This window comes from Pithys albifrons, chromosome 4 (assembly GCF_047495875.1).
Source record: "Pithys albifrons albifrons isolate INPA30051 chromosome 4, PitAlb_v1, whole genome shotgun sequence".
Lineage (NCBI taxonomy): Eukaryota > Metazoa > Chordata > Aves > Passeriformes > Thamnophilidae > Pithys > Pithys albifrons.
The window spans coordinates 67,439,605-67,583,783 of NC_092461.1; the positions used below are offsets into that span (position 1 = coordinate 67,439,605).

The window sequence follows — 144,179 nt, forward strand, 5'->3', positions numbered from 1 at the left end:
GAACAAGTGAGCTCTGAATACAACGTACTAAACATTATCATCCCATAATCAATAGATATCAGGAAGCCTGGAGTTTTTAAGATTTAGTTCCCTTCCCATTCTCCCACAGACTGGAATTATTCAGCTCTGTACTGCAGAGCTCCATTAAGCACTTTGTTTTTCACTGAATGACTGGAATCAAGCGCATACAGCCTCCACGGATGGATAAGCTGCTGTAAAAAGAGGTAAGTCAGCAATACTGATTGGCTCTGTTGTCTGAGCATGCCATTTGATTTTTGAATTACTGCCAAAAGCATCATCATTCTGTGTTTACCCTTCAAAAGCCCATGGTCACTCAGATGGTGCCTAAGTTCGCAGCACAGCACTCTACCTTGCAGAAACAGTGTTCATAATTTCACATAATTTCACAATATTCATAATTTCAGTACTTGTATTAGTTCAATGTAAATTTGCGGCAGAGATGCTCTGTCATCTTTCATAACATTGTTACTATACAATATGAAGTGATTAAAGGACCAGTTTTACTTTGATGCCCATCTCTCACTCAGGCAAATGGTTCATCTCAGTGCAAAGCTGTATGTAGCTTTCAAAGTGTACTTGGTCATGTAATTTTACTCTTCCTTTCCTTCCCTGGCAAATCAAAGTAATAGAAGCACCACAAACATCTGTGGTGGTTTCTTTTGTGTGTGTTTTGAGTGTAAATTCATACTAATCACTGAAGGCATACTGCATTTTTCTTCACTGTCGTGGCCCAGACTGTCAGCGCCAGGTCAGTACTGGCTTTCACAGAACACCACAGACTTGAGTCTCCCTCCAGAGCTGCAACAAGAGCTGCTGTTTAGCTGTGAACAGCTGCTATGCACTTTGTACCTGGGTAAATGCCTGCTGGACATTGCAGGAACATGACCAGAACAGGTCTCTGGTGAAGTGTTTGAGTTGGTTACAACTCGCCATGAATTCAACATTCAGCACATGGGAATTTCCTAAGGCAGAGACAAATAACGGACTCTTTCCACATGATTGGATTACCTATTTGCAAAGGCAAAATGCTTATTCCCACTTGAATAAAAAACCCAGATCAGACACCAGTGATTTGGGTCTTATGGAAACATACAGGTAATAGCGACACTATGTATTAATAAATCCTATCTGTATAAATAGTAATAAAGTGACAAATGAAGGCAAATTTCACCTGTTTGTTCAAAGCCTTGTGGATATTTTGCAATCTGGTAATTTTTATTACTGCAATATCACTGGAGTTGCAAGTTCAGCTGACTGTGAAGATCTAGATCCTGTAAAGTCTTATTTATGGCACATTGTAAGAAGCAATAGCGGAGGCAGAGACTGTGCTGTTCCAAAGGTGTTGCCTAAGATCTCAGGTAAGAAAATGCTCTCTTACAGATAGCTCCTAAGCCTAAAACCCTGGTGGGAATAAAAGGAAATGAATTTGATTTCTCAGGAACCTATGTCTCCCCAACAAAGCTTGGGAAATCACTTCAGAATACTAGCATATGCTCTAATCCATTTTGTTTATAAATGCTTTATTACTGTTTTTGGCTGACAACACTTGAAATAGCATGTTTATCATCATTCTTAAAACACTTCAGAGAACAATGTGAGTGCATTTTTTATTTTGGTTTTAACTTCTTTATTTCATTGCTGTACAGCTGCATTACACTTGGCTTTAATCCCTTAAGCATTATTTTCCTTGGCAAAACAGTCACTGAACTGAGCAGACCTTACTATTGGAAAAAATATGCTTGAAAAACCAGTGTGATGTCAATGCCAACTGAAACCCATGGAGCTTGAAATGTCACAAATATGCCTGTAGCTGAAATACAGAGCTCCTCATTTTTTTGTCTGAGCTAGGAATGTTGTAAGTCTTAGGTTTGAAGTCAACCGTAAAAATCATAGAGTAGCCTCCTGCAACTGAATGTGTGCTGAAACCGAATGTGTGCTTCCCTGTCTCCATGAACAAACCTTTGGAGAACAGTTATATAAAACTGGACGCAGGATAATTCCACAGGCAACAAACAACTGCATGGCTCTGCTTCCAGTCTCACCTGCAATAACTGCAGTTATCTGTAACAAGTTGTGCTACAGGTTTCTTAGAGAAAAGATAGAACCCGACTTTGTAAAACATCTTTAATATTCAAATATATAAATAAGCACTACTGAAGAATAATTCAGAAGACTGCAGTGATTCATTTTGAACAGATGCTATAAACGCGAACAGTAACATTGCTAGGTAAGGAAGAAGCAAGCTATTCTTGAAGTCTTGAAAACCTTTTCTAGTTCTTCAGACAGATCATGCTGCTATAGTTATTTTATAAAAAATTATATTTTGAAAAGCACTTTAGTAAAAGAAACCTTTTACTGGAACTATTATTTAACCAAGACCTTCTACAGCACTAAAAAGACACTGCAATTGAGTTCCTGATATAGTTTTAACAATGGGAGGGGTAAAAAAAAAACCAAAAAACCTACCATATCTGCACCAGGAGCTATTTATTAGCATAACACTCTTCCTTTTAAAGATTTCATAACAACTGAAGTATATACAAAGTCTTACAGCATTTACACAATAAAAAAGTTTCCTATTAGCTGATGTAGTAGTATAAGGTAGTGCTGCAATATTTCCTTCAAAGCATGTATACAATAAAAAAGAAGCAGACCACTGTACTTTCAACTTCTCCACTACACCACCACTGTCAGTTGAAATGACAGTTAATTAAACCACTGGGAAGATACAGATTGTCAAAAGATTTGTAACAGGTCAATCAGCAGCACTAACCATTTTAAGGAGGTAAAAAAAAAAAGCTACATACTGTCATGTTTCTACACTTTCCTAGAGCTGTAATAAACTTTCACAGCCTTAGATATAACATATGCAAGACAACATAATCACATTTTTTCAGATATAGTTCAGCTACTGAGTGTATTTACTTGCAAATAGGAGGCGTTATATTGATATGGCTGTGTGTTTCCATTTTTGTTCATTAACTGTTCAAATAGGTCTACAAAAAAATTAAAAGACAGCATGGAGTTTGTAGTCATGATGTGTTTTGACTAATAAAGGCATTCAGTATCAGCTATAGGATCTAATTATTCCTGTCAAAAGTTTAAGACCAGGAATCTTTGAGTAAAAATCAAACCCACAAAATCCCACACCTGCACCATCTGTTGACTTCAACCTTTTTTAAGCTTTTCCAACAGGGATAATATAAAGTCATTAAAAATGTTTACACCAACCCAAATGCAAGACTCATTTAGTTTAGGAGAGGTCAAGAAGATTCACTAGACTATTACTGCTGTAAAACAGAGGGAGCTTACCTAGAAAAAAGAAACCTTTACAGAACAGTGCCTTACTACAAGTAGGGATATATAGTTTAACAATGATACATAATTTAAGAACATAGCATTCTTTGCCTTTTAGAAACAACTTTCATGTGCCAATAATGCACTTTCTACAAGAGATAAGGCTGCTTTGCCTATCATACACCTAAACCTCTTATTTTGGCCAATTTTGCTTTTCTTCCCTGCAAAGGGATTTTGTTTAGACTTAATAACATCAGTTGACAATATCTGTATTAAGACAAAAAGTGACATATATAAAATCCACAAGGAACCACATAAATACCAAAGACGTCATATAACCTTTCCATGTAAACACTTGGATTATTCTGAAGCCCTAATCAGATTCTTGTCTTAAACTTTTGGCAGATAATGTGTATGCTCAGCCAGGCTTTGTAGTTAGTTATTGTTCAAGTGGAAGCCAGGTCAGCTCACATGTTGACAGGCATGCAACTTGGAAACATTGCACAACAAGCAACACAAAGAGATTTGAGAAGGGTACAAGACTTCAAATAGACTTCACAACCCTTCACAAACTGAATATTCACAGACAAAGATACAGTCCTTGCTTTTTCTGTGGTGCATTTCTTTCTCACACATGAGACACTTTCTGTGACTCTCTAGCTTGCTTGATGCTATATAACCACTTGATGATTCTGGCATTCCTTTCAATGGCAGAAATGCCGTATGGCACACGGTCATTGGCACTGTCATCATTTCTAAGGTCACTGTTGCTGTCCTGAGACTGTTCACAGTCTGAGCTAATCATGCTTGCACTGCGAAAGTTGAGGGATATAATATCAGAGTTAGCCCTTGCAAAGTTTTCCATCCCGAGGTTTTCAAGCTCTTCAGGATCCAGTCCACAGTAGTTAAAGAATCGCTCAACATCTGCGTCGACACGAAAGTATCTGTCACTTAAGTCTGATTTTGATCGCTGTAGGGAGGGTCTTCTACTAACTCCACATCCAGACTCAACTGCCTCAATCTCTGGGGATTTCAGGGTGGCAATGGCAGCAATTTTGGGCTTTGGAGGCAGAGGTGGGGCTGAACTACTGCAGGGTATTGCTTTTAAGGGCTTTGCACTAGTTACTTTCCTAATGTCTGAAGAGCTGTGAGAGACATGCAAGAAAGTCTCTGCTGACTGATCTAGGAGCCTTCTGCTGACATTGGAGCTGCTCTCCTGTGGGCTGCTACGACCCTGTGTGGGGTAAACCTTCAAAGATTCGGCAAATGAGTGTCGGTTCAGCTCTGTTGAATCGGCTCTGTGGGGTGGCCAATTTCGGGGACCATGCTTATGTCCTGAACCTGAGCTGGAGCCTTCGGAGCTGTTGATGATGTTCTTCAAAATCTCAAGTTTCAGATTTTCTCTCTGGACACCACTCTCAGTCTTTGCGTTGTTGCTGAAGACTTTCAAGGTGGGGCTTCCCAGTGCTCGCTTGGCCGCAGGACAGACTGGTGGCTTTGCCAGCACTGCTGGCTTCACGGGCTCCTGCTTGGCATTGATGACCTCCTGGCTCTTGACATATTTTGCCTTGTCGGCTTCTAGCCTCTCCACTGCACTCAGTCTTTTTGGATTAGGCTCCGCCTGCCTGCGAAAATAGTCGGGTCCTTTGTTCAGAATGCGAAGAGGAACGGCGGATGTGAAAGTCACGGCAGGGCTGACCGGCTTCACCATGCTACCTGTCGGTAATGTTTCTGTAGGCATGTTTGGTGGTCTTTCCCCCGCAGCCGTTTTGGATTCTTCTCTGGGATCTCCTAAATGCACGGTGCAGAAACATGTACATTAAGCACAATGAGCAGCTGATGAATCCTGGGATCTGAGTGTTAGCAGCAGTGCCTCATCTCACAGCTCATTAAATAACACTGTGTTTCTCTTTTAAAGGCAGCCTTTGTAGGGCAAGGGCACCCGACACAAGTCCGTATTAGTCTGCTCCGCTGACTCCTTTCTTCTCGCTGAAAGATGTGGGAGTCTCGCCGTTCCCTCTGCGCTCCACTGCTGGCAGTGATCTGAAACGCAGAATAACCAACCACACGTTAGTGAGAGTGCCTGACATCAGAGCGATAGCAACAGCCGCCTCCTGGCCCTCCTCTCCCACTGTCGAATGGGACTTGCTGCTGGTGCACAGGGGAGGCACAGTGCTCAGGGTGCCCCTGCCCTGCACATCCTGCACCCCTGAACAGCTTACAAGACATGTATTACTTGATATTTACACTCTGATCTTGGATGGAACAAAATTACATGGGAAAATAATAATAAAAAAATTGAACCCCACCACAATACAGCCATGCATTTCTAGAAGGAGACAGTGAGGCAAAATGTGACAATTCAGAGACTTAGACCCACCTGTCTCCTGAAGATCAGCGAAAGAACACTTTCAGACTAATATATTTGGCTTTGATAAGTTGGTTTGTGAACATTGTTTATCTCTACAACCGCAACATTTTTCTTGTTATAGACAATGTGCTCTGTAAATCTCAGAAATTAAGAGTATTTTCCTTATTCAATAAATGCTCCAGAAAACTGTCTGGTCTAAAAGGCAAAAAGCAGAGACACATAGCATTTTAAGTGCAATGCACCCCTTTCATACTTAATCTAATACTAAAGGAACAATTAAAAAACGGGAGATGTTGCTAAAGCCATCAATTCCAGTTCAAAGTCTTTTTGAACACTCACCCCCATAGCACTGGTGCTCCAGCAATAAAATAAGGCTTTCCAAGTTCTCATGATCACCTTACAGACTTCACAGAACAACAAAAAAGGCTTTGTTTTTGATGAAAGATTTTGGGAACATGCAAAAACATTCTGACTGGGTTTGAAAAAAGAGAACTTGTCTTCAACATTTAGATATAATCATTGAGGTTTTCTACCAAACAGTAAGTACAAATGAAGTTTACTGTCATCTAAATTATTTTAAGATTCTCTCAACTCAGATTGTCACAACAGTCTAAAATCCACCACCATGGATGATCTTATAAGCGCTGAAACAATTTTCCCTACACAAGGCACTGAAGGGCACTTATCATGGAATCTACTTTTCAAGCAGTGATTTTGCTAATGGGTCTCATTTGTTTTAATATTGTCCCATTAATCTATGCTGCCCTTTTTAATATCCCATTTCTATTATCACAGCGTTCTTCAGGGAGAGAAAGAAAAGCAACTGTGACTTCTTTACCCTAAGGAATGAAGAGCAGTATTCTTCCCTGTGATGTCTTGCTTTTGTGTGTACTGCCATCCTGTGTGTGTTCATCCATCAGTATCCAGCTTACTAATATATAATGTAGGGTGCATATTGTTTTGACAAAAAAAACCCCACAAAAATATTAAATTCCAGCTAAAGCTACTTTAACAGTTAAAAGAAAACAACCTCAAGTAGTGATCCTGAGAGATATGTGATATATACATTGAATATTCTCTCTGCATTATTCGAGGTCAAAGCAAGCAAATAAAATATACAAATGCTATAAGGAGATTATAGGGAAAAGCTGAGCTTTCTCCTGAAGGTTCACTGTCATAAGCATTCCTCAAATACAAACTAGCATATTTAGATGGGTGATAAACCAGAGACACATTCAGTGCAATTGAAAGGGTAGTGAAATGTTAATTAAGCTTCCCTTTCAACGTTGTTTTATAAATCCTAGTGCTAACTCATCAGCAGTTTGACTTCCTGAATTTTAACTAAGTCTTTCTGAAAGAGAAAATGCTTGCTTTCCTCATTTGAATCAACATATTTATAGGTACTGTTTTGAAAATAAGTATGAAATTTTCAAATGCACTGAAGGCATTTCAAACATGCATCTGCACACACACATTGCTCTTCTGTACACACAAATCAAACCTTTCCACGTCACCAGCTCAGAGCTTGATGGCTAAGTGCCCATATAAATACTCTATTGGCATGTATATTTAATATCTCCACACTTGTGTGCTGAAACCAAATCCATGTGAGAGCAGGGGTCTTGTCAAGAGGAAGAAAATCCCATAAACAACCCAATCCTCTGTACTAAACACTGTCATCCAACTGAGTTAATACTATTTGAATAAGCAAGACCACTTTCCTCCTTGACAACTGTCATTAAAGGCCACCATGGTCCTGCCCCAGAGGACAGCTGCCAACACCCTTCTCCTGGAAAGTGGCTCCGCACACCACCATGGATCAGAGCTGGGGGAGAGCAGGGCATTGGATAAGGAGTTGCTTTTGAAAGTCTTTTCCCAGCATTTAACAACTTCCTAACTCTGGATAGCTCTGCTTAATTCCAGCAAGCACTGCTTAGGAGGCTAAGCATCCATGTTGGCTTCAACACTACACTTAAAAGGAAAAAAAAAGGAAGAAAAATAAATCTCACGTTCATCCAAGAGAACAAGTGTGCTTGTTTGCAGGCACGTATGGGGTCAAGTGCCTTGAAGTCAACGGAAATATTCTGTAACTGGCAATGTGCTTCAGGCATGTCTAGAAAGAAGAGCAAAGACCTGGTGGGGAGCCAGGACAGAAACGTCCACCTGAGCCAGTGCACGGAGCTTGAGGGGGGATAACAGCCAAGTGGTTACATGGCCAGACATGGAGGCTTTGTACCTACGGTGCTACTGGTAGAAATTAAAGAACATCCAGCTATGAAAAGGGATCAACTTTTTGTGTATTGTTTAAATTGCACCATTTCACTGAAGTGCTACATTTTAATATCACTGTAAAGTTCATTCAGTACTCTCATTTCAGAGAGATAAAAATTATTAACCAGATACAGTTAGAAAAGAAAGTGGGATGAAAGATAGGTGGATGAATGTAAATTGCTAATGAAACTATTTGTGCCTGTGCTGGTGATGGCTGCAGTCTGATTTTGCTGCTAGCTAGGAAAGTCAGTTCAATTCCTATCAGCCTCTCTGCTGTCCACGGCCCCCTGAAACACCACAGTGACACTAGAGAGCCTTGCTATTTACTTAATTTCATTGGTAATGATAAAGGTTGAGCAGCAGCAGTACAGCATAGTCTCAGGAAAACAAACCTGTGCCATGTAATTTCCAGTAGTGAAAGTCATCATTGCAGCAACAGGAGTGTAAAAATGGATATTTTCAGGCTTAAACTCCGACGGAATTCACTGCTTAGGCATCTGCATTACCTGTTGGGCATATCTCTGGTACTAGTATTGCCCTGCAGAAGTTCAAAGGCAAGTAGGTTTTCTTACTTTTCCACTCCCAGGAAAAGTATGAAATACACCTACGGACCTAAGAAATGTTTCTTTTACTCTGGTTACATCCAAATGTCTGCTCTGTAGGTATAATCCTTCTATGGATGGAACTGTGGTTTTTCAGGACTCTGGATTTTGATTATTGCTCTTCCTTATAATAACTGCTAGACTGAAGAGATTATTTAAAGAAAAATTAGGACAAAATACTTATGCAAACATTCAAATATAGTTCTTTTTATACTATGCAGACATTAATAAAGTCTTTCTGACAGTTCTTACTAACGGAGCTCCTCTAACACCCAGCAACTATTGCAGACCTGTTGAATAGAATACAAAATGTACAAAGTTTTGGGGTTTTAAAGCTGCATTTTCAGGCAGGCACTTTGATTCAGGATTCCTTTGCAACAGAGACAGATTCAAAGCACTCAATTCATTCTAGGCATTGTGCTCTAATCACTCTTAAGTCCGTAATATGTTTGTCAGATATTCATATTTAACTAAGTGATGCACTATCTGCATGATTTAGGGGAACACAATACAGCCTAGAGCAGCAATAGCTATACAACTAACATTAACTGCAAATAAATCCTCTATAAAATATTCCTTCCTTGATTTAAAGCCAAGACAGTAGGACTAGATACACTATGCATTGGAATTATACGTCCATATATTCTAAATATGCAGTTTCTTGAAATATATGAGAAATTTATGAGCTGACCCCATTCTGGCAGGTATTCATTTCTAGCAGGATTATGAATACAGTATTATTGTACAATATCTGAGTTTATTTTTCCTCTCCTACCTAAAAATGCATTCTAAACACAGAATGAATGATGCTAATGCCATCCTCTCCCAGGTTCTGTGCCCTGTAGCTCCTACACACTGGCCAAGTTTCAGACCATCTTTGCTTAAAAGTATCCATAGAAGTGCACTACTACTATTTTGACAGTAATGAAGTTGCAAACAAGAAACAAAAAGCAATATGAAAATGCAGTCCAAACAAAATCAGTGAAATTTCTGTCCTTGACTTTGTCAAGAATGTAGCTTCACCTGACAAAGTTACAACAAAGCTCATGCTCTTAATTCATCCATCTGGGATGGCAGATGAAGGGATCATACAAGAGGTAGGATGAAGCACAGTAGATAAATATAATGAAGGCTGACAGCCTTTACTCTGCTGTCCTTGATACTTAAAGGCCTGTGTCAATTTTATTTTCCAGGTGATGAAATATAGCCATCACTACCTCAAGATGCACCATAAATATCACACAAATTCTAGTATAAGTAATCAAGAAGTGATTGCAACAGGACTCAAAGAGATCCCGAAACAAAATCCGCACAGGAATATGGGACACAGGTGGAAAATGTCAGGCTTTCCTAACAACTCGGTGCCCTTTAGAGCTGCAGGTCCCATTATGAAGATGCCAGTTTGTTAACAGTCACTGCAAAGCCTATAAATGAGGGCTTCACTGAGAATGACTGGCTACAGGTCTATGCACTAAGTTATGCTGATGTGTATGCCTAAAACTGATACAAGTTCTGTGGATAATTGTCATTGTAAACCTCACATATATATGTTACTAAATTTGAGAGTCCAGGCAAAGCATAAGTAAACTTGGCTGAAATGGATATAATGTCATCTATATCCAGAATGGCAGCAGAATTTAATTTTGAAACCAATTTTAGATAAATATGTGTATGGTGTGTTGACTTGGTCTCACATAATATTAACTGCCAAGATAAAGCATGAAGAGATCAAACAGTCTTTCAGACCTACCACGACTCAAAATACTAATGAAAGTGCCTATTTTCAACTCTATCTCACTCTAAAACATGAAACAGTGAATGGTAAGTGAAGAGCAATATCTACCTGTTCAAGAAGACATTTAAGCCTTCAAAAAGTCATAAATAATGTGAACTACAGTGACCTAAAACCAAGAGTGGAAGAAATATGTAGAAAAGGGAAATTTCCACCAAGTGGGAAGATAACAACTTTGGTAAAGGCTGACACTTTTCAGTTCTGATGTATTACTTCCAATCAAAAAAACCCAAAACTACAACTAGGATTAACTTTGCAATAGCATGCATAGATGAATGTACAATGGGCTGATATATTTAAACTAATTCTGCTTTGTTCTTACATCACAGTCAAAGACCTTTAAGACGAAACTCTCCATAAATAAAACAGTGCCACCACTTAGCACTCCTTCTATTTCAATGTGCAGCGAAAACGATGAGACTTAAAGCAGGATGTTGACACAACTAGAAACACTAAAACTGTTAAGCTGAAATAGCCTCTGGAAAATCCATGGAGGTATAAACATCTGCAAAGCAGGAAAGCAACCTAGCAGCTATACCTGCTTATTAGCCCTGTAACGCATGCCTAGAGCTCGCTGGGAGCTGGATAGAGATGTCTCTTAGTGCAAGAAAAACCTTTAAAGTATTTTACTTTTTAGTTCTGAAATCTATCACCATTACATTTCCTACCCAGGAGCAACAATCCACTCTCACTTGCTTCTAGCTTAAATACTGCCCTATAGATACCTCACAAACATGAAAACTGATTTCTTTCAACAGGCACGGACAACTGCATAAACTCCCAGAAAAGCCCAGAATTTCCCTCCCTCCCTCCCTCGCCCCCTCCCTCCCTCCCTCCCTCCCTCCCTCCCTCCCTCCCTCTTTCTTTTCTTTTTTTTTTCTTTCTTTCTTTCCTTCCTTCCTTCCCTTCCTTCCTTCCTTCCTTCCTTCCTTCCTTCCTTCCTTCCTTCCTTCCTTCCTTCCTTCCTTCCTTCCTTCCTTCCTTCCTTCCTTCCTTCCTTCCTTCCTTCCTTCCTTCCTTCCTTCCTTCCTTCCTTCCTTCCTTCCTTCCTTCCTTCCTTCCTTCCTTCCTTCCTTCCTTCCTTCCTTCCTTCCTTCCTTCCTTCCTTCCTTCCTTCCTTCCTTCCTTCCTTCCTTCCTTCCTTCCTTCCTTCCTTCCTTCCTTCCTTCCTTCCTTCCTTCCTTCCTTCCTTCCTTCCTTCCTTCCTTCCTTCCTTCCTTCCTTCCTTCCTTCCTTCCTTCCTTCCTTCCTTTCTTCCTTTCTTTCTTTCTTTCTTTCTTTCTTTCTTTCTTTCTTTCTTTCTCTTTCTTTCTTTCTTTCTTTCTTTCTTTCTTTCTTTCTTTCTTTCTTTCTTTCTTTCTTTCTTTCTTTCTTTCTTTCTTTCTTTCTTTCTTTCTTTCTTTCTTTCTTTCTTTCTTTCTTTCTTTCTTTCTTTCTTTCTTTCTTTCTCCCTTTCTTCCAACTAGACAGTACAAACCAATATAAAACATCTTATTATTTAGAGAAATATTACAGGCTGTATTTCGAAAAGCTGTAGGGGGAATTAATTCTGTTTTCTTTGGACCTCTGCATTGCTTACACTATATTGTATTATTCACAATAATTTCAGTCACTCATTTAAACAAAAAAATCAGAAATGGCCATAAAAATGTATAATAAGGAATGCAATTCTTTATTACATTTTTAACTCTAGCCTTATGTGAATACTTTTATTTCAGTGTACATTTTATGAGATTGATGCTTTAAATAATTCACAAAGCTTTAGATGAAACACTTTGCTCTTCATTCATCAGCTGGTGTCAGTGGTCACAAGTTCAAACCACATTCATACTTTTAATTCTGCATCTCTCCATACCCATCGTGTCTTAAATTTATAGCCTTCTCACTACAATAAGGCCATAATTCCCAGTTGGTCCTGTTGTCTCCTGAGCCTATACAGTTTTCTCAGGATGTCTTTTGCACTTTTAGAAATCAACATAACCCCCTTCTTCAACACAGCATCCTTGGCCCTGGTGCACTGTCACATTTCAGAGGTTCATCAAACGCTATGTTCCTGCTGTACCTAGTCCCAGTTCCTTGTTCCCTGTTCTTTGGAAAAAGGGGGCTTTTACTTCTCTGCTACTTCTCCACCTCCTCTTCAAACCTCTTCCCCATTGCACCATCCTGTTCTTGCAAGATGCAGTAACTCCTGCTCTGCTGTAGTTGAAGGAGCAGCTCCATCTGCACTACACTTTTCCTTTCTTCTCTGCTGATAGGAAAAGCTAGCACCTCATCTCCTTGCTCCTGGTAGCTGTCCTTGACAGTCATGCTTGGATCTGACATCCTGGTAAACCATCTTTTTCCTACTGATAAAGCTTCCAACGTGTGGAAAATAAAATTAATTAGGGGCTTACTGCTGTACACTGTGAGAAAACAGAGGGAGGCAGAATAACAAGAAGATGATTTTAATTACGAAGCTCAGCGAAAATGTTCCAAATGGAATACTACTCATTTTAGTTCCCATCTCAAATCTGTGGTAATTCTTAACAAGGCCATTTTAAGAGTGAGACATATTTTAAGCTTTGTGGCAAGAGGTTCAATAGAAATCATATGCAATTGTGAAGAAGGAAATAAAAATCTCCCATCTGAAAAATGGAGAGATACACCTGGAAAGCATCCTCCTTTTAGTATTACCACAGATACACTGCCTCACTAGCAGGGTTTTCAGACTCCAGCTATGTATGTCCTGAACATCAAACCAAGTCAACCCAAGTCAAAACCTGGACATCTTACCCAGCTCCCATATTTGACTTCCATGGTTGCCCATCTACCCATCTTCCTTTAAGGAAAGAAATCTGAAATGAACATGAGCACGTAAGACAGAAGTGAAGAGGTCCATGGGCATGCCCTGCACACCCATGCCACCCAGCACAGCTGAAGCTTTTACTTCTACTACCAGACATGCACATAATTAAGACTGATGGTAACTCCCAAGCTGTAGAGGAACCAGTGACTTCATTGCCCAGCTTACTCATTCACACTGTCTTATTCAGCAGGTACCTGCCAGCCGTAAAAATACAGTCAGTGTTGTTGAGGATGACAAAGGAAACACTCATCCTCCACTTGATTTAGAGTGCAGACTAGAAGCAGCCCTTCAGGGCAGACACTCAAAGTACTAGGCTATAGCTAGCATTATATAAATATCTCACAGGTGAGTGTCAAGAGGATGATGCCAGGCCCTTTTCAGTGTTGCCCAGTGACAGGACAAGAAGCAACGGCCATAAAGTAAAACACAAGAAGTTCCACCTCAACATGAGGAAGAAAGTCTTTACATTGGTGGGGGCAGAGCATTGGAACAGACTGTGGAATCTTCCTCTCTGGAGACATTCAAAACCCACCTGGACAGAATCCTTTATAACCTGCTCAAGATGACCCTTCCTTGGTAGGGGGTTTGGACTAGAAGATCTCCAGAGGTCCCTTCCAACCATAACAGTTCTGTGACTCTGTGATTCAGTATATAGAGACATACCCTTCTTCAGCTCTTCCTTTTAAAGGCTTCCACTTTGGAAAAAAAAAGTATTTGCAAGCTTTCTTTAAACAAAGGAAAGAGGTAAAAAAGACCACATAGGCTACATGGCAAGGAAATAGGATTACTAACCATGCTCCAGGGCAATTAAGTAATTTCTAGCAAGTAGGACATTTCAGCTGAAATAGGAAGACCAGTCAGTTCTTCCTCAGGACGTGGGAAACTTGCCCCAGTTTGGGGACTGAGGATTTGATCCAGTCTCTCATTTCTCAGAAGAGTGCAGCAATCTTTGATATTATGTACATAAATGCTGGTGCCAACTTGTTCTTGTGGAAAAGGAAGAAAATTTACCAGACTCTGTCATAGGAGGCCCAAAGCTCTGAAATCTCAAGTTGCCATGTTTAGACTTGTACTTATTGACAAAACTTCTCTAAAATTGTTTACAATGAGAAATACATTAAAGGAACATAGTATCATAGCTATGAACAGATTTTATTTGAGAAATAACCATAAACCCACAACAAAAACAGCAGTTAGACATTCACTTGCAGTTTCTAACCATTCACTTTCAGTTTCCAACACTGCAAAACTCAGAAGCGTTCAAATACAGGAAGACCCAAAGAAAACAAGTACAGCCCAGAAAAGAGAAACCAATCCAACAATTTCTGAAAAACCAGAAACCATAAAGAGCTATTATAAATGGAACATACTCCTCCATAATACTTAAAATTTTCTTTCCTATAGAGATTTAATTAGTAAGAGAATATTTTAAAAACACTTATTTTTCAAAGTTTCAAAATAAAGTTTAATAGCACCTTTCTGAAGTTTCTTACATGTTGTAAAAACATATTTGAAAGAACTAGTGCCTAAGTATATGAAATATTTCTTATATAACTTGCCAAAATTTTACAAGCAAGAAACCAGAAAGCCATCTAGATTATATATTTAAATATTTTCTTTCTTATTTTAACAGCTTATCCTGTTACATGGAAAATTCTTTTTAATAAACTCTATACATGAACACAACAGTTTTATATTTAGAAATGAATATTAAAATATAGCCAATTGACATCTTTTACTGATATCTTTTACTGATATTAAGAACCTATAAGGCCCCCTTTAATAGGCAGTACAGGAAGCACAATTGAAAAACGAGTATGGTAAAATCAGTACCTTTAGAAAAATGATAATGTTCAGCCAGAAGAGTACAACAGAGTGGCCTAATTCTGACAACTGCGGACTCTGAGCTGCTCTTCTGATTAGCTGTGGGGTCTTGTTTGCCAAAGCTCTTTGTATTAAACAGCCTTTTCTGTAACATGAGATATTACTGCAGTAAGGTCAGCATGGCTATTTTAAAATAATTTCTACAATCCGACTGCTCTGAGTTAACCATTTCTAATCATTGAAACTTTACACACATGAAATATTGCACTTTTTTTTTTTCTTAAATAAAAGTACTGTGAAAGTTTTGACTATGTAAAAACAAATCAAGTCTTTTAAAACTAATAATTGGGTGAAAACCTAACAAAAACAAACCACACATGATTTACAGCACTTGAACTTCAGAACAACACCATGAATGGCATCTTTTATTTTTGACTGGTACAGCTGTGTTTTTCTCTAGATAAGATGACATTTTCCCATACCATAGGACGGTTCATTCCCCTGTCCTCCAGCCTCAGGTCTAAAGATACGTGGTATTAGAAGTCAAGAAAATTGAGGGATTGCACACTATGTCTTGAAGACATGTCTGTATATTTAAGAATTCTTCAAGCAGATGGTTAAAAATACCAATTTTGGCTCTGGAACACAATGCAATTTAGATTTTCTGTGTTATTATGATGTTTCAATCAATAATATAGTAGTATAACTCAACACAAGTGCTACAGTGCATGTGCACAGCATGATCACATGCTTGTGTGTGTAACTCCTCAGACTATACCAATATTTAATACAGTTGTCAAGGTGTTAGGTTTTAGAATACAAAATACATTTTATTCTTAATTTCTGTATGGGAAATAAGTGCCCACAGAGCCCACATGTTAAAACTACAGATCTTCATAAACTGTTCACAACCTATTTAACTAAAGATGAACGTACAGTTAGCTACTTGTTACTAAGCATCCAAACTTTTGTTTAATATCCAAGTTTGACACTCAAAGAGTGTTTTTGTATTACTGTTTAATTTAATGACGTTTCACTAAAACAACATTCTTAGAAAGCCGTGTTTAAGAAATCAGCCTGTCCAGACTCTGTTGAATAGTTTTTGCCTGTCTGAGTGGTCTGATGAAGTTATGATGGACCTGACCACAAATTGTAAGGAGCCAAAAAACCCTCATCAACTTTAAGAAAACAAAAGCTGTGTCAAGTCATGACCTGTGGATTTAATTAAATGGAGAGAGGAAGGCACTGCAGGGAGGGTTAAGGCATCACAGCTCCAAGAAAACAAACAAACAAACTGAAACCCCCCCAAACCTGGAATCCAGAGTGTGGGGACAGACACAGGAAGAGTGAGTAATGGCAAGACAGAGAGAGGTAGAGGAGAAATGCAATTACCAGGGAAGGAGCAGAGAGGAAAAGGTGTTCAGAACAGAGAAGGGAGCACCAAACAGTGGGCTGGGAAGCGGGAGTAGATTACAAGGACAGAGAGGGAGTATAGGAAAAGGAAGAGACTCAAGTGCTCTTCCTCCTTTCCTCTCTCACAGCTCCTATGTCCTGAAGAAGGAACAAAGCTGGCATGAGACTCCTGAAGCAAAGCTCCTGCTAACCCAGGCCACTTCTAGGCTGCAGCAAAGAGAAACATCTCTCTCTGGCAGCCTCCATGCTTGGGGCAGTGTCCACTTAGTCTAGAAGGCTGGCGGTGAAGGAACTGGCACTGGTTTCGTTGGCAGGACTAGATCAGAGGAGGACACCAGCCTCAGAGCCCCTTGCACTTTGAAGAGGAAAACGAACAGTGGAGTAAATCCAGCAACCAGAAGCACTGACAATTGAACAACTGCTGAGATTTGCTGTAGACTCCTCAGTAAATCCAGTTCTTCCTCTCGGCAGTGCTTCAGCTCCCTTTCAGGTGCTGATTGAATGACGAGATACACAATAGGCTTGTCCCTGGGAAATCTTACCTTGACCATGTCCTCACAAATGCATAGACTATTGCTTAAAAAGACTGTTTAAACTATTCCTCCATTTTTACCCTCCCTTCTACTACCAGACTACCTCACTATTGCTACATATCCATTCTGCTCTAAGATCTGCAATACACAGCCACATTAAAACATCACCCCTCTTCTATAAATGAAGGTAAATCTCCAAACTGAAAATTAAATACAGGATTATGACTGCCCACGGTAATACAGGAAATTTATTCCAAACACAGAAATTGGATAGAGGTATCCTAAGCTTGTAGCTACTGCTTTACCTTCTTCAGAGATCACCATCAGCAAACTTTTTAAGTAGTTAACTGAACTAGAGCATCACTAGGCTAAGCTGCCTAAGCCAGAAAAATACTGTGATGCAGCAATCAAGATGCCAAGCCTCAAGTGAGGACACCTGGTGTCTATCATCTCCTCATGCCTGTTGCATAAGAGTAAGCTCTCCTGTCCAGCTGCCCTGCCAGCACACCATCCCAATCACTGCTGGGGAACTGAGTCCCTCCATTGAAGCTGTCCCTTACTCACTAGCACCGACTCATCACTGATATGGACTGGTTTCAAGACATTCTTTAAAAGCTAATAAAAAGGGAGGGGTTGCTGTGTCACGGCAGCCAGGACTGAATGCTGCTTTCATCATAAATCACAAATCCAATCTTTTTTGTTGGCAAAATGAGCAATGTATTTCCAACAAAACTACAGACCTCATGCAGCATCTGTATGAACACAAAATATTGAATCGCATTTCTAAGATGGCAGAAATAAATTCCATAGAGCATGACATCAGGAAGGTAAAAATAGGAAATGTGACTGTAAAATTACTGTAGGTTGCCTTGTGATCACAAAAACTAACACAGATCACTTACAACACTTTGAACGTTCCTGGTGTCAGTCCTCGGCACAGCTGAAATGATTTTGTTGCCTTTAATTTCATACAACAACGTATCTGGAATTTCAAGTTCCCAATTTCCTCAGATGACAAAAATGGCTTCTGAGATGAGTTCTACATTCTGATAGCAGATTTTTACCCTTAAATTAGCCATGTGTACTCCCAGACTTAACATTTTTGCCTTGAAATAAAACAGCAGTGATAATTGTTAATTTAAAACCCCACATGATGCAAACTTACGTTCTGGAGCCAAATATGGTGACTGGAAACAGATGAATGTGAAATGCCTTCTACTGAGCAGAATTAAAACTAAATATTAGTGAAGTGTGTTGCTGATTTGACACATGACACATCAGACATTGATTACTGATTTTTTTCTTTGCTACAGTGAAATACTGGAAGAGCCCTATTAGTCTTTCAAGAATTGCACAACCATTGGTACAAAGTGCCACATGTACAGATCCTTTCCTCTCCTGCTCTCCTGGGTTTCAGCTGCTTTCCTTATATTTACCAAGGATGAAGCTACCCTTTCCACTGGATGAGATACTGGATTTCCCCTTTTGTTTAGTAACTTTAGTGATGAATACAAGATTTTAAGCTTTAATGCTCATCTCCCGCTCAGACCTTGAGAACAAGCTCAGTGCTGTGGATTGACTTGTGCCTGAGGACTGGAAGAAAGAACCCAGACTTCAAAAAGAGCAGAAAGGAGGCACAGGTTGCTATCAGCCAGTCGGCCTCACCTTCATCCCTGGAAAGGTGCTGGAACACCTGATTCTGGAGGCCATCTCTACCCCCATGGATGACAAGAAGGTGATCAGGAGTAGTCAGCATGGTTGCACTAAAGGTAAATCCTGTTTGACCAACCTGATTGCCTTCTGCAACGAAACAACAACCTGGATGAATGGAGAGCAGTGATTATTATCTACCTTGACTTCAGCAAGGCTTTTGACACTGTCTCTCACAACATCCTCATAGGCAAACTCAAGAAGTGTGGGTTGGATGTGTGGATAGTGGAATGGATTGAGAACTACCTGATCCCAAGAGTCATAATCAGTGGCACAGGGTCTCGTTGGAGGCCTGTCTCTAGTAGTGTCCCCCAAGGGCCAATACTGGACCCGTATTGTTTAACTTATTCATCAATGACTTGGATGAAGGAGCAGATGCCCCCTCAGAAAGTTCACTGGTGACACACAGATGGAAGGAGTGGCCACTACCCCACAGTACTGAGCAGTCCTTCAGAAGGACCTTGACAGGCTGGAGATATGGGCAGAGAAGAGCTGCCAGAAATTCATCCAGGGCAACTGCTGGGTCCTGCTCATGGGGAATAATAACCCTGTTCATCAGTACAGTCTGGGTGGCTGATCTGCTGAATAGCAGCTCTGTGGAGTAAGACCAGTGGGTCATGGCAGACAACAAGCTGTCCATGAGCCAGCAGTGTGCCCTGCTGGCCAGGAGGGCCAATATTATCCAGAGGTGCATTAGAAAGAGCATTGCCAGGAGAGTGAGTGAGGTGATCCTGCCCCTCAGTGCTAGTGAGGCTGCATTTGGAGTACTGTGTGCAGTTCTGGGCTCCACAGCACTAGAGGAACATGGAGCTCTTGGAGTGGGTCCACTGGAAGGCTATGAAGATGATTAAGGGACCGGAATGCCTTTCTTTTGAAGAAAACCTGAGGGAGCTGTGCCTGTTTAGCCTTGAGAAGACTAGACTGAGAAGGGATCTCATCAATGTCTGTAAGTATCTGAAGGGAGGGTGTCAAGAGGATGGAATCAGGCTCTGCTGAACAATAGGACAAGAGGGAATGTGAGGAAACTGATGCTCAAGAAGCTCCATTTGAACATGAGGAAGAAATTCTTTACTGTGTGGGTGACAGCATTGGAGTAGATTGCCCAGAGAGGATATAGAGTCTCCCTCACTGGAGATACTCAAGAACTGCCTGGATGCAATTCCATGCAATGTGCTTTAGGATGACCCTGAGCAGGGAGGTTGGACCAGATGGCCCACTATGGTTCCTTCCAACCTTACCCATTCTGTGATTCTGTGTGATTCCATGTTTTGAGTGTAGTAGTAAGAGCCAAATAAAAACCAGAAAACCTCTGAGCTGTATAATAATAACAACTATTTGAAAAGTCATTTGGGAAGTCTCAGAACACAAGCTCACATATGACAGTATCCGAGGTGTGAGACGAAATGCATCCGTGCTGTGGATCAATGTATAAATGCAAACAGAGCCAAATGGCAAAGTGCAATCTTTAATTCACTGATTTAGGACAACACAAAATTGTGCATTGTAAGTTCATGCTATAGATAAGCATTCCCCTTTGGTTTGTTTTTGGCTATTTTCAAAGGAAAAAGAGAAAAAATACTATAAAGAAAAAAATCACCACTATATTTTTATGATACAGCTTCAGTCAGGCATGGAATCAGTGTTAGTTACTTTGCAAGTAACTGAGGGAAAATATCAACATGCAAATGTTTGTGTTATTTGAGGGCAGCTGCTAGTTGATTTTGACATGAAAATATGGAATCTACAGTGATGTCTGTTTTTCCATATTCAGAGTTAAGGTTAAAGAGCAAAATATTTGAGTGCTTAAAAACCCTCCACACCTTCCTGCTGGGAGAGCTGACAGGATATATTCCAAACTAACAACAAAAAACATGAAAACCTACTACTTAATTTTTACATATCTACTAGGAATTGCTTATTTACTTTGCACAGAATATGCTAAGTTGGAAGGAACCGACAAGGATCATTGAGCCCAACCCTTATCCCTGCACAGGACCACGTATTTGAAATGATAATTCTATTAATTGGAGAACCAGAATGTTTAACTGGTGGCACCAAACTACCGAAAAAATATAAATTTTGCCTTTTTTTTCTTAGCCTTTTCCCCTTTTCTAAAACACTTATTTTATACAATGCTTTTTTAAACTACAGCAGTATTATATTAGCAAAACACTACTACTGTCCAGTCAATCAATACATCTTTCATTTCATACACAATACTTTTTCCTTTTTCTCTCTAAAATTAGTAGCTACTTTTTGGGAGTTTAAACTAGATATCAAAATCCATGCAGGAAAAAAAAAATCAAGCCCTTTGTATTTTGTGTCACCTTTTAAAAATAATTGTAAATATCTTCACAATAAACTAACAGAAAAGCACGTAATATTAAAATTTTGAGATAGTATTCCTGTAATAAAGCATTTGTATAAACAATAGGAAAGTGAAAAATAAGTTAGTATATTCATTTGGGAGGAAAACAGCTCTGCTGCAGAACTCAGCCTTTTGATGCATCTTTTTATGTGCAAAAAGGCAGCGATGGAGGAAGGGAAGAAGCAGTTTTCCTCTCTGTTGTGAGGCTGGTGACAGCCAGCAGAAGAGCAGAAATGCCGAGCTGAGGAAGACTGTCCACCACACTGGTTTCTAAGAGAGGTCCAGAATACAGACACCACGTAAGGGCACACATTAAAAATGTTTCTTCTTCCCATATCAACCAGTATCCACTTTTATTTTTTTACTGATACAAGTATACAGACTTAAAAACTCACATACATGTGGTTTACTCCAACACTAGGAATTCAGACACATTTATGATACGACTGTCAGCATGAACTATACAGTGGAATATGTTATTGTTTAGTGAACACAAGTGTATACTACGTTAAAAATGTATAGCCTATTGCATCATCTAACTGTTAGAAAGAGGTCATAGTAACAAAAAGTGCAAGTATTAATCCTGAAGTAGCTCTTGTACAGTGGGCTGCCATAATTCTCTGGTTCTACAACATACTGCTTCAGGTCTTAAAGATTTCCTGAGAGGGTATCCATTAAATTGTGAAATTTCCAAGAAGGGACACACCATAAGAGCTTCACTGAGCTTGGATCTGGACCCAGGAGAGAAATGACTAAAGAAGATGTACATACATACAAAACTCAAACACATTAATGTTCTGAAGAGCTTATAAGTGCATGACTACTTTCAACATTCGTCCTATGGAACAAAACACCAAAAATGCCATTTAGCTCCTGCAGAAGTGTGCGCAGATAAAACAGTAAATAGATAAGGCTTATAGAGTAGTGTCGGGTCAGACCAAGTACTAAGAGAGTTCTTCAACATGACAGCACAATATTCTCAGGACTATGCATCTCATACACAGGACCATGAAGCATCACTGTGGACAACCCTTTGTGAAGGCTCATGTCTCCACCAGCAGGAGAGCAAATCATCAGACAGGCAGCACTAAGATTTTTTCGGTGCAGGATGAACAGCCCAAGGCAGAACCGTATATTAATCGCGCTGTTTCAAGTGGATGAACTGTTCTGGTAATAAATGTCCAGCAGCACTTTATCAGTACAAGACAGTGCCCTTCAGCAACATATTTCAGACAAACTTTTTAATAAACACAACAACATCCTTAACACAGCTAAGAGGAACCAAACACACTGCAATGAATATTTTTAAACATAAACATGCAACTGCAAGAAAAAGTAGAAAAAAATGAAGCATGTAGCATAAATTTCAGTGGAAAATATGAGCAAGGACTTATCAGGATAGCTAAGGGCACCAAATCCTCCTTTCCCAACTGAATATATTGTTTAGTGTAACAGATGAGGATTTCTCTAGATGTAATTACACGTGAGTATAATTCTAATGTCTTTAAAAAACCTTGTCCCTTTCACAGGCACCATGCCAGACCCCTGTGACAAAATTGAGATTCCCCCAGCTATCTACCTCTATGGCCCAGTCACAATGCAGAGCAACCCAGAAAGGCCACCACCAAGTTACAAGCGCTTGTTTTTCTCCATGAAAAGATGAAAGGAAGATGATAAATAAGCAGGTTTTACTTGTCCCACTCCTCTGCTGAATCTGCAGTACAATACATGGCCAGCCTTGCATTTGAAGAACTTGTGACAAATTACTCCCAAACACCTTGTCTTCACAAAGGATCTTTTTGACCCTTTAAATAACTTACCAAGGCCAGTGCTAGCAGATTTGTATCATAGAAACCATAGAATGGTTTGAGTTGGTAGGAACCTTAATGATCACCTAGTTCCGACCCCCTACCATGGACAGGGACATCTTCCACTAAACTACGTTGCTCTGAGCTCCATCCAACCTGAGTCACTTCAACAGGAAAGACTGGTCTCCACAATACTTTCTTTTTGGAAGAATAAGTGTTGCCACAGTACTTCTCTTAAAAATCAGCAACAGATATGTTGATGTAGAGCCAAATACATGGTAGCTGAGATCTGTGCAAAGAACTAATCAGTTACTGGCTCCTATTAGAGTGGTGAATGGGATGTAGTTGAATTCTGGCCTCATCATGAATAATTAAAACAACTGCCCCTACCCTTTCAATCCTCCTTGGGGGGAAAAAAAAGAGAGAGAAAATAAAGAAAAAAAATACTTTAAACCACCTGAGATCTAAACCGGCACAAGGACAGCTGATGTCATACTTCTCAAAAATCACAAAAATTCATGACACTGAGCCACGTATACAAGCTGGTTTACCACTTGAGTATCAGATAGAAGTTTTAATCTCTTCTGCAAGGGCAGAAATGCCTAACACCCAGACAGGATGCACCCAAACCAAGACAAGAAACTCTGGACTAGACACAGACTAAAAATAAATTAACTTCTTCAGTATTTTTCAAATGAACCAATTATATGGGTGTGAACTACCACATTCTCATCTGAACCGACATTTATCTCTAGCTTTTTTCACTATAAAATCCCACACTCATTCAAATTTCTCTCCAAAAAATCCTTCTGGAATGCCTAGAAAAACACTCCACAATGGCTGGGCAGCTGGCATATCGCAATGGCTCATTATCCTAATTTCAACAGTCTCTCTTTATCTGCTGGTGAAATCAAGGTCAAGTGAAAAACTTTAACAAGCACTATGAGATCTGGAGATCTTAAAAGTAAGTTTGAAGTTAGATAAATTCTAAAAATTTCTAACATTTTGAGATATGGATTTTTTTGACCACTTGGCAATCAAAAGGATATGCAAATTGTTCAGGAAGGAGTGATCCTCCTTTTCAAGACTGACTGACTACAAGACAGCCACACCCAGGCTCGGTGCTGTCAGGACAGAAGCCCTCCTTCTATCTGTGGTGCCAGGACATTTTAGTAACATGACACATTTAGAAGACTCCTGAAGCAATATCTTAATATTGGGGTTGAGACTTTTAGAACTAAGAGTCATTGAAATCCAAGTGGAATGTACATAACTACAGACCAGTGGTCCCTTTAGCTGGTTCCGCGTCAGCTCAATATCCTTACAATAAAAAGCACCATGCTATGAGAAAAACCTCAGGCTTGTGACTGACATTGCATATTCAAAATTTCAGAATCTCAGAGGAAGGCATGACCAATGTGTTTGCCCACGTAAGCAAGATCCCAGTGAGGATTTTAAAATGGAGATGGAGGCCAGTCTAACATCTGGATTTCTTATTTGAGATACATCTGAGGAATTAAAAAGACAACTATCCCTCCTGGATACTATCAACACAGGGACATATAACAAATTCTCAAAGGTATTGTCAAGGACGCAACTTCTTCAGCATCTCTTAATTCAGAAGCATGGTGTGCCCTGTGTCTGGGGTAAGCATACAGCCACTGTGGTGAGGATTCAGGGAGTGTAGTTGACCTTCCTATTTTTACTTGCAGGAAAACAGGAAGTTTGCTTCCTGAGACAGAACCTGGCTTCTCTTTAGATATCCACAATCTGAGAACTGCCAAAGCTTACCTCAGTTTAAACTCAAAGATATGAATCTTAATAAAGAATAATTAAAGCAAAGACTGTTTTCCCTTGCTGATGAAAACTGAAATGAAAGTAAAATGGAACAAAATTATTATAAAACAATTTTCAGGGAGACATCATGCCAACTAAAAACATCTTGCAGTCTGTCCTCCTTATGAAAAGCTAAAATATTTATACCTAAATATACTTTCCATGGCTGCTCTGCTTTTTGCCTTTCTGCATGTTCAGAGAAGTCTTGTCCTTGAACATTAAAATCATAGAAATACCACAACAGGAAAAGTGAAAACCACACAAGAAACTTTATTTGAACTATCTGGATGACACCAAACCTTAATTAGGAGACCACACACTGACATGTGCAGACACACACAGAGGAATTCTGTGTGCCCAAGCTGGCCAAACTCTAAATAAGGGGAGAGGAAGCTCGAAGCTGCTGCTCATGCTCTGCTGAGGAGATGCATATGCATTACAGCAGGAGACTGGAACCATGAGTTGCATGACACAGAACAGGTTACTTACGCCATGTTCCCCATGATTGAAAACAAAAATTGTCTTAAGTACCTGCCAAGCATCTTTCTTTGTAAAAGTATTAACCTCACTGCTTTTTTTTTAAAAATACCATAATAGAGGGGGAGAACAAAGCAAAACACAAACAACCAAGACAGTTACAGAGCCACAGAAGGTAAATTAAAATATTTAAGATAATGAAATTGAATTCATCATTGACCTTGGCCTGCATTAAACATGGGAAAATGTTGCTGATTTTGGTACTGCCAGCAAAAGGTGACTTGAAAGTTTGATGGTTTATATGAAATACTCACATCTGGATGTGCCAGTGTCTTCTCTCTCAAAAAGTGTACCTGGTGTTTCCCACAATGGAATCCTCCACTTCTCCATTTGCATAGCAGTTTTCTTTTTTGTATGTGTGTGTGGGTTTTTTTGCTTTAGGTTTTTTGTTTTGGGTTTTTTGCGGTTTTTTTTGAGTCTCACAATTATTAGGAATCACGAAAATTTGCAGGTAACCTCTCATTTCAAGAGTTAAGGTGAACAGTTGTTTGAATACATGCAATTGCATTCAGCTTTGCCTAATCTGCCATAAAAGAAAACCAATTTTTGAAATAAATAACTTCAGTTGGAGCAGTGTAATTGGAGCACATCTGAAGCTTATTAACTTTGCCAACAGTTACCATGTATGTTATACATAGAAAGATATTTTTATAAACAAATATACTTTAGCATACATTTTACCATAAAGAGATAGATGAATTAAGGTACTGAAAAAGTTAGGCTTGTATTTTTCATGGAAATGGTTAATTAAGCCTCAATTCAGAGATTCTGTACATACTTTCAAGAGGTACTTAGCACCCAAAAATCAAACTGTGATCATGAAATAGGTGTTTGGTGTCTTTGAAGACCAAATTTAGCAATTCAAACTGGAAAGTACTAAGTTAAAGACTGCCTTTTGAAAAATTAGACTTCATGCACCTTTGCTGCATGAAGGTGGCACATGCAAGATGAAGGAATATAGTCCATTCCTCCTTATGTCCCTGGCCCATCACCCTTGACAGCAGATCACACGTGTCTATTACTAACATCTCTTGGTGAAGAGGAGGAGATGGAAATAGGATTTAGCTACACATGTGCTTCTGGTGCCAAAAGGGGATTCTTGCTTCCTCTCTACAAAAGAATCTCTTTGATTTCTATGCTGTTACCTAATTAAATTTCACTGTGCATACTAAGTTTTCTGATGTCTAGCTATTTTATGTTCAGCCCCAAATCAGAGGAGCACACACTCTCAAATGACCCATTCATTAAAAGAAACCAAACCAAAAATTAAGATTTGTTGTGTATAAAGATATCTCCCACCCTAGTTGTTTCCTCAGTTCAACCAAGAAGAAGGGATCATGCACATAGCTTCTAACTAGGTCACAAACTCTACCTCTCTAATATTTTATTCATGTACCTTGTAAAGGGATGCATATTATGTCAAGTTCCAAAAGGAGCATCACGCTATGAGCAACAGCTCTTCAAATGTGGTTCAATATTGTGTTGGGATTACTTTATTTTAAGGATGGAGAGACACTTCCAATTTCTTCTGTCAGTGAGAAATAACAACATAAAATCAAGTTGTCAATCTTTTGGCACACTATTTAACTTATAGTCAATAGTTCCTTGATGAGTTGGTGGATTACCCTAGAGGAATTCTCTAATATACCCATAAGAAGAAAATGCATTGCCCAAAATCTAAATTAGTCACATAGAATTCATACCTACATTAGACAATATTTAACAGTCAGCATAGAAAAAAAGTTAAAACCTTACTGTTTCATACCGCATATTCTGAAAACCATAATGCTTTTAGAATATATACACAGAATGTGTGAATTTTCAGCTGGGAGATAATGGGTATCTTAAAAAATTACATGAGAATTCATCAAGTGCTGCAGCTCTCTGCTCATTAACCTGGATGTTTACACTATGCCTGATCCTGTTTCTTAGGATCTTTATAATCTGATGCCTTCTTTCAGGCCAGTACTTGTTACATCTGATTCACTAAGATGCAGAAATTTTATTCTGAGATTTTCTTTTTTTCTGCCCTAGCTAGAAAATGTGGGGTATCTACACCACACTCAGCATTGCAGAGAAAGAGAAGGGCCTTTGCAAAAGTTAAAAGCAGGCTCTGGGCACTGAGCCAGTCTCCAACTGTGCTTTGCCCTGCTAAACTGAGTTTGGATTTGCTGTGAGAGTATACAGTATCTGTATACAGGCTCTTGAAATACCAGGGGCAACTTAATATAAAAAAAAACAGGGAAGAAACAGAAAAAACTATTTAAGAGCCATTTTTTCACTTCAGTTGTTAACAGAGTATGATTTACACATAGATTCTGGACCTGGAGTAGCATCCACATTTTTAGGTTGGATGTTTGCATTTGACTGCATAATATTTAATTTTACCCTAGACAACACATTTTAAGTTTGTCAAGAAAAAAAGTCAGGATCAAGACTTGCTGGATGGTGACAGTTGTAAAAAATGAACATTATAAGAGATAAAAGCAACTAAGTTAAGAATTAACAGTTGCTTTTTTCTTTTCCATTACCATACATAGATTATGGTGTGACATCATACTATATGCAAATGTCTGAAAATATTACTTTCTTGGAGATATTGCACAAAAAAAATGAAAAAGGGAGAGCTTAAGATCAGTTGACAAGAAAAGAGGAACTAATCTCTGGCATGGATCTGGGATGCAGCATAGGAAAGAGTTTGCCCTGTAAAGTGCTGCCTGTAGCAGCACAGGCTGCCCAGTGCCAGGCCCATGTTGACTCACCAAAACCAGGTGTTGGGCTGGAGCACAGGAGGAGAGGATGAGAGCACTGTGTCTGTTCATCCCTGAAAAGAGGGCTACAGGGGTACCTACCCATTGCCTGACAGGAGGGGACACAGACTGTCCTCAAAGGTGCAGAGAGATGGAGAACCATTGGCCAGAGCTGCAATGTGGGATATTCAGGCCTTATCAGGGGAAAGTCTTTATTGTCAGGGAGGTGAACTGAACAGGAGCCCAGAGGGTCTGCTGGACCTTCATCCTTGGAAATGCTCAAAACTGTCCTGCACATGTCCCTGAGCAACCTGATCACATGGGACCCAGTCCAGGCAGAAGGGTGGACTAGGTGACCTCTGGAAGTCCCCTTCAACCTATATGATCTCTGATCTCATCTTGCTACCTCTGTTTCAGTGGTGCCAAAAATCAGTGTCTCTTTGGCTGACAGTATCCTCAGCAGCAATGATCCAGACATGGAAGGCAGAATAATAAACAAGTACATGTTTAAATTCATCACCGTATCCACCTCCTTCCACCTCCCCTTTCTTCTATTCTCAAAAGACTGAGATATTTGCTTCTCAGTATGCACCAGACACTTCCTCTGCTCTTCTGCTTTTTGCATCTCTCAGTGATTTACTTGTCAACAGCACACAAAACAGGGTGACTTGAGGAAATAAAAAAAAACATGAGGAGGAGAACAAGAACTACCTAGACAAATAAAAGCATAATTTCTCCTTTTTAGCAGTAGGCACCTGAAACACGTTCATCAAGGGAGTGAGTTAAAAGGCAGTGCTGTGCAGGACTGCTTTGTGTACAGCATTAAGAAATCAGTTCAGGAAAAGGATAAGAAGGACAAAAAACTGCTAATGCCACTGTTTAACTGTCAGTGAAGGCTAAACAGAGGGCTGATGGGCTGTGCCATTCTGTGCAAGTCTGGCTGGCTGTATGTATGGCCAAACTTCACGAACTAAGATTTGGGAAGGGCTGTCCCCACGTGGGTGTGCCCTTCCAGCCTGCGCAGTGGATTTTAGGTGAGGCTCAGCGTGCGCAGAACTGGCCCCACCGTTTAAGTCCTGAGGTTCATCTGCCACGGCCGAGCGAGCTTGGACAGTGCCAGTGAAGTCCTCAGGACTAGAACCTACAGCACCCGGCATTTCCCAGGAGGTCTCCCATCCAAGTACTAATCCGGGGCTGACCCTGCTTAGCTTCCGAGATCTGACGGGATCGGATGTCAGGGAGGCATTTAACTGCCTGCTGAATATTCACCCCAAATACACTGTACTGGTGATACAGGTATGCAGAGACACACATGACACTCTGGGACAGAACCAAGTGGTGAGTATAACCCATAGTGCTGTTTAGAAACTGTCTAATCAAAGGAGATGTTCTGATGTCACAAAACACATACCAGGGAGGGAAATTGCCAAGGGTACCCTGTGAAGTTCTGTGGAACATATCACGTTGACTGAATTAGCCAGTTCAATAATAATGATGTGATCTGCTCCTTGCAGCTCATGAAAGATCATGGTGAGGGAGAACCATGCAATGGTTTTGTCAAAAGAAAACAGACGACGTGCAAGCAATCTTGAGTTAGACTGCTTGGCTCTCTCTCCAGTTTCTGCTGACAGTACAAGGAAGAACATACAAATATTTGCAGTTATACAATTCAGAAGCAGCATTTCTAGCAGATATTGAGCAACAGAAATCACCAAAATATTTTTTCTGTTTAGTGAAAATAAATAATAGCATTATTAGAAACTGACAGAGAAAAAACAAAGTAAAGCAACGTTCCACAAGGAAACTGGGCAATTAAACTCCCATTTTTCACAGCAAAGATGACTAGAATCTCAACACTGTAAAACATGTAATTCTTCCTCCATTCAATTTTCCTTAAATCAGCTCTTTTTCTTCAGTATCCCAACCAAACAAAAACTACAATTTAAAAACATCTATTTTAAAAGATGAGCACAACTCCAAAATGATGCTATTGAAATCAAAGCACAACCCTCTGCTACCTGACACATGGCCCCCGGGAAATGCTGAGGTCATTGAAGAAGCAAGTCCTCAGTGGCTTTGAATCGTAAAGATATTCAGTACAAGATGTCATTGTCTGCATTCCCAGCTCTCTTACTTGCTAATTAGTAATGCATAGAAGCAAACTTTGCAATGGTAATATCAATGTGCTCACTGATGAACCTCAAAATGGCTTCACCCTGCAGTTGTCCACGCTGGATCGAAGTCATGACACCACAAATGTGGTTTAAGGTTGATGAGGTTTCCAACCAGTGTCTCCACACCACCACCAATCTTCTTCAGTTTGTTTTCTCATCATATTGTCTATGCTGCCATTATTCAATGTGACTAACACACCAATATAGCAAGAACATGCTGAAAAGGAGTACTTATGAGGGTAGAAATGTTTTATTTTTAATATTTCCTATGAAAGCATAAATATATACAGCTCCCACCACTGCACCTTTTCAGGATCCAAGCATTAACAACTCTTTTGATAGGAAGCTTATTATTGTTTTTACACAATAAGAGTATTAATAAGTTATATGTAATGTTTATTAATTTCTTAGTGACAACTTATTTGCACTTTTAAAGTATACCACAGCTACAAAGACAGTACAGCTGCCCTCCACTAGTCACCACAGCCACATTGCTTTCATCCTACAATCTCTCCATCAAGGCTCATGGTAAAGAAAAGCATGACCAATGTAAAATGCTTCACTTTTGAATTGCTGTTTTGTAAGTTATGGGAATGCTACAGCATCCACAACATGCAAAACACTGTATCTATACTGAAGTCTTCCACAAACTGTGTACCTGGTGGGCCAAGCACTAGAGCAGCGACAGGTGAGAGTCAGCCAGAAGCAGTACGTGCCCTTCCAGCCAGTTCAGCTGGCTAAAATGCTGGTGGGATGGCTCACCTGTTGGATGAAAACAGCTCAGGGTAGGATCAGTCTGGGAAGTGGTTGTGTTACAACAGCTCTCAGCACAGCCAACTGCTGGAGTGCTCGCTTTGCAAAGGTGCTCGCTGCTATGACAAGCTCTGGAGCAGGTCCCATAAAGCAGGAGCAGAGAGAGGCAGGGCACCCTAGCCTAGCCCAGCCCAGCCCAGCCCAGCCCAGCCCAGCGGGAGCGGAGGGCACTGTTTGCGCTGCAGGTCAGCTCCTGTTCCCCTGTCTGACAATGGCAAATCTCTTTGTCACTTTGCAGTTCTGGGAACAGAATATTGTCTTGTGATTAAGAATATTGTCTTAATGCTACCATTATTAGCATTGTCTTCAGACAATAAAATGTTCTGTCGCAGTCGCTGTGGACTTGCAGCACTGAATAGACACTGAGTCACCCCATGTTAATTTAAATAGCACAACTGTGTGAACACATGTTCTTTAGCTAAATCTAAATACACTCAAAAGTAAAAATAAGCCTATCTCCAAGGAAGAACTCACTTTCTACACAATGTAAAAGCAACCTTCACTGTGTGCTTCTACAACCTCAACAAACATGTGGCAAAAGGCCTAGTGAGACTACTCCTATTTTCTCATCTGGTAATAGATGAGTACACAAAGCCACCTCCAAAGGGTTATGCCATTAAAAATGTATGTGCTTAAACCTGGCTTTATTCGGTGACCTTCACAACACACATAGAGATGGTACCCACAAGCTTCCACTCTGCACCACGGTGCTGACGCTGAGAATTTTCTATCCCCTCCTTTCCCTTCCAATCAGAATGACACAAGAACGACTGCTCAGATGCTTTCTCACTACATGTAATAATATACCCCTCCACTTATGTTCAACCCCATTCAGAGCAGAAGATTTCAAGTTGGAGCACGGGGAGAGTACTGCCCAGACATTCGCTCTTATCACAGGACGTGCTGTGCTGCCAATTTACCATGCACTGCTGATACCAGTGCACATAAACCCAAAGTAAACAACTGATCTGTGTTCAAACTTGTCTGTGCTTCTGCCCCTTAACTAAACCCTCACTAGGAATAGAAACTGCATAAAGTAAGATCTTCCATACTTCGAAATGAAACTATAGAAGGCCCAGAGGGTTAAAATCAGCATGCATTTTTTTTGTATTACACCTCTGAAACCATCCTCCACAGCACTTCTCACACCAAAGCTGCACAGCTGCCTGCAGGCCCGTTATTTTACACTTCCCAAAACAAAACCTATGTCTAACACTTCTAACACACAACCAGATACACTCCAACCAGCTATTGTCATTATAAAAGGATTCTGCTAACTGATAGAGCATGACTTCAGTACAATATGAATTAAGGATGCAAACTGAGGTGAATAAAGCATTCATAGCACCAAAGATACCTTAATTCCCTTCCTCTAGGAGCAGTACTGATGTGCCCACCTGAAGCTCCTGTCCTTGCCTTACTTCATGGGGCAACTTCACTTCCTGTCCAGTAATTCCTCAAGGACAAAAGCCAGGGAAATAAAGTCCCCAGCTGCTCTAGCAGTTTTAAGCTCAAGTTAGAATACACGAGTAAACAATACAGCATACAAAAGTGTTTAAGTGAAGACCTAGCTATATGAAAAACTATACTAATAAACAGCTTTTGGTTTTTTTACCACAGAGGATATCTAAAGGAAACTTAGTCTCAGAGTCCCCTTAGTTTTCAATCCCTCCCTCCTACCTTGAAACAACAGTGTCTAATGGAAAGAAAAGCAACTTTCTTGCCTAACTGTGAGGAAAGCTGTGGACCATCGCTTCCTATATATCCAGAATGATGGCAATACCTAAAAATCGGAAAAAAACACTTTTACCCCCATATTTGAATTTTACACAAGTTTCTGAAATTGCCTATAAAGAACAATGAACAAGGTTAGATAAACAGCCAGCAGTCTTAAAACTGTACTTAAGGCTGTGTTGGAAGTGGAGCTGGCCACCTTGCCAGGGACCAAGGTGACAGGAACACTACCCTTTGAAGTTGCTTTTATGCTATGCTGATACCCCTTCTCCTGGCAGGTCTCTTGTGCATCTGTGCAGTGCAGGCCCAGTTATTTCCACCAGTACAAATCAGTCCAGCCCACAGGGTCCCTCCCAGTGGCTGAATTAAAGACAAAACAATAGTGTGCCCTAATCCAAAGCGTACATTGTGTGTCACAGGTTTGTGACTGCTGGGGCTCCCTTGGGTCTGCACAGCACAGCTTATGTGGTGGGCAGAGACAACAGCTTTCCCAAGTCTTTCTTCTTCACTCAACAGCAAGAAAATGTAAATGCCCTGTGTACAGAAACAGCCTGGAACAGCAATGCCATAGGTGCTCAGGACACCATAACGTGGTGAAGGATAGCACACTACTGCCACCAACTCAACTGTCTGAAAGCTTATTATACCTCACTAAGCAAACTAACGTGACTTCAAGACCCCAGATGCAGGGGAAGGAGTATGGCTAAGAGAAATTTGCAGGTCTTTGCTCCAGAGTCCTTCCTGCCCTTGTGTTTATTGCACTTGAACAGACTTCCTCTCTGTGGACCAGGCCATTGAAAGCCTTGCAGGTCACAGATGGGCTGGTATCACCCTTGTCTGTGATACTCTGCCCTTTCCAGATCAGACAAGGAAGCCAGAAACAACTACTAGAGTAATGAACACAACTAGCATAAATTACAAAGAAGCACGGAGATTGAGGGAAACACTAATACAGATATCCTGAGCAAAAGTTTTCACTTCTCTCATCACTACCACAAAAAGAGAAGGGAGCAAGGTTTCTGGGCAGGTTGTTATGGCAGCCCTGCACTGCCTTACACCAAGATCACTTAAATGGCAAAGAGCAGCATGCTGACCAAGGGCTAAATTCTCCTAACTCACCACTGCTTATGTGGAATCAAGATGGGTATTTCAAATCATACTTTTTAACTGTTTGCAATCTCATAGTATATTGCCAAGCAGGTGAATCCTTATATTCTAATACTATGCCCAAATTTCAGGTCAGACAATTTCCTCTCCTGCTTAACCCCAGACATTTCAACAAGGAGAAATGTGCAGTGCACAAGGTCAGTTTTCCAGACAAGACAACTTTCTGGGGCTTACAGCTTATCCTCTGTAGCTCATGGGAAGCCTATACTTTAATCATGTGAAAACGTTATCACTTATTATTACACTACATTTCATGCTTAATATTTATGTTCTTTTCTGCAGTGCCAAAAGCTCATGTTGATACCTTAAACTTTATTGTGCAGATGCAAAACTTCTATTTCTAGGATGCCTTATTCTTTTCTCCTATTCTTCCCTCTCCCCCCTCAGATATAAAGGTAAGATTTAAGATTTATTAAAAAATTCAAGATCAATGCAATTTTGGTGAAAAACATCTAAGATGACAAAACACCCTCAGCATTAAAATATATTCAAACCACCATTTTTTTATTTCATACATTCAGTCCTGGAGTGATTTTTATTAGCCTACAGAACATTAGCGCCTTGTAAAGGCAGATTTACAACAGAACTGGAAACAGCCCTGCCTATAGCCTATGAAGTGCTGTTATAACACAAACTCTAAAAGTGTCAAACTTCAGTGAATTATGAAACTGAGCGATTCCCCTTTTTTAGCCATAATCTTATATGAAAAGGGGCTATCACAAAAACTGCCTGCCCTCGTGCTGCATATATTTTTATTTTATTTATATTATAGCTATTATGAAAGTAAAAGTGACAAACCATAGACTAAATTGCTGATTTTGTGAACCGTTTTGAAAACTGGAACTTCACTATGAGTTCTGGATTAAAATATATAGATAAAAGCAAAAGGATATGACAAAACAGGAATGAATAGGTACATCAAAAAATCAGGTTTTTAAGCTTCCTATTTTACAATGTATGGGAGGCAATAGCCCACAAGAAAAACCACCAGTTTTGACAGTTTTTAAAATAAACAACTGTATTTGCTTTTTTATTCCTTCTTCCTAGATTCTCTTAGTTTTCTGTAATTGCTCTAAGACTCCAGCACAAACATACAGTATTCTCAATTTTGGGTATGGCCTTTGGGTAAATCTTTTTGTTTTCTTCTCAGCAGATAAAAATAAAATTTAACAAGTATGAACGTATGCCTGTTTTCCACAGTGCACACAGGTGAACAACTACTGCTATTTGTAAAGAAATTCATATCAGTAAATGTGCAATACCTAAATATCTACAGGCATTTCTCATTCAGTACATAGAAGCACAATAACTTGGGATAACACTCCCCCAATCTGCTAAATAAATCTGTAAGTGCTACATTTTCACTCTGAAGCACCACGTTATACCAATGTCGCAGACTGAACCTTTCTCATGTGATGTCATGTATGCTTTGAAAGATAAGTATATGCCAGGTTGCTGGTGAAAACTTCTTTAAAAGTTTGTGATGTTTTTTTTTTACATTACCTTACTAATCCTTATAAAACAGTGCTTCTTTGCCCTGCTTGAATTCATTTATCTTCTTCCATTCATCATCAGTAGCTATAGTAGAAAATGAGCAACCAAAATCTCAAAATGTTGCCATTAATTTCAGCGCTGCAGGAGAAAGCTTAAAAGCTGAAAAGAGATAATTAGTATCATAGAATCTTTAAGGTTAGAAAAAACCTCTAAGATCACCAAGTCCAACTGCTAACTCAATACCACCATGTTCATCATACTAAGCTGCATCCCCATGTGTCACATCCACATGGCCACACTTCCAGGGATGGCAATTCCACCACTTCTCTTCTGGGCAGCCTGTTTCAATGCTTTACCACCCTTTCAGTGAAGAAACTTTCCTGATAACCAATCTAAACCTCCCCAGGTTCAACTTGAGGCTGTTTCTTCTTATCCTATCTCCTTCTTACCTAGGAGAAGAGATTGACCCCCAGCTCACAACAAGCTCTTTTGGAGTAGTTCTATAGAGCAATAAGGGCCCCTTATTCGGGGGAACCTCCTTTTCTCCAGGATAAACAATCCCAGCTCGCTCAGCCACTCCTAATCAGGCTTGTGCTCCAGACTCTTCACCAGATCCATTGCACTATGGAAATACAATTTCTTTTTACCTTACTTATATGTGTGTAGGGGGATGGGGGATGTGTTTATAGTACTTATTTATATATTTTATTCTGAATGCCAGAAAAACTAGCACTTTCCTACTCTGCATACTTTTCCAATTCCTGCAGAGAAGGATGAATATCTTAAACAAAATGTCACTGTTTATAATGCAAAATATTGTATACCGAGTAAACAGAATCTACCTCATGGCAGGGAAAGATAAGAGTAAGAGTAACTGGGCAATGTCAGAAATACTGTCAGAGATAGAGAGCGAACCTATTCATTAAAGAAATTATTTCGCTCCTAGCTCAAAATACCAAATAATAAAAATAACAGATGATCACCATCTCTACAGATTACTAGGATTTGGAGAGCGGAGAAAAAATGTTGCTTCTAGACTAACGAAAACTACAGGATAAATCTAGCCATTGCATTTTGTGAAAATGTTTCAAATTTTCCTCGTGATGCAAATTAAATCTCTTTCTCCCCACAAAAACCCTTCTCTTTCAAGATATTTTCTGGATCAGCTCCAGGGGAAGGGAAAAGCGCAGATGAGCTAAAACAAGTAACCCAACTTATCAAACCCTCTGCAAGGCTGGATGCATATGGAAATGAAATCTATTCCCAAGCAGATAGACTAGATATGTCAGTACGTTTTTGCAATCTCTGATATAAAAATAGATGTCAGCAAAAACCTAGTAAATTCTTGCAAGCCCCTGCAGGAATGCTGCTGTTTTCATTGGGATTGTTCAACCAGCACAACCACCCAGAAATTTCTCATTATGAAAAAAAAAGGAGGTGGGAGGGAACCCACCCCAAACCCTCACTTTTCTTGTGCTCAGAACCCCTACCAAAACCCTAAAAATTCTTCAGATTAGTAAGACAGACCTTGCAAAAAGTATTCCTGGGTCATCACCACTGACTCAGGGTTTGTCTCTTGTCCAAGAGGAAATGGCAGGACCCCTTCCCTGGGGTACTGGTGCCATCACTGGGAGTCAGGAAAGAAGTTAGGAGCATTTAGTGGCCTAGAAGGAAACCGAAAAAATGTATGTAATTTTACCAGCAAAAGAAACATGCTCCTACAAGCTTCACCTTACTATTCCTCAGGAAAACCTCCCTGGCTTTTTTTGTTCTGTATTTTTCTTTGAGCAGGCATCACAATCGGCATGTGTGGGGGCTGTTGCCAAGTGCTCCTAAAACTCGCACTCCCACATCTTGGACGTGTGCGCCCCTGCTCATGTACGCACAAAAGACAGTGGCAAACTGTGGCAGCTGTGACCTGAAGGAAGCACCGAGCACAGTTGGCCACCCTCTCAATCAATTTATGCAGACTGCACAGATGCTCTCCTCCAGCATCAGTGTGGGCAACAGCAAAACACACAATAAAAAAGGAGCTTTCTTAAAAAAAGATAAAATTAAAAAAAAAAGGCAGTTAGAAATGTTTTGCCTTCAGGCAGCTCTTTGTTTCTCCTCCCACCCAAAAAAAGCTAATGTGTTGCTTTTGTAATCTATTATTAATTTTTATATACATAAATATAGCAATTTCATGCCTGTTCTAGAAAATTAACAAATTGAACCACTGAAACACACCCCAGCATACCACCAAAATACAACATTTTGTGCTTCACTCTAACTTCTCAATTACAGCTTCTCTTCTGCATTTCTTTCTTTCCCTTGCTTTCTCTATTTCCCTCCTTTTGCCCAGATTTCCAAACTCCAAATTTTAGTAGATTAAACTGATGGAAATCTTGCGTCTCAGTGAAATTCCTTCTTGGTCTGCAACTGCAGCAGACAGACAGGCTGCAGCCTGAGGATGCTGGATCAGCCACGGAGTACAGACCATTATCAAATTTAGGTCGCTCTGACCCCAGTGAACAGTAATGGCGTATTTTTCCACACTTGACTGTTTTCCTGCTGACCTGCATCTTGAACGAGACAACAGCCCTAATGCAATTTAAAGAACAAAGCTAGCATGGGAAATATTTAATGCTAAATATATCAGGAAAGGGCAACGTGATTGGGAAGAATTCACTTTTGCAAAGTTTGCCAATGGAGATTGAAGGTGCAATCACTAAGACTGCATGAGCACACATCCTTCAGCCATGCTTGCTGCCTGCCTAACTGGGACACAAAACGGGGACCGATGGAAGGGAGAAATTGTCACCATGGGAGGAAAAGCAGAGCTGAGCCAGCAGCACACATGATAAGAATTATCTCTGCTGGAGGCTGCTCACTGCTGCACCGGCACCTTGACCCAGCGCTGACAAACGCTTGGGGGAGGCTGGCACCAAGGCCAGACCTCATTGCCATGATAAATACAGCACTCGGGGTGCTGAGGCTGTCAAACCAGCAGACTACCCAGCTTTCTGCAGATGAGCCAACCCTGCCACGTTCACGAGAGTATAACTTCTTGAAGAAGTAGCTGCTTCTGCAAGAAGGTGAGAAATGTATTCAGGTCCCATGTTAGTGAAAGGTGAAATGGAGAAAGCCCCAACTCTCTTCCTTTGGGGTTTTGCTATTCCCTGGAGGGCTGGAGCTTGAGCTTCCCAGCACCCAGCCTCCTGCCATGGTTGAAGCTGTCCCAAGCAGGACAAGCTCCGACAGCAACTTTACAACCACACCTACTCAAACTGCTTTCTAGCTGTTGGACTCAACATTTGTGTTTTTTCAACTGTGGTTTTTAAAAAAAAAACAATTTAAAAAGGGATTATACACTTCTAACAACTAGCCTGTTTATACAGAAGAATGGTTCCTGCATAACTGTGTTGTTCAACTACACATGAATCCAGAGGGGAAAGGCTTAACTGATAGCAATATGAGGTGTTTTATTTGCCTCATAATTCTTATTCTACTGCTTCAAAAATGCAACACTCCTCCCCTGGGCATCCTTGAGCACAAGCAGCATGGGCAGTCCAAAGAAAGGTAACCTGGGAGGATTTTTGCCCACTGGCTATAGGCTTAGCCAAAGATTTACAGAGGGAACACCAGAGGAGAGAAACCTACTGAATATTCACTAGCAAATAGAGCAGCCAAGCTTGTCGTTGGACATCACAAATGATTCACAAAGAGAAAAACCAATCTGGATGGGCCCTACTATGAGAAGGAACCTTGTTTTAATGAGTTTTGGATAAATGCATAGGTTATGCGACGTGTTCTACCGGCAGGATGATCAGAAATAGTGTGGCCAGCAAGACCAGATTGACCCTCTGTACTTGGCACTGGTGAGGCTGCAGCTCAAATCCTGTGTTCAGTTTTGGGCCCTTCACTTACAAGAAAGACATTGAAGTGCTGAGTCATGTCCAGAGAAGGGCAACAAAGCTGCTGAATGGTCTGGAGCACAAGTACTGTGAGGAGCAGCTGAGGAAACTGGGGCTGTTTAGCCTGGAGAAAAGGAGGCCCAAAGATGTCCTTATATTGCTCTCTAGAACTGCTTGAAATGAGGTTCTAGAGACGTGGGGGTTGGTCTCTTTCCCCAGGTAACAAGTGATAGGGGAGGTTTAAATTAGATATTAGGAAAAGTTTTTTCACCAACAGCACTTGAACAAGCTGCCCAGGGAAACAGTTGAGTCACCATCTTTGGAGATATTTAAAACATGTGGAGATGTGGAGCTTAGGGACATATTTTAATGGTAGTCTTGGCAGTGCTAAGTTAAAGGTTGGACTCAAAAATATTTAATGACCTTTTCAATCTAAATGATTATTTGTTTCTCAATTTTAGAAAATAGAATGTGTCAGAATGGATCCAACCTGGGGTAAAAAAAGCCCCCACACTTTATGTAAATGGCATAGGTTACATGAAAGACCTGAGAATGAAATTATAAAAGGAAAAAAAGACAGTATCATCTCTGTATCATGACAAAAAAAAGCAGATCTGTCAAAGTAAGCAGAGTTCATATTGTCTAATTTAGTTAATAGGTTTTCAGAGAAACAGCAAAGTTCATTCACAGGATACAATTTTTTTCCACTGATGAGAGATCTGCAGGAGAATCAGAACGACAGACAGCCTTCTTATAACTTTCACACATATAAAAGTCTAATAAGCAATTAAGGATTAGAGATGTTAGTAAAAGGAGCTGATCCCTTCTCCACTCCATTACCCTGCCAACTGAAGATTATTCTCTACCATCTCCTACCTAATGGCTTGTGAGATCTAGTACTAGAGCCCCTAAGTACTAGAGCCTTTTCCCATTTACTGTAGCTGACCATTCTCTGGGTTTATGCATCTATAAAATGAATACTTTTATATTTTCATCCAATAATTCTTGATTCTTGTTATATCATCTATGCTGAAAATTTCTTTTGTACTTCAATTTTATTTCACTTTCAATTTTATTTCTCACATGTGCATTTTTCTTTCCTGAAAATTCTTCCAACATTGTTGACCTCCTTGTCCTAGTTCAGCAGCCTGGACCAGTTTATCACTGTGTGAGTGTGACCAAAGCTGTGTATTCTCTACCCTCTACATAATTTCTCATGAACTGGTAACAATGGACCATTTGCAGCATCTGCCCAGGGCACACCTGACCCCTCAGGCTACAAGCTGGGTGTGAAAGAAGCCTGTGAGAGAGGAGCTGGGTTAACTCCCCTCCAGGAAGTCGCTAGCATCTCCACACCCAGCCTGAGGGGGTGTGTCTGCTAATGGGCCAGCAACAATTCCAAAATACCCCATGCCTCACAGAGTTAGTTCACTCATTGTGGAACTCCCCACCCTGGGGGCGGTACCAGGCGTTCCCACCTGAACCTGAGGATATATAATCTTGTGGGTTGGAGACCTCTAGGACCACTTGTCAGATCCAGAGGAGGACCAGAACCTCTACAGGACTGTGACCACCACTCTTAGCCAGACTGAGACCGTCAGTTTTTTCTGTTTCTTTTACTTTGGACTCAGAGGAACCACATGGGTCTCAGCACGGGGGCTAACAAACACCATTCTGTTTGTGCCCTGGGATGCTGGGTTATGCTTCTGGGTTTTGTGAGTTAAAATCAATTTCTCTTTGTATCATTGCATTTATTACATTTTTATTAAATTGTAACTCTGACTTATAATCTCTTTTGAGTTGGATTCATTTCTTCTGCCACTTTACCTTTAAACTAGCATGCTCCACCAAGGGATAAAGCATCTACAACTGACTGCCTGTATGAGGTGTCCACAGAAGAGATACACAGAGTCTGTTGCTAATCCAACCAACATCAATAGGGATCCAGCTTAAATGGGGTCGGGTTCAGATCTTCAGAGCCCCAAATCCCCTCTGCAGTATACCCAGCTGTGCATCTTTTTATAGCCAACAGCTGTAAGGCTCCCTCCCATCATATTTCAGGCCCTTACTAGTATTATTCATAAGAATTTTATGGCATTACCCTTTTTGAAGTCTCTCCATAACATGCAATAGTTTTATTTGTGATTAACTTTTGTAAAGTTAATTACAGTTTTACATATTGTTTTATGTTTCTGACCTCTTTAGATTCTTTTGAACTTTGAATATTTGTCCAGACATGTATTTTCAGCTCTTCAAAATTCAAATGTCATTCAAACACCATCTGAATCCCCTTCACATCATCAGCTCAGTTTAGAAAGGACAAAAATGAAGTCTTTTGGAGGGACAAAGCAGGACAAAGTTTTTGAAGAAACACGCACAGTTAAATCCTGTTTTATCACACTACCCATCAGATTAGTTTTGCTGAAGCAATTTTGACTGAAAGTCGTAAAATACTGGCAGAAATGAGATATAACCTATTTCAAAGAAAAAAAAAAACTGCCAACCCAGAATTACAGTTATATAAGCTTAGACTGACTTCTTTAATAAAACAATGGGGAGCTGCAAACTGAGGAGAAAACATCAGTAACAGACCCATGGATTATATTGCCATATTGGAGAAAAATAGATATGACTGAGATGCCAATCTACTGGGAATACTAAACAATGTTGCTGCTTAAAAAGTAAAAAATTGCAGAAAATTCTTTATACAGCTAGGTTATTTTTAGCAGCCAAGGAGTTATTTTTTTATTTGCTAGTCTAGCAACAACAGTGCCTCTGCACACACAATGTAGGAAGTCAGGGAAGAAAAAGAGGTTGCACTGAAGACTTAAGTTTGAAAATGGAAGACTGTTTTCAATAATTTTTCTGTGGTAGGTAAATATAGAAGAGAAAGGTGATGTAGAGACCATATGGCACATTCATTCCAGTTGTGACAACAGCTCTGTTCTCTGTCTGTCCCTTTGCTAGACTGCTAGACAACATGCCACTTCTATCACTGACACCAACTGCAAAACCCAGTCTCATCGGGCGTGGCAAACAATGTATAGGTAAACAAAAGCTTGGGACACTGCAATCAAAAATTGTCAATGCGCAGCCCTGCAAACCATCTCTCTCCTGCTTTGTGCATTGCTGAGTGCACAAAGTACCACGGTAACAACTTCTTAGGTGTTCTGGGAAATTCGGGTAAATCAAACCAAAATAATCCTGGAGCAAGGAGAAAACAAGCAGCCTTTGAAAAAGAGCATACAACAACAACAACTAAAAAATCACCCAAACAACATGCTTGGAAAACAAGCATGGGGCATTCTTCTATAAATACAACCAGTCCATACTGCACTAGCACAAAACACCTAACCTTAAGTGCCAAACAGAGTGCTAGCATGGGGGCTGAGGTTAAGAGCACCCCACCTTTGTGGAAAGGGACAGCCCCAACAGCCCAGTGGTGATACACCTACACCTTCCTTCAAGGTGAAGGGATTAGGAGAGGACAGGGCTGTCTTGTACTGGCAGTTCACCAACTAGCCCACAAATAGCCTGCGTCAGGATGCTGGGAGTGGTCATTTGGATTTGGGGCATAGAAAGAAACTAAACAGCCTCTGCTAATAAAGCAGAGAGAATGTGAAAGCAGAGAGAGACATCGGCTTTGTCTTCATGCCTTAGTCTCCTCGACTGGCAGGCAGGCAAATACTACACTTAAAGAAAATTAAACAAGATAAACAAATGAAATAACCAATACCCAAAACCCCAAAACCCTCCCAAAACAAAAACACAACCTAAACAAAAAAACCCATTCAACCACTCAACACAGAAACAAAGAAAAAAGGACACCCACACACACCTATCCATCCCCAAACCCTCTGAAAATTGATTAGCTTATGTGTACCTGCTCACAGAACCACTGCAATCTATTTCAAGTTTGAAAAACTATAGGATGCTGATTCTCTAGGAACCACAGATGACAAAAGCCTCTCAGATGTCCAGAAAAAACATTTAGTAGCAAAGGGATATGGAACTGGGAAAACTGAACAGGGTGCTCAGGTAAGATACAAATTCTTCAACTAAACAATTTGTTGTCAAAATATATTTTAGGTAGGTAAATCCAGACAGACTTACAGGAGTTTTTTATACCTAGATAATTTCCAAATGTCGCTGCTGCCATTACTGAGCTATAAGAAGCAAAACACATGAAAAAAAGGAAATTGTTCCTACTAGGTAAAGTAATTCAAACTCTAAATATTTATTTACTTTTGCAGTAGGAAGGGAGGAGGGGGCAGCTAAAGCACAGCTAGGATAACTCAGCAGCAGGAGCTGCCACGTGCTCCCCTGTGCCATGGCATCTGGCTGGGCTGACACAGCGCAGGGGAAGGAGTTGCACAGCCAGGGTGGAACACACCACAGCTGTGTCTCGGTGGCTGAGGATTGCTCTTGCCACCAAACATGCAAACTCGGCCATTAAGACACGGCCCATGTTTCACCCATACTGATGAGATGAGGCTGGGCTCCTACCCACTCCTCTCTGTGTTAACCTTCCAAAAAAGTGTCCCTGCAAGGGTCCCACGGATGTTTGCCACAACCTCACCCCAAGATCTGTTCAGGAGCTCATCCCAGTTTGAGAGCAGCCTCCTTAGGTACTGCTCCAGCATTGATCAGTGACCTGATCTAAAAGTGATCTAAATGAGGTGATTTTGGCCCAGCAGCACATCATTGGGATGCTGTAGACAGTATGCCTGGGCAGGGTCAGGCTGCCAAGAGAAGAGGCAAGGTGATGAGGATGGGTGGCTGCAGGCACCCTCTGCACTTGAATAAGGCTGCAGGGAGCTGTACTCCAGCCAGGCACATGGCTTTGCCTGCCTCTTGTGTGGCAGCAAGACCTTTCTCTTTCCTCTGAAAAGGCCCCTGGGTTACACCAGTGCAACTACTTGTAGGGGTGCACCAAAATCAAGATAAAGAATTGATCCAGAATAAAATTAATGCCCTCTTCCCCAAAAGAGGTGGGGAAGACTAGAGGAGAACCATGGTTTATAGCCTGGCTCAACTCCGTGTACATTTAATTGTGAAAAACATGGATGATTTCCTTTAGCTTTGTTGAGTTTTTCTTTAAAATTCTTAGTTTTAACTACTTTATTTAATACATATGACATACCTTGCTCACAGCACTGGTTACTCCTTATAAATTCATACCTGCACAGCATTAATCATGATGGGAAAGCTTGAAATCTGGGAATGAACACAGCATTATGTTGTTTTGGTTTGAGGTGTTTTTCCCCCTCAAGCTGCAGAGGAGCACTGCACACAGGAACACTCACTGCATGTTCAGCTGGGAAGATACAGCAGCCTGAAGACACAGGCTTCAGTTGTTCTCCTTCAGAGCCAAGATTCTCTAAGGCTGGTAGGTAGAGGAAGAGTCTCTGAGCTCTGGGTAGTACAGAGACACCTGAGAATCTGACTGCTTCAGCTGCATTCTGGTCACAGGTTTAGGGTAATCCTCAGGACCAGAAAGGTTTGAAATGCCCTTACTTTTTATTTTTATTTATAAAAGTTCAGAATCTCGAACAGCCAAGCTGGTGGTGTGACCTAACCCTACCTCTTGGTTTCCAGATCTGTCAATTTAGTACCACTTCAAAATCAAGATTAAAAAAAACTACCTCCACTCACAAAAAAGGATTTAAGAAATTATCATGAAACAAGAAGTACAGAAAGTCACTAGAAAACCAGCTTGGTTAAATACACTTCTGCAAAGAGGTTACTGTTCAGTTAACTCTGTTTTAACTGTATTTCTTGAAATTCCAATCTTTTTGTAACATTTTCAGGCAAAAGTCTCCTTTAGTTAGACTGCTGAATTAGTTCAACTGAGATCTAATAAATAATGCATATTTCCCTTGCTAAGATTGGTTTTCCTTTACTGAGTTAAGGTAAAGAAGTGACAAATCCAGTTGTGTTCACATATCTATTAATATGCAACAAAAAATGTGGTTATTTTCTACTTTGAGTTAAGAATTGCTGCCAAAAATGCCCAAAATGAGATCTAGTGAAAAGGCCATAACTTACCAGCACCGCAGGCATGTACATGCCTTGCTAGTTCCACACAACTCCGTTCCTGCCAACCTCAGCCAGAAACACGGGCTCACAGCAGTGCTTGAAGGTGTTAAAACAGGCTCATGTCGAGCCTAGAAACTACCATATAGGAAGTTACCCATGACAGGAAGTATAACAGGCATGCTCCCTACTGCTGGCAATATTTTTTGGTTGTTCATTAATTGAGAAATAGTATGGCACAAGTCACGTAGCATTTCGACAGAATTATTTTTTTTAAATATGGAGAAATTAAATTGAAGTAAAACACACCCACATAGGTCCAGCTGATATGATTCAATGACACTGGAAAAAATCTGTGGCCATACACAAATAAGATGATGCAGAACCTGTTAATATGCAGGACTTGTAGTGTATTATACAGTTCCTATATTGAGAGAGCGAAGCACTCTAATAACAACCCCTTGTAGTTGGAGGACTAAACAGTTGCACATACCATGGTTTTCACAACAGGATGCCAAAGGTCCAATTGCAAAAAGCAAATAAAAACATTTAATAACATGCCCAGTGCAACCATTAAAATATATGACTATTAACTTCTTTCTGATTATAAACAATGTGAATCCTAACAATTTTTGGGAAAAAGAGACCTCATTTATCTACATGGGCTCATACTAAACATTTAGCAGTTACTTTGACAATAATCTTTTCATGTTTTGGTATACTAGTGCAATGTTCATGTTCTCAAAACCAGCCTGAAGGGTTTCTAAATTAGTATATCAATGTTACCATGGTAACATAATGTACTACCAAAATAGACCATTTTTTATATATTCACTATAATCAAGTTAGTGACCAAGCAAGTTATACAAATTCTTGCTTTTTGAGTTTTGGGGGTTTTAACGTTTTTTTCTTTGCGTTTTGTTCTTTTAACTATGATTATAAGAACATGTTTTGTTTATCATGCAGGAATAGATCTTGTATAAACAGAAACAGAATCACCACCAGCAGCAGCAAAAAGTAGTTCTTAGGACCAGATAAGTGTATCTGTAATTCCAATTCCCAGGCATACAAAGTTTTAACACCCCATCTCCGGTTCTACTTTTGCAGGCACCTCGCAAGAAGAAGACATTCTTTCCTTGTCACAATACTATTTAAACACAGAGACACCTCACTGTCAGAGCTTCTTACACACCAGGATCCTGCCCATCATGCTGTTTCAGATACTCTGGGGCATGCTAAATGGCACTGGATGCCCTAAAAGTCAACCTGCCATTCTTGATCAGACAATCTTCAAACTGAGAATATTCATGTTAAAAACATTCTCATATAAAGTTCAGTATTCAAAAGACATCATCTTCACAGTCATCACATCCCCACAGAGCAGAGTATCTGTCCTACATTCACACAAATTTGTTAAAAGTATCAGTTAATTTGTATCTCAAAAAGAAAACTATCAAGAACAAATGCTCTTAGTATAGCTGACCCTCACCAACCAGTGCTTTCATACAAGGGCTACTAAAGAACCCCATGGGGACAAGAAGCCACATCCATCCCAGCAAGTTTTCATGCAATGGTCTTTATTCAAACAGCATCAAGTATTTGAAATAAGATCTTGAAGACTTGTATTTGGATACTTTCTATCAAGAGACAGTATCTCATTGGATATTTTTTTTTTATCATAAGCCTGTTGCAGCAACCTCCTTGGGGTATTCCTGGGATCTTGCTGTTTACAGAACAAAAATTAAAAAGAAATATTGAGATTACATGAACTTATTTCTGACCCTTGCTGTGCTGAAATAAAAGAGAAATCAAAGTCACTGGTTCACATTTTTGTCATTAGAGCTTGATGTATTGGTATATAGTATCACTTGCTAATAGCACAAACAACTAAGTTGATCTCTGAGTTCAATGATTTGTAAAGCTAGATATTTTTTATTACAAAAATTAATAGAAACTTTTATTCGCTTTATTAGTGGGAGAATATGTCAAATATTCAAGTTCTCTGCTTTTGATCTGGCTGACTAGTTTTTATTCTTCTAGATGATGATGTCATTTATAGTTGAGTGGTAATGCCTGAGCATTTTTGATTAATCTACTGAAACAACTGACTATAATTTATATTCCTTTCAGAAAGCTGGAGGATATAAAGGAGAGCATCAGTCAAAATATACTATATATATATATGTGTGTGTGTGTGTGTGTGTAGTGGCACATATATATAAATATGTACACACACAATCTCTTTATGTATGTGTATATATATATGGCACTACAGTTTAATTTGTGTGATTTCTAATGTGGGTGCACTTATTTGACTTTGAGTAACTTTCTGCTGTTATGGGTTTAGCCAGGTGGGCCTAAATTTAGGTTTTAAAGTTCAGCTAGGCCTAGGATTGTCAGCTGATTTAAGCTGGACTGAGCTAGCTAACAGCTGACTTCTTCCAGCCAATAATATTGTATTCCATACCATACTACATCATCTCAAAGTGGGTAAGATCCAGTGTGTGGGAGTGGCTTGGTCAGTTGCTTCACAGCTGTGGTGCCAGCAAGACACTCTGCTGTCCCAGGAGGGATGGGGAGGCCCAAGCCCAGAGCACCGGCTTAACATCATGTTATCTGAGGGAAGTAAAATGTTTGTTCTTAGCTTTTCTCTCTGCTTAAGTCTGTCTCTGAAGAACCGACTTCTCCAGAATGATTTGTAGTTAAAATGGTAGAATTTGTGTTAATTGGGGAGTGGGAAGTTATGCCTTGTTATATATGTATCTTGTGTAAGTGTGTGTTATATTGTAGTTCTCTCTTAGTTTTCTCTTTTCTGTATAAATACATGTAGTTAGTTTCAGCATAAACCTGGTTTTGAGGGTTTTTCTTTTCTCTCTCTCTCTTCTTTTTCCCTTGGCTGGTTGGGGGAAGGAGGAACCCTTTTCACTCTGTCTTGAACAGTTGGCATTTTGCCAGCTCAACCCAGGACAGTGCAGTTTGGGGAAAGTGTCTATTATAATCTTTTTAAAAAACACATATGCATGAATGGGCCAAAGTGATACTACACACAAGTTCAAATCTATCATTGTCCATCCTTTAGCCTACTAGACTTCCTAACTTTAAAAGAGCTGGTTTAGCAGAACTGTACAGTCTGCAACACACTGCAGTGATGTGTGTGTGTGGCTTTCTCTCCTGCCAATCACACTTTATAAGCTACAGCTAAAACAAAAGGTGGCTCAGTGGTTTTTCACACACAGCACTGAACATGTACCTGAGCAAAAAAGTTAAAAATTCCACAACCTTATTTTTATTCACTAAAAAGTATAAAAGCCCTGTATCTACAAGTGTTCCAAATGTCACAAGAAAACTAAGTTCAAAGGCATTAGCAATTGTACATTTCCCTATTATGTTATGAAAGATACAGTGTGAAAAATCCTTTAGGATAATCTTCTCCGAATCATTAATTCTCTTCCATTTACATGAGAAAAGAAACACCAGATCTTTTTACGCAGTTTGTCACAAAAATCACAGCCTGGGATACTTCTCACTAAAGTTTGAGGTCTCACAACCTGGCCTTTCCCCAGGTGTTTTTGAAGGACAGATCCTTACTTCAGGATTATCCCGTTTACATCATTAGATAAAATAATCCTCTCACACTCCAGAAATCATAACAGCTGCATCTTAATTGGAAAGAAAAACCAATAAGGACCAGAATCAACAACTGTTACTGCAAACCAGTGGCTCTGAATGCCAAGCAGCTGCCTTTCTGCCAAAAACCCCAATATACGAGTTGTAAAAGTAAGGTGCTTGAAAACAAATCAAATATCAAAACACAACTATTGCCAACAAGGACACTGTATTTTAATTATGAAAATGCACAGAACACCAGCCAATTTCAAACTGCAATCATTTGAAAATAATCCTTACATGTAAAACATTATTTACAGGAAATAATTTGAAATACCAACTGTAGAATTTATGACTTAATAGCTGGAATGCAAAATGCTAAAATGGTTCACACACCTTGTTGTTTTTATACTATGTGAACTGCGGTGGTGGTGCAAAAATTAAAATTATTTTCATTGATGACCACACTGTGAGCATACCTATATTTCGAGAATGAAGAGCACTTGTGTGTCAGCAGCAGCAGAGCTCTCATTTTATGCCCTTTTGCTGCACAACTGATTGCCTTCCTTAAAATAACAAAGTTTTACTGGAGAATTTCACCCCTTGTCAGAGGAATGTTTAAAATATAGCATCTTCTCTTGTTGAAGGTAACATTTACACACATGAAAAAAATGAATTTGCTGTAGCAGTGTAAAAGAGTTGCTAATTTGCAAGGGCAGAGCTCTGCTTCTCCATCACCTTGGCAGTGACATGCGGAAAGAAGAAGAGTGGCTGCTGGGTAGACACCCCACCCTGCCACCCCACTGCACTTCCCACTCCTTCTCTCTTCTACGTGCTGCAAGGACAGAGGGTAAGGAAGAAAAATACCATTTTGAAGTGTTTTGCAGTTGCTTAGCAACTGCTACAAAACCTCAAGAGATTTCAGTGAATGAACTGGCACATACACCTCTCAACAGTTATGTGAGGAACACCACCACACTGTTAGACATCTCAGCCCCAGCATGGCCCCAGCCCCAACAGCAGCACATCCCTCCCTCACCTTCCAAACCTGCTTCCAGCTTCTTACTTATCCATCCCCAAACTCCCAGAACAACAGAGAAGCAAAGAAAAACACTTTGTGCTGGTGATGAGATTATTTCTAATTATTTTTAATTGCCAAGAGACCCTTTGCTCTGTCACCACATATATACAAACCACGACTGCCTCAAAAAGCAATTGAGATGGAAAACCTGTCCCTGAACTTGCCCTCCTGTGGTAGAGACCAGGTTTCTTCCCAAGCCATGCAATGTATAGGTAGTGACAATTACTGGCAATTTTCACACCTGTTACCAGTTTCGGTGGGAACTGATGGCCAAATTGCACAAAACTTTGATGACACACCATTGCCATGCCAAGTGTTTTCAGATTTTCAAACTTGTGATATATATGTGTGTGTGCATGTGTGTGTGTATACGCGGATTTTGATGTGGAACAAAAACTCGTCTATCACTCCTCTGTAAACTGCCACTAGATGTATATAATTTATATAAACTTGAAAAGATTATACCTTTCAAGGAAATAATGGAATCTATGCTACAAAAAAAATCTTTTCTATTTTACAGATGCTCCAGTGCACAGCAGAGTACATGTGGAGGGGAAAAACCCCAACACAGCACACTACAGTGCAACAGGTTTGAAGTTATCAGTGTAGAATATTATGCTAAGGAAAAGTAAATATTAATGCTGAAAATTAAAACCATTTCTAACCGCTACAGCAGTTAGGTTCAGACACAGCTTAGCAAGAGCAGCAACGTTGCCAACAAATTGCAACCATGTACAAGCTACCCTGTCACTTCCACAGCTGGCAGAGAAGGACCACCTCCACCATCCAAACTGGTTGGAAAAGCCACACTCACGCCTGCCTGTTTATTCTCGTCAATTGCAACAGGCACTGTGACAAGAGTGGGATTGGTTTAGTCCAGTCCAAGGGATTCCACCCAGAGGGTGAGCTGTCCCAGTGTGAGGGGCTGCAGGGGCCATTCAGGCTGTTCCACCTTCCCAAAACCTGCAGTGCACGGAAAAGGCCAGAACTGGGAAACTGCCTGGTCCCTGTGGTTTTGTGCATTTTCTGGGAACCTTAATGGTACTTGTACACTTTTCCCATGTGTTAGCTTGACAATAATATAACAAAATGTTGCCTCCAAGGTAAACCCAGAAGATGTATGCCACCATACTTCTAAGAAACAGAAATGCTCAGTCCATTTGAATTTCAAGCTGCATCTTGTTTCCTGTACTTATTTCAGTGCTTAAACCAGCAAATTCCTTAATCTTTCCTCTCCCTCCTTTAAACTAGGGCCCAGTACTTTTTCAAAACCTACCTCCTCAAAGTTATCACCACTGAGTTTTACTTATGACAATGTGAAGGTACCAAGTAGACCTCTGTGATGCTGTTTCACAAACAACTCATTTGGCACATCCAAGGGACCCATTACATTATTAATGTTCATAATTCTTAGTATAACAAAACCAAATAATACTTTCAGAAGAATTAAGAAAGGCATTGCTTTCAAATCTTTCCTAAATATCTGGCAGCAGTTAATGTTCACAAGTTTTCTGATTTTTTTTAACACTGCCCCAGTGATTTTAATAGCTACACACTCCCAAGTGTTTTTACATGAACATGGAAATATATGTAAAGGCCTCAATAAAAAGGTTTGGTGGTGGTGTTTTTTGGAGGCTTTTTCTTTTCCTTTTTTTGTTAACAGAGTGACCATATAGTAGCATTGCCAATTGCCTTCACTGGGAGCCAGTATAAGTAGAACAGTTTTGAATAACCTGGCAAATAAAACTGGCATTAAGACTTTCAGGCATCTGTTAAAAAACCCACCACCAAACCTGAACAGACAAAAACAAAACCCCCTTTGGTTTTCCAGAATGGTATTAAACAGAGTTACTTAATTAATGCTTGGAATCATGATATGGATTGAAACCATGTCACTCCCATTTCACACATGAAGAAAAACGCTCAGTCAGTGGAAGAGAAGTGCAGTAATTATTGCAATTCCTGGCTCCCGAAGGTAGGCTGCATTTCCTCTGCCAGGCCATAATGCAATGCTCAAGTCTTCCAAAGTGACATGGCTCCCTTTGCTCCCACAGCCACAATTATCTTGTGAAGCTCCAGAAAATACACACTGAGTTTTAGTACCTTCAAAACCAAATAGCACCATAACAAGTTGTATTCAATTTCATTATTCTTCAAGCTGTCCTTTATCTTGTATTAATGTAACACGTTTTCTTCCTTCCCAGGCCAATTTGGTTTTGTAACTGATGATAATTCTCATTGCATACAAACCCATTGCATACAGCAAATTTCTGTTGCATTACAAAGCCTTTGCCTACCATCTGCATGTAAAAGTCTTCCCAGTAGACACGATACTGCAGATGCCTTGTTACAAGCACAAAAACTCAAGTCCTTCCGAAAAAGATCTTTTTCTAGGCCTTGACTGAAATGCTACTAGTACTCATTTTGCAAGACTGCCTGGTGATTCAAGGTAAATTAAAAGACAAACAGAACACAGTGGAGCTCACTGAATTGACTGAAACAGTATTAACTCTTCCCAGGTGGAAAGGATGTAAAACAAAGCAAAAAGATTACTGTTAGAAAGTGTAATGACAGGGTGACTTAGATGGCATTATGAAGACAAGAAATGAACATTTTGATAATAAATGAAAGATGATGTTAGGATATTTTACCAAGAGTTTCAATATTAGGTACAACAGAGAAGAAGGAACCAACAAAAATATGTAAATGTTGTAGTTTGGGATTATTATGTAAATTCTCTCCCCTGCCACTAACTGCCCATGCCAGCAGTTAACAAAAGAAGTAGTTAACTGCTGATCACTTGGATGGGGGCAGGTTTTTCTCTTTTGTTTTTTTGGGGACATCTTTTTTTCTTAGCTCGGCAGAACTCGGGAGCGGTGGTGGCCGAGGAGGGAAGCCGCTCTGCTGGCTACTGCTGGGCTTCTGGCTGAGACGCAGGTTTTTCCCCTCGCCGCTGCTGTTTCTCCTGGTTCCTGTATCTGGGATCCCAGCCTCTGTTGCAGTCTGACCACCGCCTGCACCGTCACAGCCTGCCCACCCCGACTGGGGCAGTGACCCAGGAGAGAGAGAGGTGTGCAGCTGCTTTTGCAGGACACGTGGTGGTTCCCCATTTTCAGCTTTCTTTTTCCTTCATCTGGGACAAGAGACACAGAGTTCATCTGAGAGCTAACCACTCGTCTGTCTCGCTGGAGAGGGACTGGGAACTACTGGGAACTCACTCCGCAGCCAGCCGGACTGTGACATTTGACACTGCTTAAGTATAACTTTCCTCCTGGAGGAAAACCTGCTGGGTTTTGTTGTTGTTTGTTTTTTTTCTTTCTCTTGTGGTGTTGGGGAAGTGGGTTGCACTAGTCTGTTTACATATATATATATATATAAGTTATCCTTCTTGTATTAAAATTCCTTTTCTTAAATTTGATAAAGAGTGGTGTGATTGTTGTGGAGGAGGCCCCTCCCCCGCTTGTGGGTAAACATTTTGGTTGGTTTTTTTCCCCTCAAACCAAGACAGTAAAGACAGATGATATGATCAAAGCCACAGGCTTGGGAAACTCTCTTTCAAGCAATATTCAGAATTGATGTAAGTGGGACAAGGCTTCTTTCATCCAGGCTAGAAAAGTGACAGCGCAGTACTTGGGTAGTAGGATGAAATACATGGATGGCAGATGCACAGCATGGGCAGACAGAGAAGCCTGCATCTCTGACACACTACACTGGGAAAATCTTCAAGATATGGACTTCCCCTGCCTGCAAGGACCTTGGGAGAAATAAAGCAGGAGCAGGAAGGACTGGTCAGTTTTTATTCCACTACTATAGTATGTGATGACTGCTATTTTTTCTATGTCCGTTTTTCATTATTATTATAAAAGATTAACAGGTTTAAGGCAGGAAGAAAAAGATATTTTCTGATTCAAGTGGATTGTAGAATTTTTACCTTAGGGAGAAATTATGAAACTGGTCTAAGTGCTACTTTGTCTGGAAAGATCATCATAAAGGCTCCATAGGACACAAGGCTCTCTGTAGACTAACTTGATAGAAATTGCATTAGCTACACAAGAAAGTGACCTTTATCAACAAAAAATATTGGGACAATTCAGGGGTTTAAAAGGCCTTGAAAGCAAATCAAAGATTCCAGTCGAGCAGAGGACAATTTAGAAAAGAGACTAAGGTTAATTTTGTTTTCATGTATTTAAAAATTATACAGACCAATCCCACATCTATATGGAACTAAAGATGTAATCTAACTATATCAAAGGCTACACAAGCACTCAAAACTTATGCAGACTATTTAAGGATTTATTTTCAAGGGAGAGTACATTTAAAGAAGTACAAATCACCTCAGGTGACAGCTTATATGAAATAGGGTTATTAAGAAAATCCCTCTGGACTCCAAAACTATGCTAAAATCATGCTAGGTACGACAGAGAGTGAAACAGAATTACATCTAGTATGGTTTTGCTCTTTGAGAAGGAAAAATGCAATTACCTTTCTGAGGCATATCAGTTCTGCGTTCATAACTGTGCCACCTGACTTCTCCCACAAGGGTGAAAAATTGAAACGAACCAGTAGTAAAAATTAACCTCATCAGCCTGTTTCTCAGCATTAGCAACTTATTTCCTAAATGCAATAGACAACTTCATTTTGAAAACAAAACATAAATGGAGTCCCCAAAGGCATCACTGTAACTGCGTTTCTGTCCTCCTTACAAAAACACAGAGACCTTCCAAATTTTTCCATAGCAGACCAAGGGCACTTTCTTGGGGAACACCATGTATATACTTCAAGTAGTTGAACAAGAACTTCTGACAATTCCATCACCTCTCCCATGTGGAGTTTGGAAGGGCAGAACCATGAAAGGAAGTAGCAGTCACACCAGTGATAGCCCACGCTTGCTCATTGCTGGCTGTGCTGAACCTATCTCTGACTTGCAGGGCAGCTTCAATTACAGGCAGGTCCCACTTTTATTGAAGAATTTCCTATCAAACATTTGCAGCATTTCCAGATATATCATGAAAAGGAAATGAAAATCAAGTTTCACACTTTAAAATATGAACAGGACTTTTTCTTCTTGTTTCAGATAGCCAAACAGTCCTTGAAATTGAAAATCACAGCATGTGTGAGCATTACAGACTTGGAAAGAAAGAAAGAGGAAGGGATGATTTAAAAAAAAAACAACAACCAAAACACAAAAAAACCAAGCAAGAAGTTAAAGAAGAGCAGGGAAGGGAGAATGAAGCTGTCAGCACAAACCTATCCATTCTTCATGCATGTTTGTGATACCTGACAACTTCTTCATTACGACCAGATAACTCTAAATGATTTTCAAAAGACAACTGCATGGACTAAAGAAAGTCATCTATTCAAGTGTAAAAATCATAACCACTAAACTAAAATGAATGGTACAGTTTGTAAGGATTAAAGGATTTATCAGATTAATTTTTGAAAATTGAACAGCAAAAAAAGTTACAAACTTCCTAGTGGCTGTGATTGAAGCTGGTGTGTTCAGCTCAGAACTAAGCAAGCTTTCAAAAACAGAGAATAGTTTCTTCCATCTTCAAAACAGATTTTATTATTATTGTTTTTTCTTCAAGTGCATTTCTAAGATGTTACTTCAAGACCTGTGAACAACAAGAAAACTCCACACCACATTTGAACATGAACCATCAGAAGAGAAAACATGGCATTGCCATGTATTTCAATGATAAAAATCCAAATGCTTATGGGAACAAAGATAATAATTTTTGCAACTTCATATACAAAACCTCAGGTCTGAATATTGTGTCACTTATATTGGCCAAGATACAAACGAAAACCTCTTCAGCCCCAAACAATATAATACTTACAATGGTGATCATTTAAACAAGGGGAAATTTTACTTTAATGGGGGCTATAAGGCAAGATTCATGGCTTTAGAGCGACATGATCAAGAGCTGGGCAAGTGTCCCTTTTTCCCCACAAAGTTATCAAGTTCATGCTACAAAGGATGCTGACAGAAAGCTTTCTCTAACACTACCTGAGGATCACCTGATGCTTCATTTGTATACGTCAAGAGACTACATGTAATTTTAGCTGTCAGCTTTGCCCACCCAGCTTCCTAGTTTTCAGAACACCATCAGAAGGCCTATACAGCTACCACGGGCTGCAGAAACAGGGCAGAACACCAGCAAGGCAGGAATTATGCATAAATAGCATTCCAAAAAGTATTTGCGTAAGTACAAAGTACTGAGTACTCTATATAGATACATAAACTCAGGCCAGTTTTCACATGTTTACTGCTTAATTTGGAGCTACCTTTATGAGAAACAGAAGTCTAGCTGAGGGTGAACCTCTCTCTTCTGACCCAGAGCCTTTTGCTCTCTGCTTTCACTCCTCCAGATCTCCTCCTGGACAATTTGTGCCCACTTAAACTTAATGTGCACCAGAACTAAAATGTAATTATGTATAAGTAGTGCTCAAGAGAAATCATCTAATAAAAACAGCTTTCTTTAAAGCAATTTTATCCAGCTTTTTATTTTTTACTGTACAAAGATGGTGTATTTATTTGGAAGGGAAAAAAATTTCAATGGCTCCATAAACCATAGAAAACCAGTGTGGCTGTATGAAACGGCTTAGTATACTTTAAAAAAAAATAATATAAGCATTGTACTCCTCCTTTTTCCATCTCTGATATTCTCCAGTTTGTCCTAGGCTCCAAGTATGTTTACGGAGGAGACAGAAATAGGTAGGTATATACATACCTATACATGTGTACATTCATACTTAGGGATAGGTATAAAATGTTAACTACTTGAATAGTGGAACTAATGCAGATAACTTCCTTAGTTGCAAGACCTGCTTGGTCTGCTGTTTAGGGATTTCTAGTAACAGAATCACAGAATAGCTGAGGCTGGAAGGCACCTCTGGAGATTGTCCAATCCAAGCCCTTGGTGACAGCAGGGCCACCCAGAGTGGGTTTGCCGAGGGCCACGGCCCAGTTGGGTTTCGAAAATCTCAGGGGATGAAGGCTCTGTAAATTCTGGGGGCAACCTGTGCCAGTGTTCAACCATCTTCAGAGTAAAACTGTTGACTTATGTTGAAATGGAATTGCCTGTATTTCAGTTTGTGCCTGTTGCTTCTTGTCCTGTCATGGGATACTACTGAGAAGAGCCTGGCTCCATGTTCTTTACTCCTTCCCATCAGGTATCTATATACACTGATAATTCCATACTTAATCTTAGTGAAAAGCAAGAAAAAAAACCCCAAACAAACTCTGTGTAAGATCCTAATGCTTCCAGGACTATGTTCTGCAAAGCCAGAACCCAGAGTCACTATAAATGGCAGAAGTACGTATTTCTTGGGAGAAGAGAAAAGCATCAATCCAGTTTCAGCAAGCTTGCAAAAAAAATTTAAAAAATCAATGCTAATTCAACACCAGATGGATTTAGCATCTGTAGATGTCTTCTAAGAATGGATGTGTTTTAAGAGTTAGTTGCAGACTTGCTTTTGTTGCAAATTTAAGCTTCAGTCACAGTGAAGTAAAATATGAAAGTGCAGCATAAGGAAAGAGAAAATACTTGCAAAAACTCTGGCTCTTTAGAAAGCTAAAAAGTAGAGTTGATAGTAAAGAAGCACTCCAGTTTTTCTACATGTACCATAAAAAAAACTTCTCATCAAGCCGTACTACAGATGAAGAACCGAAATCCTGTATACTTGCAACACAGGGTGGGAGCACCACGTGCTTGGCTGTTGTTCTGCGAGAATTTAAGGAAGGCAGTCTGCAAAACCTATTTCCAGTGGAGAGCATGTAGTGGGATCCTTCAGGCACCCACTGCAGCAAATGTGGCAAGGGGGACAGCAATAAAAAGAGCAAAATAAACGTAACTTTAAGCCATAAGCACACGAACATCTTAGAGACCTGCAGGCAGCAGTGAAGCTGTCAAGATTTAGGTCAGTAATGTGCCACTACTGCCTGAGACACCTTTGAAGAGCAGGAGGGGCAGAAGCAGCAACTTGAGTCAGGATCTTACAGAAGCATGGCTGGTGTGAGGTACCTGCACAGAAACATGATGGAAAGGAGCCCTCCTGCAGAAAGTGGTCATCAAAGCTCATAAATCCCTTGAGAAAAGTCTGATCTAGAAATAACAGGAAGATGAACGGAGATGCTTGCTCTCAGTAAACAGGTAACAGGCTGAGAGAAAAAAAGCAGATATGTCAGACCTGAAAAGGTCAGGGGTAAGATTTGTATGTCAGAATGAGCTTTCCAAGCAGGAGCCAAGGACATCTTGCTCCAACAAATGAATAACTAAAAAGGAAACAAGCATCTTTGGTAAGAGAATTTACATTCTTTACCTATATGCCATCCTTGGGCACCTCTCCATAAAATATATTTTTGGAAACTGTTGTGGTTTAACCCCAGCCAGCAACCAAGCCCCAGGCAGCTGCTTACTCACCCTTTCCCCCTGCAGGATTGTGGAGAGAAACAGAAGGGTAAAAGGTAGAAAACTTATGGGTTGAGATAAAGACAGTTTAATAGGGAAAGCAAAAGCCACACACACAAGCAAAGCAAATCAAGGAATTAATTCATTGCTTCCCACGGGCAGGCAGGTGTTCAGCATCTCCAGGAGAGCAGGGCCCATCACACGAAACAGTGACTTGGGAAGATAAACACCATCACTCCAAATGTCTCCCCTTTTCTCCTTCTTTCCCCCACTTTATATATCAAGCATGATGCCATATGCTATGGAATGTTCCTTTGGTCAGTTTGGGTCACCTGTCCCAGCTGTGTCCCCTCCCAACCTCCCATGCACCTCCAGCCTCCTCACCAGTGTGGCAATACGAAAAGCAGAGAAGGCCTTGGCTCTGTGTAAGCACTGCTGAGTAAGAATAAAAACACCTCTATATTATCAACCCTATTTTCAGAACAAATCCGAAACACAGCCCCATACCAGCCACTGTGAAGAAAATTAACTCTGTCCCCAGCTGAAACCAGCACAGATATCCACCCTTTAGCAAGGGAGAGGCGGCTCCAAAGATGACAAAGAGCACATAGCTGGATGGTGAGTAGAGGCTGAAGGGCAAAGAGACAGACTGGAAAGGTTGGAAAAAAAGAAAAGTAGATTTGAATGGGAAAATGGAGCAGACAAATTTAGAAAGGTGGTGGCAGCAAGGGAAGTAGAACTGTGGAGAAGAGAAACAAGAGGCACCCAAACACTGTAGGACAATGACACTGTCATATTTTGAGGTCCTCTTCTGTTGCACCCTCCATGGTATCTGTCTTTCACAGAAAATTCACAGCAATGGTAATGCCTCTGCTGGGCTTTACCCAGTTCATGGAGAACTAGGGCCCAAAATAGCAACTTCTGCACTTCACAATGTACTAAATTAAAACACAGGGCAATAAAAGGGACAGGATCATGGATTACAGTAGTAGGGTTGAAGAAACAGTAATGGAAGAAGGTATTGCAGTTTATCAAGTCCCTCATACATCTTCTGACTAGACTGCTGTTGTAATGTCACAGTAAAAATACAAAGCTGCACGCTCATTTCCAGATGACTGCAATGCCCAAAATACCCAATGACAACTATGACATTGAGACAGAAAGAAATCATCCTTACCCTGGGAAGTTTGTACTGTAAGTGCTTATATAGGCAGGAATAGTTACAGTGATCTTATGTTTTTCATTCTTTTTAAAGACATTTGCAGTAATGGTTTATAATCCAAAAGCACAGACTGTTCAGCCTACCTTGCAAGTCTACAGTTCGTGGTCACATAAAAGATAGTTCAACTTTATTGTCTCTGTTTCTCCCTTCTACTCTAGCCTTTTTCTACCTAGATTATACAGGCAGGAAACATTTTGGCACAGGCACTGTATCATATTTATGCATTTCCATGATAGGCGAACACACCAAATTTTATTAACATCTCTCCTTCAGCAAAATTAGTACAAAACCAGTATACAGATCTTAAAAAAAACAATTATAACCACAGACCCCGAATAGATGCAAGAGCCAAACATTCAAACGTGTGAAAATGTCCATACCACTACAAATCTGGATATTCACATTTCTCTCCAGTTAAAAAGCACTAATAACCCCTGCAAGTTCTACTGCACATGGCATTACTTTGCTACAAAATGTGTTTCTACAGACTTCCTAATCAGGGGGCAGAACACCCTTTGACCCAGTCTACCAAGTTGCAAAATGCTAAGCTCTCTTAAAAGAAAGGCAAGAATTTAATATCTTTCCTTGCCATTAATTGGGATTTTTGTAGTACACACATTCTGGAAGGTATAAGTGACACAGTAAAATCATTCTACAACATCCAACAGATACACAGTCAAATAAACAGATGGCCATAGAATCATTATCATTATACATAAAACATTGCTTCAATTAATAAACCAATATACCATAGAAGTATGGGACAAGTACATGACAGGGCACAAAACGAAATAACATCTGTTATGGGATGGAGAATTCATGTTTAAAAATGATGTATTTCCAAAGCAAGGATCTGGGTTCAAAGCTTCAGGTGTTTCATGGAAAGACTGCAGCAAGTATTTGTGCCTACAGGCGGATGAAACACATCCATAGAAGACAATGTGAAATTAAGAGAGGAATCTCATTATCAGGATTATGCAGACAATACCATCCAAGATTACTATTTGCTGGCTGTAGTCTACATTTAATCTATTAAGTCACACTTAATACTGCAGGTAATATATTTATGAACAATTAGAATTAATCATAACAGGAGATTAAGTGTAAAAAAAAATTAATATCCATTTTGCCTTTAATTCACCATACCACTGCAGCTGTGAGAACTGCAAGAAAAAGATACTGACACTTCCATTCTCTGCTCTATAAACTTCCCTTTGAACATCGCAAATGTTTGACACTCAGATACCCAAAGCTAGGGATATTTCATCCACTGTTTAAGTTTCTAAATCCACATGGTTACTTCCCAGAGTAAGTGCCAGGTGAGCAGAGCCCTGCAGGAGGGGAGAATAGGGCAGGACAGACCCTCCCCACCACTGACTCTTGCCCTCTGCCCAATTCCTGAGCATGGGAGCACATATGTTCCTGGACTGGAACAACAGCCATCTGCAGACAGAGAACACGGTCACATTTTTGGCCCTCTTAATTAGTTCTGTGGCATCAGTGTGGGAAGTGTTTCACAACAATAAGGCCTTCTGAAGTTAACGTCTACTTTGCTGAACTCGCAGAGGGAATATCCACAGAGAGGGCTCATCCTGCACTGTCACACCACACAGCCCTAAAGTCTTCGAATTTAAGGAATAAAATGACCTTCACCCAACAAAATACAGAAACCAGGCTATTGATTCACTGTGAGCTCTCAAAGTGTTATAATAACCATTTATAGTTGGGCTATTGAATGTCCAGATCATTTAAACAGACAGTCATTTTATCAGCAAAATAACAAGTAGAACTAGAGTTAGTTCCAAAAACAGAGAAAAAGCAAAAAGAAGCTTTAGGGCACAATGTCACTTTTCCCACTCTAATATAAACCTTTATGCATATATCACTTGCTGCTACCCGACTTAAAAACTCTAAGTACAAATCCTGCAAAATAAACACTGTGGTAATACTTTAAATCCCTACTACTTTTTCTGGAGTATCTTTCATAGCTAACAGGCTACAGAAAAAAAGTATTAACCTTAAGTATCATCTTTCCCCTTTAGACTTGGTATGGGTTTAAGTAATGCAAAATTCATTTATATGCATGGCAGCAAAAAGACATAATATCTTAATAAGGAAAAGCTAGTGTAGCACTGTTTATTCCAAGCACTCAGTTTACTGCATATATCCATCTCCAGCCAGCAACCAAATCCAATGTTTCTGACAATATTACTCTTCAAGGAGCATTTTTATTTCTATTGGATTATAATGAGAGTATTGGTATAACATTGAAAGTGTTTTCTACACAAACATATATTAGTGCTACATGGTAGAATATATATATATTTACACTTTATACATATTTATGTAACAATAAAAATTAAACACTTGAGACCTTGATTTTCACAACATATTTTTGTGCCCTTACCATACATACACACTATATTCCTTTTTCAAAGAAAAGTTTCCCTTTCATATAACAAAGGACCAGGAGATTAACTACAGGGCACTATATCAGAAATGAGAACAGTTCACAGAGGCACATAGCAAAGATGCTATGCATACATCTCCTAACAGAGCAATTAAAAACTTTTACATCAAGAAACTCACTGACAAAGCTTGAATACAAAATCTCATTGAGAATAATCTGAAGTGTGTGACATTTCCTGAAGCAATATGCTGGTTATAGCTAAAATATGCTTATATCAACAAGAAGACAACTTTTTTAGAGAGCAATCCACAAAGACCCTTGCTTCAATTCATTTCCTTGGTTTACCCAGAAGAAAAATGAGGTTGTTAACAAAAAGAGAAGCAATAACAAAGTAGCTTATTCCTTGCTGTTAAGGTATTGCAAATTTAGATTATAATGTTACCAGATTCCAGTTTCACAACTGTCACCTTTTCTGGTGACCCTTGCACTGACCATCACAGCTCCTTCTGGAGGCAGAGATATGCACACCTAAATAGCTGCTGGTGTGGCATTTCAGTTCCAGTGGGTGGTGGTATTACCTGCATCCACCATTTAAAATACACAAACTTTTACAGCACTTTTCCAAACATGTTTTAGGTTAATTACAAATAATAATAGCCCAATACATGGACTAGAATGCATCACCCTTTTGTCTCTTGAAAACACACTGTCTGGATACAGTAAACAAGTATTTCAGCTAATTACTTTCTACATTTCATTATTACTAACATTGCTGTTAGTTATTCCTTCATGAGATGCTATTGCAAAGACCATGAAAATGCAAATAAAATACTTAAGGTAAGCTTCTGTTTAAAAAGGCAGAAGGCATAAATCAACTTAGAACATCTTTAAAACGCTTTTGGTTGGTAATTTGGAGCAATGAGGGAACATGAAAGAGCCTGAGGAAACAACATGCCTTTGCATCCTGAGTCCTCCCTGTCCAGGCTTAATTGTTACAAAGCAAAAATGCCATTTTCCAAGTCTATGCAAAAAAACCCCATAGTTGAAAAACAACTTTTGGAAAAGAGGAAAAAAACCTGCTGCTGACTAAAATAGACACCAAGGTAACTGTTTTGATCAACAGCAAAAATTCAAAGCAACTGTTAGCTATCATCTCTGATTAAATCTCCCAAATACTTTTCTGTTTGAATATACTATTACAAATAATAAAGAGTATGTGTCTTTGTTGTACCCACAGCCATATAAAGTTGGTAACTGAATAAATGCTCACATTTAAGGGTATCATGTCACATACTTTAAAAGGGAACAACTTAAATTTTTCTTTGGTTTTACAGCAGAAATAACCTCTTCAAGGATAAGTGCAGAGGGAAGAGTAAAGACTAATACCGAAATAGCTCCTGTTCCTAACACCTTTCTGATCCTGGCTGAGACAATCTACTCGTACCTTGGACGCATGGTGGCAGCCAGCCAGCCAGATGACTGGTGACTTAATATACAAGTTCATGTGGGCTCTGGAGTCTGACACAGACAAGGGCATTAACTCTGAAGTCTCACCAATCAGCCTTGATATTCAAAAGTCATCAAATGAGGCATGACTACATTATGAGACATTTTTTAATACTTTATGCTTGCCTCCTTTTGTTCTGAACAGCTTTCACTGTAGAATGTGCTCATTAAATATGCATGCTTTTTATAGGAAAAGTTGTGATCAATTGATGCGTAGGTCAAATATGAAAAGAACTCAAATGAGTATGATGCTATGATAAATACTGTAATAGTCTCAGAATCACAGATTAAAAGACTAGCACAAATATCTATGTATCTTGTTTCATTCTACTGCTGAAGGCAGTTCTGACAATAAACAAGGCTTTGGGCCAAAATTTAGCCTTTGAGAACAATAAATATGTCTAAAATACACAAATGTGCAAGCAAAGGATATCCTGAAATCTACCAGGCAGAATGGCTGTAGTTTCATTTTGAAAGCCACTTAAAATAAAACCCAGTGGATGAAACAAAGAATCCACCCAAACATGAAGGCTCCAGCATCTTTGCTGAAAGAACAATAGCATATTACTCCTCATCCCTCTGTGTGTGTGTGTGGCTCGGCTTCGCGAACCTTATTGCAAAAGAACCATCCAGTGATTGCTGCGATCATATTAAAGAACAATTCACAGAATTATTCTTTAAATTAATCAACATTTAGACAGATTCATTTTCATATGCCAATAGTTATAAATGCTCTAATTAAATTGCTCTGCAGAAAACATTGCAATAAAAGAAATATTTCCATTAGCATAACAAAAGGCAACCAGTAAAATCACTCCCATGCACAGGCTCAAAATTTCAAATGAAAGCAATATTCCCATATAAATACTCTCTGTTTTTAAACTGAATCCACTCTAATGATATGTTTTGTAATCTGATGGCTCTCCCACGGGAGTATACATGATATTAATGAAAGCAAGATCAAATTAAACAGATGACATGATTAACAGTATTCATTTCATGCATGACTGTTTTACCGGAGAGATAAAGACCTGAAAGTAATTACCACCAAGTAAAACTCCTTCACTGACCTCTCTGCTCCCGGCTAGCAGTCCTTAGGTACTGATGCTTTGCAACAAAGACCGGTGCCTTTCATCTCCTTTACGCTACAAGCTGAGCACCTCTCCCGTTGCAAGCACACAGTACCTCTGTATCTATGTCTGTAATGCAGCATAAAGATTACTGGGGAAACCTATCAAACCGGCAGGCAGCAACCTCGGCCGCCAATAAGCGCCAGGCACATGCAGAATCCAGCACATGCTCGCTGAGGCTCCCAGGCTGGCACTGCTGCCGAGCAGGCTGCTCATCTAATTATAGCCCTCTGCCGTAGCACAGGGATGCTGAGGCACCGCGCGAGGGAACGGGAGACGGACAGATTACACCTTTTAGCTGAAACCATCAACATTTGGGGCTGTTATTTGTCTGCCTGCATCAGGGCAAAACTCCTGTTTGGGATTTTCGTTGCTGTTGTTTTTCTAAATGACTCACCTATGAGGAGGTTTGTCTCCACCTCTGAAAAAAAGGATATATTTAGGTGTGCTTTTTGAGTAGCTGACCACTTGTAGTTTGCTAGGTCTGTTTCAAGGAGACAATAAAATGCAGCAGTTTATTCTGCCAGTAGGACTTCTTCTTTTGAATGTATACATTACCATGTCATACAGCAGATCTGGGATTGGGTTTTGTACACTACTGCACAGACTACAGTGTAGCCCTCAGATCTGTGAGGCACGATACACATGCTTTCAGTGAATAGTAGCCCTACAGAAGTTAACAGGACCTCCTCTGTCCTTTACTTTTATCCGTGGGCAGATACCCAGATGATCAGAGGGCTTCTATGTGCATTGGCACATAAAGCCCTAACTAAGCTTTCATGGGGCTATGGTACAAATGCCAAGGAAATTTTTGCCATTATATAAAACAATTTCATTCATTTAGAAAATACTTTCTATAAGCAAAGACTCCTTAGATGTATGGTGAATTAACACAAGTAAGCCTTACAACCTTGCTATGCCTATCTTTTAAATATGTAAGTCCACAAAGCTAAGGAATGCTATGATCCAAGAGAACATTGTGCATTTGAAAGATGCTGAGCGCTTCTAAAGTACCAGGTAAATAATAATGAAAGAGAGATACAGGTACCTGCTGTTCAGTCTTCCTTGACAGTACATTTCAATTAATCTTCACTCTGATTAGCACAAATAGAAAAACACTCCTCTGAAGTTTCCTGTGCTCACATGGTTCATATAATCACCTAAGCTCTACATTGACCAAAAGATTTTCAAACATCAGTGACAACAGGGAAGTACACAGTCTGATTATCAGAAGTGCCAGTGCCAGCACCAGCTGTCTCTTGTGAGATACAGTACATTTTCATGACTGATGTTGCAAAAACATCATAATGCTGTAGCTTTAGGCATATACAAACTACAAGACATTTTTAAGATGTTTCACAAAGTTAAACATAAACCATATCCATAAACATTACAATACCGAGATTCTGAACCACACTGCAATAATGGGTTCTGACATGCCCATGCAGGCATTTTTCCTAATTTTTTACTCTTATCACCAGCAACATACAGTATCAGGCACAGTTGAAGCACATGATATTAAAGATTGCCTATAAACATTTTTATCTATTGTACTTACTTCAGTACAAAACCTGTATTTTCTACTACACAGAATTTTAGTAATGGAACAAGAATTTAATGTGGTAATAGTGCAAGACCATATTTAGTGACCATATGTAAATAGCTATGTCAGAGCTTTCTTAATCTACCAGTCAAAATCGCTTGGAAAGAGTCACTGTGCTAGAAGCAGATTTCATCTCTGTAAGACAAATATTCTCAAAGCTATATATGACTAGAAATAAAAAAGAAATGCAGGAATAGTGACATTTTGCTCCTTGATTCAACGTTCAGTCAACATAAGGTTTTGTGTTGCAATAAATGCATAAGGCTGCTATGGACTTCATCAGTTTTTATAAACTGTGCTTCTTTATAATACTGGAAAATTGTAAGTTTCTCAGCCACACTGCTTGAAAACAAGAAACTGTCTATTTGATGAGGAAAGGCAGGGGAGGCAGTTATATAGGGGTTAAAAACTTAATTTAAAGTCTTCAAGAGACATATAAAAAGAGATAAAGAGATGCACAATCATTTGATGATCAGATCCACAATGTTGTTTTTCTAACATTTTGGAACAGGTAGCAACACAGGAATAAGACCAATAATAGCATTTAACCTAGTCCTCGGATCCAGCTGTTGGAAATGCTCATGTTTGCCAAGCAAAGGCAAACAAACACACACACAAACAAAAAACACTCACAAACCACCAAGGCACATGTGACACATAAAAAAATGATCAAGAAAAGTTAAACAGGGATTAAAGGGGCTTCAGTTGCTAAAGGACTACCGGTTTTGGCTCCCTCCCATGCGAACTGCTAAGCTTACATGTCCCCCACCTCTGCCCAGCTGCTCCCCAAGCCCTTGCTGCTTCATCCTGCTCAGTTCCAGCACCACTTCACAGCAGCCAGCCTCCTTCCTCCTCCTCACAGAGCTGCTGGCTCCAAGGGCATGTGCAGCCCACGTCCCCAGCAAGGGCTGGTAGCAGGCTCTCAACATACCATTGCAGCAGGGTGTTTATTCCAGGAGTTGATTTCTTTTTTAAAACCTCATGATGGCAGCTGTAGATGAAGGACCCATCAACAGCTGCAAAGTTGAATTTCAAGACACACCACCTACTTGCCTCTGCACCACAATCCATATTCACTAACCCTCTGTACTTAGACTAGCAGATCAGTCAGAAGAGTCACAGTATCTGTCTCAATTTTAACACTCGTTTTTAACCACTGCAACAATATGCTGGGCAAGGAAGCTACGGAGAACTGCACAGCAGGGCTAATGTTTGGAGCCAGTGGCCATTCAAAAAAGCCCAGATTTGGCAAAGGCAGACAGTTAAAACTCCAATTAAGAACAACGCAGAGCTCCACCAGCCTGCCCTGCTACCCATGGTGATAGCACATGAGCACATGGACCAGTGACAGGATACAGCCATGTATAGGTGTGCCAGCAAGAGAAGCCAAGAGAGGTTTCATAAGGACACAGTCACGAGAGACTCCTCAAGTTCCAGAGAGGGAACACAGGTTTCATGAGGACACAGGCACAAGAGACTCCAGCAAGTCTCACTTGGAAATGAACAAATCGTGAAAGATATACAAGTTGGCCAATATTTGGCAGACTTTCATCGAAAGCAAAAGCCTGTCCCTGGCACAAGTTACCTGCTTGTGCTAAGTTTGAAGTTCCTGCTCCTCCATACAGAAACAGAAGGTCTCCACAACGTTTTTAGAAATTATAAGCAAGTTAGGCTTTCTCTAGCCCAGTTCCTTGACAGAAGAATTTGAATTAAAATTTTCCAAATCCATATGGTCTGAGGCAGATGCCCATCACAGAGGGAAGGAGAGAAGAAAACCTATGAGGGTATGATGAATTCATCATATGACACTGAAACCGGCATCTTACAGTAAAAACTGCCTAACTAGCACATTAATGAATTTTACACTTCATTTAGGCATATGTAAGTGAATTAACAAACAGATTACTATTTCGGAAACAAGTAAGTTTTTACGATGCTGTGTAAGTACTTACATATCCAATGATTTCAATAGAAGAATATTTTAAAACTTTCTGATGTGTCTGATGTATCTTGCAATTAAACAGGTTTCACTGTGGATACCACTTAAACTTTGACTTAAAATATAACAGATATTCCTTACAAACTGTTACCTCAGTTACTTAATTAGATTTTGCAAAATATACTAAACATATGGAATGAAAATGAGTTGAGCAAAAATGTTGGTGAATCAACATGCTGCATTTCTAAAGGCAATAGTGTGTATACTTCCAAGCTGTAGCCTTGAGAGGTTGAACAGAACCAAATATTCTAATGAATATTTTACTTGGCTGGATGCATTCATTAGACTTTTAGAAATAAGCTAAACCATTACTTAAGATTTTGGATGGTACTTCTGACATTTATAGAAGTTACAAGATAAGTGGACATTTTTCTTCTTCCACAATTTTTTTCTACATTTCAACTTTCCTTGCCAAAGAAATTTATCTAGCATTATTTTCTTTTTCTTTTGAAAACTACCTTTGACTTCACAATGGCTGTTTGCTGGGCTCTTTTCTTTCCTAGGAGGTATTTGGTTGTGTTTAGGAAGTCTGCCAATTGGCGTCAAACTCATCACTAGACCCACCATCATTCGTGGAGGAAAATGTGCTTGTTATGTAAACTTGTCTCTGGAAGTCACAAATGCCAGGGCCTCAAGGTCGGCACTCAGCATGAACAAACCTATTTTCATTTTGTGGAGCACAGGAACATTTCTTGGATTGATCCCAATTTTGATTGGTAAGAAGCAGCTACCTGTCTGTGTGTGGGTATATGTCAATGCTATCGATCATGTTTTTAAGCTGGACAGATAATCTGGAACTTCAGGCTTTTTTTTCAAATATGCTCATTATATCCCTAAATGCCCCAGACAGAACTCCTCTAGATGCTTGATAACAGGCAGAGATGCCTCTTCATGAATGTCAGAGATTTGCTGCAGGATGACACAAAGATCGACTCCTACAGACTAATTTTTATAGCATTCATATGCACTTTTATCTCAGAATCATAACAAAAACCAGGAAAAAAACCCCACCCACCCACATCCCTCACCTCCACAGACCTACACATTGGCAGGATCTTCACTGAAGACTGAATTGACTGAAATAAGGACACTGGTCTATCACTGCCACTTTGCAAAACCAGGGGAAGAGCAGTTAAGCTGTCAGTGAGGTGTTTCATCCTACTGCTGACAGATGTGGCAAAGAAGGATCTGAAGTGAAGCCTGCAAGAGGTTTACAGTGCTGAGCACTCACACTTTGGCCACAAAACCAAACGTGTAAGAACACTGTATTATTCTACTGATACCTGTAAGAACACCCAAGTCCCAAGCAAAAGGTTATTTTAAAGACTTCACATCACCCTGAAACATGCTTCCCTTCACATACCACTCCAACACCTCTTCATACCAATGTCAACGTTCCATTTCATCCCAAATTTCTTCTATTTTTCCTTCAGTGCCATGTTTTCTTCCAACCCTATATCATGTTTCAGCAATCACCTCAAACCATACAAATCTTTATGCCCTCTTAATCTTTCCACCCTACTTATTTTCCCACCACTTATTTCCTCAGAGCTCCCAGCAGAGATGCAGTATGAGCTGTCCATTTTGGAAGGCAATGCACCTGTCAGCACAATCAAGACCTTCTCAAGGCCAAAACATGTGTGCCTTCTAGCCACCACTTCAGAGCCTCTGGCTATCCAGCTATATGGCCACAAAGTTGATGAAACACAGAAAGGGACCACACTGTTTACAGTAAGCACAGAAATAGCCTTAAGTAGCACATCCAGGACAGGGACCCCATATAACGCATGACTGACTCACATAAAATCAATGATCATGACCCAAGCGAGTCAAAGACTGTAAAACATGTAGAAAAAAAAGCCTTTGCTTCCAACCAGTCAAGTTAGAAAGACATATTTGCAGAACGTAACAAACAGGTTCAAAAAGAGAATGAAATTTAAAAAAACACCAAAACATGACTGATGAAAGATGCTGAAATCCTAACACAGGGTATAATGGTGGCAAAATTCAACTGGTCACAAGGACATAGAGGGTTAAAACTACACTGAAACAAACCATAAAAGGGTTTCATAAGTGGAGACACATTTTTTATACTTGCTGTGGTGGAAAAGAGGGACCCTGAGAGCATCATTTAAGCCACAAAGTTGACAGACAAGTACAGATTTTCCTCCGTAGAAAAGCAGAAAAAAAGAGTTGCAATAAAGTAAGTATACTTACAGCACCTCCATATTATTAATCTTCCTCAGCACTGCTGGCATTTTCTTCTACTCTATTTAGTATCATATTTATTATGAGCACCTGACTGAAATGGGTGACACAATCTCATGCTGAGTATACTTCACATAAATATCTATAAGATTGGCCTAGGAAAACTTTAAATGCAAGTCTTTCATTAAAGGACAGGTGTAATTTTTAAAAAATGCTATGCTGTAAAGAGTGCAAAGGCTGAAGGATGAAGACTAGCATTCCTCCCTTTGAAGGAAAAACTCTGTCAGACTTACTCACTTCTGTAATTAAGAATGCTATTTCCAATTCAGAGTAGAAAGCACAGCTCCGAGGTTTTCTTTGATCTTGCATGATGAGAATGAAGACCTATCAAGCTCTCTAAACCCCATTGTGTTTTTATTCTTCAAAGACAGTTTTCCATTCTCTTACATCTCTTTATGCAGGAAGGTGTTTATGTTGAGCTGCAAGATGCAACTAGAAAGCAAATCAAGGTGGGACTGTTGGAACAAGAAGTAGCTCTTGCAGACGCTAATGCATAAAGGCGCTTGAACAAAACACTCCCCATTGCCAAACAGCTTTCTGGGAGCTCAGAGACTGCAGACCTTTGAGACTTCAAGTCTCCAGTCCACACCCATAATTCAGGGTTTCATAGCAACTCTCAGATCTTAGTACTTTACACCAGAACTGAAGATACTCAGCACAATGAATCCCAGAAGAAAACCAGCTTTGAATGCAATGCATTTGGTTATCACAGAAATCAAGGCTAATGAGTTTGAAGACAGACTACTAAATGTCAAGCCCTTTCAGCCAAAAGTAAAATAAATTCAGATTTAATCTTAGAAAGATTGTAATTAAATGACTAGAAATTGTGTCCATGTAAAACCAGCAATCGTGACCTGCCATACTGGAACCCAGTCTCAGGGTCTTCTTACAAGAAAGCAGAAGTATTTTGCTGGCCAAGATGAAAAGCCTCTCCAGGAAGAGAGGCTTAATTATTTAATAGAGCAAGCCAAAAGCACTTTTATGAAAGAGTCATCAGGACCCTTATTCAATATAATGTTCCTCAAGGAGAGCATATTTGGATCTCAGGCAGCTTGTAGACCTAGCAAGTTAAATTTTGCAGAGCTGATAAGATCCCAGACCTTTCTTCCAAGAACTGGTTTTGTCCAATCTTCTAATGCAAAATAAGCACACAAGTGACATAACAAGGGCTATGAAAAATTACCATAAATGGGGACAGATGAGTACTCACCCTTCAAGCCCAGAGACTTCCATTCCTTGTTTTCCATCCTTTTCTGAACATTTGAGCAGACACACCCCTCCCTGCTCTAAGGAGATGTGGAGAGTGATGGTCCTACCAAAACTAGCATGAGAGATAAAGAGTGGTCTGAAGAAGATGGGAAACATGCAGCAGGGAAAATCTGTCAGGTTCTGGGGACAAATTACTTCCTGATATGCCTTCTCTAACATTTTTCGGGCAACACAGCAGGTATTTTCTTCATCCTCCTTCCCTAGGCCTGGGGACAAAAACAAAGCTGCCCAATTTCTCCTCAGCACATCTCCATGGCACAGTAGCCTCATGTAAGTCACCACTTGTAATACTACTGCTGTCAATAACCACAATTTATTCAGATGGCCATTCTCATTAAGTGCCCAAACTAGATGAATCCTTTCAGACCTTTGCCCCAGCTGCAACTCTGCAGCGCTTCCAGAACAGGTTTCTAAAAGCACAAGCATTAGAATTTTCAGTTTTTAAATTAAGTAAAATGCAATTACATAATAACTTTTGTCTCACAAGCATAGTAATTCAACACTGTTTACACACACACCATTTTAGTGGGCACTCATTTTATCAAGAATTTATATCAACATAAGATTGGGAATAAAGCAGGGTAATGGCTACAGGTCTGAACCTAGTCTTTACTGTGAACTCAAATACAGTTTGTGAGCACCAATATACAGCAAGTATACCTCAGTTTCTCTAATAATGGACCCACTGAAGGACAGTACATTTTTAAGATCATTGGGTTTTCCCATTACATCAAGTGGGTGATGTCTCAGCAGTGAGTCTTCAAGTCCCAAATATGTCAGAGGTGAAAAGGGAAACCGGTAATCCCATACAACATAACTTTAATAGCATAACAGTAATCCTTTTTGTCCCTACACAAACTAGGTATGAACATGGGAGAATAAGGTCAAAAGGTGAGCACTCAAAATCAAGTGAAGTCAGAACTGAACCTTTTGGTCAGTCTCAAGTGTGTATCCTCCTGCATGTTCTACAATAATGCAGTCTTTACCAATCTGAACCAAGGAAGTCTCTTGCTCTCGAAACATCTGACTTAATCAGAATACAAAGAAAAAGCTGCTCCAAAACTATTCTGCAAAGAAAACAGACACTGGTATTTTCAAAGCAAATTCCAACAGTCTGTAGTCAAAATATACGCAGCTTTACCACAGAAAAAGGGCTGTTAAAGAAGGAAAACATCAGCAAGTTTCAAAGCTGCCTAAGTGTTTAACACTGACTTTACTTGATGTATTATTTGTATTTTATAACAGAAACAGCATAACTATGAGAAACTGCATAACTTGAAAATGTCATAATTTCTATATTCAGTTGGACTGCTGCAGGCAATCCCATCATATCCCACTCACTAGCATAAATATTCCTATTTGGAAGGACTGAGGGGAAGCAATGTAAAGAACACACTGATCAGTTCAGCATATAGGCTGCAGCATGTGCATGGCTAACCCACAGAACGTAACCATTTATCTCACTTAAAGTATTCAAGCTGTTCTGAGTACTTAAAACTTCCCCATTTATGTAATTCTGTATCTGTTTCATTTAAACCAAACTGAAACAGCTTTGAACTATTGATGTTGGGAAGAATTTAGAAGGCTCATTTTCTCTTTCAGTACTTGGATTACAATCATCTCTTGCAGTAACTAGTAGATTATATCAGGTAAAAGTACCTTCTATTATTGTTTTGCATCACATCAATAAAATGAGACCAAAACCCAACAAAATTAAATCTATGATTTAATTTTTTAAAATTATACTTTATAAGTCAGAGCAAAGAACTATGTTCAGAAGTCTGTATTCATTCAGAATTTGGGATTTAAATTGACTTTCACAGCTCTAAGAGTACATAAAGGAAAAGCTTAAAAATTATCTTTCATGTTTTGCAGTAGTTACATCATTTTTTTTAGGTCTCTGTATACATATTATTTCAACTCCTATTGATAGTGAAAGAAGAAATTTGGAGTACAACCAGAGACTCCTTAAAGTCTTCCGAATTATATCATACACAAGAATATCTCATGTTTCCCAACTCATGGCATCCCTCCAGCCTTACTGCACCTGTGTCTGAGTTCATATTTGGCAGAACCTACAGGTAACTTCCTCAAGTAAATAAAAATACAACAGGAAAAGGTAACAAACTACACTAACTGGGGATATGTGAGATGGCCTGGAGATTAAAAACATAAAGCCTAAAATCTCTAGAAGCTGCTGGCTGTCAAGGAGATGCATGTCTGTACCTGAGAAGCTCGTTATGTCAGAAAAAGGCCCAAACAGAACAAAATCAAAGAGAAATTAAAAAAGCGTGTGTCTAAAAGAAAGAGGCAACAAAACCTACATCTAACAGGTATTAATAGGCAGAGAAACTCAGAAAAAAAAAGGATGCCTCCCAGGCTGCAGTACATCTTCACTCACCTCATCAGTTCTCAAAGCCTGCTGGAGGCAGATCTACAGAACTTGTAAGGAAAACAGCAAAATTGTCATTGTTGTACAGATTATTTGCATCTCACTGCTACAAATGTCAGGGGAACTTACCTGTAACTACTCTGAAAACAAAATTATCCAGGCAATATCCTTCTCAGCAGTGATGCAAGGAACAGCTCATGCTTGCCAACTCTACTTCTTGGAGTGCGGACATAACTTTTTTTACACAGATAGATTATATTTGCATGGTCTTCAGGGCAGTCAGATGGAAAAACAGTATTGATTTCTTGTCTGAACCCCTGCAATTCAGCACTTTGATATAGTGAGCTAAAAAGGCAGACACCTCCACACATGGTTACATACTGCAGTCTCTGGCACACAGCAATTCGTTGGTGGAGGACAAAGGAAGTTAAAGCCAGGGTCATGCCTTGGCAAAGACCAATCACCAAAATGAAGGCACCACTGGAGGCAGCAGAGAAAAGACATTGTTTCTTAAAAATAGTATCACCTCCAACTGAAAAGTGTAGCCTGTTGGCAGGTGGAGTTAAGTATGCTGTGTTTGAAGGTACTGTGAAAGAAGACAGAGAACTTATCTTCCATATGCCTTGACCATTCCAAGAAAAGGCCTGCAGAGGCTGTATTTGTTAGAATACTTGGGAACACTTCCCACATTGTTGTGGGGTTTTGTTTTTTTAAACATTAATTAAACTCCCTGCAGCTTACCACTGAGAAAATGAAGCTAGAAACAAGGGTAAGATAGAACAAGGCTAAATATAAGTATAGTTACCTGATGCTTTAGATAACCAGTGAGTCATTTCAGTACTTGCATTAGAATTAAAGCATTCAAAAATTAAAGGCTGCTGGTGTGCAATCTATAAAAAAATAGAAGACTACTTTATGTATGCATCCAGGCTACACCTCAGATCCCTTTTTCCCCTCTCCTTCCCAAGACCACCTGTATTTTATAAGATGAATCATTTTATTCTTTATACAAAGATCTTTAACACAAAGAGTACCATTAATTTGAAGAGACTCAAAATATTAAGCTAACAAGATATGGAGCTATCATCATTAAGACTCTATATAAACATCTTCTCCTGCTTTCCTCAACATGATATTTAAAATGTTGACTGTGACTGAAATAGGTGAGTGCAGCAACTTAGTATAATCATGAGCAATCATTCAAGGAAATGTGATCTAATAGTTGTAATTTAAATTTATCTTGAAATCTGACTTACAGAATAAAGAAAACAAAGATAGCATTCAGGTGAGTCAACATTTTCATTACAGGCTGCCTATCACAGTGAAAACTCAAGTGAACGAGCATTGCAAAAGAAGATGTTCCTGTAGAAGCTAGTAAGATGTAACTCAAAACAATCAAAAAGTAAAGTTGTTTTATGTTGGTTTTTTCAAACCTGCACTTCAGAGTAGAACATAGAAAAGATGGATGACAAATAGAAAGCTTTACAGAAGACAAAACTTTACTGGAATAATCCACAGGTAACAGAAAACTTCATTTAGAACTGATGCAAATCTATCAAGCTTGAAAATTGGACTGATCACATCTCCAGGTAAAACCAACTAAAATCACACTGAAATTACTGATTTTTGACTGAGGTCATGTATCTTAGTCTTTCTTTACTTGAGTAGTTCACTATAGAGTGCTTCAGATCAAATATTGTTTACATGACACATGTGAAAATACTTCACTCCTCTGAAAGTTCAAAGCACATAACCTAGTATAAATTGCAAGTTGTGGCTACAACAGGAGGCAGCAATAAAAGAGACAATGTGATTTTTAATTTCTTTTTTGGTAAACAATATTAAACAGATCCATGCAGAAACATCTCTCTAAATACTTTACAGATCAGAAAACTATTTTGAAGATGTTGACCCATCCTTATAAGAGAAGGCTAATTTAGGTTGCAGATTGTGCACTTATCAAGCACAAGTATTTTTACTTAAGTCTGTTAAGAACTGTATAATTAAGAAGCTTGTTAAATTGTTGAGAGTAACAAGTTCTTCTCATTCCAAGGTGCTTTTGTAGGACGATTCAGGGACAATAGTGAAAAAATAAAGTCAGCCATCAAAAAGTACACTGAGAAATTATTTTCTTTTCTTTGTACTCTTTAGACTTCAAGAAGAGCCTAGTACTAATTCCTCTGGAAAAAAATGGATAGGAATTCTTTTCATTCACCACACCTTCTAAGAAACAAGCCTGAATGGAAGCATTTAATTTTATTGCATAGCAGGTTAAGTCTGGATCACCCACCATGACATTAGCTACCCTTATGAAGAATAAGGGCTATCTTAAATAGCTAGATTTGGTGGCATAAAGCAGCTTCTGGCAAGCTGGAAGACAACTCCAGAACTGGCAATGACAGTAGTAAAACTTCAGGACTGAAATTCTCCACTGGAATTTCACTTAAGGCTCACCATGTTTCATATAAAGAGAGCTGCTTCCCTCCAGGAAGAGCTGCTCTTGGTGCAGAAAACATGCAGCCACTGCCTTTTGACCAGCTCAATGCCCTGTATTGCTACTGGCCAGCACTAACCAGAGTTAAGTGAAAAATCCACAGTAGGCATTTAACACTTGAGATTAGCAGTCAATTTATTAATGCGACCTACTGGCCCCATATTGTACATCAAGTCCCTTATGCATCTCGTAGATGTAACAGGAGGGTTATCCCACCAAATGCCTTAACTCTGTAAACTTTCTCACTCGGACAAGGCATTTGTGTTAAGCAAAAATTAGACTGACCACAGGAGTTAAATTTAGTTACAACAGAAGATTCAAGGTAATCAGAATAGAGAAAAATAACCTCTTTCCTATATTCCATGTTTTGGGAATATTCTTCTTCATAAATTTAAATTAATCTTCCTTTAAAAAATTTTACAAAGTCAAGAATTTGGTTGGTTTTAGGTTTTACAGCTCATTTAGGGAAGTAATGAAAAAACACATACCTAGTATTTTGATAGTGTACCTCTGGCAATTAATGTATCTGAAAATGTTGTCGTCTCTGAAAATATATCCATCAAAGAAACAGCAGGAACACCTACTTTGTTTAATTATTAGGGGTGAAGGTGGATATCTGTGCATCTCCTAGGAGAATAAACTTTACAATTGTCACAGCTGAAAGAAAAGCTTCCAAAAGAACAAAGCTCGCAACTCATATGGAGTCATTTCTGCATGTTAGCATTAACTACGAGCTTATCAAACTGTTGGTTGTTGTTTGGTTTTTGTGTTTTAAAGGGTTTAATTATAAAAAAAATCAGAAGAAAAAGCTGAGGCAATACATACACATCTGACCCCTAAGTTGCCTCTTCTAAAGAAACTGACTGCAGAAATTCCTGTTGACATAAGAGGATGCTAAAGCCACAAAACTCCTTTATATGTCTGTGTGGCTTCCAGCAGTTAAGTGGCCAGAGCATCTGGGAAACAAGGGACAATTCCAGACAGGGACCACAAAGGCTATGACAACAAGTACTTCACTGGACACTATACTCCAGTGTGAATGCAACTCTCTTCTCCAGTGGACAGCTACACAAAACATTAACTCTGATTCCTGGACACTTATGTATGTTCTCAAAGATTCGTCTTCCCATCAGCATTTTCTTCATCTTATTGGCTTGGAGAGGCCTATTGAAAAGTGGGACCTGACTACTTTTTAATCTTAATGACTGCTCATCTTCCTTTTACTACTCAGAACTTTGACATTATATGATGGAAAAAGCTAAGATCACACTCCTAGGAGTTTGGGGCACCTTAAGGTTTGAGTGCCACATACAATGCAGACAAAAAAGTGCTGGAAAAGACAATTTATTTCTCTTTCTGGAGCTGATGACTGTCACTTGACCAATTCTCCAAGAAAATGCAGCACTCCAGCAAGGACCTAACTAAAGCCCAGAAATATATGAAGAAGTAGCAAGAAATAGTGAAGGTATGTTTTCAAAAATTCTTGTTAACTGAATAGAAATCTAAGACTGTGGAACGACAGTTCCCTGCATATGACTTCATGGCAAAGAGACTTTCTTGTAGTCTTTGGAGTGCAGTTACATATAGCTATACACAGAGATGTGATTGTCATTCACTGACCCCTCTCAGTATCACAAGAAGATTTGTGGTCCTCATTTTCCCCCATCATCAGCTTTATGGTTCAGCAATATCACAATAATATGTCTGGGTCTGAAATTTTCTGAGAAGTGTGAAATGAGGAGACACCAAACAAAAAAAAAAGGAGATCACTCTAGCAGTGAAAGAATGATTCATCTCTGCAAGATCTTGTTCCTTCTCCTCTCTGCCCCTTGCACCTTTACATTTCTTCACTTGCTGGCCCACCCATTGTCAGAAATACACTGCCAGGTTCTCTTGTCTCATCACTTCTCTCACAAACATTCTACAGACCTGTATTTCTCTTATTTTCTGACCTTTTTGCAATGCTAACAACACTTCAAAGTCACAGCTCGGAGAGCTGTATCTCCCTCAGGCACTTTACAGCCACATGCTGTGCACAACAGGCCCTCTCCCTCTACTTTTGCCTCTCCACCAGTCTGTCTGCAATGCTTTTTCTGAGCAAGCTTTGTTGTCCCTCCTACATTTCTGTGATACCCCTCAACCTTATGCTGATCTGCTCCCTCCCCTCCATGCCTATTCCTCCTTCCCCAAGACTTCCCACGTACACTAACCCACATGCCCCAGCTGCTTTTTAACACAAATGTGCTCATGAAGCATCTTCCAAACACAGCCCAGCAATGCTGCTGAGAAGCACAGCAACTTCAGTCTCACCACCAGGCACCTTCTTCCTCCACTTAGCCTGATTTTTCTGGATGGTGGCAGTGCACACATTTAATCTCTAAACTCTGCTACTCTAATTCTTATGAACTGGAGAAGCAGAAATGGAAGGAGTAGAAGCAGCATAAAGCCCAAGTTCAATAACAAAAAACTCTGCTAAAATGGTAAATATCAGCTGGAAGCAAGAAAAGAATAAAGACCATAGTCTCAATTATGAGTTGCTGTTATGAAACCACCTGTGATGGGGTTCTCAAGCAAAAGGTACCCCTGGAAGAATAAAACATACTACAGATTATGAACTTCCAGTAAACAGGAAATTTACTCTAACATTTTCCTCTAAGAAACAAAAGAACAGCAGGACACAAACTAGTTGAAGAAAGAAAACTGCATTTTCAACTACTTCAGCAAGCAATCAAAATGAGATCTTGCACTTTTCAGAGGTGCACATTAAATGAAAACAATATAGTCCAGAAAATGTAGTTTATTCCCCAACATTTTTCCTTTGAATCACTAGGGACATAACTATTCAAAATACAGATTGGAGGAAACAACTATTCATTTAGAAGAACAAGATTTCTACAGCTTGTAGAAAAGCCATCAAGCCTATCACATGTAACACATGATGTAGCATGTATTACCTGGCGCATAATCAGTAAGATGAGTATACACTAATGAATTCATGCATCACTATTTTTTGCATAGGAATACACTGGTATTTTTATATCCTGTAGCAGAGCTGCAGCACAGCATTAGAAAAGCTGGTGCCAGCAGAGGGAGGCAGTGGCTCTCCAGGATATGCATCTTCACATTCTCCAACTCACAGTAGGAAGCCAACAAGTTTGGTTTTGTGGAAGTGAACTCACTTCTCAGCCATTGTGTAAATGTGGCTTTAAATCAAGCTGTAATTAGATTTTGCTGTATTTAACAAAACCCCTCTTGTGCTCCTCTTTTCCAGCTCTAGACAGGAAATAAATGTATTTGTGAAAGAAAAAAGGAAAAAAAAGTTTATGCCTCTTCCTGGACCATGCCCTGGCATGCATGCAATAGTAAGTACAAAACACAAAACAATAAGCTTACAGGACACTCAATCTTCACATTATATAAGAACACAAGGATCTGTCAGCTGGTCCACCGTTAAACATCAGCTCATTATTATCAATATTTTGCTTCACCACATTAACTTTGTTAAAAGATACTAACAGTCCAACATTTGAAGGTTTAGCTTTTCTCCATAAATTTAATTTACTTGGCAGAAAACAGAAGTGGAAAACCTCTGCTAAAGACTCAGACAAATTAAGCTGCCACGTATTTCTTCTAGGGCAGATCTTTTCTTTCCCTCTTATTTTAACTCTTAAGTCATAGTATTCCACTTTACAGTAATACGTGTTGTATAAGGTGGTTTTATTTTGTTTAAATTCTCTATGGACTAAACTGCTTAATTCCACTGCACTTTACATTGCCATATGAGAAACTGCATAGCAAATGAAGTTGAGTACACTCAGAAAAGTAAACAGCTTCAATTGTATTTTCATTACAAGGCTTACAAAGAACCTTATTTATGGTGGTGTCAAGAATAGTGGGTACAATGGTAAAATGGTGCAAGAGAGTCAAGAGGACATGCCCAAGGCCACACAGCAAGTCAGCTGCTGATCGAAGAACAAAAGGTTTCTGCTCTTTATCTACATCTTCCCTGTGAGTCAGAACCTACCACAACTATGTGGACAGTTTCAGATTCCTTAGAAGAAAGGAAAAGAGACAACTGTTAATTACTTACAGATATGCAACCACTGCTTAAGTTAATTACAAAGTTACTAATTTTTAAGAAAGTCTGAAAAGTGTACCTTTTCAAAGCCAACTTATTTCAAAAATGTACACTCTAATACCCTAACTCTCTACAAATCTTGTATTATGCTGCAAGTTTTAAGACACCTTGGACTGGTTTAGACCAAGGATCATCTTGTTCTGAAGTTGGCTTGCCATTTTATCTCTAAACAGAAAAGATCAAGGTAAAAAAATTACTGGGAGTAGATTATCCTCCTACACCTGTAGGAGAATTCTTGAATTTGGTTAGTTTCGGTTGGGGGTTTTTTTAATAGCCAATACTAGGTCTTCCTGAAGCAGGATAATGAAGTTTGGTTCACTATGAACCCAAAATGACAATCAAAAAATTCTTATTATGTGTGCAGGGTTTCTGCTTCTGAAACTTATAAAACATCTGAGCAAAAGTTCACAGGCATTCATTACCCTAATCCTTACTCTATCTCTACTGATAAATAAATTCAAAATAAAATAAACATCCTGCATAAAAGAAATCTAAATTTGCTATAATCAAAGAGACTATAGGTACATGTATTTTCTCTCACCTTCTTTGACTCACAGAACAAAAAAGAGCTGGTTTATTTTTCTGGAAGTCTGGAAATTGGCACAGTATAGTGCCATCCACAACTATATGAAAAAAATTGAATATTAATTTCTAACTAAGCCAGGAAATCAGAAAACAAAAGAAGGGAGAGAAATCCCACATAGCATACCAGTGGTATGGTGCTATAACTAGGAAAGGCAAGTTTCTATACTACCTCCGAAAGCAGAAGCACACAATAGGATTAGCCTTATCTTATTTAAGTTTCTTAATAGCAGGACTGCATCATCATTCTGTTTCCAGCAGGACTCAAACTCCAACTAAGAGCAATTCTTAAAGTAGCAATAGGTGTGTCTGGCAGAGCTGAAACCAAGAGGGCAACATGAACACCCAAAACAGTTTATTCAGGTCTGACTCAAGAGGAAAAACTGCATTTCAGGCTAGACAAAAATAAAACCCAACATACCTAAAGAAGCCTCCAGACAACCATTTTTAGGTCATGCCCTGTACCTTTTCCTGCTTTTCAATTCATATGTAGGAAGGTCAGATCACAAAGTGGATTCCATTTTGGCATTTCAGATCAGGTTATTCTCCACATAATAATTAGTGCCTGTCTTCTCAACACTTGCATACTGTTTTGATAGTCTGAGAATGTTATTTTTCTTTATTTCTGAGAAGCTTTTTTTAATCCCTTTCCAGTACCAGCATCCTCAGCACACTATCTCATGCTCCATGAACTCTAGTGCAAATGCTGTAAGCATTTCTTTTCTTCTCCACAACTTTATTGCAGTGTTTACACAGGAATACAGTGCTCGTACTGTAACCATGCAAAGCAAATATTCTGTAGTAAATGTAAGCTTTATTCAAAGTGTAGCTTTAAAACTCTTTATGGCATACTCTAGCCTGGACTGCCAGTGCTAGCATAGGGAAAATGGCAAAAGAAAAGCTAAATGACGGAACTTTCACACTAACAAGAATTTTGGAACAGTCAAACGGAAATCCTATGGGGCTAAACCTATTCCCAAAATGTGTCAGCCTCTTTTTTGAATTTAACTACATTTCTGTTTCACATCAATAGTCTGAGTAGAAAGAGTTAAATCTTGTGATGAAAAATCATACAAAAAAATAAGGGAGAAGTTGAAATGCGTCTGTTCTTCCTGTAAAGATTTGTGTGTTGTTCCTTATAAGACCATTCGTTTGAAAGAGTATTCTGGGGCAGTACATCCAGTAATTTGGTGTTCTGCGACACAAGACATAATTTCCAAAATAGTAGCCAAGGGAGACATTTATGACTGTACAAACACCAAAGATCCAGATTTGCCAACCCGATTAAGTGAGATATTTTGCCAATCTTCAGGAAGCATTTCAGAAAATAAATTTAAGCTGTTGAAAATTGTTGGGCAATATCTAATAGCCAAAATCTCTCTTATTTCTAAGTTAGAAGCTGTCCTTATGTTTAAAGTAAACATTATAATCACAGTCACTGTATGTTCTCCCACACTACTATCAATAAAGTTTTTGTAGCAGTTTATACATTCAATGAATCTTTAAAAATCAGTATGTATACTATGAGTAAAACTATACAGTAGTTCAAAAATATATAAAAATGTATTAAAGAATGTTAGAAACTGCCCTGACATTCGGTACAAAACTGTTTTCACTGTTTTCCTCCAAATAAGACAAATCAGTAGTATTTATAGTTTGGCTTCACTGTACTTCCCTATCAAGCCTCATATGGTAGCCTTTTGAAAGAAAATAATGCAGCTATCAGCAACATTGCTTCTCATCTTAATTCTATTATTACCTTCTCCATCATCTGAAGGAAAAAAGGTCCAAAAAACCTCAAACCCCAGACTCTCATACAACTCAAATCCCTATCTTCCTCTTTGCTAACCAACAACAACCTGAGTTATCCCTGCAAAAACAAACTCAATTTGTCTACATCATCTTCTCAAGCTGCTTATTTACCATGAGATTGTTAAGTATATGAGAGAGAAAAATGGTTGGAGGATAAAAAAAACTGGATCAAAGTTACGTGAGAAATGGAAGTAGAACTTTTCTTTTTTTTAAAAAAAGATGAAATATACTTGTGACAAGCATCAAGTCAAGATTTTCCTTCTAGGAGAAGTTAAGCATGACCAGCACACAGACCATCAGTGACAAACCTCTCAAAGAAATATAGCATTTGAGGAGCACAGCAGCATCAGGGACCCCATTCTAAGGGCTATTTTAGAAAAGACTTTCTGCCAGGAGTAAGATGGCTGAAATCCCATCAAGTTAAAAGATAAGGAAACACCAACAACCTCTTATAGCAGAGAGTTTAAATAAAGTAGGAGGAATCAGAAAGGAAACAAAGGCATACAAGTTTGTGCACTATGAAAGTCTACACTGTTGGCTTCACTTATTAAATAAACTCCATAGTTCTATTTTAAAAAAAAATATTTTTGGACTCAGCCAAAGAACACTGTTGCCTTTTACATCTTCTAGCAGTAGAAAAATCAACGAGCATTTATGTTCAGAGCTTATTCTGTACAAAGTTAAAAATTATTATGCTAGCCCTTAATGCTTATACTGAAGGAAGGTCTGTTTTTTGGTGTTGCCTTTATTTCTTTTTTGTTTAATGGGGGGGGGGGGAAGACTCCACTGAAAGGCACACATGGCCATGTACACAGATCTGCTTTTGCTGCTATCACTACCACAGACTTAAGTACTTTAATTCAGGAAAAGTAGAAAATCACTGAGCGATTTCAGAACAAAGAAATCGTAAACCCACTGAACTTGCTATTTTGAAATCCAATCTAGTATTAATGGCAATAAAGCAAAGAATAAAATCCAACACCATGATATCTCAAAGACAGAACGATGCCTGAATAAATCAAATTCACCAGTTCTGGTTTGTGGTACAGAAGTTTACATTGAATGCAGCTGGATCGTGCTCAACTAGCCAGCTCCCACAGCAGCACCTCCAAGCTGTATTGATTTCCAGGGAAGAAAAGGCACTGTAAATCTGCTTGAGCAGCATTGCGTCATAATTTTGGTTGAAGAAGTAAATTAAATGTTTTCCATTAGTATGGTAAAGAAGCTATACAATTTTGGTTTTATTTCAAATAGAGTCTCAGGTTACGGAACACTTTAGCTAACTCTGTGGCAAGGACGACATGCTTCGTGTTTGTAAAGCCAGCAATTCATGCTTATGTGAAAACAGATGTGTGCACTGCGCAGTTCCCAGGGTTGTGCAGGGTTTTTTTAAATGTGTTGCTGTTGATTAAAAAAGACTCTGCTTTTCAGTTAAATCATGGAATACACTGAAGCAGAAACAAAATGTTCTTGCAGAGAAGGGGGAAGAGGGGGAGAGTAAAGGGTTGGGAGCAGAAGAAAACTTTAAGGGAATAAAACCCCCACACACAGAGCAGGGTATGAGCAATGCTGTAGTACAGCAAAGAGCAGCACAGTCCTGAGAAGCAATAAGCATAACATTATTTGAGGTAATAAGAACTCCTTAATAAATTATTCATATAATTTACAACAACAGTTACAGCTGCATTGATGAAAAAAAAAGAATCTAGGGCAAATATAAAATCTTCACAACTATGAAGTGCTCTTGATTTTCCCCAGAACTTTTGGCTGTCTCATATCATGTGTTTCTGGTTAGCAACAAGCCCCTCCAACAAAGGGCAACAAGAGACAGAAAGGCACAGAACAAACTGCCTTGCTGGAAGCAGTGACAGCATTCAAGGCTGCATTTCAATCCGGGCTGCTGTGCACCACCAAAAACTGACAGTACACTAACACTGTTGTACATGAAAACTAATCACTACCACCCCACTTAGAGACATCCATGCACCCCATGGGATTATAAGGATACTTTCTAGGAAGTCTTTACTCTCTCAATGCATAAAATGGCACTTCAAAAATAAATAAATATTTAAATAACTTTCAGAAGAAATACTGCATTTTTTAGTGTATGGTTATCGCAACTTGTATTGTTTTGTGTACTCCTAAGGGAAATGCAACAAAAGCAAACATTACAGTGATAAGTACTTCTGGTTTGGTTTTTCCCTTCAGTTTGAAATCACTGTACAATCAATATCGTCAGTTTTTCTGTCCTGTCTTGAATACAGTGTCCTCAGTTGTTCAAGATGACCTTGCCAGTGGACTGGAGAAATACAGTTGCAATTGGAATCAAAGAACTGGGAAGCAGAGAGAAAGGGCATGGTGTAACAAAGGCATGAGGGGGCCTAACTGTGCTTGGTGGTCTGACTCCCAGGCATGTGCAGCAGATCATGAGAGAAGGTTATGAGTTGAAATGCTGACAGTGCTAATGGCAAAACTTTTGCCGATTTTGATTCTACTCTATGGATAGTAGGACAATGAACTTTGGCCTCGTTTAGAGCTCTAATTTCAGTCTGAATTAGAAAGATCAATAAAGGATTAACTAGAAAAATCTGCAATTCTTCTCAGATGAATCAAGAAGTATTTATTTAAGAGGCCATCCAACAGTGAAGTTAACACCTTGAAACATCTATTTTTAAAAAGTAGAGGAGTTGGCAGACCTTTAGAAGTACCTACATTAAATCTTGAAGAAATCTGCAGAAAACATTTCCACTACTACTCACTTTTTTCAGCCAACTCTCTACACAAAATTCAATTAATCTTGCCAGTATGAAGGACAGATTCTGCATATATCATCACTACATTCAAAATCGTGGCAAGATAACAAAACCATAGCACAGTCAAATCTCCCAAAGTGCCTGGGACTGCAGCATTGAGAGGTTCAACAAAGTTCTTGGTGTTACATTTCTTTTTCTTCCACCAGTATTTGTCCTTTACAAGCAAGAATAGGTTCCGGGTGACCATACTAAGAAATAACTACAGTGCTCATAAACAGAAATTCATCATAGGCAAACCTCATTCTTCTCCCGTTGCTGAAGATATAAGAGAGTGTTTGCATATTTTTGTGGCCACTCAAAGCAACCTCTGAATACAGCAGTTAAAGTGGGATAGGCTTCTAAAAACAGCATGCTGTAGAGCTCAGAAACAGCCTGATCTCTTGTGAACAAAGAACTGCAGATATATCATTCTACTAATAACATAAGGAATTACTTCTAGCTCTAACCTACAATGCATTATGTTGTTTCCCCCTCCAGCATTTGCTACTACTAACATTTGTACCAGGTAGCAAAGAGCAATACATACAAACAAAGGAGAGAGCTCAGATATGTATTTGTGTATTTATTTAGCGAGAAAAAAAGTCCTTATTTTGAAAATGGTATCAGCCAATTCAATTGACTTGAAAAATAAATCATTTTACCTTGATGTATGATTTGTGAGCTCCTGTGAAGGATGTCTGGCCTGTTAGGAGGTCTTCACCGTTAACAGAGGTCTCCAGATGAAGCCAGGTCTCTCTACCCTGGAACTCCCAGAGGCTCCCTGCAGCAACGCCTTGGAAACACAGCAACAGAGAAACATTTAGCTTCATCACCATCATGTGTCATCAAAGCCACAGTTTTAGATGGACAACAAGTGACCCTAAAGGCTGAATTTTGTCTTAAATAATGTAGATTCCAGAAACCAGAACCCTGCATCTTCTTTTGGAGACCGAAAGGTTGCAAAGAGGTAGTTACCAGCACTGGACATGCATTCAGTCAGCTGTAGATGGTCTCTAGCATTTATATTGCCAGTCCTAACACCATCTTTAACATGTGACCTACAGGCATCTGCTCTGAATTTCTGTCATGTCATTATTTTCCCCATGTTGAAACTGCTCAGAGACATGCCTTGTAAATGCTTCAGAGCAAAGAGCACAAATGTTACACATTATCTTCTCAGGGAAGTCACAGTGTGCTGTGCCACTGCAGGCAAGAAACAGCCTGCAAACCATCTAACCTTCCTGCACATGACCTTCCCCCAGTTGACAAAGTAGTCCTTGTTAAATATCCACTCTAAAACACTGTCTTATGCTCAGAAAAATTAAAAATAAAAATCCCTAAGTTCCAGCACCAGAAGAGAAGGATAACAACAAGACTGCCCTCCCGAAATGAATGTGTTTCGCCACTGCTTTTCACATGCAAAACAACCGTGCAGAATTTAGTAGGTTACAAGACATGACCTAAATCCTTGTTTACGTTCTTTTTCTCAAAATGCCACCTCAGGTAAGATCAGCTCTAATTATACAGAAAAGTACGTGGGTACATGTGATTTCTGTGGTTTAGCTTTATTTGACAGTGTGTGGTCAAGCACCCTTACTGTCACAAGCAGATGGCACAGCAGCTTTTTTTAAGCAAACAATTCTGAGCAGTTTCAAATTATTTTCATTTTCTAATCAGCTATTCACTCTAGAAACAGGACTGCAATCAGGTTACAGACCACATGGTGAAATACAGGATTCCTTTAACGAACACTCAAAAATATGAGCAGAAACTGTTTAAGCGGAAATTCAAGAAAACAGTTGTCTCATACAGTTAACACACCAAATGGGCAGCATATTTGTTATGTATCAATTACTTTGGGCTTCATCACTCTCAATCTTTAGGGAACTTGACTTGAGTTTGGGTCTTGACATTAGCACACTGAAGACAGGGGTGGGTTTGTGCTGGGAGGGTGGATGAAGGCCCGCTTTGGGAGACTGGCCACCTTCGAAACAGTTGTACAACAGAAACAAGCAACAACGGGGGGGATTTCAGACCGATGGGTATCTTCATGTAAATGGTTATAAATTAGAAAAAAAAAATAACAAGAGCAAGATGAGGATATAATCATATTCAGAGTAATTATATTCAGAGTGACATAGCATTACAGCTTCTCTGTTATTACAGACCTGCTTAGTATTGCTATTCTGGTATTTGATAAATGAAAAAAAAATTAAGAACATGGTAAGAAAAAAAAAGAGATGTTTTCCAACCTTGTCTTTTTTAATACAACAAAGCACAACATATTACCAATCAGAAACACACTCTTATTATTACAATTTTTTCTGACATTCCCAATTACTGTATTTTAAGAAGTAATTCCGAAGGATGGCTCCTTTCAGTCTCAAAACCAAAGCAACTTTTCAAGCAAAAGGATGGGAGCAACTCACAGTTTAAGATCCCTGTAAGTTCACATATGACCAGTCAGAGGGAAAAAAGTGAACATGGCAATTAATTGCAGCTAGTAAATCTGTTCCAGTTGTGTTTCTTAGCAGCTTGAGCAAGTTCAAGTACAAAAAATTTCATTTCCAATTTGAGTGACAATTTCAAGAGCTATAAACTGGTCATGATAGAAGACATGCCCCAAATCCCCAGAAAGCTGCTAGACGTAATGCTTAAAAAAGAAAAAAATTGTGACAAAATACTGTAGAAAAACAAGTTTGTGACTTTTGTGCAGGTTAATATTTAGCTTCATAAATTCCTTCCCTTCTGCCTGTTGAAATTGAAGTCCCTTCCTCTTTGTTTCTCCAGTAAGTTGCTGGTTTAGAATCTGCAAAGAGTACGGTCGGTAGCTCCCAAATTTACATCTAGAGCTAGGAATGTTACCAGTCTCCTATGGGAAAGACTTATCACTAAGTTGAATATATTCATGTTTAAAGATGAAAGTACGGTATGAGTGTGTATGTGCACTCATCCTCACAAATATGTATATTAAAGTAGCTGCAGAGTTGTCAGTCACCTCTTCTCTAAAGTGCCCAGAACTGCACTCTAAAAATATTTTTACGAAACTGTTTTGTATTTATAGACTACATCCTGAGTTTTAGCCTTGATCCACCAAGCTGGAGCCTTTTATGACACATGTAGTTTCCTGCTTTGCTGTCCAGTATCAACAAGTCTCTGGGCTTTTTTTTTTTTAAAAAGACTTTTCATTCTCACTTGCTAGATTATTCCTCTCTTTCATTCTCTAGCTAAGTATGAAATTAAAGTTTTAATACTTACAAAAATACATGGAATCTCATGGAAGAGAAGCCAAACCTAATTTAGAAGGATTTGTGAATGAATGATGAATGAATGCACTTCTTATTCGAATAATCCCAGAGGCATCGATCTAAACCTTCAAACCTCACTCAAGTCTACCATGAGGCTTCCATAATCCAGACTAAAGTCTTTAAAAATGTAGGATTTCTTTACAAAGAACTAAGCTGATATGGAAGCACAGCAGCAGATCATTAAGCATTTGATAACTCGATGCTTTGATAAAGTGTTACCTTAATCGCTGTCACTGGGGAGAAACTGAAGTCAGGAAACTGAAAACAGAAGAAACTGGAAGAATCTAGCTACTCAAAGAAACAAGATATGCTGTGTCAAAAGATACATGAATGCTCTCCTTAGCCAAACCTCTGTGAAAGAATAAATTTAATTAACAAAGCAGAAGGGGTGTAGAAGGTCTCAGCAGGACACATAACTAGAAATAAGGGAATATTTACCAATGTATCTTGTGTCAAAACCATTCACCCTGTTTAACGCAGACCTAAATTTTCACAGGCAGGAGGTACTAACTCATTACTCTCACATCTCTATAACTTTCAGGTAAAAAAAGCTCACAGGAAACATAAATTGAAAGGTAAGGTAAATTTAGGGACCACAATTTTCAGAAACATTAATCAGTGGAGTTTTGGTAGGAATGGGCATTATCCACCAATTTCAGCAATTTCTACTCCTGTAGACAGATCTGTTTACATTAACAACAATAAATAATAAAACTAAGCTGTAATCTGTTTGCATATTCAGCATTAAGCCACTGAAAAGGAATCTAACTAAAGACATACATAAAGATAAGTTGGGCAGTTCCCACAATTAATATGTTCATACTTTGTACAGCATTACATTAATTACTACTCTATATTACTTTTGCTGCCTAATAAATGCACAAATATATTCAATATTGGAGGTTTTACTTCTGAGATGGAGCAATGTTCACATTTTCTGACTTTTTACACAGTTGTTAAAAAATACTCACCCCAATTCAGATCAAGAGTAGTCAGCTTAATTGCAAAGTAAAACACTTACAAGAAACTAAGAGAAGCCTTACTAATCACAAAGTTTGATGAAAATACTGTTAATTTTCCCAAACAAGAGTTACATCTATCGAACAACTGAAAAGCAGCAACACCTTTAAAGGTCTCATGATTTCATTACCACTATTTTTATTGTAGCTCTGAGCATGTCACTAGAAGACTCTGGATCAGCACAGCTATCCAGCCACTGTATACTATCAGGGAAAGTTACAGTCCATTTACAGAAGCACAATATGCACTAATCTCCTAAATGTTAATTATACAGACACAAAGCTTCAATTAGAAGCAGACTACCAAATCAAGCACACTAATAATTTTGTTTGCTGATGTGTAAGTATTCATGTCTGAGAACCATATCTACAAGAAGAGACAAAAAGTAGTTTACCTTCATTAGTTTTCTGCCCACATTCTCAGATTCTCTCTTTTCTAGTCTTCAAGACCAAGTGTTTCATTTAAGGTTTGTATTAGTTATGGAAATACAATATGAAGAAAAAAAAAGAACACAGAAAACTAGGTTTCCTGGTTCTGCAGGATGGGTTTTGTTTTTCTAGAGTTAAAAAATAAATGAAAATATGTACAGACATCAGGACATAAAAAATAAGAGTGCTTAAGCATCAGTGAGCAGCTCAGTAAAACAGGACTCCAAAGATAAGTAACAAGAGATGGTGTGTCTCTTGAGTAAGAAATTGTCTTAGAGGGAAATGAAGGACAGGGAAATCACAGTACTTGAACAAAGCAGCAGCATGGATGGACCTGACGGATTTCCATCCTGTCACTCTCTTTGCGCACCCAACAAACAACTGTCAGATGTCAAACAAATTAATGACAACAAAAAAGCAATCAGAATTAGGTCTGCTAAGACAGGTGGTTACCAAAGAGGATAAACACAACTGTTACAGAAAAGTATTTCTCCAACAAACTCCACTGAAAAGTAGTAGATGATTGAAAGTACTCCCCCACTAAAGAACAAACACAGTTCAAGGGGTACTAACTGAAAACTGCAACTGCGAATTTATTAACTGAGTTTATACACTAATGTACAATCTCCTACCCTTTTCAGTCTTTATGAACGTACATCTCTTGCCAAGGGACTTGTGAACATTCTGGGGTTCAGTGACAACAGCCAACTTAAGAGTTCAAAGAAAGATCACAAATGGTAAGGAAAACAAGGTATACCATGAAAAGCAAGTATAATGATTCAAGTGTGGGGTGCAGAAAAGGCCTGGACTCTGTGCAAACACTGCTCAGCAATAAGAAAAACATCTCTGTATTATCTACACTGGTTTCAGCACAGATCCAAAACATGTCTCCATACCAGCTACTACAAAGAAAATTAACTCTACCTGAGCCAAAACCAGCATAAAGTGACAAGAGAAGATAGGTTTAAGAAGAGGCCTGGTATTTTAAGTAAGTAAGACTAGGAAATTTAATCAGAGCAATCAACTCTCTTAAGTTTTCCTGTGAAAGGGAATAGAAAAATACGATACTGCCTTATTACTACAAACATTACAGAGAACCATAAAATAGGGAGCCGAAATTGATACTAAGGCAAAATAAAAGACCCCTTGTAAGAGTTTTTGGTGACTTCTCTATCAGCTTAAAAAAGTCAATTAAACTCCGAAAAATGGCATCATGAAAGTAGCTAATTTTCAAATTTTGAAAAAACAGTGTACTCTCTGAGTCGTTATTGATGATCCAGGAAAGATGTCAGCATACGCTATCTCAAGATGTTATTTCCCAAACATAAAGGTTTCTCAATGTCAGCCAGGGTATAACCCCAGAAGTAAACCAAATTCTGAACTGTTCTCCTTCTGAGTTTGTAATGTAGCTTTATTCATTTTTCATGGTCCCCATGAGAGATGACCATTTTATTATTCATAAGACACAAGCTAAGTAATTGGTTTGACGTTAGAACAGACAATAGAAGCAGAAGCAACCATATGCTATAACCATCTTTGCCTTCTATTTGGGAGAAATCTTTAGATAAGAAATTGAGGCAAAATATACATGAGGGCACTTAATTATATGCAGCTGAAGATGGAATCATGTATGTTACACTACCCTGCCTGCATTCTCACAACAAACTTTACAAAAATCAGCCACACTGATCTGCTGGGTAGATTTGGAACTACTAAGCATAAGAAAAGCATGGAAATATAAGCAAAACTATTCATGACACAGATTTTAGACCTTACAAGGGTGACACCTTTCTCTGGCTTTCAATAGCAACATCATTATCATTTTAAGAATGATACTCTGGAACACACAGACACTTCCAAAACTCTTTGCAACATCAAAGTCACACAAACATTCCTTCATGTCTTCAGCAGATTTGGACTCATGATTGTTTTTGTTGCCTCTCCAGCCACAGTAGGAGAAGTAGGATTTTTATGCAAATTATAAAACTAATTTTCTGCAGCCTCTAATCTTTCTGTCAACTTGGCAGCTCTGCATAAGACAAGCTGTGCAGGAGACATGAGAGTCCTAACTTTTCCATCCTGGTAGTGAACCCCTACATGAGATGTGTTACTTCTCCCTTAGATGTGACCACGGGACAATGACCCACATTCGAAACAATAAAAGTGACACCCAATCCCATTAAACGATCAGATCAAGAGAGCTCTCAGGTTTTCAGGACACAGATGCTGAAGTAAAACCAGCCCAAACAATTTTGCCAGGGAATGATGCCAGGGAACTGCAAGAGTGGCTCTTCAAAGTACCTGAATGACCAGAGGCAGTATGATACTTTCATCAGAGCCACTGGAAATTGGGAAGAAAGTGCCAAATGGTTATGAATACCAAGCCACGCACACATTTTGGAGGAGTTTTAGGTCACCTTCGTTTGCCCACCGGACAACTCAACAAGAACTGAATTTACAATATAAGCTTGAGAACTAGAGCAAGCACAAATTATTAATAATGAAACATTTGCAAATGCAGAGAACAAAAAATAACCACCCCACAAAAAAAATCCCACTAAAACCCCCCCTCCAAACAAAACAAAAAACGACTTTAGGCACTTCAGAAGAAATAAGAAACAACTAGCAGGAGGAATCAGCTGAGGGAAACAGTCATTGACTTATTGATCCATTGAGCACAACCAAAACACAGATGGATATTACAGCTGTAAAGGCAAATTTTCCTCTGGCCTGAAAGACTCTACAGCCTGTGCTTTCACATGCAAGTTTCCAGGTAAAGACTTTTCATCAGCAAGTTATTAAAACCCCAAAGCAGCAAGAATTCATTTTAATCTCTATTCGTTGGAGGACAGCCACTTGCTTACCCTGCTTCATAACCCGACTGTCAGTTCTGTCTTCACAACTCAGTATAATCAGGAAGACTAACTTGGTTCCTGATTATTCAACTGTAATTGTTTCTCTTCAGATGTTTTACAGCTGGAAGAGGAAAAGATACAAACAGGTGAACTCAGTTTTGACTTAAAATCAGGCAGCAAATTAAATGTTAGTAATAAGAGACATGAAACAGATACCTTATCCATGATGGGAAACACTAAGTCTACAGCTGGGCTTCAAAACAAAACCCCACAGTTCACTTTGCTGGGAATAAGATATACAAAGCTTTGACTTGGGGTCAGGCCACAGGGTCAAACATAAAAAGAGGATATAAATCAGAGATTATTTCTAAAACTTATTTTGCAAAGCACAACACAGTGAGTACCAAAGTATTTATAAAAATATACCGACACTGAAAACAAGGCAAGTACAAGGGTGTACAGCTGTCAGCCAGGCACAGATGTGCTGCCTGCTTCAGCAGTTAGTCCTAATCCCTGTCACCAGCCAAGCTTGGGGACCTGGCTCTCACATCTAGGTTTTGCCTGCATCAGACCTAAGGCAGGGAGCTCTCTAGGACCCCACACTACTGACCAAGCTGGGGACTCAAGAAGGCTTAAGTCAAAACACCACAGAGTACACACACTAAAACCTTTTCCTATAAACTACATTAAAGCATGACTATTGTCTATTAAATATATCTAATATTGGACTGCAAGAAACTACAAGGAGTTTAATGCTTTTCTTTGTGACCTGTTTCAATACTTCACTATCATCACTGATAGGAACACCAAAAAGTATCACACTTGTAGGGAAAAAGAGTGCTGGATGTAGGATATTGATGATTTAACTTTAATAAGGCTGCAGGAGTCCTTGCATCATATCCAGTGAAGCATGGAAACAGGATGACTTACCAAAAGCCTCCCTCCCTCTCTGACTACAAGAAGTGGAACCCATCTCCAGGACATAGGCTCAGTGCTTAGGACAACTCAGCAGATGGTTACAAAAGCAGGAATTAAGCACCACATGCCAGGTCTGCAAAAGTCTACCTTCATCAGAGGCATTTAATAATAATTTTCTCATGCTGAACACCACAATTTTGAGAAGCAAAGAAAGAAACAGCTTAGAAACAGGTCATTTGAGGCAATTCTGTACAGAGGTAAAAAAACCACATAAGATGCCATGATCGCTTACTTTTCTTTGTTTACAGCTAATTATAAAAAATGTTTATTGGTTAAAAGATTTAAACAAAAATGCGCATTATTCCTACATGGAATTTCAGTGCAATGATACAGCACTTCCACACCCCAGAAGAAGCAAATCCAAGACCCTGCTCATGTCCATGTAGCAGGAAGCTGGCCAACAGGCAAGGGGCAAGCAGTAAAACCAACTACCACTAACAGCAACATAAATCAACAGTTTGAATCAGGCAGCTTTACACTTCCTTTCTGAGGACTTAGCCACTTATTGCTACTTTTATAAGCATTTATCAACCTTATATCGAGTCTTTACTGTAAGGCATGAAAGGGGCAACAGTTGCAGAGGTTTGACCTTGATTTGGGCCACTTGACTGTCAAATGTCAAACCAGGAGTAAAACTTAAGAGACAACATTCTCACACTGTTCTGACATAAACACAACTTAAGAGTAGCATAACATAACATAAAATATTGACAGTTTTCTTAGACGTTATAAATAAAAATATCAAGCAGTCAGATCATGTCTCTAGATGCAGGGCAAAAAGCCACAGACAGCTGATAGGGTTTTTCTTGAGTTGTCATTCTGAAACCACCTAGCAGTTCTTTTTACATAATGGAGATGGACTGCTAACACACAGCTTAACCTTCACAATTTCAAAAGAACCTACAGCTAAGAAAATTATACTGGTCATTTGGGTAACAAAAACAACTCCAAAAACACAAGCAACATTTTTGTATATCAAAATATGTATTTTTTCACTGCAGGCATTCACACATCCCTAAAGATGTGCATTTTGATGATTCACCAATTTGATAAAATGTTGATATAGCATTATTCCTGGCAAAAGTTGACATTATGTTCCTGCAGAAAATTCTGTGCAAGTTATCTACAAAGATAGGCACCCACACAAGGACTAAATCTCAAACACTGAATTTCTATATTCTGAAGTTTAACATATGAGGCCTCTAAGGAGGTGCTTGTGTAACATATAAAATTAAGTATGAAAAGCTCTACAGACAGAAGGAACAAACTTTAAAATTGAATCCAACATCTAAAGAGGTATCTACCTTATTTTTTATTGCAGTACTATAATTTCTACTGCTACATTCGTATACTGTATAAACAATGCATTTGAATTTCCAGTTATCCTCACAGAATCATAGAACAGTTTGCATTGGAAGGGACCTTTAAAGGCCATCTAGTCCAATGCCGCTGCAGTGAGCAGGGCTCAGATCTTCAACTAGATCAAGTTTGCTCAGAGCTCCATTCAACCTGACCTTTAATGTTTCCAGGGATGTGGCCTCTACCACTGTTCTATGATAAAATAAAAGGAAACAAATTTTCAGAAACATGTCTTCTCAGCCCCTGTTTTGCTTGACATAAACAGGGAAATAATTACGCTACACTTTAAAAGAAAAGCAGTATACCAAAAGTCACCATTTGGTCACTAAATAAAAAATTAAAATAAAATATGTGGAATGTGAAAAGAAATGGATAGGTATTCCTAAACTACATTTGACATTATTCTCTCATGTGTTTTGTTTTTAATGATCTTGATAATCTTTGTTCATTTTACATGCAAATAGTCTAACTACACAAGTTAATTTTTAATCTAGAAAATTTCAAGTGATTTTCAACATGCAAAGAATTGTCGGGAACAAACGTTTTGTATTGACAATACTTTAGCACTTACATTGCATAGCAATTTAATCAGGATGTTATAATTTAGTCCTGTGTGGGTGTCAACTGATTTGCTTCAAAGTCTGCTTCACATCTACAGAAGTTATTCATGAATAAGATGCAATTATATTAGTCACACTACAATTATATTAGTAACTACAATGTCTAAAGCTTCTGCACATCTCTCTTTAGGAAGTTAGGACCTGCAATTCCACATGTTCGAAGACTTTCCCTGGAAGAGACAAATATATTTCTTGATTTTTGTCAGCATGAATCCAACTTTTGCTGGGCAGATAGGTATAATCTGACAGATTCTGCAGCAGCAGATAGACAGGCTTTCCAAACTCTCCGACATTCACAAGACCTTGGGCAGTAACCGGAGAAAACAAAAGTGTTGATACAGGAGTTCTCAACCTGCACACTTTAATTATAATGACCTTTTTCTCCCTCAAGTTTGCCCTCTGACACACTGCTAGACATGGAAACACAAACCAAAGTTCTAAACCCTCACGTTTAAACAAATTCAAGATGCCAACACAGATGGCTTCTAATGTAACCTATATTTTTGTCAAGTACAGCATCCATAGATTACAAACAGCATTTTAAGACTTATCTTAGTTTGCAGAACTTGCAAATTGATGGGAAATTCATTACATGCCCCTGTGTACATGATTAATTATTCTAATTTAACTACATTTGCTTTCAGTTCTAAAGTGACACAGAAGCTTAAGGTAAAATTAAAGGCTTAATACAGCTATTTTCCCCAAGTCTATTTAAACCTTTAATACAGTAGATTACTGTAGCTTGAAGAGCCAAGAACTTCCCTATTATTCCAGTTTCCTTATTTAACAGCACTCATCCCAAGTTATTGGTGCTGTGTAGCAAAACACACAGGGCAGTGGCTGCTGAGGAAGAGGAGCAGGAAAGCTACACAAGGCCAAGCAAGAGATTTCACATTTTAGTATCTCCTAATGAATTAAATCAACAATTGGCAAGCCTCCATATTTATTTATTTTGCTGACAGAAATGTTTTCAGAAAAAAAATTCAATCCTGTGGTGAAATTTTATTATATCAATATCACAAGACTTCTGGGTGGAATGTGGTTGCACATGGGGCACGAGGCTGAGGCAGCACTGGGAGGCTGAGGCCACGGCATGGGATTGAACAGCAGGCATACATGGAGAGGGGAAATGCCCAGGGCCCCCAGCCTCAAGCAGGGCCCCATCCTGAGAAACTCACTAAGAACAGGCTCCTGTGAATTTTTGTGATGGTGATCAAAAATACACAGGGGAAGAAAGACATTGGAGTGCATCCAGAGTCTCTTCTACCAAGTAACAAGTGACTTGTGTGAAGGAAGGTTTAGATTTGATATTAGGAAAATTTCTTCATCAAAAGAACTGTCAAGTGTAGAATCGACTTACAGTCGAGCATTGGAACAGGCTGTCCAAGAAAGTGATGGATGGAGTCAGAGACATGGTTTAGTGCTAGATTTGGCATTGTTAGGTTAATGGTTGGACTCAATAATTTTAGAGGTCTTTTCAAACCTAATGATTCTATGACTATGAAGTGAACATGTTAACACTTGAATGGAAGGGAAAATGTTCCCATCCATGTTTGAAAGCAGCGGCTCTTTCTCCACCAGCACTTCCCCAGTGAGGAAGCTTTCTAGCCATGGAGGATAATTTTTGTCGAATAAAGCCTTAAGTTATTAATAAGAATGAAATCTCTTGACCTAGATTTTCTCCAGCTTAAAAAAAAAAGCATATACACACACAACACAGCCTTCCTCTACAAACACAAATATATTATACTCAACATACAGCAAAGCACTTCAAAACAGATATTTCAAAATGAAAACAAAAAAAGGCTTTCTGTGCCCCTCCCTTACCCAGCTCTGTCTACGAACATGAATACAGATGATCTTTGATTTAAACAGAAACCTGAACCCCAAGTTGAACGTATTTACTTTTCAAAAGCATTTTACAATTTTATTTTCTTCTTGCCTGCTGTGATAATTGATGAAAACTACACAGGGATTAAAATGAGCACAGGTGCGTGTCTACATAGTTCAAAGAGATTTGATCTCAAAAGAAAATATAAATAATAATACAAAAGCTTGAGTATTTTTAGCAGTGGATTTAACACAGTGTAACCAAATAAGCCTAGATTAAAACTAAGACTTTACAGTCCAGACTTCACGTTACTGAAATTTAAAATTTATATTTCATAATGTATCAGAAACTTTTACAAGCATTACCTGATTTACTGGTATTAACTGCCCTCCATATCATAAGTGTCAGAGCTGATCCAGAGAGAAAAATAAAGGCATAACAAACAATAAAAAGCACTAAACTGCAATACAAGGGCATGTATCACAACAGACACTTGGCACTAAATCAACATTATTTTTAAATTCATGAGAGGTAAAAGGAAAGTCTATGAGCTGAGAATATTCTTCTGCCAATATAAAAATCAGCACAAAATGTGTGCTTATTTTCTTTGCCAAATTTATACTGCTACAGCTGGATAACAACTTCCTTGCACTCATAAGGTCAGGAGCTGTTTGAAAAGAAATGCACAATGCAGCTAATCTTTGTGTCAGCTCATCATACCTAATGCAAAAAACGTGAACTCCCCCATTTTTCTGTCCCAGCCTCCTCTAACAAAGTTAATTAACACATTGCCAATCCCAAATTTGTTGCACTACTTTGTTAAACAGATTTAAAAGACAAATACACACAAATCAGACAGGATAAAGAATTTATTCTGTGCTCAAGGCTTATTGCTGAGCTTCTATTAGAATTGGAAAAAACCCCCAAAATACAAAAACAACAGCACAATTGTATAGAAAGCAAATTTATTTGCCTTAAAGGCATACCAAAGGAAAACTCTGCACTTATTCAGGCATTTTTATACAACAGCTGCTTTCCTGCCGAAACTACCTAAACCACTGTTCCTACAATAACATATATTCAATCTTTTTTGAAGCAGAATCCAATATATTTCAGGCCTCTGATTAATGGCAACAGCAGATTATAAATATATGGATCAGAGATGGAAGAATTCCCTTTTTTCCCTTCCCTCCCCATGCAGTGGGGCAAGTTCACAACTCCCTCACAAGGGACACAAGAGCTAATCAGCGGTTCCTCCTAATATGCTTAATTTTCACTTAAGTACCTTTTTGCATAGAGAGAATGAGGGAATGCTGGCGATCATTTAGCAGAAACACATCAGTGAAATTGTCAACATCTAAAATTTCTCCCAGCAGCCCTGTAACTTCATTTACCTCTACACGTTTTCCTGTATGTCTTACCATGGATTTATACTTTTGTAGCATCCACATACACATTAACGCCATCTGCACATCAGACATCTTACTGACTTAGAGGTTTTGAAAACTCTGAAGTTTTGACTAGATTTTCACACAACTGTCAGAGGATTCACCAGGGCCCCAAGCCAAGTCTTCCAATAAACTGGTAAAGAAACCGAAATTAAGACATTAAAACCTTAAAAAACATTATCACACCACAAACATATGCTTCTAGTACTTTTTCTTTAATCAAAAATCTATCACGTGCCATTATTACACAATTCAAAAATATTTCCTTTAAATTTGTTAGAGCACCAAGAAACTAATTTTCCTGTTGCTTACGCCAGTTTGTATGCTAGCTACTGCTTTAACTAATGATGACAGATGATTTAAATAGCTCCCTAAACACAAAATTTTCAAGGATAAGCAAGAGAAACTGTATAAGGAGAAAACAGTCTTTTACCAACTTCTAGATAAATTAACTATATTGCTGAAGAAATTTAGTTCCAAGACCTTGTCCTGGCCCATATTAAATTTTAGATGCAGTTCAATTTGTGCAAACCACATCTGAAACGGCAAGGATCATAAAAGTACAAAAACCAAGACCACTAAAATAGTGGACACATGATTTTTCCCATTTCACAAAATTCTGAAGATCAGTTCAAGCCCTCAGGAAGACAAATCCTGTTTTGGTGGCGGGTTTTTGTTTGGTTCTTTTTTATTTGGTTGGTTTTTTTGTTTGTTTGGGGTTTTTTAAATTATAGCATATAATTCTGTACAGAAAAACATACATATATATTTACTGTAGAGTTCAAAAGTAACAAAGAGGAGACTGAGGCGTACATTGAAAAAAATTAAGTCTTCATATACTAAATCATTTAGATACTTTAAAATAACCTAAATGTAAAATTGCTGTCATTTAGTTTTAATTAGCAGATAACCAGTTAATTTTTCTGCAAGAATTTGCATAGCACGGCTAATTACTGCCCTGTGAAGAGTCCAGGAAAAAAAAAGGCGTAAATCTTTATATAGTTCAGCAACAACAACAATCGAAATACCACTCTTAGTGCCTTTTTGAGGGAAGAGAGCGAGTATAAATAAAAATATGCTCTTTAACACACAGGCAACTAAACAGGAATAAGACTGTAAAGTGTATCTGCACAGGAAACTCAGGATTAAGGCTGAAACTCTATTCTAATCCCTCTGTTCACAGAAGCAGCGGTCACCAGACAGCATGTGGTCTGGGCACGCACCTGCAACACACAGGCAGGATTTGAAAGTGCTTACAAAGAGATCAAGCTTTGTCTGAGAAAAGTTTCCTTTTGGCTTAGGAAGTGGAGTATCTGCCTTCTTCAAAAAACAAGCAATAATCACACACCATCAGCTTGTGAGTGATTTTGCCAGAATGATACCTGGACGTGACACATGCACAACCCATCATTCCTCAGAATTGACAGTGAGCAAAAAGGTCAAGAAAAGAGGGAAAAAAAAGTCCTGCTGTTATGAACATACTAAACAATTCAAGTTGACACAGTCATACCACACCACTACTCTGAACTTTGCACTACCTTTGTGTAAATTCCTGGATTAACCAGTGAAGTCTACGCACTTGGTAAAGGTCTTCACAAACTGAAGAGGAGGAAGAATCCTTCAAACAGAAGAAATTTCCCTAACAATTAACTAATAACATTATTTATCTGGTGCTGCAAAATGACTAGTAAAAGAGCGAGATCATCTTTAAATATCATCTCCTTTGGCCTCACACAATCTCGTCTGATACTTTTGTACTACAACATGGCAATACAAGATACAGTGGGAAACTTCCAGCTGGCCTCTGGACCTCAGGAATTCCTGCTGTCTCTATTTGAGAGCTCTTCTGGTGCACCTGGGAGCTAAATGAACATTCAGAAGTCCACAGATCCATTTGTTTCATGGAAACACTGGGTCACTCCTAAAAAGTGCATGGGGAGGATTTTCTAAATCCTGTGATTACAGGTTTAGCATAGAGTGCAATAAAAAGAGAACCACAGAGACCAATATACTTTCCAGTGCAGCAGCTTTGAGAAGTCTCCATTTTCCTCTGAGACCAAACCTACTGCTTTTAGTTCTAAGTCATTTTGTCATAAAAGTTTAATACCAAAGAAGTAAGAGACAATCTCCTTACATTTGGTACTCTTTCTCTTAAAGTGGAGAATTGAATTTGGTGAGATATGCCCATAAAAACTGGGTTCATCATCTACCCTATTAGGAGCCAAATACTGACAATAATAAAACCACAATTTAACAATGGGAAGTGGAAATGTTTGCAGGCTATTTTCTGACTCTTCCCCACCAGAATATATGACAAGGTGATTGCTATCTGGAGTGGTTTATACCACTTATTCTACCACTAGGTTCTTCTATTGCCTGCTGAAGAGTTAACTGCAGTCCAGCAACAGCTATCAGAGAGCAAGGGAGAATTTACTTATTCCCATACACTACGCAAGCTTGTTCATTTGAAGTGAATCTACAGGACCACATCACTAAGTATATAAACAATTTTACAGTATTCAATATTATTTTAAAGCAGTCAGATATCAGCTGCCGTATTTGACTATGTAGAAACTGTCACAGGCAAGTGAACAAACTGTTAAAAACCGGCACTCAGTGAGCTGACAGTAAAAGATAGTTGGAGAAATAAAATAGTATTTCAGTTTCCAAACTGAAGATGTTTATATAATTAAGATATGCAAATAAGGATAAACAAAAAGGCAAAAAAAATCTTAAAAAGCTCTGACTACATCTGCAACCATTTTCCTACTTATAAAGCCACAGCCTTGATTTTCAGCTTAATAAGAGCAAAGACTGAGACAGTTCTTGTGGATCTGCTAATTTCTGAATATTATTACAGCATGCTGTTACTGACAATCAAGTACTAATACTAATGGTTATTTAAAAGTTCATGGTAATTATATAACTTATCTTTTTAAACAGTTTACTGTATTAAATACTAAACAGCTTTATCCTGCATAAAATCAAGCCCAAATACAACAGACCTCTTCACTGCAATTCTCAAGCTTTTCCTTTGAAAAGCAAACTCATTATCTTCTATAAAGAGAATAAAGTCTCAAAAAGAAGACTAAATTCTTTCTTTCTCAAAGGCAGACTCTGAAGAGGTTGCACAAAAAGATCTTATTCTTGGCTCAGATATGAACATTTGGGAATCACTGCTTTGGAGCAAGGACTCACCCTTTTAAAGGCAGGAGAATTTATTTTGAAAAGCAGTGTGAAATTTCAAGTTAAAAAAAAAGCACATGTATTTTGCACTTCCCAGCTTTTGGTGTTTTTCCAGTTAAGACAAAAATCTCAGAATAACCTCTTCCCCATATAACCGCTTTCTCACAGACGTTGCCAAGCTATCTTACACCACCAGCAAGAACTACGAGAAAGTAACTGTTTGCAGACAATGCAATTCAGAGACCTGACAGTTAACTGAGAGCATCGAGATATTTTAGGAGAGAACCTGGGAGAAAGGGCCTGAGGAATACATTTCACTGGGTGCCCACCTCATGCTGCCTTGTCTCCAGTCTGTTCAGCACCTCTCAGAAGATATGGGGCAGCAATGTCATAGCTGAGGACTTGTGGACAACCTTTCAAAGCACAGAGCAGGATATGAATTTGAGCCCAGCCCTCTCACCAAGGACTACGTTCTTGCCATAGCTAACAGTCCTCAGAGGAGCAAGGCTTCTCCTTTGGATGTAGACCATGTACTGTAACTCCTTCCTCAGATTCAGTCCAAGGCAGCTGCAGAAAGGGAAAGCTCATGTAGATTAGATCAGGTCCCTACAGAAGCATTTAGGATTTTAAACAAAGAATGTTATTTGTGCATGTACACATGTGGACACCATCATGTTACAGAAAAATACTAAGGGCAGGAGAGGAGGATTCAGTCTTTTACATTGAAGATGACTCCAAATTACCTGCAGACATCCACACAATGTTTGCTGATTCTTGTTGAAAAATGCCGCAGATCCCATTAGTCAGTGGTGCAAACCAGAGCTCCTCTGTCAACTCTTTTTCCCCATATCATGAATGTACATTTTGCCTATTCTCATAGTGTTTTACGTGAAGGAAATGCTATTTTTCTCTACTTAAGATGCAAAACCTTGACTATGACCTGCAAGTGCACTGCCTGGTTGGACTCCTGCCCTATCAGCTGTGGTTCTCCTGTCAAGTACCCCTCACAGAATCAGATGTATGGCACACCAAAGGATTAAGGAGGGATGCCAAGACAGATCCAATAGTCTAACCCAGAGGCCAGCCATGCCCCAATTCCAGGAGACAGGCAGGTCAGGCCATGAACTGTGGGCTACTGCAGGAAGCCTGAACTTGGGGCACAGCAGGGAGGTTCTGTGCTTTCCAGGGGCTGCCTCTTCTCAAGGACATTGGGGAGCATGGCTGTGGGGGGCATGCTATTGCCAGGCTAAACCCAACATATGCATCCTGCCTCCAAGATGGAATGAAGGACTGAGGAAAGACTCTGCCCCAAGCAGGCACTTGTCCTCCACCTCGCTGCAGGTGTGTCTCCACAAGCTGTGCTCACAGTAGGGATGGGGGAAAAAGCAGCATCAGATGATGGCTATTTTGATAGCTGCCCTCCTTGCACAAGTATCAGTCTCCAGTTACAATTACTGTACCAGGCACCAGGTCATCTGTTCTTCTGCCTTTTTATTTAAATATTTACATGCTGGCTTGTACATAGGAGTAAATTAAGTCACTTTTATTATATAGGTAAAGTCCTGACCTGTTCATCTACATACATTAGTATAAATGTAAAAGTACTACAGACAGCAAAAATGAGGAATTAATGGTTAGCTCAAATACACATCCTAGAGACTGTGAGAAGGAAAAAAAAAGTAATTGAAAAGAATTTAAGACAACAAACAGAAAAGTAATAGGGACAGTAAGGCAGTACTTAATTTGAATCTCTTCCTGAAGAATATTTTCCCTTGTGAATAGTTGGATGTATTTTATGAGCAGACAACATAATAAACAAGATATCTTAATTTTATGTCACTTTACATTTCTATTTATTCAAGCTGCAGACTAACTATATAAACCAAGATAATTCAGTTGTTTAGAAATGTGCTATTAAATCATCTGAGAAAGTTGTGGATAGTTTCCATGCAGAATATATCCCTCTTCTTCCCAAGTCAGAAAAGAACTGGTTAAAATCAAAACCATCATGTAATTGAGAACAATTAAGCAGGTATGTCCTTTAATTTCTCAGCAGGGAAAAGAAGTTCTCCTATACTTTAAATTGCCAAAGGCTGTGAAGCTGTGATCAGAGACATAATAATATTTAAACAAATGAAAGACACTGGACAACCCAAAGGCACACTCCCTCCTTTCTCAGGAGCCTTCAGAGGTACAAAGCACAGCAGCCACTACTAACTCAGCCATACTCTATCACTGTAATTTCCTCCTCTATATCCACTCTCTGCCTCTTCCTTATCCCTGGAGAACACTCACTAGAGGTGCCAGAGAAGTTTCGAGAATGGTGATCACAGAATTTCTGATATTCCCGTTTACACTTTCATTGTCATGCCAATGGGTTAGCTGATCATGGACAAAAATTTTAAGAGCTGTTTGACTAAGTGAACAAGTTAAACAGAACTGAAGTGATATATATTTCATTGTCAGAGACAATGATCTTTGCAAGTATGAAAAAGTGAATTCTGATATTGACTTTAGAAAAATCCCAGCCTAGGAATATCTGTGAAGCTCTGCATAACTCTGCAAAACAACACCAAAAAAAGCAAGAAAGAAAATAAAAAAAGTTGTGTTTATATGACTGTTCTACAGAAAAACAAGAGGCTATTTTCTCCACTCCAACATATCAGTTATTTTAACAACACTTAAAGTGGATTTTAGAAGTTTGGTCTCCCATATATTGCCTAATATGAAGAGAAAGTATTAAGGATACAATGGGAAATCCACTGTTGCCAACTCCAGAATTGTAATGCAAAAAGAACTAAGTGAAGAACTATTTTATTCTTCCTTTCAGCACAGTATATTATGATACCAAATTACATTTCATTGAAGGAGGCCTTTACAGGGATTGCTGGCACTCTTCAGTCTAGTTCAATGTTAGAAACAGCAGATTTAATTTTCACATTTAACATGGCTTTCACAATTTGCAGTAAGTTGAATGAAGTATTCCATGAAAGCAAATCACATAGATTAAGGAACAGGTTTTGATTCTCATTAGAAATTCAGCTTTAAATTAGTGGAAGTTCTAGGCATGGGAAAGACGTAGGAGAAAGACTGGAACCTCACAGTAGCCAGCTCTGCATTACACAGTATCTGTATTACAACTGCCAGAATACAAGCTGCCACCTTGCCTTCCTGCCCAACTCATGGTGCAATTCCTTCAGGCTTAAACTGCAGCAACAGGCAACTGGCCTGCAGTGCTGCAATACACCCACTGCAAGGGCTTTTTGGATACCAGTCTTCGTCCTTCCAGCCTCCACCTTGTCCCACCTCAGTTGCAATACCCACAGAAAACAGTGTTCTTGGAGAACATGTTTCGACCCCACAGCAAAATGGGAATGAAGGGTACTGCGAGTGTGAGTATGGGCCTATAGGGTGGGCAGCTCTGCCACTCCACAGCTCAGCTGACCCTCTGTGACCAAAATAAATAATACCATCCTGCTATTCAGCAGCAAAGAAAGCCTACTGTCATTAGTAGCATTTGATTAGCATTGACCGTAATGAGAGTGCAGGAGGCAAATACTCCTCTCTACTCTCTGGCTCAGCAGTGCAGCCCACACAGTGCAGTATAATACACGTAGGAGGTGGAGTGAGAGGATCTGATTTCATATTGGGGCAGGGCACCTTATACAAAAATCTTTTCAGCCACACTCATCCAGATGTAATATGGAAATCAAATTAGTTGACTGTAACAATATAAAAAGCATCATTTGATACATTCATAGCAGTTCTTGGATAATGAAAGTTTAGAAGGATAAATCCTATCTTTTACTAAACTTGGCATAGCTGGGGGACAGGGCCTCTCTCTACAGCTTCTGCCTACTCCATTTTAGGCCAAGTAATGAAAACATTAATGCTGCTTAGCCAGCAAAGCATAAGCTTCTATCTCTCCAAAGCCTATAATTCTCTGGTCTAGTCTTCATGAAAAGCACTTAAAAATGTTTCAAATATAAGGTGAACATCCATATAATCATCTCTGCACATGTCTGTTTATGAGTCGTATGGATGTTACTCCAGAAGGCACTGCAGAGGTGCACAGTTCTATTCCCAGGCACTGGAAGGACAAGCAGCAGGTGTACCTACAAGGTTAAGATATAAAAAAAGAAGTCCAGGAAACAACATGCAGGTTTCACCACCACACTATGGACAAGCCAGTCACGAGGACAGAGCGGTTTCATGGCTGCACAGTACCAAAATTACCATGACTGCACAAGTTGCACGCACATCAAAGCCCAGCATGTGCTATAAATGCTCACACAACATGGGCTTTGTGGAAGGAGGGGGACAGTGGCAATGCAAGGCACCAACAGAGGGAAGATCAAGAGCTGCCCAAGATGTGAGGTGCCACTGGATCATAGGAAGGCTACCATATTTCATATTCTCCATTTAATGCTTATGAAGACGTCCTCTAGGACAGATCTACATCATTCTTTTAGTCCAGCATCTGGTTTCCTACTCTACAGAAAATAAGCCCTTCCCTCCTGGTGTTAATGGAGGTCTCCTTATTTTTCATTCACATTCAGCTTTTATTCAAAGTTTTCCTTCATCCTTGATCCCTCCAGCCTGCACAATAATACACATGATCGAGAACAGAAGGCCACTGACTCAATTTTGCATTTTTATGACATTTGGGAAAAAATTTGCTGCAATAACCTTGTTCTAGCTCATCAGCACTCCTGATCATTACTATAGTTTCTGGATAAAGCCCATGAAAACAAATTAGCAGTGTAGCGTTTCATGTAATTCTTGGTCTTTCTGGTTCAATCTCTCACTTAACTCATCTTTCCTGTCAGTTGCCAGGTTCCTAGATCAGGAGAGGGTGATTCAGACAGTATACCAGGATGGATGGCCTCACAAGTGGAAGCACAGCAGCAGAACAGCACAAAGACGTAGAACAAAGAGACTTTTAGGAAAAAATGGTATCAAAATATAAAACAAAATCAGAAAGGCCAAAGAGCACTTGGTTCTCCCATCTCTCAGAGCTGTAAATATCCCATTTAAAATTCCACTCAAATAATTACAATAGGGCAAAGAAGCTCCAAGAAAGGTATGCAGCAAATTTTTGCCCTGAATGCTACCAATTCTACATTTGCTGAGAGAAAACCATATGTCTATTTGTGTGCATTTCATTCATTAAGATGAGAAATTGCTTCTTTCATACAATCTGCTACTATTCAGATAGCAAAACAAAGTAATGTCTGGTAGCAGGCTTGCTGTTTTTGGCTTTAGGAGGGTGGGTTTTTTTCCTCTCTTCCTGTGAGAGGAAAGCTTTTCCCAAAGGATTCAAGCAATTTCATAAAACAAATGTAGAAACAAAGACACTTTTGTTTAAGGACTGAAGGTTTTGTTTTGTTTTAAGGGGGATTGAGAGGAAAGGAAGAGAGACATGACACTGATCATCTTTCAATTAACAGGAAAAAAAAAGGTATCTCATTCCTAAAAGAGAAATTCTGTGATAGCACAAACTTGCTATAATAAACAGGCCATCAGAAAAAAATCAAGGTTTTTTTTTCTAAATAAACTATTTTGTTCATTACAATCATAAGGAAATATCTCAAATGACTACAGCAAAGATGAGAAAAAAACCAACATTTTCTCACCAAATTCAAGAGATAACACTGAGCATTCCTATACACTGTTCTTCATTAGAGTCTGTTTCTCCTCTTCCTCACAGTCTATCAAACAGAAGGAAAGGGAGGCTAGGAGAAAAGACCTGAAATGTGTGGGTTTAAATACACAAAGATTTGGGGGATTCTTTTCAGCTAGAAATTCTAAAGCTTGACCTAATAAGCATCATTTCATTTGCATGAAATAGGACTGAATACTACAACAGGAGTAAGCTTCAAACTCACAGAGCAAACAATACAAGCTAGAGATAGCACAGTAACAATAAATAAAGACAAAATTAGCTTAAACATCTGAAATCCCTCAGCAAAGCACGTATGAATACCTTGCAGGAAATCTGAGTGAGCAGATCTGCACATCTGCAAACAGTCCACAAGCATTTGTACAAACACATTGCAGAAATTTCACATGTTGCAGAACTGGTAGTGTCTGATCAACAGATACTAATTAATGGAATTAACTGATTTACCACTAAGTCCCTACATATTGTATCGTTTTATTATATAGAGAGAAGATCAACAGCCACAAGTGGTCTTCAGTGACAAAATAACATCTATCCCAACAGAGCAAAAGCAACCTGTCAAGTCTCATTCACCCTGCCTATCATTTAATTTCATTCAGGAGTGACACTCATGCAATTATCATTCAATATCCAGAACTAACAGGGAGAACTCAAAATATAATTCAGTAACACTGAGGCTCAGAAAGCCAAAATAATAGGTAAATCTTGTCATTAAACACAACATGCATGTGAAATCTATCATGTCACCTACTTGTACCTACATGAGTAATTTACAAATGTTAGTAATGAATTTTTCAAAATGTAGTCTTGAAGTAGATGCTTGCATGAGTAGTGGCAAGATGTTCTTAAGTAACAGATTAAAAAAATGGTCTAAAACCACTGGAGATAGAGAGGAAGATAAATAACAAACATTATCAAAGAGATCCCAGCAACATTAATATATACATATACATATGAAATAAATTACAAATAAAATGTATATTATCATCATCATCTCATCAGTGCTCTATGCAACCATTACTTAAATGATTCTCCTCCATGCTAATTTAAACTACATACATGACAGTTTCATTTCTTGTGGCTGCCTGACCTCCCACATAGTAGCATGCACAGATTATCTTGTCAAATACAGAAAGACAACACACAAAGGTCATTACAAATCCAAAGGTCTGGGTCCACTCATGAAATTTTGGTAGTTACTTAAAATAGAGTTGTCTAATACTGTATAGAGGTACTGGATGAGGAATATTACTCTTTTACTAATGGTCCTTTCACAACACCACAACTTCTCCATCTCCTATTTACACAAAAAAAAAAACCACCACGTGGAAATCTGAAAGCTAAACCACTGCAAGGCTGTTGAACTTTCTTTACCCATTCTTCTGTCAGCAACTCTTCTTTCCTTTCCTTTCCTGTTTTTGAACTATGCAAGACACCATGTAATTTACAGAGACATGTAAAAGGTTCTCCAGCACTTTATTCTAAGGTTCTGCTTGGCTCTTTCCCTCCTGTAACCTCTCTTTATTCAAAATGTGCTTTTCTAAACAGTGCAACCCAATCAGTTAATAGCTATCCCACAGTCAGATCACAGAGATGAATAAAACATGAGCTTTCCAATTTAATTTGGACACAAGTTAAAGTGCATTCTAAGTTCATGTGTAATACATAAGCTTTTCTGCTTTATTCCCCACTTCACCATTTTGTTCACTCACAGTCTTTCCATAATTCTCACTTTCTCAAGCACATTGTCTCTCTTGTACTCTTAAACTTGTGCATGTTCAAGGTTTTACCTCCATCTCTTATACCACTTATACACTTACACCTTGCTCCAATCCATTACTCTGCTTCCCAGTCTGATCATGCTCACCACAAACACAGTTCTTTGACCTATTAACAAGGATATTCCTTTCCACTTGCTTGAGGTGCAGACAATACTGGATTCCACTGTTATCTTCCCTGTCCAAAAAAGTCTTAAAACATTTCCTCACATTTTTAATGCAGACTTTTCCAAGACCTCAAATTGCAATACAAAATTATTTGAGTGATTTTGTTTTTAAAGAACACAGCAAAGTATCAGGAGATAAGTGCTCTGATCTCTGATTTGTCAAAGATTGATTGAAGTTAGGTTGAATCTCTCTCTTGTAAATGTATGTATGGCCAAAATTCGTGAAGATTTGGAAAGGCTCTCCCCACATGGGTATGCCCTTCCAGCCTGCACAGTGGATTTTTAGGTGAGGCACAGCGTGCACAGAACTGGCCCCACCGTTTAAGTCCTAAGGTCCATCTGCCACGGCCAAGCGAGCTTGGACAGTGACAGGGAAGTCCTCGGGACTGTCACAGCACCCGGTACTAACTGGGGCTGACCCTGCTGAGCATCCGAGATCTGACGGGATGGGATGGCAGGGAGGCATTGAACTGCCAGGGGACGGTCCCCACTGAGACTCGAACTCAGGTCCTTGGGACTCAGAGTCCAGAGTGCTCACCTTTACACAACGGGACCGCACTTCTTGTAAATATGAAATAACTTTTCCACCTCATCCATTAATAGTTGGAACTTGAAAACTGTCAAGTGAAAGATGTTATAGAAATGCCAAGTGTAGACCTACTCTCACCTCTTTTCATGATACATCCAACACTCACACAAAAGAACAGTAGGAGGAAACGGAAAATCACAATAAGCGAATAGCCTAATAATGCATGCTAAAAGCTATCAGGACAATAAATTCAATTTTCTCTGGGATTGCTAAATTATTCTTCTGAGAGTTCAACAAAATGTCTTCACAATTACTTCCTATGGGGGATCCCAACACATTGAGCTCATTATACAGTTCCTCTTTAATGAAAAAACACATGTGCATTTCAAAGCAAACACTTAAAATTCAACAGTTCAGATTTTTAATAAATTATGCTGCAAAGGAGTTTGCAACTGGATTATTTCTAAGGAAGTAAGGCCCCCTCCCTTATAAATTTGAAATAAATAGACATAAAGCAATATCAGAACACTGATCCTGCTTTGCTGTACAAATACACTCAAAGCACTTTATTTTTTCAATGGTTCTTCTCAAAATACATCCACACAGATGACATACATTCTTCTTTCTTTTTGAAGAGTCATCTTGCAACTTCCAGCAGTTTCACTGGTCATACAAAGCCCTGCTACAGGAGAGCTTATGTACAGACTCTGATGCAATAACAAAGATCAAACTAATCCAACATGGTGTAGCATTCAAATCACACATGCCATCTTTACACTATCTAGGGGGCTCATGCCTCTTTGGTGTGTACTGTCCCATCTTCAACAGTGATACTACAAAAAGCATCTCAACTGGAACAGCTCATACCTCAATTTCTTCCCAAGAGTTAAGTTGTGCCTTTGTATAGTTCAGCACCAGCACCTGGGTCAGGTACTGACCTGCAAAACGAAGCCACAAACAAGCAGACAACCTTCCGTGGGTCTTCAACAGCACTGCACAAGGCTCTGCCCAAGTGCACCCCACTCCTACTCCCAGGAGCACAGTCCTCAACAAGAGGATGCACCTGGTGCCATGAAACACTCCTAAGACCAGAGGGCATGAAATCAAACAGAGGAAAAATATGGGCACACACTCAACAGGACAGCATAAAGCTTTTATTTATTTATAGGTTCAAGTCAGTCAATCTGACCTCCAGCCTGCATGTTCATTTATGCATTTTCTGTCCCACACATATTAACGTGTGATTATCTTTAATATTTTATGAGTTAAGCTTGATTCCACTCCATTACGTACTAAAAAGAAAAAAAAAGCAGCAGCTACTAATGTCATAGGTGAGTATTTTCACTTGACATAAATTCCAGTCACCATGAAGTGACAGGACAACATACACTCCCCAAAAATAAGTGGTTTTGTTCGCACCTCCTTTACTGAAGAGACTTCTATTTCTTTCAGTTACCTGTGAAGACCAAAGCATAAAATATGGTAGCTTCCGTTACCTGAATTGCTCAGTTCCTTAAAAGTTACATGCAAATTTCAACACTTAGCTGGGACTTAGGAGACATACAGCTAGGAAGGCATCCAAAATCTGGCAGTTAGGAAATTCCTTTTCAATGCCCCATGTACATTATTCTAACACTCATTCAGCAGGCCATCAAATCATCCTTCTGTACATCAAGTTTTTAATCCAAAATCATAGAACAAACCTTCAGTTTATGACCCTTCCTCTTCTCAAAGAATCTGCCACAGGGAATTTATAAGCAGCTGCTATCTACAATCTCTGCCATTACTAAGCCACAAAAGCCAGAGTACCTTAAGTTTTGGTCTCTCACTTAACTCCAGACTGTTCATACTGAATAACCTTTGTAGTCTGGATGTCCTGAACCTGTTCCACTAGAATTTAATATTTTCTGTACATAAGCGCCCAGAACTATGTACAGTATTTGACATGAAGTCTCCCTAATACCTATCTTCACTGAAGAGCTCTCACTGAGGATCACATTTGCTTCCATTTCACATTCAGCATCATATGAGTCATCCCTGTTTGACTATGGCAATCCTGCCTTTTCCTCCAAGCCTGTTTTAAGGGATGACCTGCCAGCCAATGGCAGATGTGTTGTTAATAATCACTCAGTAGATAACTTCGCTTTTAGAGCTATTTAACTTCCTGTCATTCCTATTGCTTCAATCATCACAGACATTCAATTCTTCCTGTGCAGTAATCCAATCCACCTCACAGCAGACGCTTCCTAACTTTGTCTCATCAGCAACTGTCCTTTCCACACAGTTATCTCAGCCAGTATGCTAAAGAGACCAGCTCTCCACTAACACTGATCTAGATCAGTAATTCCTTTATTCACGCAGACAGAGTCACAATTTCTCCTTCAGGAGACACCTCACCGTTATTCAGCCAAGCCTCGCACTTCCAGTTTATTTTCGGTCTTGTGCCTGCCGTGGTGTGTAGACATCGAACTGACGCCTTCTGCTCCTTTTGTCTATAACATTCACTCTTTAACCAGTAATAATATGACTTTAGTCTTCCGTGACCTAATTGTGGCAAATCCATGATGCATTTTATCCTGTTTTCCACTTATCTTTGTATACTTAATTACTTTTTCCATTCCAAATTTGTTCTAAATCCTTGAACACTATTGAGACTAGAGTAAAAGGTTTCAAGATTTCATTCCCCTCTTTTAAAAGAAACAGGTGTATAGATCTTTTGCTATATTGCTGTTACAACTGCTACATTCAACCTGCTAAGTAACAAGAAAACCCATTTCTTTTAACCTGGCTCCAGTGTTCTGTGCCAAATCTCTCAGATCCTCAAAGCAGAGACCCTTTACTGACTTAGTTTGGAATCTGGAAGCAGGTATAAGATGCTTATTCTGATCATTTCCATGGATTTTTCATTTCTACCCTATCTTTCTCTCCTGTTGACATCCTCATCCTTATCTAAAACTGGTTAAAACTGCTATTTTTAGAGGTATCAGATATATTTTTCAACTACAGCCTGATCCTCACAACAACATAACCAAGTTCTTTTCTCCTCCTCTTTTTACTTTTTACCCCTTCTTCATCTCAAATTTCTTCATCCTCTAGCTTTTGGCAATTCACATGCTATTCCTGCAGTTTCTGCTCTCCAACAATCAATCCCCTCCTTCTCTTCATTCCTTTAGGTTTTCTGGTAACTTGCAGTATCTGATTCTCACAGCAAGGTCCACAGCTACTCTTGGCAAGCTTTTCCTCCTCCTTAAAATGCAGTTTCCAAGCAGCCATTGTACCTTCCATTTAAGACAGTCCAAGCCTACTCTTTTGTCTTTTTCTTTTCCTGTTTAAATCTTCAATTCCTTCAGGTATTCAGCCCCGTGGACAACACAAACTGGTTCTTGTAACTTCTCAGAACTTGCCCTCTAAAATAAAACTTCCTTGAAACAAAAACACTTCATAGCTGACATATACTTACCCTTCAGTTTAATTCAGAATTATTAACTTGTGGTTAATCAACACATGTTCTTAAGGCTTTATGGAACAGAGTCGTAATCTAACAGTGGAAAGCAAGACACATTGTCAGCCAGTGAGACACCAGAGATAATCCAGAATTTAAAGATACACCCTCTAGTTCTGGGCAGGCTGTAAACATAAGCCTTCATTTACTCTTCATTCCACTACAATTAAAGGCCAAAATTCAGTGTACCAACTTTCAACCTAACTGGTCAGCACTGGAAAATGTACCTAACAAAGTACATTTGAGAAACACCTTCCCTTTGTACACCAGCACAGTACCTAAAAGTTGCTCCATAGCTCCGAGCAACCATAACATGTTTGCAAGGCTGCATTCTATAATTTGACTGAGTTTTGCCTCAGTAAATCAACCTTAGCCCTCCAGACTTTTAAGCACAGCATGAAAACCATCTCCAATCCAGTGGAAGACTGCACCAATATATTAAATGCCTCCAGCAACAATTTGAGATCTTCACCATGCCCACCACAAGCCTGTAAGGAGCAGAGAAGTCGGATGCTGGTGGCCAAGTGCTACAGCGGGACACAAAAAGAACCTCTCTAGCAAAGTGACAGTGAACGATCTCCATGTGAATCTGGAAAACACCAATTCCCTCTCAACTTTAGCCTGTGACACAATTTTCTTAACATGGATGCACTGGCATGAAGGCAGTCTGGCCTTCTGCGCAAGGAAGTGAGCTTGCTGGCACAGCCTATCAGTCCCATCGAGGCAGTAAATCACACTAACCACCACATTCCTGGTATACCTGCATCTACCCCATGGTGCACAGGCACCTGCCTGCTGCCTCCTGAAACCCAGAGGGGAAACTCAGTGCTGCAGCACGAACTATCAACTGACATGCTGTTACTAACCCACACAAAGTGGGGGCCCTGAAAGGGCACACAGCTCTTTCAGCTCCAACAGCCCCACAGCATGGCAAGGGCTGCCCGCCATCCTTAAAGGACTGATGGTGGTCTCTGCACCCATCTCCCTTGGCCACCGTCATCGTTGTGTTCATCTCTCCACGGAGCACCTTCACACTGCTTGCTGGTGCCTTCTGCTCTCGTGACCCGTCTCACCAGCTTAAGCCAAGCCTTTGCAGCAGCAGGGTGGGAGTTCTGCCACCCTCCGAATCGGGAAGCATAGCATTGGATGCTTTGCAAAAGCAACTCACTGTTAGCCACACACAAGGAAGTAACACCCTACCTTTTACTCCATAAACGCTTAAAAGTGTTTTATCTTGTTAATTCCAGGTCAGTTGAGCACATGTGTGGTATGGTTACACTGACCCTTTTAGAGCCCTAAACATTTTTAAATAAGTAGGACACTTAACATTAGACGTAAGCCAAGCTGCACACCTCCTGCACACCACCCACCAAGATCGGCCAGTAGGCTTTGCATGCAGAACCAAGGAATAGTTACTTTATAAAGTCTGGCTCATAAGTACAAATGTGACATTTGTGACATTTTACCAAAAAATGCTTGCATTTGATGAACTAAAGTGACCTTTGTAAAGCCAACCAACAAATCAGTAGCAGATTTACAAACTCCAAGTATTTACAAACAGCGCAAGTATTTACAGCTCAGTGATAAAAAGGTCTACATTAAAGATAAAGTTGTCTTGCTGCTTACAAAACACAAAAGGATTGCCATTTCAAGCACAACGGAGACATTTCACCCTTAAATATCTGAACACAGTATTTGCAGCCTTTAAACAAAAGCAAGGATCAACATGCTAATAACCATAAAAATTGAAGTTTAAAGAAGTTAATAGTATGATTCACTGGAGATGTTAATTTGCCAGTGCCAGGTCTTTGAAAGTTTTAACCCTCTCTGCACTATGAGCTGCCACATACACTGAACCCTTGGACACAAATAATTCCATTCCTTTTCACGGATGTCTTGTCTGAGCAAGGGAAGGAAGAAGAGAAGGAAAGAAACCTCAGCAGGTTTAGGTTAATTACCTTTGGATGAGCCTCTCCCCTAGCCCAGCTAAAGTTTTCTTGAGGTCAGATTAGCACTCTGAAAGCAGAGCAGGCGCCGGCAGGCCCCGTGGCGGGCGGTGCTGTGACAGATGCGGGGCAGACCCAGGGGAGGCAGCCCAGCCATGTGCTCAGCCCCGCATCCCCCGAGAGGACATCCCGGGAGGAAGTTCTCACTTCGCACCGACCCGGGGAAACAACGCAGAGGAGTTCAACAGCTATCGCTTCCAGCGGCTTTCTCCTGGGCCATGTTTTTCCCTGATATAAATGAGGCACTTCAGAGCAGGCAAAACGCTATACGCGCTGTGCTGCGGAGCCGCTCGCCAGCTGGGGGTCGGAGCCGCCTTCCTCGGGGGCGGAGGCGAAGCCGGCCCGGCCGGCGGGGCACCCACCCGTGGCACCCACTCCCCCGGGCTTCTCTAGGTCCCCGGAGGGAGCCGCCCGCCCTCCGACCCCCGGCGGCGAGGCAGGGCTGAGCTGGGCTGGGCGGCTCCTGCCGCAACGCCCGGCGGGGTGAGCCCCCCGCCCGTCGCCGCCACCAGCCCCGCAGCCGCCCGCGCTGTAGCCCCTTCGCCAGACGCCAGCCGGGCGGGCGTGGGGGGTCCCGCCCGCCCCCGTCCCTCGGGCCACCCCCGGCAGCGCGGGCACCGCTGCGAGACCGCGCCGCGTTCAGCCTCGGCCGGCGCTGTCGCCGCCCTTACCGTCCTGGGCAGCGGCGCGGGAGCCTTCCGGAGAGCAGCGGGGCGAAGCCGCGCAGCAGAGCACGGAGCCGGGGCCGAGAAAGCCGCCGCCGCCGCGAGGAGGAGGTGGAGGAGGCGGAGGTTCGGCGCTGGAGGGGCGGAGGCGGGGCCGGGGCGGGACCGAGCCGCTCGCAGCCGCTCGCCCGGCGTGCAGACGGCGCTTCCTCCCGGCTCGCCGCCGAGCGCAGCCGGGCTGGCGGGGCGGGGAGCTCCGGACGGGCTCGCCCCTTCTCCTGCCCGCGCCACACAAAGGGGACCCGCCGCTGCCGCCTTTGTTCGGCCGAGCGGCGCCGGGAGGGGAGAGCGGCGGGTGGCAGGCCGGGCGCTTCTCCCACGCGAAGATTGTTCCTCCGGCACTGGCAGACACGGAGTAACTTCACTGAAGTTAATTTGGGTCTGTGATGAAAACCCCTCCACCTGTGCCAAACGCTGCTCGGCATCCAGCACTGAAGTCAGCCTACGCGCGGCGCTTCAGCTGCCTGTTTATGCCTCAGGAGGTGACTGGTGACTCCTGTTAAATTAAGGGTGGGTTTTTTATTGCTCGGGGTAGATGGGATCCTGAAAACTCATTTCTTAGCGTTCCGTGCTTGGCAGCTACCAAGAACTATTGAAAAACGAGTTTCAGGTACACCTTTACCCCATTGTCTGTGGTAGGTCCCAGATCTTCTTTCAAACGTTGCCACTCGTTTGCCTATTGTTCTACATGTCTAGTTGCTCACTGATCATTGAGGTACCTCTCGGAAGCGCTGGTTTCTTGGAGGTTTTTTTTTTGTCACAGTAGTTTAATGTTTATCCTATAAGACTCCTCCAGCCTTACCGATTTCAACCCTTCATTTTTAGGTACTTGAGGTCATTGCATTGCAGTCCTGTCATGCCAGTTAAAACTGAAGAGGGAACAGAATTTCCCCTCATTCACATCTCACTTAGAAGAGACGGACAGACTTACAAATGGTTTTGTATGAGGCCTTCTCTGAAGGGTAGTTAGACTTCAGTCATTTATGTAGAGGTGGAATGAGCAAAATGCCTAATCATGTATATCCACAAGTGACACGTTAAGAAGACACTAACGAAACAAGACAACCCTACGGCTGTTAAGACCAGACATAAACTGAGATGCTCCCTAACTGAGCAGCCCCTCTTAAAAGCTCTTTCCCAGTCACGTTCATTAAGCCCGAGCAGTTAAAAGATCCTGCCTGGGAGCCCTCACTGTTTGCCCACAGCTCTACTTCACAGAGGAGCAGAACAGCCTGGTAGGTCTTTTGGCGCTAAGCCAGCTCTTCAAGTGCCATACTAGACCAAACTGCTTTTTTGTGTTTCAAAGAAGCAGGTGCTTTGTCAGTTCCCCTAGGTATTGCCTAGAAATTTTCTATGTGGTCCATGAGGTGCCTGTGGAAAGGCACAGGTACGTGAGGAAGGAGGGGAACGTGCAGCATGTGAGCTCTTCCACATCATCAAGGACCTTCTGATTCCTGCTCATAGTAACATGGCAGCATTAGAGAAAGGGAATGCAAAGTATGTGAATTTGAACCTTTATTCCTGCAGCTGTGTTGAGGAGAGGAAATAAATTTTTTGCTTTACCTTGAAATTAAAGAAGGATGTGGTTGGGGGTAAAACCTCTGAAAATATAAAACAACATAATAAGCATGGAGAAGCCTGCCTAAGCCATCAGGCAGCCCTAAGTACAGTCAGTGTGCTAGAGGCGTAAGCTGCATCATGCATCCTAGGTGCTATCATGGTCTGCTTGCTGCATTATGCACTAGGGACAGAAGCCAACCATCAGCCCTGTAGCCTTAGCTAAAGAGAGCCTCTGCCAAACAAAGGGTACTTCACGTTCAAAACACAGGCAGCCCATCTCATGTGACCAACTTTTAGAGGACATGCGTTTTGCCCTTCATTCTTTAGGCTGGATTTCTCTAGTAGAAGAAGAAATAGGCAAATGCAGCTTTGATGTATAACTAGATGACATGTTCTGGCCAGAAAATTTCCCAATTCCTAGTCAAAACTGAGGCTTGTCTGTATTTTAACTTTAGATCAATGTACAGATGTTTGCTAAAGCCCAGGCATATATATAGCAGTTCTGTTGTGCCTTTACTGATAAAACAAGGGCTATGGAGTTGTTTCTTATACTGCTACCTGGTAAGTTTTTCACATCCAGTCATCACATGATGGATAGCTTTATTAAATTATGCCACACTGTGCAGCTGCTCCCTCTAGGAAGAAGTATGGAATAATACAATTAATGTCTCACTGTTTAATTTTAATAAAACTACTAAAATATGCTCTTCATTCTCACCATCAAGGCAAGTGACAGCCTAGGCTCTGCCTCAATCAGATGACCAACCCATTGAAAGTGGCATGAAGTCCTCCTGCTGGAAGGCAAGCTGCAGCCTTGAGCTCATCATGAACATCTGTGGACTTCATCATGTTCCAGATCCCTCTAATGAAACCAGCACCCTGGGCCTAGGATGGCATTTAGGGGTAGCATGCATGATTATCCTTGTACACAAATCTATGCATTTTGAGATGCTATAACCCCTGCTTTATAAATAATATCTAGATATATCTGAATACAGCTGATAAATTCATCTAACTCAATAAGACTGCTCAATAGGAGTAAAAAATGTGCATAAGAAGTTGTGTTGTCTGGAAATGAACATAAAATTATCTGATTCCAGAATGATTTCTTCTTTATGCTTTCCAAATAACAGATTCTTATAAAATACATTAAGGTTTTAAGATAAAAAAAATTAAACCCCCACCTATTGATCATAATTGTCTTCCTAAATCCATATTATTATAAGACCAGGAATAAAGCTTTTTATGCTCTTATCAATAGGTTTACTCAGAAACAGCTGACACCACTTAAAAATGTGTTAATTAACACAGGTTCTCAAGGTCCAGTTCTAATGCAGACAAGCTCTGTCCACCTGTAACAGAGCCTCATTATTTTTCACGCTACTTGAATCTGCCATTAACAGTAGATCTCCATCTCACAGCTGCTGCTAAACCTGAGGTCTGCTTGCAAAGAGGATTTCAGCTGTGTTTTGGCATGGCATATGCTATTCGCAAAGTCACCTGTACCTGTGAATAAGAATGACTGAGAACAAAGCAGCTCATTTCTCTGGTTAGCTCTAAAATCCCAGCTGCAGAAAATCTGGGGTTTGGGTATGTTCTCCTTGTGTAAACTTATGTGTAATGGTCAAAATACATTTTAAAATGCAGACTGCTTTCTGAATTACTCAGATTGAATTAGCCACTGCAACTTGAGTACTGAGCGGTGTAGCCTTCATCCCTGCCCCTACATTTGTAGGATGTATTCAATCCTGAGGCCCTTCAGTCAGTTTACTGGTAGGTGTTACAGACCAAGATGTAACCTGCAGCAGCCCCGCCATCACCAAGTCTTTTAGTGTACTCAGCCTTGGTCAAATCCATTAGTGAGGCATGTGCATGATTTCTGATGGGCCTTCTCAGCCTATCAGCCATCACCTTAGCTATGCCTGAGAGGTGGGGATGAGATGACTGGAGGAAAGCATCACTATAACCATCACGACTGGATATGTCCATACCTCTGCATTACTGAGCTGCATGTACACATTCAACAAAGCTCAGTGAGCAATATTTCACAAAAAAAATGGCTGAGTCCTTCATTTCCGTCCCTCATGTATATCCATCTGCTTGAAAAAAACATTGTAGTCTTTGTGCACTGGACAGTATTATGTAACTTGGGGTTTTTCACTTTAATAATAAAATTTGTAGAAAATGTGTGAGCAATGTGTTAGTGGAGGCTGTAAATGATGCAAGCTTTTAGGAGTGCTGGGAAGAATGTCTTCTTATTGTTTGAAGCAGGGACTGATGACAAAGGAGAGGTGTTTGTCATGCTAACTCATTCTTCTGATGTTCAGTAGTGTACTGAAACAAATCAGAAACCCCTTTCTCAGTGGCCTGAAGGTCTCAGCACTACTTAGAATCATAGAATGGTTTGTGTTGAAAGAGACCATTAAAATCATTTAGTTGCAGTTCCCCTGCCCTAAGCAGGGACACTTTCCACTAGAGCAAATTGTTCAGAGCCTGATGCAACCTGGCCTTGAACACTTCCAGCGATGGGAACCTGTTTTAGTCCCTCACCACCCTCAGAGTGAAGGACTTCTTCTTTAACTAACCTAAATCTTTAACTATTTCAGTTTAAAGCCATTACCCTTGTCCTATCTTTAGGACTTAGGAGGTTTTACTTATGGAATTGTTACAGCTGTTTATTTTCCAGTTTCAGAAGGTGTGTGGAGGTAATCCCAGCTGAAATGAAGGCACTGAAAGGTGTGAGGCCACATCTATGTCACTTGACATCTTGCCTCTACCCATGAAAGCAGAGAAATAGAGACACATCTGCCCCTATTTCCTACATACACCTACTTAGAGAACATGAACTCATTAAAGCTGAGCCAGACAGATATCAGTTCTTTAATTAGCTTGTCCTTTTAAGTGTCCCAGGAAAATTATTATAAGAAATACCCTATGATTGCCCAAGAACAAATGAGATATGCTTTTAAACACCCTTTATTACTAACATTGCATAAGCATTCCAACAATCAAATCTAACAGTTTGTTATCGTAGTTGCAATCCCTTTGGCTTAGCAGCAGCAAGATAAATAGCATGTCATATCTCTTCTCAGCAAATAGCTGCCTGGGTTTGTAAACAAAACTGTCAAGACTGATTCTCCATACACATTTGCAAATTATGCCCATTGGTTATGTGTCTTGCAGCATACTTAGTATGCTGCCAAGGCAATGCTACCCAACACCATAATATTGTCAAGGAGGAGGAGGTACCTTGACCATGGCTTAAATTCACCAATGTCTCCTACAAACCCCTGATGAAAAAAATACTTATTATCTAGTTAAAAACAGTCAAATCTAGCATGTAAATGCACTTCAAGAGTGATTGCTTGATCACTTCAATAAACATGAATCACGCAACCTTATAGTAACTGATTATATACTTACTTTACTTCTAAACTTGTTATAGATAGTAAGAAACTTTTAGTTACAGTCTCTGAAAATCATAGAGAACTGGAGCATAAGCCCTATGAGGAGAGGTTGAGGGAGCTGGAGTTGTTTAGCCTGGAGAAGAGGAGGCTCAGAGGTGACCTCATCACTGTCTAGAACTACCTGAAGAGAAGTTATAGCCAGGTGGGGGTTGGTCTCTTCTCCCAGTCACTCAGCAATAGGACAAGGGGGCATGGGCTTAAGCTCTGCCAGGGGAAATTTAAGTTGGATATCAGGAAAAAATTCTTTACAGAGAGAGTAATCAGAGAGGTGGTGGATTCACCATCCCTGGAGATTTTTAAATGCAGATTGGACGTGGCACTGAGTGCCATGATCTGGTAAAGGGACTGGAGTTGGACCAAGGGTTGGATTTGATGATCTTGGAGGTCTTTTCCAACCCAATTGATTCTATGATTCTATATTTTCTTTCTAGGTGTGTACTTCTAATTGCAAAACGCCTTTCACTAGTGACAGGTAGTTTACTGTCCTTGTCCTCTGTTAAATCCATGAATGAGAAATATATGTGATATCCTGCTTGCTCCAAAGTGCAGAACCTCGTGCCCTCATCCAAGCACAAGCATTTTGCTTTCTGTCTGGTCAGCAGAAATTCGCTTCAATTCCTTGTCTCAGTTTAAATGTATGCAATATGGTAATAGTATTACTTACTTCATGGAGAAGGAGAGTAAATTAGTTAATCTGTACACTGTGCAGAATATGGAGCAAAATATTATATTAATACTATAATTTCAGGCCCTCCTTGGGCATTTCATGTTTTTTGAATTTTATTTAACCTGCATAATAAACGCAGAGGACAAAACTGATAGTCATTGTCATTTCTTAAGGGAAAAATTCCCTTTTTGTGATTTTTGTATGGAAAACCCTCTGACCATACCTCATTAACAATAATCTAAGATATACTAAAATACTGATATTAAAATTACTGTAGTTTTTTTGCTTTCATTTAAAAAATAAGCTAATTTTTCATATAAAAAACTGTCAGGCTAGTTTTGACATTTTATGTTAATGATGTGTGATAAAGTAATGTAATATGAACAGAGAGTCTAATTAGTTGTCAGTAACATAATATAGTCTTGTATAATTACAAATTTTGTATGTGAGGAGAACTGCCTTATTCTCATTACAGGGACTAAAACCACAGAGCATCACATTTCTAAGTATTGTATCAGAGCAATGTAGGAACACGCTCATGACCACATTACGGAATGGCACATAGCAACAGAATCAGTAACAGATAGAAAATGTGATGACACTAAACTGCAGAGCGTAATTCATCCATGGAAAAGCCCCCACCCTACTCCTGTGCTCACATCAGCCTGGAGCTCTCTGCCTGTTGCACAGCTCTCAAACACTGGGTCAGGTATTTCTTTTCTTTAGCCAATCAAGTCAGTGTGGGAACTGATGCTATCAGGCAAGTCTGGTTCAGAAGTGGAGATGAGAAATATCTAGCAGATCCTATAACACACGGTAAACTCTAAGGGAGAGGAACTGTGGGAATCATTTACTGCCTGTTGCATGGCTTTCTCCTATTATTCCCAGGAGCTTAAAAATTCAAGAGAGGTCAAGTTTGCCAAATGTGACTGAGTATCACCCAAGCCAGCTGAGTTGCAGTGTGGAGGTCTGAGTGTGAATAAACCCAGAATTTGTGAGTTCTGGTTTCAGGATCTCTCCATTATTAAAATACTGTGCAAGGTGCAGAAGTAGCTCAGAAGCACATGGTGAAAAAGACAAAACAACACACCTAGTTCTCAAGTACTAAACATGATTTAGATTGGTAAATTATTAATCCAGACAGTGGTGTTTGTTTTTTTCTGAGAAAAGGCTTACCGTAGTCTTTTTTAAAGATGTAGTTACTTACTGTTTTCCTCAGAAAACAGAGTCAGCTTTTACAAGGGTCTTGGGAACAATAAAGGGAAAAAAAAAAGGAATATTAAAAAATAAGTGTAAATTGAGCTATATGTAGAAATTAGTAACTTGTTATTTAAACAACTATGATATATCAAAATAAAGATAAATTAATCACAATGCTTATTTCATGGTATTTATTGTATTTGTACAGTTTTCTAAGTACAAGGACAGGCTGCTTGTACTGAGTTCTTTGCAATCACAATAACACAGTAATGTGACAAGCAAAAATCTTAATGAAAGGCTGAAGTAAAAGGTTAACCCATGAAACCTTGTATTGCCTTTATAGTTATGTGCTTTTCAGTAAAGCACTCTGGCAGAAGTAACAGATGCCTCTTTCTCAAGAACTTCATCTGTAAGTATTGCTGCCCTGAATCAGCTTTTTCCCATTTTTTTCCAGTCTACATGAAGAGAGGTGGCAGCAGCATTCTCCTACTATCTCTACAGAATATGAAACCTACCCCATTTTCCAAGCCTTGCTTTTTCTTTCTTGCTTGCCTTCTGTGCTGGGAATAGCTCAGCAAGCAGCACAACAAGCACCACAACGTGGCCTTATACATTGTTTAGCCCAAAATGAGCAATGCCACACTGGCACTTACCCACGGTGTTCCTCCTGTGGAGCTGCAGCTGCATTCCAGGCACTGCTACCCCAAGGCCCTGCTGTGAAGAGTGCACCAAATACCCTGGCAAGGGCAGATTGGGAAAAAAAAAAAGGGGGGTGGGGGAAAGAAAAACAAAAAGAAGAGAAAAAAAAATCAGTCCATGTTTCTGCATTAGAGCTGCTCAGAAAAGGCTTGCCCCCCCAGAGTTATCAGTTTTTGCTGCTAGTAGGTATGTGATCATACTTATATAGTGCATGTGGGTAGTGACTGTGTCCCTTTCTCTGCTGTCTATTCTGAGAGCTTCTTTTGACAGCTCATACATGAAAAGATTTGTTATTTTTTGAAATGTAGTGGTAGAACTTTTATACTTTGGGCCAGAGTGTCAGTGGAGGTTCTTTGGTGATGTGTGCATTGGAAGTGACAAGCAGTGAATAACTGACATCAGGCATAAGTAATACTTGTAGTCTGACTTTGATATGTTATTCTTAAAAATATCCAGTCTGTGAATACAGTCTACATTTGTTAGCTTGAAAAGCAGGAATGGGGTGAGTGTAAATACAGAAGAGAGAAATGAAAAACTGTAACAAGAAGAAAAAGCAAGCAGAAATTAAGCTGAAAAAGAAAATACGGAGTGTGAGTATTAAAAAAGAGAATATGGACATACAAATGGATCAGAACCAATATATAATTGCTGAAAAGCAAGAGAAAAAATGAAGATGAAAGGAATCACAATGTAAGAGATGAGAAAAAAAAGTTGGTATATTCTGAATTCCTATATACAATCAATAAGAAATTCAGCACCTTGTAAAGTAAAAATAGTTCTGTAAAGCAGGTATGCGATGAAGTCTCATTGATTGAGAGACATTCTAGTTTGCAAGTAAAAAGGATTCTATGAAGTTATTCAAAATATACAGCAGGAGCCAGTGTGGTGGTAAATACGTGTAGTGTAGAAGCAGTTTGGATGATGATGTAGTCACACTGCAAAACAAATATTATGTTTAACTTTCATAAGAACAATGCAGTTTTTCAGCAAGAAATAGTTACTCCAGGGAAGACATTTGAATGAACTTGTGGCTGTATTTTCATTCAGACTTTTTCTTTCCTTTGTTAATTATCTATAGACTAGAAATTGCAATGAGCAGTAAGCTATAAGGTGGTATGTACTTTTGCTGAATTCTTTATTCACGCACTGCCCATTATCTTCTTTGAAAGTAGAAGCAGTATAATCTAGCAGGGAACAAATCTTTAAAGTCATTGAAGTATTTTTCAAAATGAAATATTTTATGTCAGAAAACCAGAAGAGAGAGAGAGATGATGGACTTCCAGGATAGATCAATAACTGAAGCAGAGTATCAGCTCCCACTTATAACCCCTAAACAGGACTTTTACATAGAAGAGTTGTCAGATAAAACTTCACATCAGTCAGCACACTTTTTCAAAGTACTGAATGTAATAACAGGAAAAATATGCAAGTCAGTATGTTTAAATAGCATAAATCATAGAAGAGTCACATTGTCTATCCACGAGGAAAAAATAAACAACAGGATTTTAATATTGTACTATGGAAGTGGAGCATCAACTGCCTCCTTTCTGTACTTGGCTGCTCATAGGACTTAGCTTGCAGCAGAACAGCCATACATTAAGCTTTTAGGAAGGGATGGAGCCAAGACTGGGAAGGAACTGCACTCAGGTCTTCTTTCAGAGAAGCCATAGGTGCTAAATAGCCTCGAAGTGCTTGTCTTTCCGCATCTCTGAACAGAGATGTTACCTTTGAAAACATCCTTTCTGGGCTTCTGTTCCAGGAATTGAATAAATATTTGGTACTTCCTCAGTTCACAGGGCCTCTTCAAAATGATATGATAAAATCTTAAATTGTCAGGAGATCTTGGCTAGAAGGCACTGGAAGTGTGCACTGGAAGTGACAAGCAGTGAATAACTGACATCAGGCAGCTGGGCATGTAGTACCTTATCATATAAGAGATTAACTAAAGGAGTAATATATTGCTTAGTTGCTTGCTAAGTGCAGCAACGCAGGAATTTATTTTACACCAAACAGATCTGTTGTAGGTGTTTTTGGACATGGAAATGTCATCTAAAAGTATCTTTAAAAGGCTGTGTAAAATACCTATAAAAGAGTGGGGGGGTTGTGAGGAAAACAACACTTTGAAAAGAAAGATATGGCATAGCATTGTTGTTACATTACAGAATCTGAAGTATAACTTGCAACAAAAACTTGGCCATAAAAGTTTTGTTTGTTCTTCAAATAAGTTTATTTAAATTTTTAATTTTTACCTATTCTTTTTTTTCCAGAATTTCTGGAGTTACTTCTAAAGTCATTCCCAGCTGTTCAAGTCAGAGATGTTTTACTAAATTTGCCATATACTGGCATAAATCCTACTTTACTCATCAATGATTTTCACTAGCAACAAGAGATTTTTATGTGAATGAATTGTGGGAACTATTGATGCGTGTGAAGAAAGATTGGATTCTTGTGTTTTATATACCATACAAAGAGCCCTAATACAATTCAGAGCTTCAGGAAAAACACTGTGCAATATTTAATGGCATATTGGCACAAACTATATATGAACTTCACTTACAATTGTAATTCCTAGTTTTACAATGTTTAATACATATACAAACCTGAGTTCAGAAACATAAAACATTCCTTTTGAGGGTTGCCTCCTATGTAATTTGTGTTTAGTTCATGCTTTCAGTGATAGACTTCAACTACCACTCAAGCATTTCCCTGATTTTTGACCAGGTTTGTGTAATATTCCTAATCTATTAAAAACATGGACAGAACACTCTTAGACTTTAGGGAAATATTTGTTCGTTGTTAATGGTGCAGATTTAAATCTATGCATATATTCAATGTACACATTCACCTTCAAATAGTTTCAGCGCTACACTAAGTACAGTTTCTTCAGAGATATGTAAAATAGGTAAGAAGGCTGCAAAGAGATGATTTCGAGGAGAAATGTAAACAAATATTCTTGCCTATTTAACCTTCTGACTTTTATTTATTATCTGCCCCAGTATATTATGCTCTACCTTACTCAGTTTTGCAACACTGTTATGAATATGTTTTTTTCATAAAAGAAAGTGTCAAAGCTATGTTGTTAATCCTCCTGACTCTATAATAAATCATTGCTTATTTGCTGTACTATAATATGTATTTTCAATAATGTGGTAGCAAGCTTAGGTCCTTAGGTAATAAAAGTCTCCATATAAAGCAACTGGTCTTTGGCAAAAAAGGGATCTCAGATACCTCTAAAATCCCTAGGACTTTGTAAACTTTTGGGGATTTCACGTGTGAGCTTTGCAGATGCCAAGCTGTTTGCCCTCACATTCTGTGCATTGCTGTGCAGCGTCTTCAGATCAGCCAGGGAGAGCTCGATTTTGTCCCCACAAAATGAAGCATGTAAGGGAGCAACATGTGCTGTCCTTTGCCTTTTTGTTAAACTTGAGGTTGATTTGTAGCAACATCTACTTTTTTTTTTTTTCTGAATGGAATTTAAATATATCAGGCAGGAAAGGTTGTACAACTGTCAAGTATATTGTATTTAGTCCCCAGTGAAGTTTTGAGAAGCCTGAAGCACATTATACTGGACTGGATAATGGGCTAAGACTTTTTTTTTTAAATTTTATTTTATTTTATTTTCTCTTGTTATTGTATTGTAAATATGGAGTGTGTTAAACTTGATGTGTACTTTTGCTAGAGATACCAAATATTCAAAACACAGTCTAAAGTTAGAACCACTCATCTCTGAATCCCTGTCCTCCATTATGTTACAAATTACCATTGTTCATAAGACACCTTGTATTATAAACAACTAATCTCCTAGGCATCAGGTGACTTTTACTGAAGCCATCTCTTCCCTCTGTGTATTCCCTCAAATTTCTTGCCAGATGTTAATCTTGACATTTTGAATTTTTTCTTTTTAAAACTTCAAAGTATTTTGCAGCCTCAGCTGTACAAGAATGCTTGATAACTGTAAAAAAGCCATATTTTGAATATTAAATCTTTGTCATTATATGTACCACTAGTAGAAACAGTGATGGAAAGTCTCTACACCTGAAATAAGTTCAATCAGAATGTGCTAAATCTCACTTGACAAAAAAATGGACTACAGAGTACATTTTCCTTCACAATGAGTCCAGGTCTGCCTTGGCATATCACCTGAGTTTTTCTTGAAGTAAGGAATAGGGCAACCATCTCTAGGAACACAGTAAATCAGATATAAACTGACTCTGCCCTCAAGGGAGTTGTGTTCTGTAATTACTAAGAAGATTTCTAGTGCTAAAAAGACTTTGCAGGTGAAACTATTGTCATTCTGCTTTTTACCCAAAAAGCACTTGGATACTGCAGTATGGATGTAACACTTTTTACCGCTTTAGTCAGGTCCTCTAGAAACACTGTAGATACTTTGATTTCTCTGCTTTGTTTCCTCTCAAGAGTCCCCTGGTAAGAACACCCATAAGGTGCTTCCCACATTCATTCTCCCACCAGCCGAGTGCATTTGTGCTGGCAAACCTGTGTCCTCAAGCATCCACTTGCACCAGTCCTTTGCAGCTCATGGTGTGGCTGAACAAGATGACAGCACAAAGCCAGCTGCTGGCCCCACAGGAGACCTTGCCACTGTGGTAGCCCATAGCAAAGCAAAATAATGAAAGGGGGAAAAAAGAGTTTTCAGCCTCTGTTCCTCTGGAGAACGATTAGGGAGGTTATGCCTGTAGCTAAGGCAAGAGAAAACACCAAAACAATGTCTTCTTTTTTCTGAAAAATCACAGTTGTATCAATGCAGACAGAGAAAGAGGGAAGTGCTCTTATCTTATCTCCATACAGCATTTATTGTCCTTCAAAGCTTGAAGAAATTTTTTTTTTCAGGAACTACCATGTGAACTCAAGCCTTGCTATCTTCTTGGTGCTTAAGCTATTTTTGAAAATGAGAGTACATAATATATTTTGCACTTGGGGAGTTTAAAAATATGGTTATTAGGATGTATTCATCTGAGTAATGTAACTTCTGAAAAATTTACCATGAAACAAAGAATACCTATTTATTAGATTAGTTCACAACTCTTAATATACAGTAATTCTCCTTGGATATCATAAGAAATTTGAATTCCATGATATTATGAACAACAGAAACTGAAATTATTGCAGAGCTAAATAAATTCTTTATATAAACGTTTACTTCCAACACAATATGCACTATAGCTAGTTTGTAAGCAAACAGGAGTGATGCATTTGTGTGTGATGATTCATATCTGCAGCTAGATTAAAAGATAATACATGAAATATGCTAATACTGCAGGAAAATATTTTCTAATAGGAGTTATTTTTTCTCATTTATGGAAGGAATGTAGTATATATGGATCATCATTAGTCATTCACTGTTAAATAATATTAAAAAAGAACAAGAAAAAATTAGCATATCAAAACAAAACCATACTTGCATGCTTCATTCGAGGTTTCAGTTTCAATAGACTGGCTGTGGGAGTTAATGAATATACTTTCTTCTTATCTGAAACATTAATCCGATACTTGTTTTAAAAGTATTTGGGGGGAAATTACTCCATAATAATAAAGCCGTTGCTAGGAGGCCTAGAGAAACCTAAACCTATTTGGCTTGGAGAAACAGATAATCAGTGTCTTAGTGCTTTCTTTCTAATGTGCCCCTTGTGCTTTTCCCCAAAGCAGGAAATCAGTGACTGGAGAATAAATCTTCATTCTGATTGTTTACAGAGCATAATAAGGGCCTCAAGCAAAGAAATGCATCATTTACTTTATACCTGCAGCTGAACTGCAACACATCCCACTTAATACCTGCTGAATACCATTCCAGACATGGACCAAAAAGCCATCATTTTAGATGAACACACCCTTACCCTGCAAGGATAAAATTCTTAGGAGGAAAGTTTAAAACAGTCCATCCCAGAAAATATTCCTGGTCTTTTAAGATTTTATAACAGTGGCTTCACATTTGAGTTCTCTCATTTTCTTTTCCTTAATGTCTGATATAGATGTAATTTGCTGCCCTTATTTCTGTTGTCCTCCCCTTTACCCAAGTCCTCCTTTTCTTTTTCCTCCAATCTATGTCTCGTTCTGGAGAGGGAAACTGAGACTTTGACAGCATCCCCTCTCTCCCTCTCTTCCCTGCTTTCATCTATGATCACTCAATAATGCCATTTTCCAAGATGAAGCCTCTCTTGGTTTTTCAGTGGCTCCCTGGGCATCTCCAGATTCCCACCCTGTATTGCTCACCATTCCTGGCCTGTAGCCTGGCTTATTCTCATTCTCTTTCACCCCTCAGTGCTTCTGATCCTCAAATCTAAAATCTCATTTTTTCCCCTCTCAACATGTTGTGTTTCCATGTGTTTCTCCACTACTGTCTCTTGAGTCACCTCTTGTTTCTCAAGATCAAGCAGCTCTAAAATGGAACTTCTCTTACTTCTTCCTAAAATGCCATTGCTCTGTCACCACTTTTCTCTGCATAGTTGAAGCTCAGTATTAGGTTTGACCTTTCTCACTTTATTCTCCTCCTCGCATTAAGACTTTCACTAATTCTTTTATTTATTATGGAATATTGAAAATAACAACACTTTTTTTGGTGGATGTGATTTAAACAAATAAACAAACCCCACAACAGTGATTGTCTCATAACTGGCATTAACCACTTCCTATTAGCCTTCTTTTTAACATATATAATGTATGGCATTTCAAAATATACTTTACCCAAGCTCAGATTCACTCACCAGAGTCAACATACATCTTCCTTATAGAATTCAGGCTTCCTTACCTTCACTTTTAAGACTCTTTGCAGCTTTTATCTGATGGTATCTCTTCTGACAATACTTCATTCCCTCTACTGTCCTTGTCTCTTTCTTGATAATGCTTAAGATTTCCCTTCATCCCGCTTTTTCACGGTAATCTTTCCTCTCCAAGTAAGTTTACTTTTCCTTCCTTTTTTGGTGGGATTTCTCTGTTCACCTCAATAATTCCAAACTACAACACACCTCAAACCTCTGAAATGGTAAAAATTACTTTATATTGGAATCAACAAAACAAACATACAAAACCAAACAAATGAAACGAAACAACGTGAAAGCTGGTCAGATCTATGCCTTTGACTTCTGGTACTTCCAGCTCAAAAGGAGGGCAAGAAAGGTATTTGATGCATTTCAAAACAAGAAGGAAATGTGTTGCTGTTTGGCTGTTTTTGTGCAAGGTACCACAAAGGATTTCTGTAAGTGGCATTACCTATGCTAAATTCCCCACAGTTGAGTCCCATCAGTGAGACTTTAATTTCTCTATTGCAACAGTAATTTTCTTAAAGTCTTGATCCAACAAAGTGTTTAAACACTTGTTTGTGCTCAGACTTGTGAGTGACCTCACTGCAGATACCAGAATTGCACACGTCATATATTTGCAATTAAGCATATGAATAATTATTCTACTCAGTTTGTGCTTTGAGCTAGTTTAGTGGTTTATTACACTCATTTTGCATTCAGGACATAAAAGCAATCATTTAAAGAAATGTATATTTTACAAGATGCTGAATTTAAGCAGATTTTTCAGGTTTTAAAATATTTTTAGCTAAGACATTAACTTTAGACTAAGACATTAGTCTTCTGGCTTTCATGGAAGCTCCCAGATACAATAAAGCGTATGTTTAAAAAATGTGAAATCTCCTTATATTAACACCTGAGGATGAAAATGATTTTAGTGTCTTCTCTACCTCACAGGAAATATGCTATACCATAATAACACATTTTAAAAGTATGTTCCTTTTAATGAATACTGACTTCCTCAAAAATGAAGATATGGGTAAATGGATATGGAAATGTAAAAACACATGCCATAAAGCATTTATTGATGAAAAAAAAAAGGCTCAGTGTTCTTTCAGAGCTACTACTCCAAGTTATTATGGCATTAATAGTGGTGCAAACACAGCAAAGTCTAATTGCTTTGTGTCTGGAGGCAAACCAAAAAGTTCAACTCCATACCGAAGAGGAAAAAGACATAATATATGTCTGCTACCAAAAAATGGATATATCCTTAAAATATCAGGCAGCATAGGAGTACTTGGAATATTGAGTGGAATTTATATAACACATAATAAATTTTAAGCCTGCAAAGGAGAGAAACTTTTCTTTATAGTTACAAGCAATTCTTTTTCACTCTTTTAAACATTTGCAAGTCAGTATTTCCCATAATAGTGAATAAACCTTCACAATTTTGCTGTGATGATAAATGCTTACCACTTCATCAGGGAGGGGTTGATCATACAGCAACTGTTCAACAAATTCACAGGAAAGCCATGAATGTAGCTTAAACAGCTTGGCTCAGTCTCTCAGATTTTAATCAGTTTTTTGTCCCATTTTTTTCTCCCAGAAATTCCCCGTTTTTGGATACCTTCCTCCAACAAATGCCACCCATTCAGATCTTCACTACTCCTTCCAGACAGTCTTTTCTAGAAATTACTGCATTAAAGCAGCATTATCTCCCAGTGTTTAAAAATACATACGGCACTGAGGCAATAGTTCTCAAGGTCACTTCCCAGAATCTTTTCTATTGATCAGCATTAAAAACTATTAGATGTCTGGCTGGGTGAATGCCTGTTAGGCTACTGCCAGCAGCTCCTGAGGGTTTGGTCTGTTTTATGGAATAGCACATGTATAAATGTAGATCTTTTTCCTTCAGGTATCCCATCTCTACTTTTAAATATTACATAAGGTATGGGCTGGGAGCAAACCAGGAGATTTTCTCACGTGGTCTATTGTTGAAAAAGAGTACAGAAAGCTGAGCTCTGCATGCTCTGACTGTGCTGGATGGGAGCCAGCACAGCTCTGTGCAGCTGAGATAGTCCCTTTCATGTGCAACATCAGAGGTTCAGCCTTTTTGCCCATCAGACCACTACAGCTTTTAGCAGAGAACTTTGGATTTATGTTTTCAGTTTTAAATATCCTGATCTGTGCTTGCTGCCACATTAGGAACAGCTCTGAGCACTGGGAGAATGAGCATTAAGGAAAGTAGTTGAACTCTCACACATGTAGGGAGAGGTGTTGGCATGTGTCTTCTGCCCTGTGCAGAGGTAAGCATTGAAAATGATGCTCTGCCGTCACCCTACTCTGAGCAGGCTCCCTGGCCAGTGCCATCTGCCTAGAGATGTTCTTCTCCCAAATCAGTTATGAAACAATTTTCCCTCTTGCTGTGGTGGTGGACAATGTGCTGCTTGGAACTTCTCAGCTTTTGTCAGAGTAGTTATTTCTGTGATGCCACTGAATTCAGACTTCAGGTAGTTGGCACTTCTGAAGAGAAGCTGTATATGATTCCAAAGATCTTCTCTGTTCTCATGACATAGTGGGGAAAAAAAGGTTTGCAGTTAGCTTTTCAGTTCAAGGGTTAAAAGCTGCTGACTCTGTTTTCTGACCTGGGACCCCAGTTCCATCTATATGCAGGGAAGTGACACTCATGCCCGCACAACTCATTTAATTGAGAACCGAGTCATTCCCTCCTACATTCAAACCCCTGTTCCTAACAGCTGCTGCACAATGTCTTCTGTAGCTTTTAGGGTTTGGGGTTTCTTCTTGCTGGAATTTTCTTGTCTGTGTTTCATGTTAGATCATGGTCACAGCCCTCCATAATTTTGACATTCTCAGTTTCTACTAGCAGGGCACTCATAGCTGTTCTTCCTGTTGTCAGTTCTGCTGCTGTTGCTCTTATAAAAATGTTTCTGTGAGTTTTTTGAGCAGTTTGATTCTTCCAGACAAAGACACCAGCATCAGCCTGGTTCCCATGGCTACTAGCTCCTCAGTCTCTCCTCAATACAGACTTTTCAGCCACTCTCATTCAAAAAAAATAGAAAAGTAAAAATGGTTCCCTTATCTCTGGACACTGCGAGTTAAATTTCAGCTTCCTCCTGTTATTCACACCAGCAGCAAGAAACCCTAAAGAGAAAACATAAAGAAACACAGGAATGTAAAGACTCACTTTGACTGTTCTGTGCAAGACTACTGCTGTCACAAGCACATCATACAATCCTGCACATAAATTTGTCAGGCTCCATCATAAAATAATTCCTACGATTTTTTCTTTCTTTTTTTTTTCAGCTAGAGAATTGAGTGGATAATTCAGTTTTCTATTTTCCTTGACTGCTTGATTAAATTTTTGGCACTTTCAAATCAAATGAGTAAAATGAACAATTTGAACTGAAATGAGAGTATTCTGTTCTCTGTTTTCACATTGAAGAACAAGACATGCCAAATTTAAAATATTTCATTTTCAGTGAGGAAAATTTTAACAAATGCAAGTAACAGAATATGCAGATGTAGCTCTGAGAACCATCCACAGAATAAAGTGAGAAATTTAATTTCTCTTCTCCCTTCTTCAGGCAAGCCAAAGCCCACTTCCCTGACTAAATGAGAATTTTTTGCTTGTTTCAATAAATCTTTTAAGGACTTTGCACAAAACCTAACTTAGCTTTAGCAGTTTTCTTTCTGCATCATATAATATTCTCTAGTGGGGTAGTTACAGCAGTTTCCTGAAGTGTTCTTATACCACGAGAAAACATCAAATTCAGGCTTTTCAGGTACAGAAAGTGTCCCAACCCATTAGCTGGTCAGTGAGAACTTCTTTTCTTCTCATTTCTAAATCTAGTCATACACATAGTCAAAATTCACTGAAGTGTACAATTGGCTTTAGATTGAACAAGCTTGCATTTCTATAATTCAATAAACTAGTTTTAAAGCTCTGTTACTGAAGAGTTTTACCAAAACAGCATATAGAGTTTCAGAGGAGATCCAATTAATATCTTACCTTCATAGAATAACATGTCATACAACACCTGATGGGCCAAAATACCTGATTTGGGTGTAATTGAAACAGACATAAGTCTAGAATGTCTGTGGGTTTCACGCTGATGGACCACTGTATACATTGCCTAAAGTGCACAAAACTGTAGGGACCAGAAAATCTTCTGGTGGCACAGTATCAGTGGCAGTTTATTGAAGCATTGGTTGAAACTATCATTTTGCAAAAAATACAGTCCTTCTTTTGAACTAGGATTTAAAATAGCACTGCCTTATCACTTTTCTTGAAACTGATTCAAAGTATTAGCTGAACTGAGGAAAAGCAGACAGATGTAGATGCTAAAAACTGGTTATCTCACAGAAAATATATTTAAATTAATTTATAGTAGAAGATCTTTCTGAAAACATGATTGCTTTTTTGGACAAATATGTGGTGAAATTTCAGTATGTAGGATTCCTATATGACTTTTCAGTTTGTTCTTTGTTAGGAGTCTGGGTTAAATCAACCCTTAAAGTAATTTTTCTGCAATGACACAGCTCTGCTACACCAAGTGTCTGCCATCATGATAGTTTAGCTCACTGATCACTCTGAGGAATTGTTCTTCTAGTGACAGTAAAGGTGGGGCTATCTGGTATCTGGGTTCTCCCACATACATCCCCTTGGCTCTCTGGAAGAGCTACATGGTGGTATGTAAGGAATGTGTGCATTTGACTGGGATTTATGGATAACAAAGAACCAAGCTGGAATAGTTTCTTCATCACAGGTTTCCTGTTATGTGAGGATCAACTTTTCACCATGTGTGTGACAAGGCTGATGTTTCTGGAAGGCTTCAATTCTCCTGCCTATGTGTGGTACAAGAGGTCTCTGTGCACATTAAATACACAATCGGGATCACTGTGGACCATCTGTGCAGCACACATGGGGAATCTGACACTTTCTCTCATCATTAAGCACAATATTTGTGCAATACTCTCACAAGCTTAAATAATGGTTAGAGCAACTAAAACAAATGTAATCAACCCACAGCCCTCCACACTCCCGCACTGTGTTCCTTCTGAGAAATCTCTTCTTCCCAAAGCTGAGAATAAAGATGGGTTTCATTTGACCATTTGACAAATTCATCTCACCAGAAATACGCATTTCTGGGCAATTCAACGCCTTCTCAGCAAACACATTAAAATAGGTCAGATGAACTGCTGCTTAAGACTGCTTATTTCTCTCTCTTTTTGTCAGAGAGCCTAAAATGAAAACCTCAGCAGTGAACATCCACCTGCCAAACACCACTACAGCTGGGTGAGAAGCATCACATTTAGTGTCTCTTAAAAAGCTTTTAGCTAAATCTAGATCGTTCTGAAATGCTTTGTGCCTTTCCAGAGCTGCCTACCTTCAATCTGCTTGCCATTTGCAGGAGGACTTTCACGCAAGTCAGAGGCCAACAGCAGGACATAACTTCACTTCCCCAGCTTTCCTATGTGTGACCATCTGGCTCTTGGACTTCTGTGGATACACACCCAGATCTTGTATACTTCTTCAAGGTCTCCTCAACAAGTCTTCTCTCCCTAAACCTAATTGCTACCAGCATCATGAAATGACTGCCTGAGCACTTGGCATTCCTGGGCAGAACTAAAGGAGAATGAATGCAATAAGAAGCTAAAAGAGATGATGAGCGTGATTTGTGCAATTGAAACAGGGAAATCAAAGACTGTATCTTCTAATGATGAAATATATCCTACATTCATTTTAAACTTCCATTGGTGATGCTGCTCTTTCCCCAAAGTAAGAGACATTTATCTTGGAGGGGACTATTTTGCTTACTGTCAAACTCACGGATCTGGACCTTGATTTGAATGTGATAATTCTACCAGAGGCTCTTACACCAGCATTTTCTCTGGGAGAACTGGATGTGAAATTTCTCTCGTAAGTCAAGCATGCATTAATATGCAACTTAACTGCTCTCTTAAAATGAGCATTTACACTTTTCAAATCATTGACATCCCCTGGATACCAATTGCAGTAAACATTTTAAAAGAATTTTTCTCAGAATTTTCATTACTAAAAGATGTAAGTCAAAGTGAAACTACCTATGATTTCTGGCAGATTAGTGAAATCCACATTATGCCAATCTATTCAAGAATGTACTCATTGAGTACAATGAAAGAAAAAACCATTTGATTCTCCAGTATCAGGCTTCTTAAAATCTTCTGGGTACTGCAAATTAAATTTTGTTTACTGCTGAAGAACAGACCTATTTCCTGCTATGTTTTTGAAACTCTGCTATAGCCTTTTTTCTTGCAAGTGTGTAACTAAAGTTTCAATTAGACCTATTATGTACAGGCTAATCTCTGTGCAACATATAAGGAGTTTATTAGTGATCTCCATGGCAAAAGAAGTAATAAGAAATCAGCAGAAGACCTACTCACTGGATTCCTGAGTCATATTTTATTATCAAAGGTATGGTAATCAGGGTCTGTTAAATCTGGTAACCACTAACCTCACATTTAACTGTTCCCTCAAGAGTCATTGTTCTCTCACATGGTAACAATAAAAATAAATGCCAATAAAGTAATAAATATGTGTAACAATGTTTATTTATAAGATGTCCTCTCTATAGTAAGCCATTCTGACATACTCTCTTCTCTGAAGGTCTCATGAACTAGTAATTAAGGAGGCCTTATTTTTAGAATACTTCATTTGGACAACATTTTCAGGCACATAGTGTGATGCTTGATGTGGTCTGTGCAGGGTCAGGAGTTGGGCTCGATGATCCTGATGGTCCCTTCCAACACAGTACATTCTGTGATTCTGTATTGATAATTTCTCCATGTCTCATGAACCTAACTGGCATGAAACCATGCTCCATACTGAAACAGTCAGGAGAAACTAAGTCTAAGAAGCTTTCACTTTAAGGGGAGAAATCTCTCCTTTCACTGAGAAGGGGGATATCAAGGCTGTTCCCCACCATGGCCAACAAAGCTGTACACATGTGCATGAAGAGCAAAGAGCACAGTCCAAGAGGGGTGATAACTCTGCATGCTCTGCACTAGCCCTGGATTCTCTAGGAGATATTTTGTGTCTTCCAGGTTCCCATGTCTTTCCTGGGGATGAGCAGTTCTTGCTTATTCTTGAATCCTGTTCAGCCTGTGAACATCATGTCACTTTGGCTGGAGTGGGCACTTTCCTTCTGTGATGGCCTTGGGTGAAAGTTGCATGGCTCATAAGAGCTCAGCTGGTACTCTGTTATTTTTGTAGTCCTGGTCTCTTCCTTTGTACAACATTGAGGCAACTCATAAATATTTAGAAACCATTTATGAGCTCCAGATTTTTAGTCTTCTACAACCAATTGAGCTAAATCATCAAGTTTAATATGCTAACTTTGGGGAACACACTTTTTTACCCTAAACTTTTTTCTATATAAAGCTGGCATATATCAGACTAATTTATGTTACCCTACAGCTCCCTAATGTTTTGTACATTTACTGTATCACATGTTAATTCAATATCAACATCCTACCTTGTTCTTTTGCCTTAGAAGACAGCTGACAATGGCACTGAATTTCCCTGATATCTGGGTTGCAAATACCAGAATTTATGTGGTTCCTATGGTTTAGTGACCTCTTCTGTTTCTCCACTGGATGGTATGTGCACCTTTGTGCTTTGATTAACTTCCTAATCCTTGGTGTGGGATTGAAAAAAAATGGGATTGCTCAAGAGGTTTGTAAATGACAGGTAACACTTTCAGAACTGAGATTACGTTGCTCACCATCAGCACCACACAGCCTTGCATTGCTCTACAGGCATTCACACGTTTTATTTTCTCTTTTCACTATGCCTCCATTTGGCCTATTGGTTTATTTGGCAAATGCAAAACATTCTGTATTTCAAAACTGAAAAATTCTGTGTGAGCAACTCTTGTTTTGATCAAACTTTTCCTGACTCCAAAAATACAACACCTTGGTTAAGGTGTTGATGGGAAAGAATTTTGCATCTCTAACATTTTGAAGATTTGTATGATTGTTATTTTTATTAGGATGCAAATGTTGTAAAAATGTTTGCTGAAGAAGCTATTTTGCCTTCTATCTTGTTGCTCTGGTGGTCCCTCCCACTGTGTGAAGTTGTATTATAGCCACTGAAAGACATAAATGGAGCATAAACTAATATAGCAATGACTAAACAGGCAGGATGTGGTTGCCTCAGAGATCTCATCACATATGCCCTTCTTGATTCACTGACACACTTATAGTCAGGAGAGATGTTGATGTTTGACCTCCATTCATAAGACAGTGAACTCCTGACAGATGTTGACCTTACAGGCTTGGAAGTCTGCAGTGCTTCCCTGTCATTTGCCCAGAATAGCTTTGATTAACTCATTTTCAGGTTGTGCTTCAGTGCCCATTTGTTTTGCCTGGTTCTTGACAAAACAGTATAATCAATCTGGGAAACAAAAAAACATGTTCAGTTTTCAGTAAAGTAATTGGCAAACAGCTGGATTTTGCACAATGTTTTTAAGTAGTGTATCAGAGTAAGAAAAACGAACACATCACTTCATGATGTTATTTCATATACATTCTGCATATTTAATAATCTTTGAAACTGAGTCTTCCTCTTTTATTCCATGATTGCAATAATCTGGATTTATTTTGTTCCCAGTAGTGAAAGAAAATGGTGTGCAAATTCTATTCCCAGACCAGCCAGATTAACAACTGTAAAACCCTTCAACCTTCTAGTTGGCAAATGATTTATTGACATGACATTCAAATGTGTTTTGCTTCAGCATTAATGACAGGAGTTCCAGAACTTGTCACTGAGGTGATAAATGTGTTCTTATATGTGCAGCCTTGAAACACTGGGAATGGTGCCATATTTCCCTTCAATTTATTAAAAATCACATCTCTTTACATTTACAGGAAATAACAACTTCTTTTCACCTTTCTGTGGTTATAATATATCACTATTTTGTTTATGAACAGTTAATTACTTTGTTCAACCTAGTGTTATTGGGAGGATATAGGTTAGTACACAGGAAAAGCACACTGAAAACAGCTGTTGCAGGACTGATTTTTTTTGACCTTGAAAAGATAACTGGAAGGAATAAAGCAGCCTAATCAAATGCAATAGCAGTAAAACTGCTACGGTTTTGAAACTCACTGATGGCACATTTCCTAATGTGTCTGATTTAAGCATATCTTTGCAAGCTTATAAAAATGAGGAAAAGAGATTCCCAAGGACAAGTTGTTTCTACACTGAGAAAAAAATTAACCCCACAGTCTATAGCAGTGACTAAAATATTTATGCAGATGAAAAATAACAGATTTAATAATGGTTTTATAAAAGTGGGAGCTCTCTGCTATTTGCAAAAGATGTAAGAAACAGTAAGCTTCACTCTTACTCAAAAGAGCAGAGAGAAATTGCATTTATTTTTCATCAAAAGGTTTTAATCTGAAGACTCAAGTGTATTTGTGAAAAAGGACCAATTTTATTGAATTTCTTAGTTGGGATTTGATTTTGCAAAAATGTTGTAAATTCAACAAAATAAATTCTATTTTCCAACCAAAATATTCAGACTGTTCATTCTGTGATGCCTGTTATTTAGGCAAAGTGATTTAACTTGTAGGAAATAAAAAATAATTGTACAATATTTAAACAAAAATGAAACATTTTTGTGGTGAAAGCTTTCAGTAATTTCCATTCTTTCTTATTATTAACAGTGACCAAGTTGAGAAAACTTTCCTTATTGACTGTTTGACCTTATTTAGGTAAGAAATTAAAAAAAAAAAAAAAAACTCAACAGTTTCCAAGGACACAACGACCATTTTCATTCTTGTATCTTAATAAAATTTTGTAATTAGAAAATATTCTGCATTCAGATGTCTCTGATAGGTTCATACCCTTTGCTAGTATGGCCAGAGAGTATGACACAAACTGGGTATTTCACAACTGTGTCACTGCACAGCTATCCAGGCATGCTGAAAGGATCCAGGTGTCAGACTGCAAAAGCAGGAGAAGGCAGGAGTGAGAATCAGTGTTGACTACCCCAAATTCACTTCCTTACAGCAGGAGCCATGCCAGCCTCCTCAATTCACTGCTTCAAGGTGCCTAAACTGAACTGCTGTCATTAAGATGAAAATTAAGGCTGCTCTGCCAAAGAAAGCAGGAGTAAGTTCAGCATGAGTGTATCACTTGTTCTGATCTAAAGCTCAGTACAAAACACTGCCCAGATTACCAACAGCTTTTGCATCTCTAGGACAGACCATCCATTACAAACCCAACAGTCCAGTCACTGTAATTAATACAGTGCCAGTGTTTTTTAAGTGCAACTGAACTTTATCACTACTCTAAAATTGGATTGAAACTCCTGGGAGAACTAACCACATGTCCTCCAGTGAATCTGCAGCTCTTATGCACAGCAATCCTCCAATATTCATGCATCTGGAAAAAGGATAAGATGAGAGCAGAAAGTGCACTTGTATGTAAAAAGCTTAAAAGTATCAGGGAATTAACCAAACTTTGATGTATTCTGAAAATGTTTAGTGGGTGAAATCTCTCAGAGCATTTCTTAAACTATTTCCCCATCCTTTGTAACAGTAGCACAGCAATAGCTCTATTAATGGCTCTTCTATAAAAATATATCTTCAGCTGGGACAAACTCAATCAAATTCATAGCTGTTTTATTTCTGAATGCCTGTTTGTCCTGGAAAATTAGGCTTCTTCCTCAGGCAATTGGATTTCCATGTAAAACTATCTACTATGATTCCCAGGAGCTTTATTCCATGTGAAAGGTTAAAGGTAGGTTTCCCAAGTCTTTTAGGAAACACTCCTACTGTTCAATAGTGCAGGACGCAATTTAAGGTCACTATTAGGTAAGAGGAAAATATGAGCTGTTTTACATTTGAACAGAAACAACAAGTCTGACAAAATACCAGTAAAGTTTCAGTGCTGTAAGAAAAATGATGATGCATTTTTTATTGGTATGAAATGCCTGATAAAGACCGAAATATAGTCATAACAGAAATTTAAATAAACTTTCTATTACACTGCTTCCTGGCATTTTATCAAATCAGATGGATGTAGACAACATATTATCAGCATCAATTCCACATTCAGACTCTCCAAAGCATTGGAAGACATCTTAAGGAGTGCATGGGATTTGGGGTTTCTCTTGCTTATTTGTCAATACCTATGGTGTAAACTGGAGACATAATGATGCTGTGAAGTAGCTCATTTTGATAAGAGGTAGCATCTTACCTTGCTTTAACTTTAGTTGCTCATCGTTGGCACCTTTAAGGCTGGCTTGCTTTGAGGTGTCACTGAAGTGCTGGTGACTGGGTGTGATCCCCAGCAAAGTTGGCTGTTGTCTTCTGTAGCTTCTTGTGACCTGTTTTCAGAAAGAAGAGCAGGTGGAGAAACAGTGATAAAAAGAATAGTTAAGATTAGGATATGATACATCAGCTTGTTTAGGTATATAATGTTTATTATGTATACTTACACATGATTTGGAAGGAGAAGTGATCACTGTGAAAAAGATGAGTCAAGGTGACTTTAAGGGAACCAGAGGGCTGAGGAAGAATTCAGACCTCAGTTATCCAGATGAATGATGACAAGTGAATTTCATGCCTGTTGAAGAGAAAAGTATGAACTACCTAGACATTAGAGAATTCTCAATTAACTTTATCAGTCCAGCAGAGAGGCTGGGTTCTCACCATAGTGCCATTAGGGCTCTGCTGAATGCAGTCAATAAAAGACAGGATATGCTGCAGAGATAAGAATGGAATGATAAACTCTGCAGAAGGTATACAGATGTAATCAAGTGTGCAGCCCCATCTAAAATACAATGAACAGCACAGGAGAGAGGAAAAGACCAAGTTCAGGAAAGAGTGATGAAAGAAACGATCTGCAAAGTGGAACTCACTACAAGAGAAAGACAATGAAATTAGGAATTTAAAAAGAGTTTTAAAGTGTTTATAAAAATGACAATAGTTTTGGGAAACGGCTAGAAAATCTCATGCATAGGCTGACCCTTATTGTATCAGAAGAAGACATAATAATAAGGGACAACCAACCCACCTGGACTTACTGAGAAGTTCTTAAAATCCTACATTGAAACATCTGCTGGCTAGGAGTTGAGAGTACTTGACGGCATTTCTAGTGTAACAATTCCTGGAGTCACACATTAATTGAAAATTATAGAGGAAAGAACGGGGAAAAATGACTAATATAACTGCTCATAACTTTACTCCCTAAAATACCTAAAGATTATTTTTCAGAATTCCCTTGAATTTCTTTGGAAAGTTACTGTGTGCATGCTTTCTTTGTGCTAGTTCATCCAGAATAAAAACCAGAATCTTTCCATTAAAAGATCAGCATAAGACCAACCTCTAAA

General features: G+C 39.3%; 1 protein-coding gene across 3 annotated transcripts; it reads right to left on the reverse strand.

The window, feature by feature from the left end:
- Positions 1-2,491: 2,491 nt before the first annotated feature.
- Positions 2,492-117,475, reverse strand: FAM110B (family with sequence similarity 110 member B). 3 transcript variants are annotated; one of them, XM_071553106.1, is made up of 4 exons: positions 117,380-117,475; positions 93,631-93,742; positions 86,673-86,803; positions 2,492-5,361 (listed from the first exon to the last, which is right to left on the reverse strand). In XM_071553106.1, exon 4 carries the CDS (start codon positions 5,057-5,059, stop codon positions 3,947-3,949), a length of 1,113 nt encoding a protein of 370 aa, XP_071409207.1. In that variant the 5' UTR covers positions 5,060-5,361; positions 86,673-86,803; positions 93,631-93,742; positions 117,380-117,475; the 3' UTR covers positions 2,492-3,946. The 3 variants fall into 3 exon arrangements, with proteins under 3 accessions (XP_071409207.1, XP_071409204.1, XP_071409205.1); XM_071553103.1 differs by lacking the exon at positions 93,631-93,742; XM_071553104.1 differs by lacking the exons at positions 86,673-86,803; positions 93,631-93,742; positions 117,380-117,475 and adding an exon at positions 64,602-64,742.
- Positions 117,476-144,179: the final 26,704 nt, after the last annotated feature.

Coding starts and splice junctions, on each gene's coding strand:
- FAM110B (XM_071553103.1), bottom strand. CDS start 5,059: ATGCCTACAGAAACATTACCGACAGGTAGCATGGTGAAGCCGGTCAGC.